This window comes from Malus domestica, chromosome 05 (genome assembly GCF_042453785.1).
Source record: "Malus domestica chromosome 05, GDT2T_hap1".
Classification (NCBI taxonomy): Eukaryota; Viridiplantae; Streptophyta; class Magnoliopsida; order Rosales; family Rosaceae; genus Malus; species Malus domestica.
Genome location: NC_091665.1, coordinates 33,200,992 through 33,334,137, shown reverse-complemented (window position 1 = coordinate 33,334,137; position 133,146 = coordinate 33,200,992). Strand labels below are relative to the sequence as shown.

The 133,146-nt window shown below is 37.3% G+C and overlaps 15 protein-coding genes across 27 annotated transcripts; 4 read left to right on the top strand and 11 right to left on the bottom strand.

The window, feature by feature from the left end:
* Positions 1-2,691: 2,691 nt before the first annotated feature.
* On the bottom strand, positions 2,692-6,574 carry LOC103435650 (lysine-specific demethylase JMJ32). The gene is made up of 5 exons (XM_008374043.4): positions 6,186-6,574; positions 4,928-5,879; positions 4,544-4,614; positions 4,151-4,463; positions 2,692-2,910 (listed from the first exon to the last, which is right to left on the bottom strand). The coding sequence occupies exons 2-4, from the start codon at positions 5,758-5,760 to the stop codon at positions 4,327-4,329; spliced, it is 1,041 nt and encodes a 346-aa protein (XP_008372265.2). The 5' UTR covers positions 5,761-5,879; positions 6,186-6,574; the 3' UTR covers positions 2,692-2,910; positions 4,151-4,326.
* A 506-nt stretch (positions 6,575-7,080) lies between these two features.
* On the bottom strand, positions 7,081-9,502 carry LOC103435651 (sm-like protein LSM2). The gene is made up of 3 exons (XM_008374045.4): positions 9,312-9,502; positions 9,059-9,217; positions 7,081-7,392 (listed from the first exon to the last, which is right to left on the bottom strand). Exons 1-3 carry the CDS (start codon positions 9,312-9,314, stop codon positions 7,273-7,275), a joined length of 282 nt encoding a protein of 93 aa, XP_008372267.1. The 5' UTR covers positions 9,315-9,502; the 3' UTR covers positions 7,081-7,272.
* Positions 9,503-16,458: 6,956 nt separating this feature from the next.
* LOC103427999 (probable glutathione S-transferase) lies at positions 16,459-17,770 on the bottom strand. The gene is made up of 2 exons (XM_029102712.2): positions 17,311-17,770; positions 16,459-16,961 (listed from the first exon to the last, which is right to left on the bottom strand). Exons 1-2 carry the CDS (start codon positions 17,623-17,625, stop codon positions 16,614-16,616), a joined length of 663 nt encoding a protein of 220 aa, XP_028958545.1. The 5' UTR covers positions 17,626-17,770; the 3' UTR covers positions 16,459-16,613.
* A 547-nt stretch (positions 17,771-18,317) lies between these two features.
* Positions 18,318-26,663, bottom strand: LOC103427991 (ubiquitin carboxyl-terminal hydrolase 25-like). Its single transcript, XM_008366077.4, has 9 exons — positions 26,146-26,663; positions 25,542-26,055; positions 25,354-25,429; positions 25,138-25,230; positions 21,882-21,968; positions 20,683-21,776; positions 19,612-19,740; positions 18,909-19,047; positions 18,318-18,807 (listed from the first exon to the last, which is right to left on the bottom strand). Exons 1-8 carry the CDS (start codon positions 26,333-26,335, stop codon positions 18,945-18,947), a joined length of 2,286 nt encoding a protein of 761 aa, XP_008364299.2. The 5' UTR covers positions 26,336-26,663; the 3' UTR covers positions 18,318-18,807; positions 18,909-18,944.
* Positions 26,664-27,365: 702 nt separating this feature from the next.
* LOC103427990 (probable sugar phosphate/phosphate translocator At3g14410) lies at positions 27,366-31,783 on the bottom strand. Of its 2 annotated transcripts, none has more exons than XM_070822612.1 (8): positions 31,380-31,783; positions 30,133-30,240; positions 30,007-30,041; positions 29,317-29,429; positions 28,838-29,099; positions 28,474-28,742; positions 27,882-28,043; positions 27,366-27,674 (listed from the first exon to the last, which is right to left on the bottom strand). In XM_070822612.1, the coding sequence occupies exons 1-7, from the start codon at positions 31,479-31,481 to the stop codon at positions 27,919-27,921; spliced, it is 1,014 nt and encodes a 337-aa protein (XP_070678713.1). In that variant the 5' UTR covers positions 31,482-31,783; the 3' UTR covers positions 27,366-27,674; positions 27,882-27,918. The 2 variants fall into 2 exon arrangements, with proteins under 2 accessions (XP_070678713.1, XP_070678714.1); XM_070822613.1 differs by having other exon boundaries at positions 27,366-27,783; positions 31,380-31,725.
* A 7,204-nt stretch (positions 31,784-38,987) lies between these two features.
* Positions 38,988-42,523, bottom strand: LOC103435666 (uncharacterized). Its single transcript, XM_029102709.2, has 10 exons — positions 42,361-42,523; positions 41,775-42,152; positions 41,581-41,634; positions 41,277-41,360; positions 40,614-40,739; positions 40,420-40,487; positions 39,987-40,056; positions 39,800-39,865; positions 39,648-39,725; positions 38,988-39,557 (listed from the first exon to the last, which is right to left on the bottom strand). The coding sequence occupies exons 2-10, from the start codon at positions 42,108-42,110 to the stop codon at positions 39,516-39,518; spliced, it is 924 nt and encodes a 307-aa protein (XP_028958542.1). The 5' UTR covers positions 42,111-42,152; positions 42,361-42,523; the 3' UTR covers positions 38,988-39,515.
* Positions 42,524-43,534: 1,011 nt separating this feature from the next.
* Positions 43,535-47,769, top strand: LOC103435655 (glycolate oxidase). The gene is made up of 13 exons (XM_070821138.1): positions 43,535-43,834; positions 44,538-44,700; positions 44,844-44,968; positions 45,413-45,459; positions 45,601-45,678; positions 45,811-45,935; positions 46,170-46,236; positions 46,313-46,375; positions 46,752-46,821; positions 46,905-47,005; positions 47,124-47,228; positions 47,358-47,579; positions 47,622-47,769. The coding sequence occupies exons 2-12, from the start codon at positions 44,564-44,566 to the stop codon at positions 47,547-47,549; spliced, it is 1,110 nt and encodes a 369-aa protein (XP_070677239.1). The 5' UTR covers positions 43,535-43,834; positions 44,538-44,563; the 3' UTR covers positions 47,550-47,579; positions 47,622-47,769.
* Positions 47,770-48,166: 397 nt separating this feature from the next.
* On the bottom strand, positions 48,167-50,668 carry LOC103435653 (protein TRIGALACTOSYLDIACYLGLYCEROL 1, chloroplastic-like). 4 transcript variants are annotated; one of them, XM_008374049.4, is made up of 3 exons: positions 50,513-50,668; positions 49,725-49,990; positions 48,167-49,629 (listed from the first exon to the last, which is right to left on the bottom strand). In XM_008374049.4, the coding sequence occupies exons 2-3, from the start codon at positions 49,769-49,771 to the stop codon at positions 48,618-48,620; spliced, it is 1,059 nt and encodes a 352-aa protein (XP_008372271.2). In that variant the 5' UTR covers positions 49,772-49,990; positions 50,513-50,668; the 3' UTR covers positions 48,167-48,617. The 4 variants fall into 4 exon arrangements, with proteins under 4 accessions (XP_008372271.2, XP_008372272.2, XP_028958541.1 ...); XM_008374050.4 differs by having other exon boundaries at positions 48,167-49,626; positions 50,513-50,657; XM_029102708.2 differs by having other exon boundaries at positions 50,146-50,625.
* Positions 50,669-50,718: 50 nt separating this feature from the next.
* On the top strand, positions 50,719-55,010 carry LOC103435652 (UDP-glycosyltransferase TURAN-like). Of its 4 annotated transcripts, none has more exons than XM_008374047.4 (18): positions 50,719-50,889; positions 50,971-51,062; positions 51,222-51,255; positions 51,363-51,418; positions 51,523-51,660; positions 51,901-52,049; positions 52,132-52,221; positions 52,326-52,392; positions 52,477-52,540; positions 52,638-52,749; positions 52,859-53,025; positions 53,151-53,261; positions 53,367-53,428; positions 53,530-53,582; positions 53,716-53,791; positions 54,116-54,244; positions 54,393-54,452; positions 54,727-55,010. In XM_008374047.4, exons 1-17 carry the CDS (start codon positions 50,793-50,795, stop codon positions 54,414-54,416), a joined length of 1,521 nt encoding a protein of 506 aa, XP_008372269.3. In that variant the 5' UTR covers positions 50,719-50,792; the 3' UTR covers positions 54,417-54,452; positions 54,727-55,010. The 4 variants fall into 4 exon arrangements, 3 of the variants coding, with proteins under 3 accessions (XP_008372269.3, XP_008372270.3, XP_008372268.3); XR_003773514.2 differs by having other exon boundaries at positions 50,730-50,889; positions 51,520-51,660; positions 53,527-53,582; XM_008374048.3 differs by having other exon boundaries at positions 50,730-50,889; positions 51,520-51,660; positions 52,644-52,749.
* A 602-nt stretch (positions 55,011-55,612) lies between these two features.
* LOC103419871 (bystin-like) lies at positions 55,613-59,733 on the top strand. Of its 2 annotated transcripts, XR_011580629.1 has the most exons (12): positions 55,613-56,033; positions 56,227-56,383; positions 56,488-56,539; positions 56,624-56,951; positions 57,262-57,341; positions 57,868-57,915; positions 58,336-58,482; positions 58,602-58,674; positions 58,770-58,845; positions 59,034-59,124; positions 59,229-59,438; positions 59,601-59,733. XR_011580629.1 is itself a non-coding variant. In XM_008357958.4 (11 exons), exons 1-10 carry the CDS (start codon positions 55,701-55,703, stop codon positions 59,111-59,113), a joined length of 1,374 nt encoding a protein of 457 aa, XP_008356180.2. In that variant the 5' UTR covers positions 55,613-55,700; the 3' UTR covers positions 59,114-59,124; positions 59,229-59,473. The 2 variants fall into 2 exon arrangements, 1 of the variants encoding a protein (XP_008356180.2); XM_008357958.4 differs by lacking the exon at positions 59,601-59,733 and having other exon boundaries at positions 59,229-59,473.
* A 1,153-nt stretch (positions 59,734-60,886) lies between these two features.
* LOC139196218 (uncharacterized) lies at positions 60,887-62,176 on the bottom strand. The gene is made up of 2 exons (XM_070821888.1): positions 62,047-62,176; positions 60,887-61,494 (listed from the first exon to the last, which is right to left on the bottom strand). Exons 1-2 carry the CDS (start codon positions 62,174-62,176, stop codon positions 60,887-60,889), a joined length of 738 nt encoding a protein of 245 aa, XP_070677989.1.
* Positions 62,177-63,145: 969 nt separating this feature from the next.
* Positions 63,146-66,768, top strand: LOC103435658 (uncharacterized). Its single transcript, XM_008374054.4, has 9 exons — positions 63,146-63,372; positions 63,518-63,772; positions 63,986-64,135; positions 64,256-64,390; positions 64,626-64,691; positions 65,252-65,305; positions 65,435-65,533; positions 66,056-66,128; positions 66,242-66,768. Exons 2-9 carry the CDS (start codon positions 63,575-63,577, stop codon positions 66,478-66,480), a joined length of 1,014 nt encoding a protein of 337 aa, XP_008372276.2. The 5' UTR covers positions 63,146-63,372; positions 63,518-63,574; the 3' UTR covers positions 66,481-66,768.
* A 1,900-nt stretch (positions 66,769-68,668) lies between these two features.
* LOC103452965 (deoxypodophyllotoxin synthase-like) lies at positions 68,669-70,529 on the bottom strand. The gene is made up of 3 exons (XM_008392488.4): positions 69,671-70,529; positions 69,259-69,580; positions 68,669-69,088 (listed from the first exon to the last, which is right to left on the bottom strand). The coding sequence occupies exons 1-3, from the start codon at positions 70,042-70,044 to the stop codon at positions 68,834-68,836; spliced, it is 951 nt and encodes a 316-aa protein (XP_008390710.2). The 5' UTR covers positions 70,045-70,529; the 3' UTR covers positions 68,669-68,833.
* Positions 70,530-106,943: 36,414 nt separating this feature from the next.
* On the bottom strand, positions 106,944-110,960 carry LOC103427994 (interactor of constitutive active ROPs 4-like). Of its 4 annotated transcripts, none has more exons than XM_017330292.3 (4): positions 110,570-110,878; positions 110,397-110,443; positions 108,732-108,794; positions 106,944-108,379 (listed from the first exon to the last, which is right to left on the bottom strand). In XM_017330292.3, the coding sequence occupies exons 3-4, from the start codon at positions 108,743-108,745 to the stop codon at positions 107,242-107,244; spliced, it is 1,152 nt and encodes a 383-aa protein (XP_017185781.2). In that variant the 5' UTR covers positions 108,746-108,794; positions 110,397-110,443; positions 110,570-110,878; the 3' UTR covers positions 106,944-107,241. The 4 variants fall into 4 exon arrangements, with proteins under 4 accessions (XP_017185781.2, XP_028958539.1, XP_008364304.2 ...); XM_029102706.2 differs by having other exon boundaries at positions 108,732-108,787; positions 110,570-110,817; XM_008366082.4 differs by lacking the exon at positions 110,397-110,443 and having other exon boundaries at positions 110,570-110,960.
* Positions 110,961-116,347: 5,387 nt separating this feature from the next.
* LOC103427996 (E3 ubiquitin-protein ligase DA2L-like) lies at positions 116,348-121,881 on the bottom strand. Of its 2 annotated transcripts, none has more exons than XM_008366086.4 (9): positions 121,485-121,881; positions 120,231-120,684; positions 119,758-119,809; positions 119,629-119,674; positions 119,421-119,502; positions 119,160-119,301; positions 118,978-119,080; positions 118,365-118,431; positions 116,348-117,157 (listed from the first exon to the last, which is right to left on the bottom strand). In XM_008366086.4, the coding sequence occupies exons 2-9, from the start codon at positions 120,420-120,422 to the stop codon at positions 116,591-116,593; spliced, it is 1,251 nt and encodes a 416-aa protein (XP_008364308.2). In that variant the 5' UTR covers positions 120,423-120,684; positions 121,485-121,881; the 3' UTR covers positions 116,348-116,590. The 2 variants fall into 2 exon arrangements, with proteins under 2 accessions (XP_008364308.2, XP_070677238.1); XM_070821137.1 differs by having other exon boundaries at positions 120,231-120,451; positions 121,485-121,830.
* Between the last annotated feature and the right edge of the window lie 11,265 nt (positions 121,882-133,146).

The following is a 133,146-nucleotide window of genomic DNA, read 5'->3' as shown; positions in this document are numbered from 1 at the left end:
GCATTCAACCTACTTTATCCATGCATGATCTACCGCTGCCATAAGAAAAGAAGTCCGGTCACACATGCGATGCGATGCTGCAATTCTATTTTCTTTGGAGAAAGAACAACATGGAATGGTTTACTGTCATTCTAACAATTCTATTTTCTGTTTCATAATTAAATACATTATCAGACAAAAACATAACGTGGCGATGAATTCATTTCATGCAAACTCTTCTAGTTGTTTGAAGAGAACATTACAATACACACTTTTTGGTGGAAACTACATTTCATAAGTTTGGCACTTGTCTGCAGCTAGGTGCCGTGCTGATGCTGCTACAGGTTCCAACCACACGCACCCAACTGGTCCCTCCTCAAAACAAACCCTACACTTCGTACTCATCCACTTTCTGTAACAATTTAGATATCCGCTTTGATCTGTTTTCTAACTTTTCGGTTGGAAACTTGGAATCAATATAAGGATATGCTTTTTTTTCTTTCCTGAAATGTTTCCAAATATCTGTTTGGTAACTATAATTAAGTGAGCTTATCATGTTATGATTATTGATTAGCTAAAGGTCTATTTGGTAACCATAATTAAGTTGACATATCATGTTATGATTTAGGAGAAATTAGGTTCACATCCTTCTTTTTGTTATTCCATTGATTAAAATCCTATTCATTTTTAATTTTTGATCAATGTCCTTGGGTATTAATAACATCATTAATTATTTGAATAATAAAATATTTTTATTTTTAAATATATTCCTTTAGTGTTAAAAATGTTACAATTACTATATTTATATTTATGGCTAAATTTTTTATCATATATTTTTATTTTTAGTTTGTACCTATTTTTAATTTGTACCAAATTTTTTTTTCATTTTTAATTTGTACCCATACATTAGTTTCTTTTTGTGCCCATATTTTTTAAAGTTTTATTTGTGTTTGTACACGTATGTATACCGTCACGTGACATTGTATATTTAATCAATGATAGAAAAATTACATATGGTATATTTATGTTTTATGCCTAAACTTTGTATCATATATTTATATTTTTAGTTTGTACCTTAATTTGCAACATTTTTTTTAATTTGTAGTATTTTCTTTTTAGTTTTATTTTGTACCCACGTATTAATTCTTTTAGCGCCTATATTTTTTAAAAATTCATTTGTACTCATAATTTTTTAATCTTTTATTTGTACCATAATTTATTTATAATGTACCCATTCTTCTTTATTAATGTACCAATTTTTTTAACACTATGGATACATTCTTTTGCCATTTATTATTTCTTATTTTTACATAGTTTTTATCCACTTATTTAATCAAAATGTTTGAATTTTTTTATTGTAACCGTTTCTAATAGTATTATAATGAGGGATTTTAAATTTATAGGATTATAAATCTCATAAAATATCAAACAATTAATGTCAAAACTATAAATATTAATTGTAATATAATGAGGTGTACAAAGTCAAAGGACTTTGATCAAACTTTGAATACTATTAAGGTTCTAGTAAAAAAATGTTAAGGATTAAGGACCGCATCCAAAGTATCCCTATGATTTATAGACGATCTGTTTAGTAACCATTTTGTGTTTAGTTTATTGTTTTTGAGGAAATAAAGGAGAAAGGAGAATGATAAAGAAGGGTAGAAGGAGGACAACGAAGGAGACGTGGAAGAATTAATGTATATGGAGACATACATTAAATTATTCAAATTTTTGTTTCATGCAATGTTCTTCATTTCCCCTCCGTCTCACCACCATCCCTCCTTTATCTAATGTTTTCCCTTTACCCTTAATGTAAAAATGAAAGCTAAAAAATAAAAATGATATTGTTATCGACAATTCTTATTACAGTTGTGAGTTAGACCAGCTGTCAGCTTTCTTGCATTAAAGTTCAAATCCCTTTCTTTATAGACTAAACTAGTTTCATTAGAACGTCGACTCATTAGTTAGATATTAAGGGTGGATTGGAAAAGATACTGAATGTCCTTAGATGTAGCCATCAAGACAAAAGTAACAGCCAAATTTCAATCTCTAAAACCCCTATAAAACCCCAGAACATTGTTCATTGCAGCATATACTATCTCAACCTCTCCATCTTCCTCTAGCTTCCCAATTTTCCCTTTCCAATTGTCATAATTCCATAACTCCATTGCAATGGAAGGAATGGTAAAGTTCCAAACACCAAGGGTACTCGTTACAGAAGTTGCTGTACCACAGTTCATTTCGGTAAGCAAACGCCCGTTGACAAAAATGCTGGATACAATTTTTGAGGAAGAATGTGATTTTGCGGTGGATCCAACCCCGCGGTCGTCGATTTACAAAACATCTTCGTGTCATCTCTCCCGGGATTACAGAAGCCAATCTTGCTAAATAGCTTGTTATGACCGTATGGCGGTCTACATTTTCTTTGAGATTTAGAAGAATAAAGAGCCTTGAAAGTGAAGTCATTGCTCGTTTCCGGGACTGCATTATGTTGTTTTTGCAATTTTCATTCTTCTCCTGGAACTTTTTTTAGCTTCCGAGGAGATTGAGACTGCTGTAAATTTGTGTTTCATTGAAGCAAATAAAGAGCCATTATCGTGGCTCTGTAGCCAAAACAGATAAACATTACGAAGTTACGACGCAACATATTTATTCGTAAGTAGACGAAAAACTAGCACTGGGTGGCAAAATGTAATCATAAGCTGCAGCACGTATGAACTTGCCGAAAATGTATTGGGATAAAAGTAAACATGTAGCATAACAATTACAGAATATGAGTGCTCAAGCAGGCCTTTTTTTCACTAGTGTCTACAGCCACCCCGAGCTTCCCTTGTGGTGGCAGCATCATGCAGCAGTTCCATGGACTCCCACTAGGGGTAGTTAAACATCCCACAGCTGATCCTCCCGAACAACACAGCTCCTTGCCGAAAGCTGCAAAATATTAATTACCCGTGTTGTCAAGTTAGGAAGTATAGTGTTGAGGAGTAAATTACAATTCAGAAGGCCAGATGGCCCCAGAACACAATCTACTCCCAGAACACAACCAGTAGATATAGATCAACAGCAGACCTCAACAAAACAAACACAACATGAGAACAAAAGGTTAAACCAAGCAACTCAGACCCAAAGTCATGAAACCTAACAACTCGCGGTTTCACACCTCCCCAGAAAGAAGATATAACCACTGACATTTGAATCCGTCGTGTTTTTGCAATGTTTGACTAAACAATCCACAAACTAACAGCAGTCAATAGTTAATCGATGATACTTCCATCACTTCTAGAATGCTCACCAATCACGAGTCCATAAGCGAAGACTAACATTTAGGTCAAACTGAACGAAAACGGATCAGTAAGATCAAATACTACCCAAACCCCAGGTTTACACAAGCATTTCGTGGTAGGTATACATGTAATAAAAGCCAAGAACATATAAAACTCAGACATGTAATTGAACTTAAATAATTATTAGTATTTGATCTACAAAAGTTTACTACAAACACAGATAAAAAGAAAGGTAATAGATGCAAAAACACTCATAAAAGTTGACAGTAATACAGCATCCTAATTAGCAACACTTTTTGTAATGAATTACATATCCGCTTTGATCTGTTTTCAAACTTTGTGGTTGGAAACTTGGAATCGATACAAATGGGCATGCTTTTTTTTTTCCCTGAAATATTTCTAAATATCTGTTTGGTAACTATAATTAAGTTGATTTATCATGTTATGATTATCGATTAGTTAAAGGTCCATTTGGCAACCGCAATTAAGTTGACATATCATGTTATGACTTATAGATTAGCTAACGGTCTGTTGTTTAGTAACCATTTTGTGTTTAGTTTATTGTTTTTGAGAAAATATAAGGGAAAGGAGAATGATAAAGAAGGGTAGAAGGAGGGCGATGGAGGGGATGTGGAAGAATGTATATGCAGAAATACATGAAATGATTCAAGTTTCCAGCACGACCTCAGACAACTAAATGTCGGAAATTATTTCATAGGATGATCTTCATGAGTTAATTCTCAAGGAAACAATACAGAAATCTTCAACATAGCCATAAACTTCAAAGACAAAATAAAACCAACATTCTTATGACTTATCTTTTGAGATAATGGGATCAATGAAGTAGCAACAGGTTATATTGACTAATACTATTGTAATTTCCCAACCTCAAGGATGCTGCATTGTTTTCCTTTAGAGACATCTTTGCTCCCAATTTGAGAAGTCCACAAACGACTAATCCGATACCCATACTAATGATCGGTGATCATTCCATCACTCATCTTAAGTCTTCTCTGTTCACTGCTAAATGAGCAATAGATCAATCAGCATCCAACTCATTCCTTCATATACACGCCCATGCATCAGAACCTGAATCCTCATGCACTGTCTCAACCAGTGTTGGAGTTTTAACAGATAGGCAATGAATTGATTGCAAAAAGTTGAAGTAAGCATACTTGATGTCATACTGCATATCATACCCTGCCAATGATCATGGAACATCATATTTCACCACATAAAAAGTGGAACCTAAAAAGTGAGAAAAGTGCTTGATCCCTTACAGTAGTTCACAGCAATAGTGCGTCCTCTGCTATCTGGAGTTTGTCTAACGTGATGAAACCACATGCTTGGCCTGCATTGACTCTACCATATCAGGCTTTGGAAAATATTATGGAGCATATAGAAGTATAAAACAACAAATAATAATGCACATCTTTTTTTCGTTAACATGGACACCTTAATCTGTGAATTCTTTTAATTTGAGTATCTTACACATGCGGTTTACCAAATAAAGATGATATCCAAAGAGGAAAGGACTAGGCATCAAATTACTGCAATGAGAATGCCCAGAATTGTACAAAACTGGAAGTGACTGAAGTCTGGTGAGATTAATATAGACAAAGGAACAAAAACAGATGAGAGAAATAATGAAGGCAGAAACTTACAAGTATAGAATCTCTCCAGGGTTGACAGTACAGTGAAAGGGCTTAGGACCGTCAAAATACAAAGGAAAGCTAGAGAGCTGTTTATCTCTGTCCTCGGGAGAAGGGTAAGGATCGACACTACACCAAGGCACATATCTGTCTGGCTTCTCCAGTTCCAACGTGAACTCTCCAGTGTCATGGGAATATGAGTATTGGGCAGATGGGTAGTCACGGATGTACATTCGATGCACATCAGTAGGAGGAAGGAGCAGGAAATGCTTCTGCCCAGTCACGACAGCATAGAGATTCTCATAGTGGTCCTTATGAAACGATGTTGTAGACAGATGGTTGCCAATCCACATGTTGACTGCATCAGGGAGGCAGCCAAGGGCCTCACTGGCCCATGGGATATGGGGGTCACAATCCCCAGCTAAAGCCGAGTACTCTGATGGAAAGCAGTTGTTCTGCTGCTGCGCATAGGCCACCAGTTTCGATTGGGACTCATTGTTGGTGATGAGGCTGAGAGCTTTCGGGAAGGGCATGCGCTGCACGTGAGCAGACGCGAAGCAAAGAGAACCATCCAAGGGGACGAGGGCATCAGCCTGGCCGTGCGGAGTAAGGTGAAGGGAAATGTCAGCAGAGGAGAGGGCTTCAGTGAGATAAGAATCGTCGGTCCAGGAGGAGAGGGCGGGCCAGTGGAGGGTGGCATTGGATATAATGCAGGGCTTGTTATGGTTAACATAATCTCTAAGGAATTGGAGAGGGGTGGGTGGGAACTCCAACCGCTCCACTCTTCCCGACTCGCCTAGACTTAGCTCCCTTACTTCTTTCCACAATGCCTCTATTTCCTCCATATTACAAGTCCAGTTTTCGTTGCTCCTCGCAGTCAGGATTACAATTTAACGAGGGTTAAACCTCCAAAACCTCTTTTTCCATTGACTAAACTTCTTCAAAACAAATGGTTAATTGAGTCCTGTAGGTTCAAAAAATATATTATCCAGATTATTTTTCTTTCAGCAACACAGACACAGCAATTATTTGGTTAAACAGAGCTACAAATACTTAAGTAATAACAAAATTTTCAGAATTTCAGAGTTATAGCTACACCACAACCAATTAACCATTACTAGAAAACACCACCAACCAAGAACAATTCAAGTTCAGTTTTTTTTTTTTTTTTTAATTAAAAAAAAGGAGTAGAAAATTGCTGCTGAATAAGAAATTGGAAATAGAAGCCTGGAGTGAAAAAATGGGAAATTAAATTTAAAGAACAAAATACCTCGTGGCCCTTCTGGGAATTGACTGAGTGAGTGCGGTAAAAGTGGAGAATGGCAATTACTGAACCTGTGGAAGAAGCAGCAGCGAAGCGAGAGAGAGAGAGGGAGCGGGGAAAGGGTGGAACAAGGAAGGCAGCGTCGGCTTCAGAAAAGCGGGCTGGGCATCAGCTGGCGGGCTTCCCAGTTGGGCTTCACTTGCCCTAGCGTACAATAATATAATACTACTTAGGACTTAAGCTACAACTCTACACCATGGGGATCATTGGGAGGTACAAATGGGGATGACGAGATGCGGTGGGTTGAAGAAGAAATTCTATCTACAGCTTGCAAAACAGAGAACAAAGTTTTCTTATTTGGAAATTGTTATTGACATTCTAAGGGCCGAGAAAAAAATATCAATGTTTTTTCTTAGAGAGCAAATAAAAGCTTCATTTTATTTTAAAGTTTTATTCTTTTTGTCAAAAAATGTTTCTCGTCATCTACAGTAATGTTGTAGCTCAAATGATTAAGATCACTGATTCACTATGATTCTTGCAAAAAGCACCGTGGGCTCCCTTCTAACAGCATAAAATTGCTCCAAGCCGTGATTCACCACCTCACAATACTCGACTCTTTAAAAATACTTGTAGCTCACGTGATTAAGAATACCACCGCTTCCACGGTATTGTTGTCGAGAATACTACCATTTCCTTCACCTTCTCTCTTTAATCAATCAACTCATGGAGAAGTAGAAAACATTCTAACCAAATCAATCATACACACGCACGAGTTACAATCTCGGAAAAACTAACAATACAAATGTGAGAGGATAAAAATGGCGTGCGTCGCATTGATCATCCTCTCTTGGTGATGCCAAGGTTGTGGATGCCCCAATTTCAACCAAAATGCACTGTAACAGATAAAAAAACACTAATTTGCACTGGCTCAAGATGTTTCATAGAGCGGAACTACAGTCTAATAGGAGACGCCTTCATGAACTTGTCATAGAGAAGGTACTGGTAAAAGACTAGACATGTAGAGAAAAAAATTACACAACATTTCGGTGCTCAACCAGGCCTTTCTTTAATTGATGTCAAAACTGAGTTAACTTCAGCCACCGCGAGCTTCCCTTCGGGTGGCATCATGCAGCAGTTCAACATCGACTCCCTCTGGGGGTAGTTGCACGTATCTCACAACTGATCCCCTAATAAAACAGTTCCTCACTGACATCTGCAAGAGTACATTTATCATACAGTTGTCAAATAGGAAGGGCATCATATTGTTAAATAATAACAAAATTCAATTTCAATGTCCATATGACGTTCTTTAAGCATAATGGGGACAGAAAAAATCAACACACAAAATAGATAACCACTAGAACTAACAAAGCAAACACGAGAGTACGGGAACATCCAATGCATCCAACAAAACCAGGCAAATTAGAGTCAGAGTCAAGAGACCAATGACCCATGCTCTGAAGAATTTAACCCAGAGCCCCAAAAAGAAAACTTGCTCCCTGAAATTAAAATCATAAAACGCCTTTGCAATGATCGACTCCCACAAGCTAACAGTGATAAACATAAACATAAACATAATGAACGTAATAAACTCACAACCATGTCAAACCCAAATCAATAATAAGTATATGGACTGCATAAATTCAACACAAGCATTGGAGGAGTAATAGACGCAAATCACTCATAAACCCTGAAACTAGATTACAACAGCTTAACTATAAATACGTTTTGTCACAATTAAGTTACCTAGAATGATTTAGTGACTGGAAGTAACATGTTTGGAAACATTTCTCACAGGTAAAGTTTAGTTCATCCTATTACAATTGGGCAAGAAAAATCCCCACTCGGTGATTCCAAGATTTCAGTAAAGCTTCCCTCCGGGTATGACTCCTAGGAAGGAACCAAACCCGTAATTTTGGATGAACCAAAGCAAGCTTCTTTCGCCATTTGACCTTAAAAATTCTTTCGCACGGGCAATGACTTAAGTCAAGAGGCACTGATATTGTCTTTGTTTTACACACACAACTTATATAAGCCTTTCTCTAGAAAGAAAACAAGAAAATATATGCTTCTTTTTCTAATGAGCTTGGGCTTCTGTTTGTAGTCCTCGACAAATTTCATCTGTTGATATGCATTTTTTGCCATTAAGTCAAGTGAACAACATGTTAGGCCCTAAGATCTTCAATTGAGACAACAAAACCATCTCACTTTCTCTTTCGCTGGTGCTATCCCCAAATTTTATACTTCGCAACATTTCCACATGCCCATCATCTTAAAGTCTGCATCCAGCTACATTTATTTCTTATGTAGCTTATTGGATAGTGTTCTATACATTACAGTGGTCTTACATAACATTCCCTTCAAATATTTTGAGAATAACAGTTCTCCACACTAAATTCAAATCATCCATTTACTCGGTCTTTTGCTATTACAACCCAAATGACTAAACATCATATAGTGAGCCAAAATTCTCAGTCTTTTTCATTACGTGATGAACTTTCCGGTATACAATTACGCCAACGAGCAAATATCCTCCATCAATACTTAATCTGCTCACAATCACTCAGAAGTCTGGTCATACTAAAGCATAGATGGCCTATCACTACCATTGTTGTTCTGCTAAGACCCCTGTCACTTATTTACAAATTCCAAAAACTTAACAGGTGCAAGTTTTCAAAAACAAAACCACAAAAGACAATAAAAAAATCAAAACAACCCATTTGAAACCCTAAAACCTAAATTCTCATCACACACTCAATCAGTAGGATTACCCCCTCCAAACACCAAACCCTAGAAACCAAGCTAACAACCAACAGGCGCAGATAAGTACATAGAAGAGGCAAACGTTAATGGGAAAAGACAAAGACAAGGATGGTTACCATGTGGGGGTACTTGTCCTGGTCGACAACCCTAGTGTTCTCGAGCTTAATGTTGAGGTACTGATCCACTGAGTGCAGTGTTCCTCTGATAGCAAGGTCATTCTTCAGCTCCACCGTCACTTCTCTCCCCACCAACTCCTTGAAGTACGAGAAGAACAACTGCAAACCCACACACCCAACAGAAAACCCATTTCAAATTACGGGTTGCAGGGAAAAATTCGGAGAAAAAATCAGCATGGAAATTGAAAGTTACCATTTTTATTTGCAGGTTGAGAGAGACAAAAGGAGATGGTGAAACCCTTTGGGTTTGGGGTGCTGTAGGATCGAAGACTAGAACTGGTTTTGCAGAGACTGCAAGGAGAAGTAAAGGAGGATGTTGAGAGGCAAAAACAGCGAGAGAGGAATTTTGCCGCTGCCTGTGGGTTTTCCCTTGTTTCGGCCTTATTGGAGTTCAAATGCCATCACTGGGCCATGAATTAGGTTGCTTTTTAGTTTCTGGGCCTAATTTTCTCTTTTTTGTTTTTTTGTTCAAAGGGCCTAATTTTCTGTACTCTGCATATTTATGATTTATTTACTAATTCGTAATCAAAATTAAATAAATAGTTTGTTTCTGATTACGGAGTACTCAGTTTATTTTTTTTTTTATGTAAGAAAATAATTATATTTATTAAGAAGTTTAACCGAAACATTTCTGGTACTGTTCATTTTTAACGAAAAACCACATTTTTACTTTTCATGGTACTATTCACTTACACATTTATTTATTATTTTTCATTAAAATTAATGTTTTTGAAAAAATTTCGTCAGTTTTCCTTAATTATTAAGGAGAGCATGAATTTTGAACTCGAATCTAGTACCCCATCTTTTAAGAAATCAAAATGAAGGTGGAGCCTACACGAAATAATAATTTGAAGGCATTAAATTCTGTGGGTGGATGTGGTATTCTAATTCTCAGATAAAGAAGAAATCAAGAAAGCAAAATTGACTATTATATAAACGGTAATTTTAGGGGACTAAATTTGTAGATAGAATTTACAAACTAAATGATGTATCACTAATAAGAATGAGTACGTTTATTAACACTTCAGACATAATCCAATCATCAACTTCCATGTTATTTAGTTTACAAAATTTTGTCTACAAATTTAGTCTCCTAGCATTATCCTTATATAAAACAACTTTTAGATAAAAATAAATAAATAAAAACTAGCACTAAGAAAGATTGCTGCTAGTTGAGGAACTCGAAACTCTATTCACTTGATGAGCTACTATTGGAGATACAACGAGACATATCACCGTGACACAACAAAGTTTCTTGTATTCTACGTTATTTTAACTGAAAATATGACTTTAGCCCTGAAACTTAAGTTTCTTTACATAAAACCCGATATAGTCTTTTTACCTGAATAAAACCCAATGACTAGGCTCCACATAAGCAAATTCATTAATTCTATTTGCCTTTACACATTTTGCATTTTTTAGATGCCTAAAACACCCGTAATTACAGTTTTAATGTATACATTAAATTCTATGCAGATTTGAAGGGAGGGATTAATGGAAAAAAATGCATTAATGTTTAAAATCATTGCATACTAATATATCATAACAAATTGTATGTTAATGCTTCTTGGAACAAAAAAAAAAGCACTAATGTTATATTTTCCTTAAGATTTTGTAATTGTTTCAAATTTGCATAAAATTTGACAGTTTTAATTTGATCCTGTCATCTTCTTACCCAAATGAAAATCTAAAAGGGCACTATAAAATTTGTCCGGTAATAATACATGCAAAATAATTTACTTATAAAATTAAAGAAATGTTATTTGATTCAAAAGAAATTTATCTATATTTTATATAATAATATAGGTGAATCATTGCACAAATATATATTAGGAATAAAATGTGCCCAAGATATATATATATATATATATATATATATATATATATAATGCATGCAAATAATTCACCTACAAATAAAGGAAATTTGGTTAAAAATAATATATCTACTACTTTCAATTTTCCTATTTTTTTTACAAACATAATGTACCTACAATATAATTTACCTATTGTTTAATCAAATAAAAAAAATAACGTACCTATTGTTTCATTTTAATGGTGATAAATTGTCAGGGTTTAGTTGTTACGAAATAATTTAGGCACTGTTTAATTTGACCAAAATAATGTAACTACTATTTTAATTTACCTACAAAATAAATGTTATTTGATTCAAAATTAATTTACTTATATTTTACATATAAATATAGATAAATTATTTTTAACATGCATATATAATAACAAATAAAAAATGTCCAATCTATGTAAAATAATTTACCTACAACATAAAGAACATTAATTGGTTTGTTTTTTTTTTTTATCAAACAATATTATTTGATGCAAAATAACTAATTATACAAAGGATTTTCTTTTTTCATACAAAAAATGCGCCCATAATTGTTTATGAATATGGATAAATTAGTGTGTGTATATATATATATATATTACTAATATTTATGATACAAGAAAGGTAAATTTCCATATGGGGTTAATTGCTAATCATAATTAGGGTGAGTAATAATATTTATTGACATAATTAGGGTTTTGTGGCATAAGTTGTAAATATGTTGTAATAATTGGTTACATATTTGTCTACATGGTAGTCTATTTGAATTTTGGGTTTTATTTGAATATTTACTATTAGGTGGGTTTTTGTTTGGAAAATAGGAGTTTCAAGGGTCTTTCTCTAAACATGTTCTTGAGACTGAGTTAGATAATATCATCATATGTTGAAACGTTCAAAGTTTTTTATCCATATTACACAAACAGTACATGTCCCATTTTGCTGCTCATGTTTGCTTGTTTCCTTCTTCATTGAGCCATACATAGGGAAATCTAATAATCTCAGAAAATGCAGACAAATTTGAGAACTATATATTTTAGTTAAGTTAGACATATAATTTGGTGAAGTTCAATTCATACATGAACAAAAAACAAAGAGCAAGCAACAATAAGCATTAATTAAAATACCATAATAAACAAAAATCCAATAACAAAAAATAAAACATTAGTTTGACCAAAAAGGGAAAAATATAAAAGAATTCTAGAAATCTTTGCTGACCAAGAAAGTAAAAAAATAAAAAAAGGAAAAAGAAATTGTAGCTATCTTTTACATGATGGTGCAAGCAGGATTTTCTTCAGTGAAGTAGTTGAAGGTATGATCAAGTGGTGGCACCGAATTCGATGGCATGTTCATGTTGTTCGTTGGGTACTCCTGCATGGCACCGTGCATGGAAGCTGAGTTATAAGCTGGGTACGCATTTGCGTTATAAGCTGAGTACGCATGCATGTTGTAATCTGGATTATAACTTGGGTATGCATACGTGTGATAAGCTGAGTTATAATCTGGGTACCCATAAATGTTATTGGCTGGGTACATATGCGTGTTATAACTAGCTGGGTACGCATATCTGTTGCCAGGAGAGCTCATCTGACTCGCATTCTTACCACCACGATGCATTAGGCTTGTATGGTCATGTTGAGCCTTTTTGTGCAAGCCCTCATCACTATAGTCATCGTCTTCATCATCGTCGGAATGCAAGTCAAGCACACTACAATCTGTGTCCTCGTCATCATGCAAGTCAAGCACACTACTATTGTTGTCGCTATCATCTTCATCGCGATTTGAGCCAAGTACACTACTATTATTGTCGTCGTCTTTGTCGCATCTTTTGCTTTCATGTTCATCATAACGTCTGCTTTCCTTAAGGGCACACTCGCGTCTTTTGCTTAGAAGTTTTTTAAGCCGTCTTACGAAGCCACCTTTCTTTTTACCTTCAATTTTTTCCTTACCACTTTGATTTTCGTTTCCACCATGATCAAACTCAGCACATTCCTCCTCCGGCAGATCGAACGTGACAGTTTTTCGGCTTTTGCTCCTCTTAACAAAAGCCATGTTGCTGAACTCGTTGTTGAAGGTGAGAGAGATGTATAGGATTGGGTGATTGTTCGATACCAAAGTACTCTTTATATAGAGTAATCCTACTTGAAAAAAGAAAACATATCAGGAAATAAGAAACTTAAAAAAAAAAGGGAGTAATTTTATTTCCTAAAGGAAAAAAATGACTTTCTTTTTTCTTTCTGGTGCCTGTTTGCTCTTTCTTTTCAATTCGTAGTCTTTATGTTTTCCTATTCCATTCGGGTCCTCTGTAATTAGTTGTGCAAACTAGGGTTTCCTAGACGAGATGGGATTGTCCTTCACAAACTAGGTTTTAAGCGTGCAGCTGCATGCATATACATGCCTTTTATAAGCCTTGACCTAAGCAATCCGTGGAGATGTTGCAAGACTCCTCTTGAGTTGTCAATTATTATAAACTGAATTACTTAAAAGGCAAATAACTTTATCTTCAAGATATTTGACTTTTAATGTGATTCAATACTGGTTAGCAAGAATTTTGTCAAAAAAAAAATATTGGTTAGCAAGAATCATGGAACTAAGATATATTTAATTGACTAATTGAAACCCTAATTAAGTAAGACATTGTACATGCCTTGATCGGACAATATTTTGATTTAATAGTGATTTGGTGTATATCTCTATTAACTATAATAGGCAGTTTTAGAGAAATCCTAATCACTATATTAAGGGTGTCTCTACTTTCACAAAATATACTTTCTATTCCGAGCAAACCCTGTTATTGCAAGAACACTTTCGCTTGCTGAAAGTAGAAGACTCCTGAGTCATATGTAAGAACTATGTCTTCTGTATTTTATAAATAAGTAAATTATAATTGATTTATCGTAATTGTGGTTTATTAAATATGTGATTCTAATGTTTTATTATTCTTCTTATAATTTCAAAAATACCTATTTCGAAATAGAAAATGTTGCTAGAAGAATTATTTGGTACCACCCACGCGCTCCTCCTCTCTATTTTACGACCCTTAGGGGCTGCTTCCGGTGCTGTCCAACACCGCCATCGATGCCATTACGACCCCGACTGACGAAGGACCAGAAGGAGTGTTGTATCTGCTTGGAACCAACAGGATCCGGATCCTGTTGGTGAGGATCTTAGGGATTCGTAAATAGTGTTCGTTCATCGTACATCGTGCAGTTAATTTTTGTCAAGTACTGTTTACGTTTAATTTTAAATAAATTATTTAAAATAATTTATGACCGCACGATGTACGATAAACATACAAGATTGATGGATCTCCGGGATCCTCACAAGTCACAAAGAGGATCCGGATTCTGCTTGAAAACATGAAGGTGGGCCTTGAAGCCAAGGAGATGCCATGTAAGTATATGTTTCACAAGTCGTGTATTGCAGGTTCGATCGCTGTGGATGTGGCCATCATGCCCCTACAGGACGATACATTTGACATGTTTAGCGATTTGTTACCATCACCTTGTCCCGATCCAAACTGGTGGGTCACTGGATAAGTAGCATAAGTTGGTGCAATGGTTATACCCAAGTGTTCGATTGAATTAAATTGTATTAAAAGACTATTCTTTCTTTTTCTTCTGGTTAAAATATATCGAACTAGAAACAAATTGTTTGGCATTTGATTCAATTTCATAGTTCTTATACATGCGACAGAAATAAATACAAAAAGTTCATTTTCTTTGTTTATAAAAAGCAATTAAAAAATACAACACATTGTTCTAACCAACTTGACTAAACTTCTAACCAACTTAACTAAACTCAAATCTGCAAACGTCATTTATTTTAAAATAAAAAGGTAGAGATACAGTCATATTTTCCACTTTGGAGACATGAATGTCACATATAGGCTATACTCATCGATCCATGCATGAACAAGTTTGACAAATCTAAAGATCTGTGTGTCTTATGTATGAACATCAAACTTCTTTCTAAGCTCCAAAAGGAAGTCATACATTTTGTACTGATCAGGAAGAGACTTGGACACACTCTCCCTCTGCATACATCTCTTTGCCCAACCCACCAGCCTCGGACACTCCTTCACCATGCACAGGTTTCCACAGGTCTCCAGTGCATAGAACCAGCTATAGAAAGGGATAAGTGCCACGTCCACTAGGACAAAACTCTCACCCCGAAAGTAGGCCTTGTCCCCTAGCTCGTTTTCCAGCAGCTTGAAGCACTCTCTATCAGTTCCTTCTTTGCTGCCTCTTGGACTTCACCTGTGGTTACCCACACCAACTTCCCTGTTGAATAAATCTACGATGACAAAAACCCAGTTAGAAAGAACACCAACTTCTTACGTGCAAGTCAGAGTTTGACTCATAGACTAAAATTGTTAAAATCGTTAAATCGTTAAAATCACAGTTTGACGCATAAACTGAAATAGCTAACCTTCTTGTCAACATAGTCAGCCCAGAACCTTGCATGGGCTCTAGGGTAAGGATCAGAAGGCGGCAGAAGAGCTTTATTATGATTGATTTATAATAAAATAGAAGATTTTTGAGTCATCCATAAGAACTATGTCTTCTGTATTTTACAAATAAGTAAATTATAATTGATTTATCGTAATTTTAGTTTATTAAATCTATGATTCTAATGTTTTGTTGTTCTTCTTATAATTTCATAAATATCTATTTCGAAATAGAAAATGTTGCCAGAAGAATTATTTGGTACTACCACGCGCTCCTCCTCTTTATTTTACGACCCGTAGGGGCTGCTTCCTGTGCTGTCCAACACCGCCGTCGATGCCATTACGACCCCGACTGACGAAGGACCACAAGGAGTGTTGCATCTGCTTGGAACCAACAGGATCCGGATCCTCTTCGGATCCTGTTGGTGAGGATTTTAGAGATTCGTAAATGAAGTTCGTTAATCGTATATCGTGCAGTTAATTTTTATCAAATACTGTTTGCGTTTAATTTTAAATAAAAATATTTAAAATAATTTCTGACCGTACGATGTACGATAAATAGATAAGATTGACGAATCCCGGAATCCTCACAAGTCACAAAGAGAATCCGAATTCTGCTTGAAAACATGAAGGTGGGCGTTGAACCCAAGGAGATGCCATGTAAGCATATGTTTCACAAGTCGTGTATTGCAGGTTCGATCGCTGTGGATGTGGCCATCGTGCCCCTACAGGACGATACATTTGACATGTTTAGCGATTTGTTATCATCACCTTATGCCGATCCAAATTGGTGGGTCATTGGATAAGTAGCATAAGTTGGTGCAAGGGTTAATTATACCCAAGTGTTCGATTGAATTAAAAGACTATTCTTTCTTTTTCTTCTAGTTAAAATATATCGAACTAAAAACAAATTGTTTGGCATTTGATTCAATTTCATAGTTCTTATACATGCAACAGAAATAAATACAAAAAAGTTCATTTTCTTTGTTTATAAAAAGCAATTAAAAAATACAGCACACTGCTCTAACCAACTTGACTAAACTTCTAACCAACTTGACTAAACTTAAATCTGCAAACGTCATTTATTTTAAAATAAAAAGGTAGAGATACAGTCATATTTTCCACTTTAGAGACACGAATATCACATATAGGCTATACTCATCGATCCATGCATGAACAAGTTTGACAAGTCTAAAGATCTGTGTGTCTTAGGTATGAACATCAAACTTCTTTCTAAGCTCCAAAAGGAAGTCATACATTTTGTACTGATCGGGCAGAGACTCGGACACGCTCTCCCTCTGCATGCATCTCTTTGCCCAACCCACCAGCCTCGGACACTCCTTCACCATGCACATGTTTCCACAGGTCTCCAGCGCATAGAACCAGCTATAGAAAGGGATAAGTGCCACGTCCACTAGGCCAAAACTCTCACCCCCAAAGTAGGTCTTGTCCCCTAGCTCGTTTTCCAGCAGCTTAAAGCACTCTATCAGTTCCTTCTTTGCTGCCTCTTGGACTTCACCTGTGGTTACCCACACCAACTTCCCTATTGAATAAATCTACGACGACAAAAACCCAGTTAGAACGAACACCAACTTCTCACGTGCAAGTGAGAGTTTGACATATATAAAGGTCGTACCCAGTGCACAAGGCTCCCGCTTTACGCAGGGTCTGAAAGAGGTAAATGTCGGCTAGCCTTACCCCCATTTTATGGAGAGGCCGCTCCCAAAGGGTTTGACATATATACGTATTAAAATATGTAACTTGTTAAAATCACATAAGAGAAATGTTTCGTGCACCTAGTCATGGTTTGCAGGTAAAGATGAATGAAGTTAAGTATCTTTCTTCCCTAATGAAGATAATTAACTCATTAAATCACAATTTGACGCATATACTAAAATAACTAACCTTCTTGTCAACATAGTCAGCCCAGAACCTTGCATGGGCTCTAGGGTAAGGATCAGAAGGCAGCAGAGGAGCTTTATCACTCCAAACCTCATCAATGTACTGAACAATGATGAGCGATTCGCATATCGGTCTTCCCTTGTGGATCAGAACTGGGATTTGCTTGTGAACAGGGTTCATCTTGAGCAGCAGAGGGCTCTTGTTGCTCAAGTCTTCTTCCCGGGACTCGTACTCGACGCCCTTCTCCGCCAGGGCAATCCTCACCCTCATCCCAAAAGGGCTTGGCCAGAAATCCAACAGAACCACTTCCTCTGCCATTGCTAGCTTTTGTGCCTGCTGCTTGCTTCTTTGATAGTTTTCTTTGACTGCTTACTCTGTGCTACAAACGCAAAGGGAGGTAAGTGTTAATATATATAATGGTAGAGAAAGTTGGCCAATGTTTGTAGAATTTTCTTGGGTTGGTTTGTGTGGGCGCTTCCAGAGTCACCGATGTCACAGCTTGCGCAAGAATCACATAGGTAGCTAGTAATTTCGAGAGGCGACCACACATTGATAGACTCATCTAGGACCCACCGTACAACATTCTAAATTACACCAATGGAGTATTCAACAAGTGTGCAGAACATGCACACTGTCATGATCAACTAGCTAAATTCATCGGGTAAACTGACTATTTATATTTATTTAAAATAGGTATTGAAAATATTCTGATTCTTTATCGTCACGACACAATATATAATTTAATAAGAGTTAACGTGATTATTTTCTATTAATTACACATCATTTGATTTGTAAAATATGGTTTAAAATTTTAATCTAACTAGCATTACTCATTTATTAACTACAAAACTAGTGAAGAAAGAGTATAATCGCTAGGGAAATGATATTTCCAAGCGCCCATTTTTTCCTAAACAATCCCGTTTGTTTTTGTGCGAAAAAAATAAGAGTACAAAAATCACTTTCTTCTTCCACTAAGAGAAGCAAAAGAAATACAAACATCACAATCCGAATAGTGAATACCAACAAATTTAATCATTCAAACTAGTGAATAAAAAAGGGTACCATGGTTTCCACCATTTTCCCTTGTGGTGTTAGAGACAATCGAACACAAAGATGAAGTTACTATTTAAGACGGTTTAACTCAATTATCCATATCTAATTATCCAAACTACACAAGATCACCTACTGAAGTAAAATTGTGATGATCCATAAAAAAATGAGGGCTAAATACTGATTAAACTGCGAAAAGGATATCGTACATAATGAATAGAATTCTCGACTTGTTCTCTGCTCGAAACCAACTAAACAGCCGCGGAACAAGAAAATTTTCAGCAAGATTTGAATCCGCACTTTCATCTCAACTTAACATCTTCAACGCTGCAAAAATACATCGCCATTGGCAAACCGTAACCATTGACCCCGGCACTCGCTGAATAGGGCTTCGGTCTATATCCCATCATCTTCATAACGGCAGTATATATACAAATAACACACCGAGTCCTGCCAGTTAAAGAGTCAACGATTAGAGGCCGTTGTGCCACCAGCTCATTTCTCATTCACACATCTTGAATCAGTATAATAAAAAGGATGCTTTAACCTACCATGTTTTGAGTTAATGGAGGACCAAAATAGCATCGCTATTTTTTGCTAAATGATTGAATGCGCTTGACTAAATCCCCTCTTAAAGAAGCGGGTATTTGTGAAAGAAAACTTGATTTGGCATCTGTGATCAACAACTTCCTGCATTGCATAGGCAGAGACAGACGGATCAATGTTTCATGTTAATGCAAAGTAAAAACCCAATTACACAACCAAATGCAAGTCATGGCCACAATTTTAAATGGCAATGTTACCCAAACAAATGTTGGGCAAAAATCGTGCAGTGAATCCTTGTATAGGAAATGCCAAAGGCCCTTTACATGAATATTGTTATAAAGTCTCCTTATTTTGGTGTTGGAATGGTTCATGCATGCTTATTTAATGTATGTGTCTCTAGAGGTTCCAATATACTATATGTGATGGATATACAAAGGTGATGAATCGGAGAAAAGAATAATGTTCTACAAGCATTCTTTCTTCGACCAATAATTTGCCCTGTTAAAAACGTTTTTCTATTATACTGAGGCAAAAAATTCTAGAGACGCATACAATAAATGCACTTAAAGAGTTGGAACTGAATTTTCAACAAAATTTGATTAAAATCAGCACTATGAAGGCTAACCAGCAGAAATCTATGGAAAATCTTTCATCATGAATCAACAAGTTTCCTACATACGAACGTTAAAATAGAAAAACAATACTTACTTCACTTTGTTGCTGTTTGGAGTGGTTCCAACTTGATCTGAACATAATCTTTTCCTTGAAAGCATAAAACTATGAACTTCATCCAGCCAACCACATGATCGCAAAACTGAAGAAGCTTCTTTCTTGAGACTAATAAACATTTAAAAAAAAATATTAGGCCAATGGAAAATATAACTAAAGCAATAATTGAAGGAACAAAATACAGACTGGCATTGAGCCAATTATAAAATAAACAAAGTAGTGTTACATGTTTTTGCTAATAAGAAACTCAAGTTACACAGAAATAACAGTAAAATGCATGCATCATTGAAAAGAACCTATGACCTATTAACCAATTGACACTTGTCGATTGTCGATTGGTTATAGCTACTATTACTCAAGTAGTTAATACTGTTAGAGAGTTAGTTACAAAGGGTATTATTGTAATAGTCCATGTATGTTGAGAGGCTATATAACACATAGAAAAGACTTGTAATAATTCATTGAGTAATATACAAAGACTTCTGAAATTCCATCTTCTCTAAGCTTCTGTTATTCTCTTTCATTTCTTCGTGGTTAAATTTCTCAGAGTTATCATGACCCTGACCGGACTGAAATTTGCAATACAATACAACAAGGCAAGTCCAGATGTTACAGAGGACAAGGGAAAATGATATGAGATAAACAAATTAGAGGCGCACGTAAAAGGAATCTTGATAAAGAAAACAAGTAAAATTAAAGCAGCAAAGACACTATCATTCAAAGTATGTCATATTTATCAGAAGAATCCAACTATATAGTGCAGGTTAACTTAAGGACCTGACAGAGTATTCGGCTATGAACTCATAGAACAACAAACATAAAATTTATCACTTGGGGAATGGTCTTTCTTTTGGCAAGGCAATGGGAGAACCGAAGGGGATATGGTAGACAGATGTATGAAAAGAAAGATACTGTAAGATAAATACTCCAAAAGATTATGCAATCCATAACAAGCACATCTTAAGCCACATTTTAAGACCTGATCCTAATCAAGATAAGTTTCTATAGACCGACATTTTATTTCAAAGAATGTGGTAGAGTGTCACATACATTTCCTTTAGTCCTTCAACTTCTGCCTGTGATTGAGCATCAGGTGCAAACAGAATGCATGAATCCAGAAATTTTCTTTTAGACCCAGACACTTTAGAGCGGCCATGAAGACCACTTTTTTCCGATTCACTCGTATCAGGCACTTTCCCAGCTGGCAACCTATCTTTTGTACCAATACCTTCACAGGATTCAATTTTTACTGAACCAGTACCAACATTTCCTCGTGATAACAAAGATGCTTGGCTACTGTTAGGCACTTTCCTAGCTGCCAACCTGTCTTTTGTATCAACACCTTCACAGGCTTCAGCTTTTACATCATTTACTTGTGATAATAAAGATGCCTGGCTACTGTTACCGTCAACTATAGCAGGACTTTTACCCCTGTTCAAACAATCCCTGTTTATCAACAATGACTTCTCACTTTTCTCCAAACTAACTGAGTCCTTTGCATCCCCATTTAATCCTGTGGATTGATTCTTGTAAGGAATTTTACCAGTATCAGTTGCACGTGCTCTTTCCCCATTTGTTCCTAATAATTGATTATTGTCAGCAATTTTTCCATTATCATTTGCAGGAGTTCTTTCCCCATTTGACCCACACGATTCATTTTTGTAAGCAATTTTTCCATTATCAGTTGCAGGAACTCTTTCCTCGTTTGATCCTAAGGACTGATTCTTGTAAACACTTTTTCCATTAGCAGTTGAAGTAGATCTTTCCCCGTTTGACCCTAAGGATTGATTCTTGTAAACGGTTATTCCATTATCAGTTGTGAGTGCTCTCTTGGAGATGGAATTTCCGCTCAAATTGAACTTCATCCGTGGGCTGGAAGGCACTTTATCAACTTTAGATACGGCTGAGACATCATAAGGTTTTGTTTGAACTCCTTTCGGTGGAAGAGCGGACTTCAGGGTTTTAGATGTTTCACGACCATTACAATCATGAGAACTCACCCCATTGGAAGCAGTGCTAGCCAATGCTGGCCTTTGATTGGTACGAGAGAAGAAAAGGATGTAAACCTTTTCAGATAAGACCTTTTGCAAGGTTGAAAGTGAGACAGATGAATCATTGCAGCAATACCACCGACCTATGACATCCTGTACATAGATTATGAAAAGCAAAATAAAACAAGATAAGTATATAGTTGATATGGTGTGCTTCAAATTTACTGATTGCAAAGAAGGTGATAGGTGAACAGATACCTTAATATATGCATAATAGTGACCAGACTCTGGTGAGAAGCCTGAATGCACAATAGTACCAAAAAGCTTATACTCTGGCCGCGTATCCTGCATAGCAATTAAAAAGTCAATATCATTACTAATAGGAAACGCAACTGTCTGCAACATCACCCATATATAAGGAATAATTAGAAACAAACAACAGTCTCATGATACGGGAGTCAGATAAAACGCATGCACTAGCATCAAGAAATATTTATAAGGATAGAATAGAATCTTGACATCAAAACCATTCTTTTAGATAACCAAGACCTGGACTGCCTCATTTTGAAATACAAGAAAGGAGATATGCAACAAAGAATCAGAAATAACATTTGCAAAGGAATCACCAACAATCCAACATGTATTTAATTGATATGCCAGAAAAAAAAAATACAGAGACCATGACGCATCTACATTATAGCTTCCCAAACAGAATGTAAATCAGAATGACCTATTCAAACAAGAATGCAACAAACAAAACTTACTATTCAGTGACATAACTGTTACAGCCATGTTAAACTACAATAAAGCACACAAAACAGAATAAGTCGAACTTAACACAACTTCTCGAGGATCTCCTAATTGTCACTAGAAATAAAGCCTGCATTGTAATTTTCATATATAAGTTGCAGTCAAATGGATTTTTGTTTTCCTTTATACTTCCCCGTGAAGGCAGAAAAGTCTTTTGACTAGCTGGAAAAGATGATAAAACCCAAGTCATAGATCGATCATGAAAAATGGGACTATAAACAAGAGGTTCACCGAGAAATCACACCTTTGTGCATTGTTAATGATGTCTATTTCCTCTTTAGACTGCAAGAGGTTGCTAGATAAGTCGTTCATAGTGCTGAATATATAACATCTCAATAGAACAGGTGATGAGTTGGATATAGACCTCCTCTCAACAAGGCCTTAGTCCTACCATGTGGATAATAGATGGATATCTCTGGTCTAAATTTCTAAACCCCTTCTACAGTCCTATCCAGTTCCCATTTCCCATTTCTAGCTCTAGATTTTTCTTTGTTTAAGCGTAGCCCTACATTTAGTACTGGTTTGGTACTTAGGTGCTTTTATAAAAAGTGGGTATCAAAAAAAGCTGAGCTCAAAAAGATGTTTGGTAAACACTTAAAAACAGCTTATTTTCACAGTTTTGGGTGAAAAAAAACTGAAAACGTGAAGCAGCAAAAATGAGCTTATTCTCACAGCACAGCAAAAGCAGTTTTTTTTTCAAAGCACAGTAATACCAAACCAGCCCTTAATCAACCAAGATAACAATTGGAGTTTCCTTCTCCAACCACGTAAACTCCCACACTGACGCTCTATGCACAGATTGAAAAAGAAACATACTTAATAAACTGGAGTACCATCCAGACTGTGTTGTGATCACTTAAACAATACAATAAGAAAACATTGAACATGCTATTATAGCAAATATTTTAACCAATTATTTGTGTTCTTTTTTAATTTACACTCATTTTGTACTGGTTGGCTCAGAAATGTAATTTAAAAAAAAACAAAAACAAACATCTTGATTACCCGCCGGTTGGCTTAACTCTTCTTAAGAATATCAGAAGTTTATCACCGTCTCGAGTATTTTCTTAAGGCTTATTTATGGCAACACCCCCTGAAACTCAAACTTATTCTTAGATTACCCCCTGGAACTTAATTTGCCTCACTTAACCCTCTGAAACTCAATTTTTGTCTCACTTTAACCCCTACAGTCAAAATTTGTTAATAAATCCGTCAAAATAGCTGATGTGACATAAATCAGACCTACTATGCTACAATTATGCCATGTTGACCCTACATGGCACAAAAAATTAATTAAAAACAAATTTTACAAATTAATTAAATGAAAATAATTAAGTTAAACAGAAAAATTATAGTTAGCCTCTGGAACTTAAACTTATTCTCATGTTACCCCCGGGAACTTAATTTGCCTCACTTGACCCTCTGAAACTCAATTTTTGTCTCACTTTAACCCCTACCGTCAAAATTTGTTAATAAATCAGTCAAAATAGCTGATGTGACATGAATCAGACTTACTATGCTACAATTATGCCATGTGGACCCTACATGGCAAAATAATTATTAAAAACAAATGTTACAAATTAACTAAATGAAAATAATTAAGTTAAATGGAAAAAATTACAGTTAGCCTCTCTTTCTCTCCCATGGCCACAGCTCACTCCTCACCCAACAACGTCGACCTCCCCTTCCAGACTCTCCCGACAACCCCTGCGTCCCTCCCCTATCTCCTGTAAACTCTATCAAGGTAGTCAAGGACAATGACTGCACCAATGGGTGTTTGATTCCACATCGAATTAAGCTTGATTGGTTCTAAAATAAACGATCTGTTCAACCTTTAATTCGTCATTATCAGGGGAAAGGGGAATGCACACGTGGGGAGGGGAAGAGAGAAAAATTGAGTTTCCCCGGGGGGGGGTGGTTAAATGAGACATATCAAGTTTGAGGGGGTTAAGTGAGTACAAGTTGGAGTTTCAGGGGGCGTTGCCGAAAATAAGCTTTCTCTTAACAAGAAACTCTTGAATATTGATTGCAATGGCATTCGCTTTTGGTTCTTAGGTTCTTTGAGAACTTTAGGGCTGCTGAACTAACCTCTTTGTTTTCCTCTAAGTAAGAAAGGTGCTGATATGACACCGAATCATAACATTCCAAACTGAATCACGTAGATTTCAACAAGCTTCTAGTGCCAACTGTATTCAAACAAAACTTATAAAGCACAAGAACCTATTCAACCCAGAAAAAATAATTAAGAAAGCACAAGCAACTACTAGTTGGAACAAATTACTGTACCAATCCTATAAACCTATGTGAATTCAATTAAGTGGAGACAAACTCATTTGGCAAAAAACAATATTAGCTGGGGACACTCTGAAGAGAACTAGATATGTATTTTTTGTAGGTTTAGTACAGGTTGACTACTATCAATACTGCACACCACACATCCATATTATATTTAGGTATACTATATATAATATGATTTGCAAAGATCTAAAAAGCTCGATAGTTATTTGGTCAAGGGTTCAACTGAACATGGAGGCTGCAAAGTTTTGGACTCTATGTCCTAAAAAATAGGTAATTGTTGCTATGCTCAATAAGTTCATTGTTAATGCAGTATCTAATCCAACTAAGCTCGCTTTCCAATTAAGCAACCATACACTATCCAATGCAATGACTTCATTAAACTGACAAGTTAAAGTCTAGACCGCACCTTGCTTGTTTTGCACATGAACCCTGAAAGCACCAAAAACTCCTCAAATGAAATAGATTTATCAATCTTCCCGCCAAGTACACCCTCAAATCTCTATCAACAGATAACGATAAAGCATTGTCAAGAAAACTAAATGAACGAAAGTAAAAATGGCAGGATGGAGCAACTTAAGCACCTAATAGCAAAAATATATCAGAACGTAACTAATAAACTAACCTTAAGTTGAATAACAAGAACATTTGGTGCTTGAAGAAAAGACATTTGCTTCCGTGCTGCCACCAATTTCTTACAACTAAAGACAGCATAAATACCTCAATCAAAACCCAAAACAAAAGGACAAGCACCCAAAACATGAAAAAGCAGTGAGAGAGAGAGAGAGAGAGAGAGAGAGAGAGAGATGATACCTTTCGCATTTGTACTTGTTCTGGCCATCCAAAATCTCAGGCTGAAAGAACCTTTGCAATGCGTCTTTAAGCGAATTACAATGCAAAACATCAAGACTAATATCCATTATCTCATCAACCTTATTGGATTCTGTGCCACAAGATAGACACTTCACCTGGCTCTGCAATGCTCCACCAAATATCTCCTTCACCACCGTTGAAGTTGCCGCCTCCCCATTGCCTATGCCGTTGGCCATTTTGCCATTGCCATTGGCAGCGTTTCCGTTGGCTGTGGCATTGCGTCGCAGCTTCATGAGCCGAAGGCAGGTGTTGTGGCAAGCATCAATGACGTAGCGCAGGAACTCATGAGCGTCCTCCTGTCGTCCGCACCGAAAGTGTTCGGCAAAAATCCCGAGACAGCTCTGTATCTTCTGTGGCGCATCCGGACTGAGATCCTGACTCAGGGACCGCACTATCTGCTTCTCCAGAATGCAAAAGGGACAGTCGCGCTTCCGCTCCGCATCCGAAGAGTCACCTGCAGATTGAATTCAATGCCGTTTCGGTTGAATTCGAATTCGAATTCAAACAAAATCACAGAGGAAGAGAGAGAGAGAGTTGTACTTACAGAGAGAGGTGTGGAGTTTGCGGAGGCAGAAATTGGCGAGAGGAGGGGTGTAGGTGAGGCACTGGAGGACGCTGTTGAGGTAGCAAGAGTTGCCGAGGTTGCGTAACCCTAGAGGCGGCAGGCCATTCTTCCGCTTCTGACTCAGTAGACTCGGCTGCCAACTCATCTGCAATTGGAATTGCAGGCCCATCAACGTCAACGTCGACGACGACCATCACACGACGCCGCCCTTCCGATGATGATGCTGCACCACCACCACCCCAATCGCATATCTCTTCCCCCCACCAATACCGCCTATTTCTTCCCACGGAAAAATTCGAATTAAAAAAAAATTATAATATTAAATTGTTTTTTGAAAATTTTAAAGGATTAAATAAGGAAAGAGTGGGAGAGAGGGAAGAAGGCGGGTACGGGCAGAGACATGCGAGAGAGGGAGAGATGTGAAGAAGAAGAAGGAGGAGACGAAGCAGGAAAAGCCCTTTACCTTCCAAACCCCAAAAATCCCCTGATTTTCCCTCTTTATTATTTGGTCTTCCCTCTTCAGGATCTCTACAGTCGGATGTCGCAAAAGGCGGGCTATGGGCCTTGTTGGGTTGTTTAATTAAGTTTCTAATTCGAACTAAGGCCCATCAAATATAATATTTCTTTTTTCAACTTTATCGAGCGATTCTAAACCATTCAGATTTTTACAATAAGATATCCAATCTTGCATTTAAAGAAGAGGAATCGCATCAGATGCAAGGGTGCTAACACGTTGCCTTAGCCAACTGGTCTAATTTGCATATATCAAGTATCTCCTAATTAAAGACCAATCCTCCAACAACGTAGTTTCGTGAATATACACAATTTAGAGACGATATTTGCAAGTTGAAAACGAGAAATTATTATATCACGTGCCAGCATTCTAACGCCGTATTTTTGGTGCGTGTGTTACGTCTCAGAAGCCCAACAGTATAGAATTTGATCATGCGCCGTTTCACAATTGTGCACGACTTGTCTTGAGAGGGAAAAAAAACCAAAGCCCATAACAATTTGGTGCGTTAAAATATCAGCGGACGAGTTTAATCTGGATATCTATCAAATTTTTTTTCTCCGCCCAAACAAATTCGTTCTACATGTGCAACAATTTGGTTGCTGCCATTTACAGGAGATTCTTCCATCGAAGAATTTCTCCGTTTAAGCGGCAGCAGGGGAGGGGGTACAAACTTCTCTGAACATAATTTACCATGGAAAAAGTCGAGGTTCAAAGTATAAATCTTTGTACAGAGAGTAAGCATCGTATATGCCCATGCTGTGATACAAATGTGAGCTGTAAAGATTTATCAGGAAATTTATAAACAGAGAGTTTCTATGACAGTGACAATGGCACTTGCTTTGCATACAAATCATCTATGATTAGCAGAAGTATACCAACTTTTGAAATGCCTACCTCTGTGATGATGTTACAATTGTGTGAATTTCTCATCTTTATACTTTGAATGGCAGTTCTGCTTCAAACCGCCACAAAATTTACACCGCCACAGGAGCAACTGCAACAATGATAACAAACAGGGAAGCCCTTAACCACCGAAGCTTCAACAAACCGTAATCTCAAATTATTTATAGAGTTCCATCCAGCTATGTAAATTGCAACGGCCACTACAGTACCACACAATTCATCAATTTCTGGGGCAGTTTGAAAACCCAAGAAGATAAGTAATGGATTCGGGAAGAAACATTTTGCTAAATGAACATACCTCAAAAATAACTAGTCTGAATGCTCCTGTGACATCGCTACTTGTCGGAATTTGATGGTGCAGCCATTAGTATAGGTTGAGAACTTTCAGGTTCGTCAGAGTTGCTTTTAGAGACTTCCTTTTTTAACTTGTGATTATTATATGCCGCTACACCTGCTATGGCTGCATAAAAACTAATGTATCATTATCATGTGTATTGGTTTGTAGATAATATTTAATTCGTTATGTTGTTTGTCAGTCAAAACTATGCATTTAAACATCTCGACATTACTCTTAAAATATATCATGGTATTTCCGCGTTACCCTTCAAAAGAGGAAAAGATACAACACTGTGTTGTTGTCTAAAACACCCCCAATCAGATATCAATGAACACCCAAAAACTAAGCCACTTTAAACTCAAAATTGTATACTACTAATCGGAATCTAGTATCAACTCAGAGACCTCTGGGTTATTATAACATCACAATCTACATATAACCTGGTGGTATATATTAAAATCAGAAATATGTAGAACTCAAAAACCATCACTGTGACAAATAATTATTTTGGAAAATAAACAAGTCTTTGAAAGAGACAAGGTCAGATACTTACCAATGGCATAACCGACCAGATTTATAGGAGTGAGCTTTGTATCAGCAAAAATAATGGCAGACAATAAGACAACCACCCAATCCTTGACAACTCCCGCAACGCGAATGGTCAAGGCACTTGTATGAGTGATCACCAGGAAAACTGATAAGTTGAGGGCAAAAGTACACAGAGAGTTGAGTGTTAGCACAAGCAGGGGAAAGTTCCATGAGCTATTTTCTTCCATCTTTGATTTCTCCAAAAAGATCCATGGAATGAATAGGCAAACAGCACTGCATACAAATTCAATACTCAAATCACACAGGTGTACAAAATTATATAAGCAGAACGGCAAAGCTTGAGGAATTTTAAAAGTAGAAATGTGTACCTGCACGGGCTAACATAGTACATGAGAGATATTGGGTTTAATTTGAGACCCTTCCTTTTAACAAAAATCTCCATAAAAATAAGTCTTAAAGCTTCTCCAACAACTCCTCCCATCTGATAAACTACTCCAATCCAGCTGATATTTATTTCACCGTAAGAAGCCACAAGAACACCAAAACTTATCACTGACATGATCAACAGCATTCTGCCGCTCATTACCTCAAGTCCTGCTGCTACTCCAAGAATGAAAACAGCTACTGGCACTGCATGCATATGTTTAAGAAATCAGAGACTTGGATAGAGAATTCCTAATCATGATGGATGGTTATACAATCGCCAGACCTGTTGACCAACCTACTTTCTGACTGCTGAACAAACGTACAGCCAAAGGGCCAACCATCAAATAACACAGAAGACATTGCTCCGTATGCCCAGAGGCTTTACAGTGGATCAAAAAACAAAAAAGTAGTGAAAACTTACTGATTGCTTTCAACATCTGTGCAAATGCAACAGAAATATACATGTAGGCAGTATTTCCCAGCCAAAGAGTCATTGCAAACATTGCACCTATTGGTATTACTGATGTCACGTATCTGTATAACTAAAACTTCATTAGATTCTGAGTGGGAAATCAGTAAAAAAGTAGACAAACATGAGCTGACATAAACGATTGCACAGTTACTTTAGTCGGAGGATAAATGATCTTAGTGTTAAGTACCAGCAAGAAAATTGTTCAAGTACTTTTCTTTCATTTTTTAGGAAAAAAGTTCAAAGTAATTTAAGTCAGCAATAGGATCAACAACTCCACATGCTTCAAGCGTGGAGGGAATTGCATATGCGTAGCAACTAGCTAGCCAATATTGCAATTCAACTTGTTGGTTTTAAAACACCAACGGCTTAGTGTGTTTTACTTTCCTAGTATATTTAATCTTCATAAGATAGCTGGAGTCAGTTTAATTAAGAGCCAAAACAAATATCATTGAGCTTGAGTCACTAGCACTATCTTTATACTTCTGAACAATGAAAATAGCTCATTGGCACCATCAAGCTATGATCCGAACATAAATCCCTAATTATTTGGTTGCCACAAAAGAGATTCATAAATTCATCTTTAATTCCACAAAAATGAGTAAAATTCGACAGATATCATCTTTGAGGCTCCTTACTTACATTTCTACAGTCATTCCTTCCTCAACCTTCAAAATCTGTAAAATCATAGAATAAAAAAATAAGTTTAAGAGAACCAATGGAAAATTCAGTTTTAATGATTATCACAACATTTAGTTACCTGCATACCTTAAAAACTTTCGTGAGTAAAAAGCACAAGACAGAGGAGAAGACCATGTGAAGTAGAGTCAATCCAAGAGGATAAGGGAAGTTTATTTCCTTGGACGACAAAACCCACTGCATTCCACAATTTAAAGATTAAGAATGAGAGTAATATTTTCAAAGTAGAGACCCAAAAATCAACATTAAGTAACAAGGAGTTATCAAATTAAACAAATGCTGACATGGTGAGCATTAACGCAACATGTAGAGGATGCTATATTTCTTCACTGTAGACCTTTATCAAAAAAATTTATCATTCTTTTGTTCCAATACAAAGTACTTGCTAACAAATTCCTGTAGAGTTAGGTATAGCCACCCAGCCGCCCCCTCCCTAAAAAAAAAAACTATCTTATCGACATTACCAGAACAAGACCTCCAAAGCTGTACTTGACTTCCCTTGCTTTAATTTAACAATCATCTACAGCCCTCAATCAGATTCAAAGAGGATGAGGGAAAGCAAGTAAAAACCATTGATTTTCTTGAGAAACTAATACCATATCAAATACCTGAACACAGGGTATTCGTAAACTATGTATGTATCTCTCTCTAGATCTCAATACATTTCATGCTAAGTTTAAGGTCCTAAGATGCATGTCTTCGCCATATCCATACTTTCAAAACATTAAGCACGGTCATAAAACAAGATGTGAACTTTTTGTGTAAATTCTTGCCAATTGCAAATTTTAAAGCACCTCCTCAACTTTTTGTGTCTCTCTATCTCCATTTGTTAATGCACAGCAATACATTAGAGAACAAAAGCCCACAACAACTGCTTCTGGAAAAGCAATTAGGAAGTACGAGCTAGTTTATTAGAATGCTTCTTCGAAAAGCTGCTTCTTTTCGTCTCCCTTCATATCTTTCAATAGAAAGGCACAGCCAACAAAATCATCCATCAGTACCAAATCCATACACTCTCAACAAAAAGTAAAACCTAATTTAATTTCCAAATCAATAGAAACACAAAACATGCAATTTATCTTTCATCCAAAACTCACAATACTACTACTAATCACACTAAATGGGTTTCCATAACACCAAAAACCAATCTCAAACTACACCATACGCTTGTAACTGGTCAAACTCGAATTGGGTTTTCTCCAATTTTCACATCCCAGAAAATTCACCCCAAAAATTTCCCGCCTACCAAACAAACGAAAAGACCAAATGTTGGACAAATGCTATGCTAACAGATGAAAAGCAATGTGCGTACCAACCTTGTTGAAGAAGATCTGGCCGCTGGAGAGAGCGATGTAGAGAAGAAGATAGGCGTAAGTGAGGACCTCGCCCTTAAATAAACTACGCAGCCGATCCGCCATTGACGACCCAAGAGATTGCAGACGGAGGTATGCAATAATGTACTCCTACTTCGCGGTAAAAAGAGCGTTTGCGAATAGCATAAAAAACCGTCTTGTAATTACGTTTTGCAAAAGTGCTTTGGCGAATTGGAGATCTGAAAGGTGATTCACTACAACTGAGAGAGTTTAGTGAGGTGGAAATATTTGCAATCCGAATGAATGTTTCAGAGTGTGGATGCAAATTTCCGCAACTGAGAATGGACTCAAAGGTTTTTGGGAGAAATGGAAGCTATTTATAGGGGTGTGGCCGACCCTTATTTGGAGAAAATGCCCGGCCACTTATGGTGGTTTTTTTGGAGTAATTGCAAGGTATTATGTCAAAATAATATCTTGCAATTAATTAAAAAATTAATTAATTAATTAGGAAATTAATCAACTAATTTAGGTAATTAATTATATTTTGAATGAATAATTGAATGTTACCTTGTGGGGAGGATGAGGATGAATGAAATAGGTTTTGAATAAATATCTATTTTGATCACTTTTAAACTTGATTGTATGTTGCTTGCGCGTAGGAGTTCGAGTGTGCCTCGAGAGTAATTTTGTCTTTTTCACCCAATAATACATGTGTCACCTCCGTATTTTTCTCAATTAGTTTTTGCTGTACATGTAGAGGTCGCACTTAGTGCGATGGCAAGTGCCTTCGCCCATGAGCGGTAGGTCTCGGGTTCGAGACTTGGGAGCAGCCTCTCCATAAAATGGGGGTAAGTATCAAACAGGATATTCTTATTTGCTTTCTGCAATGGATGTGTACGTTTGTTATTTTGTACTATACTGGGTCGAATCGAATTCGTAGTACACTCGTCAACTGATCGTGTTTGTTGGGTCGACGCAATTTTCATCTCATACTCATATACTTGATTAATCTATGTGGTGTTATATTTGTTATTTAAATGAATTCTGAACCGATGGTCTGATAACGATATTAAGTTAGCAACATATCATGCATTTGTAGTTTTGTGCATATAATAATTGTTTAGGGGTTTACACTTGTCGTTGTGTGTATGCAAATTCAATTTCTTGGTCACTAGAGCAATATACCTGATTGACAAGCATCTCTGTATTTGTTTGTGTTAGAGCAAGTCCAGCGGAGGCTGGTTGCTCGGGCGACAGGGGAGGAGAAAGGGCCTGAGGGCCGGTGGGAACAGCTCCAGCGGGGAAGGGCCCGAGTGAGGGTGGGAGCCCGAGTGGGAGGCCCGTGGAAAATTGACAAGCCTGGCCCCCGAGCCTTGTGACGTTAGGCTGACGCAAGGGCTGGGTCCGGCCTTTTTTTTTTTTTTTTTTTGTGTCAGGCGCGTGCCCCTCACTCGCTAGTGGGGGCGCGTCGTCCGACAGGATTTTAGGGGGATGGCCCGCGCGCCAGTTACCGTTGGGAAGCCACGTGGCTTCCCACGGTCCGTTAGATCCCAACGGTTCTTTAATAAGAACCGTCCGATTTACAACGGTAAAAAAAAAAAAACTGATTTTATATCAACCGTTCGATCTGAGATCAACGGTTGATATTAATCTCCTTTATAAATTTTTAAAAAAAGGAAAAATAGTTTTAAAATTAAGAAAAGTTACCGTTGTGACACGTGGCACAATCTGGACTGTTGGAATTCAAAATTTTTAAATCCAACGGCAGAGATTAATTATTTGAATAAAAATTTAAAAAAAAATTGTAAAAAATCCGAAAAAGTTGTAAAAAATCTGAAAAAAAAATTGTAAAAATTTGTTTTTACTTTTCTATAAATACCACTTCTTCTCCATCTACCTTACACCACAATTTCATATTTTCTCAACTACTTTCAATCAAATTCCTATCTTTCTCTCAAAGTTTCAATCCAATTTTTTTCCACAAAATGGCTACTGATGCAGGTTCGAATTGGTCGCTTCTTGAAGATGTTGCGTTGTGCACTAGCTGGGTTGAAGTTACTCATAATTCCGTTACGGGTAATGAGATGCAATTGCGAGAAATGTGGAGTTTAATTCATACCAAATTTGTTGAGCAAATGAGTGGGAAAAGAACCAAAGAATCGATATCCAATCGTTGGAAAATACTTAGCCATTCCTTTAGTACGTGGAGAGATGCCTTGACACAAGCTAGTAATAATGTTCGAAGTGGGGCAAATTATGCGGATGAGGTAAGAATATATTATAATTATTTGTTTGTATTATTATTTTGTTACCTAATTTGATTATAATTATTTGTTTGTTTCATTTATTTGTTACCTAATTTCATTATTATTATTTGTTTGCAATATTTATTTGTGACCTAATTTCATTATTATTATTTGTTTGTATTATTTATTTGTGACCTAATAATTTCATTATTATTATTTGTTTGTATTATTTATTTGTTACCTAATAATTTCATTATTATTATTTGATCAAAATCTATCGTCAAAGATTCTCAAAATCTATCGTCAAAGATTCTCAAAAGATAACGACACGTGGCACGATGACATTGGATAAAAATCTTATCGAAATCCATCGCTAAATAATTTTTTTTTTATAAAATGACACGTGGTGCAACGAGAACGATTTAAAAAATCTTATCCGAAATTACAAATAATTTTATTTTGTATTATTTAAACAAACAAAAAAAACTAATATTTTATTGCCTATTGCCAGGGGGGAGGGCTCCAAGGGTGGAGATGCAAATGACAATTACTGTTCATTAATGGCAGTTACTATTCATTAAAGGCAGTTACTGTTCAAAATGGTGGATTCAATAGTGAATTGCCAGGGGGAAAGGCTCCTTGGGTGGAGTTGCTCTTAGTGACTTATCATGTGTCACTAGAATCCGTTATTTTAACTGATTTTTAACATGTGTCCCAATAACAATCCTAAGTCAACGACTTATCATATGTTTTTGTAGTTTCGTGCATGTAGTAGTTGTTCAGGAGTTTACTGTGACGACCAGTTCCTAATTTTCATTTGTAATTTATCCCCGAATATGTAATTTGACGATTATGCCCTTATTGGCAAATGGCGTGGACTTATCCTATTGCTTTCCATTTTAGTTCTCGCTATCGCATTTAAATTGTACACGCTAGTACGAGTAGGCGTAGATTTTAAAGTGTAAAAATATCTACTTCGGATAGATTTCGATTTCCTTTTACTGTAGGAAATCTAAAAACCTATCCATTGGATCCCCTTTTTATCCTACCCGTGCACCCCTCCATTATTTCACTCCCTCACCTATCCCATCTCTCCCTCCTTTCAGTCACAAATTAGAAAAAGGAAAAAGAAATGAAAGAGGAACTATTTCTATCTCCCTCACCGAACTCTCTCTTTCTTCCTCTCTACAACCATCACAAAAACACACAAACGTGGCAACCAACTTAGGGCTGGGCACGGGCCGGGCCGAGTCGGGCCGGACCTAATTTTCAAGGAACCGGAGGTTAAAAGAAACGGGCCGGGCCGAGTCGGGTACATCATATTTCATTACAGGAATCGGACCGAACCCGGCCCGTTTCAAACGGGCCGGTCCTTGGTTTTTTTTTTTTTTTTTTTTTTTTGCGAAACCGCTACGGAAAGGACTCCAGAACCACCGCAATGCTGCCTTCGTCGTCGCACCACAGCTTCTCCACCGAGCCCCGCGCCGGCACCGCCACGTTTCTCACCATGGCCAACATCCTCACAAGCAACACCTCCATGCTTACTCTGAGTCGTAGTATATGTACCCTTTACCTGGTAATCCTTCTGAACACTTGTTCGTGAGACATGAGCCAACTGCCTCCATCACTGCCCGACAAGTAAAATTTTCCTCACTTAACCCATTGTCTACAAAACTGCTTCCATTACCTGTAAATCAAATAATACAATTAATGAACAAGTCAGACATAATTCCTGCTACTAACCAATGATTCCTTTCATACTACATCCGAAGTTGGGAATAACATATGGTTTTATTAAAGATTTTATTAAAGATGTCTATTCATAAGGATGATTTTGTCATAGAACTAAGCAATGAAATTCTGTAGTTAAAACAAGTACGCAGAGCATCGAATCCAAGCAATATAATGAAATTCTGTAGTTGTTTCGATTTTTATATTTCTTAAGAGAAATTGAAATCAAAATTAATATTAAAACACCATAAAGTTTAAAAAAACCAGAACCATTCCTGCCATAGAATTCTCAGAACATAAATTTACATGCAATCTAATACAATTTACAAATGGAAACATAAATAACTAGAAGTTACTGATATCAGTTCAAAGGTTGGAGTATAATTACCGCCAATTTCAGGGATAGGCACAGAGACAGAAGAGGACGGCCTTCTAGCAACCAAACTTCCTTCAATGTAAGAAGAAGACCTAACGGGCTTCACACAATGAGATTCGCCCATGCCCACCCAGAGTACAAAATTATTGGTTGATTTGGAACTCAGAAAAGTGAGATCGAGAATTGAGAGGGAGAAGATCGAGAATCGACAGATTCGAAAGGGAGGACTAAGGAGAGGAGAGTCTTTGTGGCGATGAGATCGTCTTCGTGTCGTCGTTGTCTAGGTGGAGAATAGTGTGGGTGGGAGGAAGGAAGTCTCAAGTCGTGGACTCGAGTGGGAATCAGTGGACTCGAAGGCGGCGGATGGACGAAAAAGAAAGGGGACGAAGGATGACGAGGAAGAAGGGGGACAGATGAGGGAGTGAATCATGGATAATGGATTAGGGTTTAGAGACCATAGTTAGAAACGGGCCATCCGGGGCCCTGTTTTTCTATACCCCTAAACCCGGCCCGCCCCTAAAATTTCAAAACCCCGGCCCGCCCCGCCCCGTTTCACTTATGAAAAAATTGGAACCGGCCCGTACCCGCCCCGAACCTTGATTACCCGCCCCTACCTGCGGTTCCTGTACCCGTTTGCCCACCCCTAAACCAACTACACCATTATGATCAGCTCAGTCCCACGATCACAACCATGTCCTTGAAATTTGGTGTGGACAACTTTTGACTTACCAACTCGGAAGGTCGACTTGGCGAGTTCAACATATCGATTTTCAAGCCATTTATGGCTTGGAAAACTCGAGAAAAATGAGAACCTGCACATTTTCATTCAAAAACCGTGACCATTTGGTCACTTTCAAGCCATTTTTTTGGTCAACCTCAACCACAATTGGACTCCTACTAGGGGAAACTTATCTCGAGGATTTTCGAGGCTAAGCTAGGCTCAGGGGCTACGACCCAGCGACTTACTATATATATATATATATTTATATTTATAGTTTCCATAAATGCGTATTTGTTTCACTTTTACGCTTATATTGCTTAGTATTGTTATTGTGATATATATTGTGATAAATGCTGCTATATGGTTGTAATATTACTGTCATGGCATTCATACATAATTGTACATGCTCAACCTGCTGCACCTGGTGTTAGTACTCGCCCTAGGGTCAGGGCTAGTCCTTCATATGTATGTTCACATCCGCACCATTCACTCACCTTGGATCCAAGTTAGGTGCCAGTCTTGTCGGGTAGATTGCACTAGGCAATCCGACTTGTATGTGATGCGCTTCTGCACCAGTCTTCACGTGATCGTAGTACTAGAGCATATTGATTACACCCAGTTCTGTTTGTGTCAGAAACTATCTGTTCAAACTTGTGTGTCAGCTTAGATGGATGATCACTTAGTTATACTTGATTATCACATGATTATTGCTGTAACATTTGATACATCATTACTTGGCATATTCCTGGTTATATTACTGCTATAACATTATCGAATTATCGTTTATATACTTGAGTAGTATGTTTAAGGAAACTATACATGTTTTACGGCAAGGGATTAGTATTTTCAAAGATAAAGGTTTTCTTATAAGCATTGTTTTGCTGACCCACTCAACTTTGTTTTTTCGCCCCTCCAGGACTTAGATAGCTGTACTCTTTGTGGCACTCGAGGAATCCCAGCAGTTCTGACATTTCATTATGTTTTAGACGTACGAACTTATCACTATTATGTAATAAGTGTACTTTGGTTGTTTTGACTACTCTTCTGTAGTCTCACTGTCTATTACACTTTGAATAATTGTAGTGGGTCCAACCCACGAATTGCGCACTCTTTCACTGTTTAGTTCTAATTAGTTTTAATTTTATTCACTTTTTGCATCGCTTACCCTTATGGTTACGTCACCTCACGGTGATGGCTAGCATGCTTCAACCTTTCCAGGTCGGGGTGTGTCATTTACACTTGTCGTTTGTGTATGCAAATTAAATTTCTTGGTTATTAAAGCAACGTGCCTAATCGGCACACATCTCTGTATTTGTTTGTGGTAGTGACTTTTACATTACAATTGTAATCTAATACATAGAACACAAATTAAAGGCTTATTTGGTATTGAAGATTAAATTGGATAACTTGCTATATTTAATGTATGTATGTGGAAGGAAGACATGAAGAAATTTTGGCAAGCTCAAAAGTGAACTACTAGCTAATAAAACTTATTTCTCAAACCCCACAAAATACGGTAGGATTATAAAGGAATCAAACTCAAATCCCTTGAACACACCTTGAATTTTATCAAATATCCCAATTCAATTTAATTTGAGACACAATTCCGCCTTCAACATACCTTAAATTTTATTAGATATCCAATGCAATCCAATTCTAGAAACAATTCCGCCTTCAACATACCTTGAATTTTATCAGATATCCTATCCAATCCAATTCTAGAAACAATCCCCCCTTCAACATACCTTGAATTTTATCAGATATTTTTGCCTTCAACATACCTTAAATTTTATTAGATATCCAATGCAATCCAATTCTAGAAACAATTCCGCCTTCAACATACCTTGAATTTTATCAGATATATTATCCAATCCAATTCTAGAAACAATACCCCCTTCAACATACCTTGAATTTTATCAGATATTTCCGCCTTCAACATATCTTAAATTTTATTAGATATCCAATGCAATCCAATTCTAGAAACAATTCCGCCTTCAACATACCTTGAATTTTATCAGATATCCTATCCAATCCAATTCTAGAAACAATCCCCCCTTCAACATACCTTGAATTTTATCAGATATTTTTGCCTTCAACATACCTTAAATTTTATTAGATATCCAATGCAATCCAATTCTAGAAACAATTCTGCCTTCAACATACCTTGAATTTTATCAGATATCCTATCCAATCCAATTTTAGAAACAATCCCCCCTTCAACATACCTTGAATTTTATCAGATATTTCCGCCTTCAACATACCTTAAATTTTATTAGATATCCAATGCAATCCAATTCTAGAATTTTATCAGATATTTCCGCCTTCAACATACCTTAAATTTTATTAGATATCCAATGCAATCCAATTCTAGAAACAATTTTGGCTTCAACATACCTTGAATTTTATCAGATATCCTATCCAATCCAATTCTAGAAACAATCCCCCCTACAACATACCTTGAATTTTATCAAATATTTTTGCCTTCAACATACCTTAAATTTTATTAGATACCCAATGCAATCCAATTCTAGAAACAATTCCGCCTTCAAAATACCTTGAATTTTATCAGATATCCTATCCAATCCAATTCTAGAAACAATCCCCCCATCAACATATCTTGAATTTTATCAGATATCCTATCCAATCCAAATCTAGAAACAATCCCGGCTTTTCTTAAACTGGTATACAATACATGACTTTATCTTCTCGTTATGTGCATACATTATCCAATACGATTCATGAACACCTTACCAAACAAGATACAATGGCATGTTGTAATGCATCCAATGGCTAGAAATCCCTTCTCTTCTGCCGCTCCCAAACACCGAAATTTCCTGCTTTCGGAATGTTTGGCCTTGAGCTAAAGGCCTAACCTGTTGAAGTAAGAACTTCCATCCTCAGTTTCAACCACCATACCACATGCCATGGTAGCCGTCTTCCCTCGATTTACTTTTCTTGAAAACACTGAACATGCGTTTTCCTTGTTGCTAAACTTCTGCACACACTAATTTATGTATGGCATTGGTCGCTTAAGTCTAGAACTGCATCAACTTTCTGTTACAAGGTCACCTTTTTCGGCAGATTGTCATGCCATCTCCAATGGGTACCTGACACTCCGAAGGATTTAGGGTTATCGAACAACAAACAAAAGATCTCTGAACTTTCTTACGAATGAAGATGCAAGTGATAGAACTTACCATACTAATGCTTACACGCTTGTCCTCCATTATACTTGTATTGAAATTTCTGATGCTGACAGTCTTGGCATCGTTTACCTGCAGGGAAAAGAAAACATTCAGCATAGTTCATTTTAGGGGAAGGAGTTAATAAAACCTGTTTATTGATTCACCTCAGGGTCAGCAACTTTTCCGTGCCAGAGGACATTATCGAACACAATTAGACCCCCAACTCTCACCTGAAACAAGAGACCAAGCCAACATGCAAACTGCTCATTGCTCAAAGAAACCAAATGATAAAGGAGAAAAGGAGAGAAATTCGACAAGTTTGAATCTTAAAAGAAATTATTTCGGTCTTACAAGTTGTAGTAACAGTTCAAAGTATTCCTGGTACATCTTCTTGTCAGCGTCAACAAATGCGAAATCATAGCTGCATGGCAGAGTAAACATGTGAAAATTGTTACTACAGTAATTATGGTGCCTTATGACTAAAAGTGAGCTAAAATGATTGATGCATTAAGCTCATTTTTTCAAAGAAAGAGAGTAAACAAAAAACATTGAAGAGATAACAAAAAACAAAACAAAGGTTACATTTGGGGATTCAAAGAGGAAACACGTCGAGCCAGTAATTCAAGAAGAACAATATGAAATGCAACGGCATGATGACAAGAAGAGAATTATTATTTAATTCTTCTCCAAAAATTTCACAAAATCTGAACCACAAACTTTCTTCAAAACGCTCAGATGAAACAATTATATGCATCGTGCTTCTCAACATTGCTCATTACATTACCTACATGCTTCACCGTTCAGAATCAATGATCTCAAGGAATCTGCTGCAAGTCCATATTTAACATGCACCTAATACCAAATTAGCCTTTTCAGTGTTGTGTCAAATGAAGTATAAGGAAAAACAGTTCGACATAGTTGTGGGGTTATATTCCTATACAGTTCATTGACAGTACTGATGAGTGGAAGACATACTACCTTGTGGGAAATATTGGCTTGATCATAATACTTTTTTGCCACCTCGAGACTTCTGTAATCTCTTTCGCAGGCTACTAACCTACCGGATTCTGGAAGAGCCAGTGCAATAGCCAATGATGAATATCCCTGAATTAAACAGTAACCATTATATCAGATGTGGCTAGTTCATCACATGAACGTGAGAGCTATTCTTGTCTCTTCTTGCTCTCCCAGTAACAAAGACTAAGAAACAGGAAAAGAGAAGAAAATGAGGGAAACAGAGGGAGTAGTCAAGGAATGTCAATGTTAATTACATTTCACCATACGCATCTGCTTTTTTGACTTTTTTGACTTTGTGTCTTTCAGTTAATATATTGGGTTTCAAGTTCAACTGATGATTATATCTTTCAAAAAATGGTAATGTGATTGGTGTATGACCAATATTTATCGAAAGTATAAAAGATCCAATAGAAAGGGCCACTTTAGTAAGTCGAATGAAGTTCAAGGGGCAATGGGAGTCAAATTGAATGTCGAAGACCAAAGTGAGACACATGCCTCAAGAGACATTGGTATAATTACTATAATATACCCAAAAGGGAATGTGCGATTAGAAATTTAGAACAAAGTAGCAGGAAGCCTGTTAAGTTGCAATACAATTAAGTTAGAATGAGAAGGGATACATACGGTATAAACGCCAACTTCAATACACTTTTCAGCCCCATGAATCTGCACAAGCATTGCAAGCAGTTGAGCCTGATCAGGAGACACCTATCCAGAGAGCACCACACTGTCAAATTGTGTTGCAATATAAAGAAGAAGTACGAAGACATCAGACAGTCGAAGGCAGTTAACTTTGGTTGTCAATTAAAAGTTTCAATTGTTTTCAAGAGGGTCCTGGCTAGCTACCTTAAAAACCAGCATTTCCCTTCACCTATATCTTATCAATGTCCATGTTACATAAAAAGGAATGAGTAACAGTAGCAAGTACCTGCATCTGACTACCACGCATAGAGGCAGTCTCCTCCCTAAGTTGTTGTAGAACCTGAAATGCAATTGTGATCAAGATAACCCGTACAGAAAATGCAGATGTAAAAGAACTCAAAAAAAAAAGAAAAAAGAAAAAAAAAGAAAACTAAGGTGCCGAATAAAGTGAAATGAAATCGAAATTGGGTTCATTTATACCTCTGGCTCTCGAACATTGGCAAGGATGTAGTCGTAAAGGCGTGGAGTAATACTGATAATCTGCTTGTTTCCATACTTTTCATCATTGGCAACAACAAATGGGCTGGTAGCACATCCTCTTATGGTCTTATTTACCTTTCTGGTGAATGCAGCAAATCCCAAGCAACCTCTTGGTATTGGGTACCTCTCAGAGCAGGTCTTGTTGGTGGCAATGCTAGAAACGGTGACAGTTGGGGACAAAGAATGGGACTTTGGTACGGATTTTTGCGGAAGAATTACCCGCTGAGGCGCTAAGATAGACCAAGAATGAATCCCCAAGCTGTTGCTGCTCCCCATAGAGGCAAAGTGTGGAGCAGATTCCAATAACAGAGTGGCAAACTGCAGATCAATGCTTGTTATGGTAAGAAGAAGAAGTAGATAATACATAACAACAGTAATAGCGTAAAACCAAACAGCAGACACACTCTTTCTCTATCTCTTTATACTTCTGTTGGGCATTTCTACAAACACCTGGTGAACACGCATCACTGACGCTATGATTGAAGTAATAATCCATAAAACCCAAGTGAAAAATAACAAAACATACGAGGGAATGCAGTTTTCTGCGTGTTTTGGAGCGCAAAGAAAGCAGCTTTGAGCCTTTGACGGTGCAGTGCTAAATCCACAAATGTTGGAAACGGTATTGACTTTCAAATTTGCAAAATAGTGCCAAATAACAACTTTTCACGGTAACGATGAGTTTCCTACCACATTGTCAATCAATGGTTTTAATATATACTCTGGTTTGGTATTGCACTGTTTAAAAAAAAAAGGTTTGTTTTTGCTGTGACGTGAGAATAAACTTATTTTTGCTGCTTCACGTTTTTAGTTTTTTTCACAAAAAATTGTGAAAATAAACTGTTTTGAAGTGTTTACCAAACATATTTTTGAGCTGATCTTTTTTAATACCCACTTTTTTATAAAAGCACTTCAACATCAAACCAGTACTAAGTCTTATAAGAATTAAAATAATTTATTACAATCGTTTTTTTTTTTTGCTGAAATTTATAATCGTTTGTTGTTGTTATCGTTATCTTATTCATAGAGTTATATCGCGTTGTTGATTGAGTCAAATTATGAAGTCACTAATAAAAGTATATCACACTTTTGTTTGATGAGAAATGCTAAGAGGAATCTCTTAAAAGTGAAACAATATTTTATAAAGTTGGCACAAAAATTGACTTTAAACTATGAGATGGGGGAAAGTCTATTATGCTTTGACATTTAAACTGTGAAATCACTTCCTGAATTATATCACTTTTTTTTTTAATACGTACGATATTATCTACACTAATAGATGAGGGTGGACTAAGCCTTACACTGAGCTAGCCATAATAATTTAGTTCAAATTTCCTTTAATAAAAATCTAACATAATACTTTTTCACTTACAAGTGAAAATGAACTTAACGTAAAATTTGACGAAGCCTTGAGAGGGGATGAGGTGGGTTGATAGGCCCATATTACTTGTCAAATTCAATCATACTTTGTGCTGGACCTCTGGTTCTCGACCCATACCCAATTAAAAGACGACCCGACTGCAGTTGCATTCCAGTCTTCCCAGACTCACCACACCAGTAACCAGTCATCTTTGGCTGGAAGTAGAAGTCAAACATCAAGCATGACAACACAGAAGAAGGATAAAAAGGAGGGAAATTTGTCACTTGTCCTTAAATTGTCTATTTTTCAATTAAAAGGACAAATCTTTATTATCCAAATTTCATTTTTTGGGGTTCAGAAAATCATAATGCAAGAGGAAAACTGTGAAACACACAAGGCTTCTGTGGATGACACCCTCTCTCTCTCTTCCCCTCATCCGATTTGGTTTCCAATTCCCACCTCCAAATGCTCATCCATTCCCTCTCTCTCTCTCTCTCTCTCTCTCTCAAGAATATATGAGCCCCACCCAGTTTGTCTGCATGCAACCTCATACTTATAATCTCTTTGTTTATCTGTTCTATATCTATTTTGCACTGCTTCCTCTTGATGCACTTTGTTGCATAGTCTTGGACTCAAACTTCAGGTTTTCTTCTCTCTCCTCTTAAATTCTGTGTTCTTTCTTTTACTAGTATTCTCAAACTTGCTTGGAAAGATTATAACTTGTTGCCCACAAAACAGAAAGATTGTAACTTGGTGCAATTTTTTAAGTGAGTTTTGCAATCTCACTTCGTAATGGCTTTTTATGCTTTTGGAACCAATTAAAGTGGGGAATTGAGCATGCCCTGGTTGTATTTTCCTTAACAGTGAATTGGGTTTAGTCTTTTTTTTTTTTTTTTGTTCTTATTACGAGCGTTACTACTACTCTAAGTTACACTAAGGTGAGGGGAGGGTTTAAACTCGAGATGCAGTAGGTTGCAGTGGATTCAGTCCTTTTTATATATATCAATTTTATTCTTCGTAATCCCAATATTATTCTTCTTAATCTAGTATCTACCTTAAGCAAGAAAGTAGTTTAGCTGACATGGGGACATAACCTATCTTTTATTGACAACCTGAGTACATATGATCAATGATTTTGATTCAGTTTAGTGCCTTATGTGTGTGTGCGAGTGCGAGTGCAAGAACTGTTTCTTAATGCAAATTTGTGTGTCTTAACTTCCTCTGATATTTGAGTACTTTCTTGTTTCTAACTTCTGGAAAAAGAGAAAAGGGGAAGAACAAGCTGTGTCCGCATCCAGAATATGATCTCATTAGCATGATGTTGATGTTAAATACATATTTTTCAGGGAAGCGTCGACCGTCAACTTGTAAAATGGAGATTACCAACGTCAGCGAGTATGAGGCCATCGCAAAGGAGAAGTTGCCAAAGATGGTCTATGACTACTATGCATCAGGAGCAGAGGACCAGTGGACTCTTGCTGAAAACAGAAATGCTTTCGCGAGAATTCTGTAAGAATTCAATCTTTATCTTGAGATACTCAGTAAAAACTATAAAGTAGTACTCGATGGTATTTATCTAGCAGTGCCCTTTTTTCTGTATAAAGTATCAGCTTTGGAGTTCTCATGAAACAACGTATTGTCATCAAACATAGGTTTCGACCCCGTATTCTCATTGATGTGAGCCGCATAGACATGACCACCACTGTTTTGGGCTTCAAGATCTCAATGCCCATCATGATTGCCCCAACAGCCATGCAGAAAATGGCCCATCCTGAAGGTATGCTATTGATTCACGTTATTAAGATTGAGTAGTTTTTCATTTGGGAAGAACATAGCGCAACTGGTGAATGGTGAGCCATCTCTCCTTGCTCTTGAGCTGATATTTGGATATTGCGTTTAGAATTGGACTGTATCATGTGTATTAATATCATCTTTACCCCATGTAAGTTATTGACAACATAAGATTTACCTTGATCATATAAGTCACCACGGGGTTACATGATTAATATACTTACAACATGGATAGCCCCCATACAGTGTGCTGAGCTTGAGAACACTTTTAATCTGTGTAAATTTTTTTGAGAAAACAATGAGAAAATTGTACAAAGGGTGAACAAACATCGGATTTTCGATCCATTGTAAAATGGCATCCAGTGTCATGCCTAATACTCTTCAAGGAAGCCATGGTATCCATCTGACGATGATATGAGAATTCTTGCAGGTGAATATGCTACTGCGAGGGCAGCATCAGCTGCAGGAACAATTATGGTACCGTTGTTGACCTTGATCAATTGTCTTCAATAGCTGACCTACACTTATTTTATTTATCGGATTTTTACATGTTGGTTTGCTCTTATATTACAAGTTCTGTCTATGTTCTTTACTTCTACCCCGTGTTGATTGTTTCAGACCTTATCTTCATGGGCTACTTCAAGTGTTGAAGAGGTTGCTTCAACTGGACCTGGAATCCGTTTCTTCCAGCTCTATGTAAGCTTAAATACTAATTTCATTTCTATTCGTTAGTTACGACACCCAATTGTCCCTGGTCTTGAGTTATGACTTTTGAGTAAATGTTTCCTTGCCTTATGCGATCCATGTTTTGCTGGTCATTATTATAAGGTCTACAAGGACAGGAATGTGGTTGCTCAGCTGGTGAGAAGAGCTGAAAGGGCTGGGTTCAAGGCTATTGCTCTTACAGTTGATACCCCAAGGCTCGGTCGCAGAGAAGCTGACATCAAGAACAGGTCAACTTCATGTCCATAACTGTTATAGCAATATCAGCTGGTCAAAACATTCATATCAACCTAGTAAGATAAATAAATAAATTTGGTGAAGATTTGTATATGTGCATGTGCGTGTGCGTGTGAGTGTTTTTACTTTCATCGGTTCAATAAGACTAATTCAGTTCGGCATTTGATGCAAGCTTAACATGTGGAAGAGTTTAATCTTGTTAATACCTCTTATTTGGTACCTTGCAGATTTACCTTGCCTCCGTTTTTGACACTGAAGAACTTTGAGGGTTTGGACCTCGGAAAGATGGACAAAGTGAGTATAAACTGTGCTGTCCTAATTTTCAGAATAATGTCTTTTATGTTTAATTTGCGGTGTGGGGCTCCTTCAGGCTGCTGACTCTGGACTTGCTTCATACGTTGCTGGTCAAATCGATCGTTCTCTTAGCTGGAAGGTATGTCAGATAACACCGAATGTCGAGATACATGAACTTCTAAGCAAGGCTCATAATGTGGAAAATTTACAACTTGGTGTCACAAGTTATTTAGCCTTCATCATTTAAGTTTAAAAAGAGTCCAACAAAATAAAAGGATGGAATATCAACAAAAGTGTAATATTTCTAGATCATTCAATAGAACGAATTGAAAAGTACAAATGTAGGTTCTTCCATCTTTTGATGAAAAGTATGCAAATTTAAAATAATGAAGGTGTTTTGGCTGGGCATATCCAGCTGGATGTTTGTGAGGAAGCGATGTTTTCTCAGCATGTATGCCTTATTTTTGAATAAAAAGTTGATATGCATCTAATGATCTGCCCCGATATTTCAACAGGATGTGCAGTGGCTTCAGACAATCACTTCACTGCCTATCCTAGTTAAGGGTGTTCTCACTGCCGAAGATGGTATGTATTTGAGCTCCTTTTCTCTCCGTCGTTATGATAGGTTTGTAATGCTTGTATAACTCTTCTACGCTCATATCATGCAGCAAGGATTGCAGTACAAGCTGGAGCAGCTGGGATTATTGTGTCCAACCATGGAGCTCGCCAACTTGATTACGTCCCTTCGACTATCATGGCCCTCGAAGAGGTACAGAAACTTGATTTTAGCTGTTTGTAGTGCATCTCCTAAATGTTAAGTAAACATGCACCTATACCATCCTAGTTTTCGTAATGTTTTGACATGGCGGCGCTGTCTTGACAACTAGGTTGTTAAAGGTGCACAAGGACGCATTCCTGTTTTCTTGGATGGTGGTGTCCGTCGAGGAACAGATGTCTTCAAAGCATTAGCTTTGGGTGCCTCTGGCATATTTGTAAGTCAAGTTTTGATCATGATTTTTCCATGTAGAAGCACTTATTCCATCCATATATTACTCACCCACCCCCTCCGCGAAAAGATTATACTGTCTATCAAAACATACTGAGACTTGCTTCTCTCGCAGATTGGGCGCCCTGTGGTGTTCTCTCTCGCTGCTGAAGGAGAGGCTGGCATTAGAAAGGTACTCCAAATGCTGCGCGAAGAGTTTGAGCTAACCATGGCATTAAGTGGATGCCGTTCGCTCAAAGAGATCACCCGCGATCACATTGTGACTGACTGGGACGCTCCTCGCCCTCGCCATCAGCCAAGGTTATAGAAACATTCAAATGAATGGCGGTGGATAAACCTTTACAAGCTGAGAGTTGATGTGATCGGTTCCACAGCCTGCCTTTGTTCTTGGATTCCTTATTATTTCTGCGTTTTCTGTAATGATGCTGGACGGTGAGATAATATTTCCATGGCTACTGCTGCTGCCCTTCACTGTATATTTTTTCCATTAAACAGAAATATCGATCGTCATATAACTATTACGACAATCTCCTTTGCTGCAGTTAAATGATTCTGATATACCACATAATGTCCAGATTGTAGAAATTTTCGTTAAAAATAGTCACGCGACCACTATATTGTGTGACTTTACCACCTGAACCCGTTTTTGTGTCGTTTTACCTCTAAACGGCATTCAAGTTTTGGGGAATAATTTTCGAAACCCTCATTGTTGATTCTTTTAGTTTTGACCAAAACAATCTTAGATACGATTTATCATGTAGTTTTGATGCAAAAACAAATTCAGGTAGCAATCTGGCACGAAAAAAACATTAAGGTGGTAAAGTAACACAAAATAATAGTTGTCACATGCAAGTCACGGGAAATCGTTAAGTCTCCCTGAAATGTGGTGTTTTTGTGCAAAAGTTAGTTTAGCTAGGCAGTAAATGTCACAAAACGAAATTTTCATGATATAACTTGTGTCGAAATTGGAAATTTCAATGGCGGAAAGCTAAGAGCATCTCCAATAGCCTCGTTTAACAACGTTGTTTTGCTATTTTAAGAGAAAATTCACAACGATTAACAGTGAAAGGAGATGTACAAAACCCTACATCAAGACTCTCAACGCCGAGCCCGCTTACTTTGCAATGAGATACTTCAGGTCGTCTTTTGTGATTCTTAATGCAAAATTACTCCAAAAACTGCTCTCCTCACTGCATTCGGCATTAACGAATGATGGGGGGAGAAAAACAATATATATTCCTCTGTATAATGCCTCAACAACCATCAAGGAGTACTACAAGCTGACCTGCCATTGTGCGAAAATGTCACGCAGCCAAGAATACATACTTTGATTTATTTCCTGCTTCAGCCTCTCCTTTAGCTTATCAACAACCACTTAGAGCCTCTTCAATGAATCTCCAACTCCCTGGAAGAAACAACACGAGAGTACAAAATCTGCGATAAAGATCCCAACAAGAGATATAACCACAGCCGAAGTTGTTGACTCTCCAACACCCTTGGCTCCTCCCATAGTGGTCACTCCCCAAGCACAACTCACAATCGATATGATCGCACCAAAAACCTGTGACTTGATCATTGCACTAATTATATCCCATGGTTTGAGAGCTCTGCAAGCTGAATCCAATATAATGTTGATGCTAACACCATAAATGCCATCGGAAAGGAGGGCGCTGGATGCCATCCCTACTGAGAAACACATTAGAGTCAGAAACGGAAGAGCAATACATGTAGCAATCACCCTTGGAGTCACAAGATAATCAACCGGGTCAGCCCCAAGAACTCTCAGAGTGTCGGTTTGCTCAGAAACCTGCATTGTTCCCAACTCTGCAGCAAATGAGCTTCCAATACGCCCAGCAACCACGATTGATGTAATTACAGGACTCAACTCCCTTGAGAAAGCCAGTGCTAAAACCCCACCAACGGCTCTGCTTAACCCTAATCTAGTAAATTCCCTAACGAATTGGATCGTAAAGGCCATGCCAACAAATGTTGAAGTCAAGAGACAGACCCCGACTGAACCTGGCCCAACTCTCTTTAATTGCTGAAGTGTATTTCCCCAGTGCACTTTGCCCTTCAAAGTTCTCAAAATAACCTGTCCTGCCAGGATAAGAGCTGAAAACCCCCTCCACATATACGTGGGAGGTGACCATTTGTGCAACACCGTCTTCGCTTCTGAATTGGGTGCATGATTTGTATTTGAATCTTCTAACACAGAGGCAGAAGGGTGGCCATCATCTATGTTGGGAATTGCAAACAATCTGGTTTGTTGCTTAGGCAAGAGAAACTTACATGTCTGAGGTCTTCTAGTAATCAGAACTCTCCTGACAAGATCACTTGAATATGAGGTTTGTGATTTACTCCACCCATCTGGTTTCAAAAGGCTTCTTCTGAAATATGTTTCAAGACTTTAATTGAAACTTAAAAAAAAAAATGAACACAGAAACAAAAACAATGAGATGAGAACATTCATAAAATTAGATACCTGTCAGCAAAATAAGAGAACGGATGAAGATATGAAGCGGTTTGCATGGTTGGTTCTGTTAATTTTCCTCAACTTTTTTTGGATAAACAATTCAGTCTGCTTTCCGATTTTATCACAGAGGAGAAGGCACCACAGATCAGTGTAAAGTCTGGAAATGTACTTCGAAAATTTTCAAAAACCAGAGAACCCGATGCAATCACTGGGAACGGGCTCTCCTCAAGTTACCATACCGTTCAGCGCTGGGAGTCAGTGATATTTGTGTTCACCTGATTTCATCACAAAACACACAAGAAATGAAGAGTACACAAAAAATGCACAAATCAGATTGACCCAGAAAAAGTCAATGGAACCAATGAATTTCTATAGCATCAAATTGAACAAGTCAAAGAGAATAGAGTATTCATCTAGATTCTAGACGGACCATGTGAGGATGTGAACAAATGCCCGCCGTCGGAAGTTTACCAAACCTTGCAGGTGCTTACAAAACTTGGATACTTCCCAAACTGCCAATCAATGGTACCTCAACTTCCTTCCGACCCAAAGTCATGAAATTAAGCTAAGCTAAGTTTTTACACAAATAACGCATCCATTTCTTCACCAACATAATCCAATAAACTTCTAAACATTATATAGCAGCAGAGAAAACTCCAATTCCCAACTGAACAATTTTGCACCACAATTAACAGCATATAGCTTTTCAATTCAACAAAAAAGCACACAATCCAATCACAAAACACCAAGACTATTGAAACCCAGATGAAAATATGTAATGAATGTGAAGAAAACACCTTGGAACCTCCACTGTCCTGATCAAAGCAAGCAAATTCGGAACCCTAACAATGGCGAAAGCTCGCGGCTTGAGAGGATGGGTGGTGACGCCGAGTCAGTAAGCATCTCGGATGAGTGTGAATTCTTATGGTTCAAATCCAAAAGAAAGAAAACCCGGTAAGGGTAGGCCCATTTTATTATTTCTCGTGCGAAATTGGGTCTAATTGGGTCGCCCAAGCCCAGTTAACCGGCCCGCCTTGACATCCCACGACTCTCGCTCTCTCTCCCTTCGTCTTCCTCATGACTTCAACTGCAAGTCTGCACCTTTGGCAGTTGGCACCACTCTCTCCGTCGGAGATCAGAATCCAAGCGGAACAGAGAACCATGGCCGGCAAAGGCAAGCTTTTTCGTTCTTTCTTTTTTCTCGAAAGCTCGTTTCTTTGCAGATTTCTGAGGAGTTTGGGATTTCTGATTGCAGGAGGGAAGAGAGGGCGGGCGTGCGTGGTGGTGCTGGGCGATATTGGGCGGAGCCCCCGTATGCAGTATCACGCTCTTTCGCTTGCCCGACAGGTAAGCGCCCCCGCCTGAACTTCTACAGCTGATTTAGCAACAACCCAATTCTTAATTTTCCATTTTGTGCTTTTGAAATGTGTTTTGAAGTCGGAATTGCTCTTTTTCATGAGAAATTTGGACCTTTTTGTGATTTTTTCTATTGAATGTGCGTCTCAGGCTTCTCTGGAGGTAGATATTGTTGCATATGGAGGTACATCTTTTGCTTTGATTGTAGAATTATGTGCATTGTTGAGCAAATTTGAATCTAAATGTTACCTCATAGTGCTGATTTGGATTTGAGTTGGAATGTTTGGACAGGTTCCGAACCCCATTCCGCTCTACTTGAACATCAGTCCATTCACATACACAAAATGGTAGTTATTGTTGAAGTGCAATTTTCTTTTTACCGCAGTATCTTACTATCGAATTTTTTGGTCGTCCACAAGATTAAAGTTATTGTGATTCTGGTTGGCAGCAGCAGTGGCAGACATTTACGCGTGGCCTGCCCAACATACTTAGACCCTTCGTGCTTTTGATCAAGGCAGTGACTCAGTTTATAATGCTTCTTTGGTTTCTTTGCATTAAGATACCTGCTCCCGATGTTTATCTAGTTCAGGTGAGCTTGTACTGGTCCAGTTGGGAAGTTGCAGAAGCTTTTTATAAACTAGACAATGTTTAATTGTTTCTCTTTGACAAGTTTTCAAATTTGATTAATTAGCTGCCAAGTGCCAACCATTTGCAAATTTTAGGCTACAAATTTCAGTTGGTTCCTGAATTTTGTATTTAGATTTTAGAGTAAGTGAATTGAATGTGAACGTTCTTTCTCTAAACCCTATGATTCATTTTGCTTGTGCAGAATCCACCCTCTGTTCCAACCTTAATGGCTGTAAAATGGGCAAGCTGGCTTAGGAAATCTGCCTTTATTGTTGACTGGCATAATTTTGGATATACTTTACTGGCATTGTCTCTTGGAAGAAGTAGTAGATTTGTGGCAATATACCGTTGGTAGCTATTGAATTTTTTTAGACTTTTCTTTGAGGCCATATTTTTGGTGGTGCAGTAGATTGAGTTTCTCTTTCCTGATTAGGTTTGAGAGGTATTTCGGGAAGATGGCAGATGGTTCCCTATGTGTAACGAGGGCAATGCAACATGAATTGGCTCAAAATTGGGGAATTAAGTAAGACGGTCAGCTCAATATTTCACAATTTATTGCTACTTCACAAAACTTCATTATCAAGTGATATATATTTACTTGTCTTCTGTTGTCTTCCAAATTGATAGAGCCACAGTTTTATATGATCAGCCTCCTGAGTTTTTCCGACCTGCTTCACTTGAAGAAAAGCATAAGGTGTTTGAATGCCTAATTCTGAGCTTGTTTTGACTCTTTTTTTTTGGTTTGGAGAATTTGGTATAACATGTGAGTTATCTGCAGTTGTTCTGCAGATTAGATAAAAATCTAAGGCAGCCACTTGGTGTTCATGATTGCACTAGCACTGGTAATAATAATCAGTTTCTTTAAATTTATAATTTGCTTCTTGACTGCCCTTCATCGATTAGTAATGTTCTTTGAATATGTTAACATTTATCTAACAGGATCAGGGGAAGTGAATACAGACATAAACGATACTCTATTTACCTCTCTGGTTGGTACTGACGTTACTTTGAAGCCACACAGGCCAGCACTCATAGTTAGCAGTACAAGCTGGTGAGCTAATATTCAGTGGAATACTTTGATGTAACGTGAAAGACAAACCCCATGTTTAAAACATTTGATTTTTCAATTTTTATTTGTCTTTTTGAATGGTTCTTTACAGGACTCCTGACGAAGATTTTGAAATTCTCTTGGAAGCAGCTGTCATGTATGACAGGCGTGTTGCTGCTATTTTAAATGAAGAAGATTCTACTAAAGAAGAGGTTCTTTGGAAGGATATTCATAGTGGGAAGCAATACTTATACCCTAGGCTGTTATTTGTCATTACTGGTGAGTATAACTATTTCTTTGTTCTAGGATGTCAGGTTCCTTTTAGCCTTGCATATCTGTTATGAGAGAGAGAGAGAGAGAGAGGGGTCATCTTACGCACTTGCATACTGATTTAATTCGTGTAGGTAAAGGGCCCGAAAAGCAAAAATATGAAGAAAAAATTAGCAGATTACACCTCAAACGCGTGGCATTTCGTACTATGTGGTTGTCTGCTGAGGACTATCCATTGCTTCTTGGTAGGTCTTTTATTTTCAATTGCTTGTGCTTTGTCCCCATTGTTCCTTGCACATTATATGCTCTTCCAAAAGTATTCAGTGTTATATATTTATTTACATTTGCAGGATCAGCGGATCTTGGTGTATGCTTGCATACGTCCTCATCAGGGTTGGATCTTCCCATGAAGGTAAGGGGTAAACTGAATACTGCACTAGAATAGATCTACAACAATATGAATTTTCTCTAACTGCTTTTCACTTTGCGTTATTGTACATTTTTTGGCAGTAGGTCGTGGACATGTTTGGCTGTGGACTGCCAGTTTGTGCTGTTTCCTACTCATGGTAAACTCATTTTTTTATTAATTACTTTCTTTATGCGATAGGAATCTTACTTATTATGACATTCTATATGGACTTTTGGGGATGCTGTACATTAAAATCTGATGTCCTTGGTTATGGTAATCTTTTTTCAAAGCATCAAGGAACTAGTGCAAGTTGAGAAAAACGGCCTTCTGTTTTCATCGTCTTCAGAACTAGCGGATGAACTTTTGGTAAGTTGGCCAGCTTGCTTGTTTCTCTGTCGGGATGTTTCAACTGCTACTTAAAATGATTGTAACAATTAATACTTGCGTAACAAACCTCATATGCAATTCATGTAACTTGAAATGCATGAAATGCAGTAAAAAAGAATGCAAATCATATATATTTTGGTGTCTCCTAGTGGATGTCATGGTGGTTAATAGATGAAACTAATATGCATGGTAGACTAACCACTGCAATATTAACGTAATTTGCTTAACTTCAACGACTCAAAACTTTGGATTACTGTTTAGTGCACCATCTTCGTGATAATATCTCTCTTATAACCTGTACAGATGCTGTTCAAGGGTTTTCCAGAGGCATGTGGTTCCTTGAAGGTTCTCAGGAACGGTGCATTGGAAATGGCTTCATCTGGGAGGTGGGCTACTGAGTGGGAAGAGCATGCCAAAGCATTAATACTAGAGGTAAGCTTATAATATGCATGTTCATCAGTCTTACTTATCAACTATGTACTCTCACATTTTTCTTTATCCTCTACCTGTGGTGCCTTGATTTCCTTGTACTATACTATAGATGGCTATGAATCTGATTTCAGAGGTTCTGAAATTGCAGGTTATCTCTAAAAACTCAGATTGATTTCTGGTTCTGGTTGAAAGTGGTTTAGTCGATGAGGTAATATCATGATACCATTTACAGTTTCTTTTGTGCAACCAAAGTTTCACCGATCAATTTCCTATGTATCTCCTTGTTGCTTGGACATATTGGACCAACGCAATTGCTTCCCCCGCTATCCATCAACATTCGATGTTAACTGTGCACATCACATTTTAAATACAGACAATTGGAAGTGAAAAATAAAACATGGCCATACTTTTGTGATATGAAATTATGAATTGAAAAAGCAACTTACAAGTCTCCTGGTTATTTTTGTAATCTTCTTTACCAGGTTTGGCAGATCAGTCAGTTTAGATGCCAGTAAACTAATTTGCAGGGTAAGGAATTCAGAACAGCTTCCGGGATGTTATCAAAATCGCATATACAGTTTATCACACGTTGAAACATGTGGATATTTCGCGAATTTCAGACTTCAGAACAAAAGTACACTATGTATCTTCGGTCAAGTTTCATATTGTGTCTTTCTGGATGTAACTGACGCTATTATTTCTAACAATATGTGGTGTTTTCAAGTTCTTATAAGCAAAATTTAATATTAGCTCCCGTTCTCTACCATGCCTTTCTGTTTCTCTGTTTTCCCACAATAGCAAATTCATCAAGAATAGTACCTTATCTTGCTATTTCCCGTCGAAACAAAGCTTAAATTCGAATTCAGAAGGAAAATTGACACACTTTGAGAAATGAAGAATCATAAGAGAATAATTAGAGGAAGGCAATATTAAAAAGTAGAATGCACCAAAAGATATTGCGTACATGTAAAGGGTCCACTTACATCTTCAATTTCACACTATGCATTGAAGTTGTTCTAACGATTATTACATCAGGTTGGTCAGCTCCCTTTCCATTTAACTTTAAGCTTTCAATATAGACCAAAATATATAAATTTAAACCTTAAATCCCGTAAATTAAAATAATTTAAAATATCATTTTATAATCCAACAAAAGAAAAGAATACTCTCCATAAAAAAAGAAAAATAAGATAGAAATTAGAACAAAATCTTTAGATTTTGGTTCAGTTTGGGCTCTTCTTGGGCCTTTGTCACCTTGTTAGAATATTAGGTGGGCCATTCGTATTTCTCTTGCCTTCCTGTTGGGCCCTTCCGGCCCACTAGATTTTTCTTTTAATTTTTGGTCCGCAATTTGTCTATGGTTAGGGTTTTAGACTGAAGAAATCCAGGTGGCGGGGGTTTTAACTTTCCAGTTTCAATAGCAGAAAAGGCTTCGCCTGCAGCTGCACCAGCATCAATGGGCAAGAAGAGGCAGAGAGAGAGGCACCAGAATCCGGAGCCGTTCCTCGCCGAAGAAAATGGCTCCGTCGCCTCCAAGAAGCGGACCAAGTCGAAGCAGCACCAGCAGGAGGAGAAGCTCATATCTTCCGGAATGAGCTCTAAGATCCTCAAACAGGCTCTGGCTCAGCAGCGGGAGATAGAGGACGAGGAGAACCGCGCTCAAAACCCTAACAATTCGCTTCTGGATGTATCGGAAGAGCCGCGGAAGGAGGTGGCCGACGGCGAAGAGGAGGATATCGATGATTTCGGTGGATTCTCTGAAACGCAGAGCCGATTTGACGGTTATGATGTGAGTTTTGATCGCTAATTGTTTGTTTATTGGATTTTTGAGTTTGTTTGAATGGTGAGAATCTGTGAGGAAACAAAGGAAATGTAAAATGAATGCTGAATTGTGTTGTTTAATTAATTTTATTAATTGTTAGGTTTCAATTGGATGAAATTAATTTGATTTGTGAATGAAAAATGTTTAATATGAGTTTCAGGAAAGTGATGAAAATGGCGAGAAGCCATTACATGAGATTGATGAACATGATGAGAAAATATTGGAGCAATTCTTGTCAAAGGATGCCGGTCCGCAGCGTACTCTGGCAGACCTCATTGTCGCAAGAATTAAAGAGAACGATTCAAATGTCGGCTCAGGTAGATATGGAATATGATTTTGTTGTTCCTTCTTTCATTAGCTAAAGCTGAAGGTCGTTTCTTTAGTATATTTTCATTTGTTGATTTGATTTGTTCGGTTGCAGATGCGAGGCCTCTGCCTAAATTGGATACCTCTGTCATAGATTTGTATAAGGGGTAATCAAGCTATCCTAGCATATCTGTTATTCGAGTAATGCTAGGCCATGAGGACGACGTCTTACTTTTTCGATGTTTGTGCAGGGTTGGCAAGTTTCTTAATAAGTACACTGCTGGAAAGATTCCCAAGGCATTCAAACACATCCCTTCAGTGCCACGATGGGAGGATGTCCTATATTTGACTGAGCCTGAGAATTGGTCACCAAATGCAATGTATCAAGCTACGAGGATTTTTGCTTCCAATTTGAGTAAGGAGAAGGTAGAACGTTTCTACAAGCTTGTGTTGCTCCCAAGGGTGAGGGAAGACATCCGCAAACCCAAGCGCTTGCATTTTGCACTATATCAATCTTTGAAGAAGTCTTTGTACAAGCCTGCGGCCTTTTTTATAGGAATACTGTTTCCCTTGTGTGAGGTAAACATGCCATCCTTCTCCATCTAATGCAGTATTTTGAAGTTTAAGCATTGTTTGTTTGTTTGTTTCAGAAGCTCATTCATTGATTTCATTCTCTCTGTCATACTGAAGTTACGGGTTTATGATGCTAACCTTTTTGCTAGTTCATTCGGATGTATCCAAACTAAGTTTTTGAGATCTGATATTCACCTCAATTTCATTATATTAATGGGATGCATGGATCTAAAATGTTTTTACGGTTTTGGAATGGATGTTTTCCTAATTCTAATGCACTTCCCCCATGGCTCCATTTCTCTTTCTTCTTGAACAGTCAGGGACATGTAATCTAAGGGAAGCTGTTATTTTTGGGAGCATTATACAGAAGGTCTCCATTCCTCCACTTCATTCTAGGTATGTAAGCTGCCTTATCAAGATTTGGTATTGATTCCATAAGTTATGAACCAATTTGCCATTGTCAGAACGGAAGGCTTCCAAATAGACCCTTGAAGATGAAGAGTTTGTTGGGTGACGGCTTAGAAGCCATTCTGATAAGGATTTAAAAAGAAATAGAAGTTGATTATATCTGTTATTTGGATTATTTTTATCTAGAATATACTTTTAACATAACTACTACGTTTAGTTTATACCAGTTGGCTTGCAATGTATTCCTACATTTAGAAAGGCTGTGAGCAGTCAATTGCATCAATTTTTTTAAAATAATTTTAAGAACCACTTAAAAATGTTATGCACAAATCTCTTGATTATATCTCATTTCTTAAGTTAGCAATCTATGGTTAACTTTTCCGTTTTGCTTGTCTTGTCTTTAGCAAGTTATTCTTTCATTTTCTGTTTCTGATGTTGGAAGTTATACTGTTTATTCACGGTCCTTATAATCTACCTGGGAGATATCTGATACATGCTTTTGCTGTATTTTCAGTGTTGCATTAATGAAGCTTGCAGAAATGAAATACTGTGGCACAACGAGGTATTGAACCATGTAACAGTTAGTATTTCCAAAATGGTTTGAAAGAAATAAAGACATATCTTCTCTTAGAGTATGTGGTTGCAAGATAGGTGCATTTGTGCCTGTAAAAGTTTGAAAAAAAGGTTTAAGATATTTGTTAACTTGAAAGACGTTCAAGCCAAAACGATTTTTATATGGTGAAATGTATGGTGGGGAGGCCTAACGTTCCGAGCAGTAGAAAAATGTAGAAGATCTGATTCAATAAACCTCCCTGTATGAAGCACAATTTCTATCAGTTTCCTTTCGTGACATTTATCCACTATAATGAATTTAGATAGTTGATGGTTGGTCAGTTTGGAAGCACTCTTCTTGTTAATATAAAGGAGAAGGTCCTTGCATGCGACATTGTTTTGACAATGCTGTTTTTATGAATTGTTGCAGTTATTTTATAAAGCTTCTTTTGGATAAAAAGTATGCCTTGCCATATCGCGTACTCGACGCTCTTGTTGCACATTTTATGAGATTTATGGAGGAAACAAGAGTAATGCCTGTGATATGGCACCAGTCACTTCTTACATTTGTGCAAAGGTGGGCAAAGTTTTAATAATCTCTTCTGTGCCTGAATGATGATTAGACTGCATATTGATGATAGTTAGCGTAATTGGATCGTCTTTTTCCTCATATACAGCTGGTGTAATCCCTTGCAGGTACAAAAATGAATTGCAAAAGGAGGATAAAGATAATCTCAGAAATCTTCTTGAAACGCAAAAACACTATTTGGTAGGAGCATTTTCTCTTGAGGCATTTCATTTCTATAACTTTGTGGCTATAACTCCATGGCAATATGTAATCTGTATTTGGCGATTCAATTGTAGGTAACCCCTGAAATAAGAAGGGAACTAGAAAATAGCCGCAATCGTGGTGAGAAAGAGGATGATCTCATGTCAATTGATATCCTTTTTTATCTGTACTATTTGTTTTGCAATAGTTAATTTTTTTTCCTTTCTGTATTGCATCTGAAAACGTGAACTGTAAGCTGCTAATGGCATGCGATCTTGCAATATTTAGCAATTAGCATTGAGTTCCAAGCATATATTGAAACAGGGAAAGTATTCTGTGTTCCCCTTGACTTCGCATACCTTCTCCAGTTGGTGTGATCAATAAACCTTTCGAAGAGGATTGGTTTGACATTCCAGAGGTGCCTATGGAGGATGACTAGTTTATTGCTCGGTAGGATGCTTGTATATGCTGCGCCGTTCTGTTTCTCCTCTTAATCTTGGTATCCTTATGTTTTCTCTTTGTTATGTCTTTTCGTAACGTGTGGCTTGTTTCAGGCAAACCAGGGTTCTGCTGCAGGCTGTTGATGGAGTTGGGCGCCAACGGAGTAGTACATCTCCTAATGCGGGAAAATGCAAGGGCGTGCCTTCGGAGTTGAAGCAATTTTGAATCGGAGGAGTTTACCCGCCGGGCAGTTTTTGTACAAGCATATTATTTTTATTTTTATTTTTTGATTATTAATTTATTACACAGCTTCTAGTAATCATGTATCATATTTTTATTGGAATTTTAACGAAAAGCATCCGGTACTGTTCACTTTAACGAAAAACCACATTTTTACACTAAAAAGTCAATCATGTTACTATTCACTTTACCCTTTATTTTGTCTTTATCATTAAAACTCAAAGTTTTCAAGTCATTTTCATTAGTTTTCCTTATTTTTATCCATGAGTTTTCATGTACTCGTTGAAATATTTGAGTTGAAAATTGAAGTTGAGACCCCAATCTGAGATTAAAACTGACACTCAATTGAAAAATGTAATGATTAAGTTTTTAAAATTATTAGTTTTTTTTTTTAATATTTGGGACGGTTTCTTAAAATTACAGTCTAGCTTCTTAGTCCGAGACAACACCAACGGTAAGGCAGTACTTAATTGAGCTTTAGGCCAGTTCAAGAGTTCCATAAGAGCAATTCCACCCCGGTGGACTTTGCCCAGGACCCAGCACAAAAACAAGGCCAGCATCCTGTCAACCAAGTCCACCCCCTCAACTTGACTGGTACCCAGCCCGAGCTGGGCTCTGGACCAGCCCAAAAGAGACTGAGCAAGAAGCTGGGCAGTTTGCCTGGCGCGTGCGCTTCATGGAGGCGTTGGCGCGAGTGCCCGACAGGATTTCAGAGCGCGGGCCCGCGTGCAAGCGCACTCAGTTCCCCCCCCCCCCGAGTTGGTGACGTGGCTCCCTTTTTGCCGTTGGATTTCCAACGGCTAGTTTTCTAGACCGTTGGATTTCCAACGGTAAAAAAAATTTAAATTTTACTTTTAAAATAGACCGTCGAATCAAAGATCAACGGTCCACGTTTTTTTCACAAAAAAAAAAAAAAAAAAAAGGCCCAACGGTTAGAAATATGACTGTTGGCCACGTGGCAACTCCCTGTCTCTTGGATTTGAATATTTTTCAAATCCAACAGTCCAGATTAATTAACTATATTAAAATTCATTAAAAATTATTAACAAAATACAGAAAAATTATTAAAAAATACAGAAAATTTTGAAAAATGTTAAATTTTTTCCTATAAATACCTAACTCTCATCTTCCACCTTTACACCACATTTCAATATTTTTTCATATGAAATAAGATTATGTAAACTCACCAAATAAATTTAAAAACAAAACACACTACATAGAATTACATAAACTCACCAAATAAATAGAATTACATAAACTCACCAAATAAACTTAAAAACAAAACATACTACAAATAAACTTAAAAACAAAACATACTACATAGAATTACATAAACTCACCAAATAAATAGAATTACATAAACTCACTAAATAAACTTAAAAACAAAACACACTACATAGAATTACATAAACTCACCAAATAAATAGAATTACATAAACTCACCAAATAAACTTAAAAACAAAACACACTACATAGAATTACATAAACTTAAAAAAAAAATACAATTTATTCTTCAACCACAAGCCTCATTCTAATTATCTTCGCCTTCATGCAATCCCCACTGGTGCTCAATCAAGTCATTCTGGCAGGTTACGTGCCAGTATGGCTCTTGCACATTAGTGTACCGCTGAACGATCAATTCATTGTAACGTCCATCGCGTTCCAACGGCTCGTGTTGCACTGGATCTTCGGTCCCATCATGAGCACAATAGATACGTGTTCTTGAGTTGTTCATCGGATCCGGCTCATATTCATCGACGACATCATAATCATACTCATCTTCAACAATCATGTTGTGGAGAATAATACACGTCATCATGATGGATCGAAAAGCCTCGACATCAAACATTCTAGTTGCAGCCCTGATAATCACCCAACGAGCTTGCAGGATACCAAAACAATGCTCGACATCCTTCCTACACCCTTCTTGACATTTTGCAAAGTGTTTTCCCTTTTCAGTCAATGGATGTGGCACTGTTTTGACAAATGTTGACCACCTTGGGTAAATGCCATCTGCAAGGTAGTATGATCCCTCGTATTGGGTACCATTAACCCAATATGTGCATCTCGACGAGTTTCCTTGCAGCAGTTCGTCGAACACTGGGGATTGGGCAAGGACATTTAGGTCATTCTGAGCTCCTAGAACACCAAAAAAAGCATGCCAAATCCATGTATCAAATGAAACCACCGCTTCCAAAATGATGCTTTTGGCTCATTTTCTGTTGCCATATGCTTCTTGCCACGCACTTGGACAGTTTTTCCAAGTCCAGTGCATGCAGTCAATGCTTCCAATCATGCCAGGGAAGCCTCGCATCTCACCCTTCCTCAGAAGCCTTCGCATGTCCCTTGGCGTGGGTGTCCGGAGGTACTCATTGGTGTAGAGGGCTTCAATTGCAGAGCAAAACCGCATCAGGGACTCCAAAACAGTTGTTTTTCCCATCCTCGTGATCTCATCCACTTGATCTGCAGATGCTCCATATGCAAGCATTCGCAAGGATGCCGTAATTTTTTGCTTGGGAATAAGACCTAGAACATGAAAAGCATCCTCTTTTTGCACAAAGTATGAATCATGGTTGCAAATATCACTCATGATTTTGTTGAACAACTTTCGTTGCATTCTAAAACACCGTCTAAAAATATGATCAGGGAATATGCTATTGGGAATAAAATAATCTTCCAATAGATTTTTACCTTGTTTTTCCATTTTTCTATCGAGGTTTGCAACACGTCTTGGTTTGGCTATCTGGCCCACGGCTTCCATGACACGGCGGGAATGTGAGGCCTTCTGCCTTCTATGGTAATCATCCTCATCCTCCTCCATGAAGAAAGCCTCATCTCCACCTCCACCTCCACCTTCCTCGAGATTGGCCAATTCTGCCTGTTGTGCCAACAACCTTTGTTGTTGCTCCTGCAACTGTTTATACACCCTTCTTGAAGAAGACATTGTAATAAGAACTCATGATTTGAAAACGATGAACAAGGATTCTGAGCTAAAAAGAAGGATTGAGCTTGGTGTGAGGATGGATGTAGGGATGTAGGGTTTATATGGACAAAAAAAAGAAAGGATGAGGTTCTGGCCAATGCCACGTGGCACTACGTGATTGGTTGAAAATCTTATTGAAATCTTGGCTAAATTATTGTAAACCGGAAGTGACACGTGGCGTGTCGGGATTGGTCGAAAATATTATCGGAAATCTATCCACAAAATAGTACGTTCAGATAATGACACGTGACATGACGTGATTGGTTGAAAATCTTATCGAAATCTTGGCTAAATTATTGTAAAACGGAAGTGACACGTGGCGTGTCGGGATTGGTTGAAAATCTTAGCGGAAATCTATTCACAAAATAGTACGTTCAGATAATGACATGTGACGTGACGAGATTGGTTAAAAATCCTATCCGAAATTAAAACTATTTTATTTTTTTATTCTTTTAGACAAAATTTAAAAATATTTTAAATGGGCTGGGTGCCATCGTATTTTGTAGGGATGGAGATCGTTTGTGCCAACGCATTTTTTCACTAGGTGCCAGCGCATTTTTTTAGAGGTGCCTTGGCCTATTACTGTTCATTGGAGTCTGTTACTGTTCATTTGAGTGGATAAATGCGCTGGGTGTTGGCGCAAAGTCCTTAGGGGTGGAATTGCTCTAATTGTCTCAAGACTTGCGTAAAAAAGTGCTTTTAAATATCTGAAAATATTTATAAAAAAAAAAAATTTCAAAAGCACTTTTAGTGTTTTTTTTTTTCTAAAGTTAACTTGCATTTTTTATTAAAAACTGATTAAAATTTTTTTTCTTATAAAAATGCTTGTAATTAATTAAAAAACACTTGACAGGGCCATTTTGCCCCCATACGTGAGTCACGTGTTTGGCTCGTGATACTTAATGGATAAATGGAAGAAAAACCTGACGGTGGCGGCACGGACAAATCCCGCCCTTGGGTTTTCTCTTCTTGAGTTCTTTTCCCTCCAAAATCCCTAACAATCCCAAGTGACTCGCGCACTCAACGCTCAACAGGTATCATCTTCCACTCCCTCCTCTCCTCCTAATTTCACATTAATTCTTCTTTGTTTCGGCTTTCGCCGATATATACATAAATGTATCGATTAAGTTAGGGAAATGAGAAATTTTGACGACTGAATTCCTGTGAAATTTTGATCAGAAGAGAAGCAATTCGAGTTGAATCAAGGAGATTTAGGGTTTTCGAAGAGCATCAAAGATGGGAGAACGTAAGGTTCTGAACAAGTACTATCCGCCGGACTTCGACCCCTCGAAGCTGCCCAGGATCAGGAGGCCAAAGAATCAACAGATAAAGGTGCGGATGATGCTTCCGATGAGCATTCGCTGCAACACCTGCGGCAATTACATCTACAAAGGCACCAAATTTAATTCTCGCAAAGAAGATGTCGTTGGAGAGGTTCGTGGGTCGTTCTTTAATCACCAGGATTTTTAATTGCATAGCCTGATTCGCTTTGATTTGAATTCTAGGTTTTTTTTAAATTTTTTTTAAATTTTTTTTAGGAGAATGAGGGAATTGGTGTTTGATTGATTGATTGATTTTTTTTATAGGTTTAATAGGGTTTTTGTTGTGTTGCGTGAACTGGGTTATTGATGGTTTTATCATTTGCAGACGTATTTGGGAATTCAAATATTCAGATTTTACTTCAAATGTACCAAGTGCTCTGCCGAGCTCGCGATGAAGACAGACCCACAGAATTCTGACTATGTTGTTGAGGCTGGTGCGACACGTAATTTTGAACCCTGGCGCAATGAAGATGAGGTAAAACAGAAACAAAAATGATGACTTTCCACTTACCGTTCTTTCATGTTTTCAGGTTCTCTTATGCTGTGATGAACATTGCTTAACCGCTTGTTTTGTGTATTTGTTTTTTCTTTTCAGGAAGTAGATAAGGAGAAACAGAAAAGGGAGTCCGAAGAAATGGGAGATGCTATGAGAGCCTTGGAGAATAGAACACAGGATTCAAAAAGAGAGATGGACGTCATGGCTGCCTTGGATGAGATGAAGTCCATGAAGGTAGATGTCTCAGTAGTTGTTTGTCTAGTGATAAGTCGTCAAATTTTATTCTTTTGTAATTTGATCGATGGATGGGCATGATGTAATCATGCAGTTCTGCCATTAAATTGTAATGCACGACTTTTCTGTTTCTGTCAGTACGTATATGAATAATATGTTATGCATTTATTCAATTCCTTTGTGTCAGCTGCATGTCAATATCCTCTGATACTAATTCAAGGCTTATGGTTTTCAGTCCAGGCATGCGACTGTGAGTGTGGATGCTATGTTGGAGGCTTTGAAACAAACATCCGTGCAAAAGGTACGATTTATAAGCAGTTCATATATAGACCAATTTAAACTTTAAACCAATAAATACACATGCATGTATATATGGTATTGTTCCCTGTCCAGTGTCATATGTTGTGTGCTATACGCTTGTGGATTTGTTTAGTTGTTGTAATGCAGAAACATGTAGGAGCATGGTTCCTTAAGTGTGCAATACTTGCAGCTCTGATGTTGTGGTTTCCATGAATTTGTTATAACATCAAGTAATTCAGGGTACAATAATTATATAACCAAAGAAATTTGATAGGCTTCTTGTGCCAACTTATTTAATATGTTGGAAGTGAGTCAAATTATCTTCGTGTCCTGAACCATGGGTAAACCAAAAACCTTATGTGTTTAGTTTATTGAAACGTGATACATTACCTTGGAAGGTGAATGTAAAGGATTGAAGAGTTTTATCATTTACATATACTTGTACTTTCAAACAAAATGGTAATTGTTTGTGCATTCATTTTTATCTTGAACTTGCTCTGCTACTTGTGTAGTTGCAGTTTTATTATTAGTGAGTTTACCAAAGATTGATGTTTTTCACAGGAAAAAAGGATTGAAGAGGAGGATGAAGCAGTCATAAAATCAATAGTATTCCATGTTAGTATTTATGCACTACTTTGTTTTATGTCCAACTTAATTCTCCTTGGGGTCATTTTTTTGCTTTTATTTTTACTTTTCTTTCTTGAGGGCTGTTTGTTTCTAATACAACTGAAAAAATTTTTGCAGAACTCAAAAGACTATATTAAAAGAATTCACGATGAAGATTTAGATGATGAAGAAGATATGATTGAGCCTTTAAGTGGCAACGGTGAAACCTCACCGAAGGTACGCCATATTAGTTGTTTGATATATACATGTTGGCATCTTATCAAAGAATACATAGTATGTTGGACTTTTGGTTCTAGATCCAGCTCTACTTTATTTGGTTTTTATCCTCATCCTGGTATGGTGTATAACAAGTGTGCGGTTTTTGTTATTGGTGTTTATCCTGTGTTCTTATATACTCATCTAGAAATTGCATGATGATTCTTGCAAATACGATAATCAAAATAACTCAGCTTTATGCTTCATCCATCCACTCGTCTCTTTCCAACCCTGTGCTATTCTGCAATTGTGTCTAGGGGAAAATTTTTGTAGCGTCTGCATTTGCAATTGAAAATTGATTCTGGTTTCTATATGTCAGGCATCCTGTGGAGGGAAATGAATAAATTCCTTGTTGTGTGGTCTATAGACCCTCAACTTGCTTAAATAACAATCAACACATTTTATGTTGCAACTATTATCTGCATGTTGTGTAACTGACAATGGTAAGCTTATAATGTTTGTTTGCACATATTTTCCATGCAGCGGAAAAAGCTTACTCACGGGCTTCCTACCAATTCAACAGATTGGTTGACAAACAGCAGTATTTCTGATAGAGGTAGTTCAGACAACACATGCAGATTGTTCTCGCCCCTGAATCAATCATTTGTTTCTTTCTGGATTCTCTCCATATGAAATTATTGAGCTTTTTTGTTATTTTTCTATTGACAGGGAATCGAAATGGCTCAGAAGCTGCTAAATTCCCTTTTAAGTCCTCCACTGTTAGGGTTGCTATAGTTAAGAAACCAGTTGCGGTTGAAGGCAAAAAGTCAGCGGAAGCAGAAGACAAGAAGAAACAATCGGGAGAGGAGGTTCAAAATTCGACAAAACCAGATAAGAGCAAAACCAATGCTACAACCAATGTTTTACAATCATTGTGCCAATATGACAGTGACGATAGTGATGAATGATTAGTTAGGGTTATGTTTTGATTCCATAATCAAATGCTTTGTGCTACGGTTTCAAATAGGGATTCGTACTTGCTGATGCCTCTTGCTATTGGATCACCGGCACAAAAAATAGTGTTTTGTCAGTTGAGAGCAATTTGCATGAAACATGGTTTCATTCCCCCGTGGGGCAATGTTATTTGAAGAGAAACTTACACATGATACTGTAGGTAGGTATTGAAATGTAACTCTACAATGATGGTGAATTTGTTTCATGGAAGTCTTCCACTTACAGAGTTATTATTTCAAATATTCTCCTCTCTAGTCCATGTTCCTGCCACTTTTCAAACGGATGAACAAAAGCCTACCAAAGGTAGCATCTTCTCATGCGAAGATGATGTTGGCGAGGACAGCTTCTTCCTTCTTAACCTCCCAACGTCATCTTTTTGCATGAGAACAAACTGATGACGTTGGTGTGGACAGTTACTTCTTCCTTGGTAACCTCCCAACGTCATATTTTTTTTTGGGTTAATCTTTGTTTATTACTCTTAAGTTTTGTGGTTTTCAACATTGAGTACATGAAATCTTTTTTGTCCCAAAGTCATACCTAAAATGTTAATTTTGGAACAGTCTTATATATCCGTTAAGTTGTCTGTTAGAATTTCTGTTAACTGATGACGTAGTGTCCACGTGAATAATTAGTGGAAGCCACACGTGTCAATATAAGCCCACTTTAATATTAAAAAAATAATTAAATAATTTTAAATTTTAAAAATTTAAAAATTTAAAACAATAAAACAGAAAAACAATATAAGCCCACTTTAATATTAAAAAAATAATTAAATAAATTTAAATTTTAAAAATTAAAAAACTTAAAACAATAAAACAAAAAAACAAACAGCCGTCTCCTCCCACATCCCCGCACCCTCTTCTCCCTCGCTCCGTCCGTTCTTCTCCCACCCTTCTCTCCTTTGCAAGAACCCACCAAGCCCTCCTACCAAATCAAAATTTACACCAAGAAATCAATACAAAAAAAATATTGGAGCTCTGCTCCTTCTATCTTCCTCCTTCCCTCTCTTCTATGTGCATTAGTTAAGGTTGAGTTAGGGTTTGAGATTTGAGTTCTAACAATGGTATCACCTATATCGATTCCTGGATTCCTTTCTGTGCACGCCGGTCGATCCGCTGCTACTTGCGACTCTACCTTGGAGTCTCGTGTTGCTGCCGTGGAGGCTTCCTTGGCGGCTATCATCGCCTCTTAACCTTCCCTCATCGCCACTGAGTACGCCAAGGCCTTCGATTTACGTCCCTCTGCGGCTGTTGATGTACGTCCCTCCTGTGATGCGAATCGCATGCTGTGGTGTGAAGGAGGACATATGCAGTTTGTAGACTCAGCATCAGCTGCTGAAGCAGCTTCAAAATCTGCCATTGATGCAGCGGCGCTGGCCTTTTCTCTAGTCTCCCGTCTCTTCTTCTTCCTCCCCTCTTCTTCCTTTTTCCTTATGATTTTCCTTTTCTATTTCCGTTTTCTTTCACTTCGAAAGAGACCCCAAATTTTCTGGGTTCACAAAAGAAACCCAATATTAGTTGATCTGAATTTTTTTTTCTTTTAACTTTATAGTTTTCTGGGAAATTGGGAGGATTTGGGTCTCCTCCACTTGCTTCGATTGCATTTTCTGGGTTAGAAGATCCATACTTGAAAATACCAAATTCTTGTTGAATTGGAATTCCTTTGGTGGGATTTTGTTGAGTTGAGTGTGCGGGGAGGGTGGGTACGGGTTGCAGAGGAGAGAAGGGATGGTGGTGCAGGTGCAGAAGAGAGAAGGGAGGGAAGGGGTGCGGGTTGCAGAAGAGAGAAGGTAGGGATGAGAGGGTGCAGGGGATGGAGGAGACGACTGTTTGTTTTTTATAAATTTAAAAAAATTTTAAATTATTTTTTTTAATATTAAAGTGGGCTGACACATGGTGTCCAGTAATTGTCCTGTTATATCACCAGTTAACAGAAGTTCTAATGGAAAACTTAACGATGTATGTGACTGTCCTAAAATTAACACTTTAGGTATGACTCTGAGACAAAAAAGACTTCACGCACGAAACTCGATACTATTAAGCTTTTTTTTTTTTTGGAAACTGAAAATATTCATAACCAAGCACATAGCGTCTTTAGCCTTTGTTCCCAACGTCATCCTTATGCATGAGAACACAGTGTCCATATCAAAAGAAAAAAATCTCTCTTTCATTCGTATCAAAATCAACAAACAAACACATCTTTATTTTAGATTCAAAACTAAAATAAAAATCTTTAGAATGCGCATATATAGCGAATAGGGCAAGTTATTTGTTACACGATTTTATATCTCGACGACAACCGTAAATTTTAGTTTTCAACTTGGATGCCGCAGTAAGCTTTGATACGAGAAGCTGCCTTCTTGGACTCTGCTGAAGCATGAAATCGTGTATAGCCACGACTGTCACATGGGTTATAGAGCAGCGGGTGCTCATCGTCCACTAGTTCTTTTGGTACTTGTATGACTCCATTGTTGAATGTAAACAGACCGAGAGAGTATCTTGTCTTGTCTCCGCGATGTTTTACTCGATGTTGGCAAGCTTTTATTCTGTCGTTGCTCCATACCTGAATCCAAATAAAAGAAATATGTTTAGAAATTTACTACTTGCATCATTATTAATATCTTGTCTTTGTTATACATATTATATTGTGCTACGATGAACATTTTTTTTCGTATATGTGACGGTACGTTATTCGTATAGGATGGAACTACCGCATTTAAAGTTTGGACTCACCTGCAATCCTTCGGCTGCCATGAATAAGAAGTGCGAAGGTACAGACTCGATATTAATCCAATCACCTTCCTTTGTTTTAACCTCCAACCCACTAACATCATGCTGAACAACTATGGTTGTGAAGTTATTATCTGTATGCATTGGAAACCTTAACGTAATATCAGGGTCCTCCGGCACCTTATATTTGATGAATCTAAGGAGGTGACTGTTGCAACAAGCAACAGACTCGTATTCGTTTCCTACCCCAAAGCTATCGAATATCATTTGTCCCACTGTTCGATCCAAATCAGCTAATAACTGGCCAAATGAATCTGTGGTTTCACTGCACCAAAACAACAAAGAAAAAGTTTGTGTAAACAATCTAATAAACCATGTGTAAATGATACGTAAAAAGTTGAAGTTACCAACTTACCTGAAGTTTTTCTTTCCAGCAGGCCACATCAGATTCTTGAACTTGTGAGTTGCCTGGGGGGATGTCACATTATCGATGCACAAGCTCTCGTAGAGTGGAATGGCGGGGTTTGGACCCATATACCCATGATATGGTTGCTCACCGACGTTCTTTACCTTGTTTTCTAAGGGAACCTCAAACAGATCTGCGGCCTGGCCGAAGATGTTGTTGTGAAGCTCTGGAGATATTTGATCGTACCGTGCGACGAAAGAACCGTATTCTTCGAGTGCACAGCGGACTTGTTTGGCGGTGGACAACCAAGAACTTGATCCGGGCTTCAAGTCTTCGGCAGAGAAGTTGATGGTAGGAAGCTGGGGAGGTGCTAGGGAACCCATTTCACTAAATAATTAAACCCTAAACTTTGGTAATCTGTTATAGCTTGGGGAAATAAAACTGATGGATATGCTAACATGCAGAGTTGCACATGCTGCTTTTATAGTGGCTGTTCATGCAGGTTGTCTTCCAGAAAAAAGTAGGCCAACAGCCAGCTGTACGTCAGCCCTCGATCGAGCATGTGAGTAGTTGGTTGTTGCCTACAGGCGTGTCAAACATTTCGACTACGAGGGCTCGGTTCCAAGTATCGGTTGCCAGAATAGTTGCTTGTTTCGGTTGCCAAAAGAGAGCGACGTGGCAGTAGGGGAAGCGTCGATTGAAATTATAAGAGCAACAGATGCTGTCAGCCTTCATAATTGAAGTGTTTAATTTAAAGTACCTGTAGTCAATTTTTTTTCTGATATGTTATCTGGTAAACTTGGACTTTTCAATTCTTGTCGAGAGAAAGTAGAACCCATAATTCACTTGATGAATAAGATGTTTTGTGATCTTATTGTTTGTATTGTTGAAGGGCCTGATGAATAGTTGGGGAAGAAACGGTACCGTCCTTTTGTGTTCCGTCACATCTTACATACCAAATGGTATCTTAAAAAATAAGGAAAACTAATGAAAATGACTTGAAAACTTTAAGTTCTAACAATAAGGATAAAATAAAAAGTAAAATGAATAGTATCATGATTGACTTTTTAGTGTAAAAATGTGATTTTTCGTTAACGTAAACAGTACCAGAAGTTTTTCGTTAAAATTCCTTGAAAAATATTCAGTTTTTTTTTTTTTTAGAATGATTTTATTAGTTGAACGCCACTTTATGGAGTATATATGTGTAGGGGGGAGATCAGTGACATTATTTTATTTACATAACTTTGACCCACTTTTTGTAGAGTTTATTTTGTAATGTATGTTAATGATTCGAACAATCTATTTTTCAGGTTTTCTTTTAAAGATTATATTTATAAAAAATTATCAAAATCTAAAACATTATAATGGTTGGATTAAAGGTTTAGGATTTCTTTACAGAACCATATTCGTTCATTTTTTTCATTACAAATAAATGTCTTAATAATTTTGAATTTATCTAATTTTTTTTTTACAAAAAAATAATTTATAAATAATATGAAAGATAGACGGTTTGAAGATTAGCTTGGGTGAAGATTTATTCGGGTGCGGATGAGCTTGCCCTATATATATATATATATATATATATATATATATATTCATGATGAAAATAATGAATTAAACTTAGTGATGAAGCTTATATTTCAAGAGAAAAATGTTTATTGAAACTCAGATGAAACTTACAAATACTTTGTCTATTGACGATTTAGAAGTTGAACATGGAGCTCGCAGGCATCCTAATCAAAACTTAAAATAAAATTACAAATACTGGAGGTGGAAGATGAAAGAGAGGAGTTTTTGATTTCCCAAAAAACTAGCCTGCCTTCATTAGTCTTCAAGCCTTCAATTATAAGGAGAGGTGAGACGACACAGATCCGAGAATCCCGCTTCTGCATGTGCTACTGCTGTAAAGGAGCCGAAAGCAGAAGATGCTGTCGGTGACTGTGGCTTTCACGAGGGTGAAAACTGTGGAGGAAGTGATGGATGAATAGTAAAAGTGATTTTACTATTCATGAATAGTGCCATGTCTGCTACTGCTGTTTTCACTTGCGGCTGGCTTTGTCTTCATGTGCAGTTATTACAGAATACTCTACTGAGTCTAAATACAATGTATGCTACTGAGATTACATTTATACGAATTTAGAAATTCCTATACATGCTATTACAAGTTTAAAATTCGTATGGGTCTTGAGAATCAGGTGGGAAGATATTTCCTGGTGAGGCTACTGCTTGTTGTGAAGAAGCATCCGAAGAGTTGTCGGAGTCCGAACTGTCTTCATTTTCTTCTTGCAGTTCTTTCATGAGAATTTTGGCTAGAGCCTTGAGCTTTGATGATTTCTTTTTCTTCGAACTGCTCGAAGATTTGGATGACTTAGTTTGGCCCTTTAGAGAGGAAGAAGGACTAATGTCCGATAATGAATCGATTTCTTCCTTGGTAGGTTCAAGTCGGGCTGTTGCTGGAGGGGCTGCTACTGCAGGTACTGGATCAGGACCCATAGGGAAGTCCTTGAGTACGACTTCAATGATCTTCTGGTAGTTGAACTTATCCCACCATTTGATCATTCTCTGTCGGAAGACTTGATTGGATTCAATCTCGTAATTCCAGCGGAGAATCCAAGGGATCTTGTATTTTGCCATGAACAGGGCGAACAAAGGGATTCCTTCATCAAAACGCGTTCTATCGAACTTCTTCTGGAAAGTGCCTGATAAGACTTGCTTGAATTCATCAGGCATGAGGTCAGAGATAAGGCCATGTTCTGACCACCATCTGGGAAACCATGCAGGAAAATTCAATCTGAAACTTCGATCAAAGGTTATAAACCATGAATGACTAAAATCTTCGGATTGATGTAGAAAGATGTTAGTCCAGGCTTGGATGTAATCAAAATAGGTATAATGGTTTGAGTGACTGGGAAAGCTACTGCTTTTAAAAGGTTTAGGCTGAAAAAGAGGCACTTGCCATTCTGATTCTAATAAGAATTTATTGATGGTAAGGGAATGATACAGAATTCTGTTTTGATTGCCAGGGGTTTTATCAAAGATGGGTTTTACGGTGATGGAGGAAGTCTCATTGAGAATAGTAGTATAATACTTGAGGGTTTTGTGAAATTCACTTGGCTGAAAGTGGGAATTGGTTGGAAACATCTTCTTGGCTATTACCTCAGGGGTTTTCAGATGTTTGTAGTTGAAAGGGATACTGAAGAGATACTCTTTAGAGGGTTTAATAATGTAAGGAGATGTTTTAGTATAACTTGGAGATGGCGATTGCCTGTAAGTGGAGGAGAAAGGATCATACTGGTTTACTAACGCTGTTTGGTAATTTGGTCGGATACTTCCTAGAGTTGAACCTAATGGAGTAAATCTATTGGTAATGGCTAAGGCCGAGGAACCGGGAATAGGTTCCTGTTTTGGTGGTGGTAATGAGGCGGGAAGCCTCCTTTGTTGGCTACTGCCTTGTGGAGAAGCTGTGTTTTTATTAGACATTCTTCCCCTGCAAAAATTCTCGGGTTAGGAAATCCGGAATGCAGTTATGGCTGCCTTTAATGTAATCAATTTCAAAATCAAAGATTGATAATATGGCTTGCCATCGTGCAAAAATCTGTTTTGATGCAATGTTTTGAACATCTTTTTGTAAAACATATTTTGCAGATTTGCAATCGATTCTAACAAGAAATTTTTGATTTAATAAATCATCTTGAAATTTACTAATGCATAAAACTAGAGATAGTATTTCTTTTTTAATAGTACTATAATTAGTTTGAGTAGGATTCCATACACCTGAATGGAAACGAACAATTTGTTCAGGTGATCCGGAGGAAGTTTGCTGTTTGAGGATACCTCCATAACCAACGTCAGAGGCGTCAGTTTCAACAATCTTAAAAGAGTTGGGAGTTGGAATGCCAAGACAGGGCAAAGTCTTAACATAATTTTTTATCTGTTTGACAATAGAAGTATGGATGGTAGACCAGGCAGGAGGATTCTCCTTAAGGCGATCAAACAAGGGTTTACATTGTTGACGCAGATGAGGATAAAATTCAGAAACATAATTCAAAGAACCTAAGAATCTTTGAAGCTGGGGTTTTTCAGTAATCTGGTCTGGAAATTTATCGGCAAACTGGATGACACGGTCAATAGGTTGGATGGTAGACCTATGAATATTGTAACCTAAAAATCTAATCTTAAGTTGAAACAACTTAATCTTAGTGGCTGACACAACCAATCCATTTGATCTAATGATCCTAGCAAACAAGTGTAAATGTTTCCAATGTTCATCTATAGATTTAGAGAAAACAAGAACATCATCAATGTAAACAATTGTAAAATGACTATACTGATTAAAAATCTCATTCATAATATTCTGGAATTCAGATGGTGCATTTTTCAAACCAAAAGGCATAACATTCCATTCATAATGGCCGAAAGGCGTTACAAAAGCAGTTTTATATTTGTCAGATTCATGAACTTGGATTTGCCAAAAACCTGATTTCATATCAAACTTTGAAAAAATAGTTGCTTTACTAAGCCTTTTTATTAAATCTCTTTTGTTGGGAATAGGATATCGAATCCATTCCAAAACTTCATTCAAAGGTTTGTAGTTAATAACTAATCGGGGAGAACCCCTTTCAAGTTCTGCACTTTTCTGAACATAAAATGCAGGACACGACCAAGGTGACTTGCTATTACGGATAATTCCTTTATTAAGAAGATCTTGTATTTCTGTCTTACAGAAATCCATTACTTCTTGACTCATCTGAATGGGTCTGGCCTTAGTAGGGATTTTTGACTCATTAAATTCCTTAATATAAGGTAATTTAACGATATGTTGTTTGCGGTGCCAAAAGGCATTGAGAATATTAGAACATACTTCTTTAACAAGCTGTTCTTCAAATTTAAGGATTTTTTGAGATATAATCTCTTGTTTGAGTTGTTCTTCAGTTCTTTTATGATGAATATCATCTTTCAAGAATTGAAGGTGTTTAGTCTTATTAGAAATTATATTTAAGGTTCGCGAAGTGCTGTCCTTCTGGAGATACCTAAGTTTTTTGAGGTCTGTTTCCAGGCAGAACTCAAATGTGACTTTCTGGCCTAAGACCTTTGAGGTAATCCTATTATGATGTGTTTTGAAAGGATAGAGGAGTGCTATGAAGGGTAATCCTAGTATGACAGGGTCGGATAAGTTCTTAATTAGAACAAAAGGTGTTTTGAAACAAACTTCATTTTGGCAGACATGCGCCTTAGGAAGTTCATACTTGATTTCCATTGGAGATTCATTAGCAGCACTAAGGATTTCCTTTGATTTGTGGAAATACCTAGTAGGAATTAAGCCTTCTTGAATACAATTCAAGTCTGCTCCGGAATCAATCAATGCAATTGTTTCGAAACGAAAGTCTTCAATTATTATTGTCACTTTAGAATACCATTTTTGGATTCTGATTTTGTGAAGAAGATTCAGAACTAAATGTTCTGAGTGTGTATCATCTTCAGACTCATGGTTACTACTGGAAGAGGAGGAACTGAATAGTTCTTCTCTTGGAGGAGTATCGGCTCTATTGAGTTGTGTACGAATTTCATGATTATCTGTTTTTAGAAGTTTAATTTCTTCTTTTATCTGATTAATTTCTTTTTGAAGGTCACTGACCGTAATTTCCTTCTTAGTCTTACTAAACTTTGCTAAAGTAGAACTAAGAGAGATTTGGGGTTTTTGTATTTGAGGTTGGCTGGTGCCTATTTCTTCTTGGGAGACTAAGTTTTTAAGTTTTTTGAGGTAGAATCTTTTGAGTTCAGTATCCTCAACATTGCTTATTAGCTCTAAGAGTAATTCTTCTTGTTTTTCTTGTTTAGTTAGTACTGATATATTTTTACAACAAGCATCAAGACATCCGATCTTGATGTTTGGAGTAGAGTGTTTACTAGAAGCTGATTGGTAAGAGGACGATGAGGTAGAATCCAGATCATCTTCTGAAGAATGACTACTGTCAGTATTTTGGAGTTCTAGAGCTTGGATAAGTTGAAGCTTTTCTTCCTCAGAAATCTTCAACTGACTTATGGTTTTCTTAACTTTACACTTATTAGCATAGTGCCCTTCTTTGCCACATTTGTAGCATTTTCCCTTATGACTATTGTCTTTAGAATGGAATTTTCCAGAGGATTTTCTCTTTCCTTTCCATCTTTTCTGTTTGGGGTTTTCATAAAACGGGTTTGGTTTGGCATACTTGCCTTTACGGTAATTGGTCCGTGGTTTGGCAATCTTAGATCTATTGAAGTTAGTTGATTTTTTCTTGAGATTGGAGGGAGCGATAGGTGGTAGACCATATTGCTCACAGAAGGTTCCTAATTCATATTTGGCGATAGCCTTTTCAGATTGTGCTTGTCTAGATATCTTCATATCTATGCACATTTTTAGTCCTTCTTTCTGGATAGTACTTATGATATGTCCATAAGTAAGATCATTATATGGTATAACACCATCTTCGTTAATTAAGGTATTCCTTATTTTGTGTGCAAAAAGGTTTGGTAAACCATTTATAAATTTTTCTTTCCAAAATGGTTGATTACTATCATCTCTAAGCATGACTCTTGACATAAATACATCTTTATACCATCTAAAATCACTTAGGGTTGGACACCTTAAGTTACTTAGTTGGTCATGGATTCTAGATGTGATGTTGGAAGGGATTCCTATGAAATGTTGTATGATTGTATAAAGTAAGGTATTGACTGCATCTGGGACGCCACGTCCTAGATGTTCATCGAAAATAGGTATTCCTTCTTCATCTTGTTTTACAGCATTTCTTATTAGATTTCTGGAGTCTTCAGTGAGATGTTTCTCCCACCAGGAATGAAGCATTCCTGTGAATCCAGAGACAAGGATATCAACTATTTGGATTTGACTAAGGTCATGATTGGTGATATAGCTATTTGCTACCATGGAGATGTGCTGGAGTTTGTTTAATAACTCTTGTTCTGATAAACCATCTATATTCCATTCATAGAGTTTATCAGATGAGACAGTGAATTGGGATTGGAAATTCCTTTCTTCAAATTGAAGATCAGGAGGTGTTGGTCTGGGATACCAGTTTTTAGTTAAGGATGTAGGATTAGTCCTTTTAGTGTTAAGACGTTTTAATTCAAGACTCTGAAAGGCTTGTTCCATTTGATTGATGGAATCAATACTTTCATCTTCTGAATCTGGAATTGAGGAAGGTGTTTCAGAATCATGTGGATTATTGATCACACGAACTGATTTATCCTTTTCTAGCTTATTAAGCATTTGTTCTATCTTAATAGATGTTGAGGTTTTTAAAGAGGGTGACTCTCTAAAACTAGTTAAAGGTATTTCTTTACTAAGTGGTTTAATTGACAAATTGTCAACCTTAGTTTCGATTTTATCCAACTGTTTTCCTATGATATGTAGGCTTTGGTTGGTAAAATTGTTTTGTTCAATAACAGGTTTGACACCTGCATCTTCCTTTGGAAGTTTGAACGGTGAGGCTGAGACCTGCGTATTCGCAGTACTTATAAGAATAGTTTCCTGTGGAGGGTGACTGGAGGAGACAATTGTCTTGTCTTCTCTAACCCAATTTTCTTTGGTTATTACCTTCACTTGGTTTTCAGACTCATAATGTTTTTCTACGAAGTCGAAGAAAAATATTTCAAGCCTGTTGATTTGCATGAAGTCTTTCCATGCCTTATGGATTTCTAATTTCTCTTCAGTGGTGTATTTACTTCTGAAGATGTTTCGTCGAGGGACATTTTCTAAGGCTTCGATGTCTCTACAGAGTTTCTTACGGTTATACTTAAAAGGTTCTTGTCTGGTTAAAACCAATAGTTGATGGTGAACTGGTTCTGCATCAAAATCAGAAGCAGTTGGGGATGTTTGTTCATCCTTAGGAGGAATGGATGGGGTATGATAGGTAGGCTGGACTACTTGAGCGTTTGTCTCAAGTGATTGGAGTTTGAAATTTAAAAGGTCATTTATTAATTCTTGTTGGGTGACAGATGAGCTTGTGTCTACTGATTTTAATTTCCTATTAGCTAGGGAATTGATTAATTCTTGGTCTCGACCTTGCCTATCGTTTGGCATAGATCCAGAGAAAGAATTCCTATTGGAAGTAAAGGATTTAAGTGATCGATTAGAATCACAGGATTTCCTAGCAGGACGATCAAAATTAATTTTAACCGTACCGTCAAAGTATTGTTCTACATTGTCTAAGTTAACTAGACTATTTTGGATGGCTACTGGCCGACTCTCATTTATCAGACACCAATCTGAAGGGAGATTGATTTCTGACCACCTAATGGTTCGAGGTATTTTGATATTGGCATTCTCTTGGTCAGTCTGGATCAAGAGAGTATGATCCTTCGGACTTTTGGTTAAAGCCTGGAAGTTCATATTAGTGCCAGTGACTTTATAATAAATTCTATAAATTAAGGCCAAAGGCTGTGTTCCTTCTAGGACTTTATATCCTGAAGTTTTGATATTTAGTGTAAGTGCTTTTAACATATGTGGGTCAGACAGACTTATGGTAAGATCTGGAAAGCAGTCAAAGTGGATAGGTCCATTACAGAGGCTGGATTCAACCATACCAAGTATACTATCACTGAAGTCAGTGAATCTAGCATCTCGGAGACATAAGAGGATAGAGGTATTAAGACCTCTACGTGTTAATGGTTTGGCTGCAATTTGCACTAAACCTATATGAATATAATTATGACCATCTTTCCTATGGGAATTAATTTGTTCTGGGGTAAACAATTGGCAAGTTTCATGATCTTTACTAAGAGCATAAGCTTGTTCAACCGTTTTAACATGATGTTCAGTTTTAAAAGAGGCGAAAGCCCATTTCTTTTTATAAATATTTTTTGAAGATATTTTTGGAATATTCCATTCAGCAAAATCTAGACTACTGTCTGTTTGAAATTCAAATTTTTGTTCTTCATTGACTATATCAGGTATAGTTCCTAAATTTGATCTAGAGCTAGTGCTGGCCATAGAATTAGATCTAAACAATCTACTCATACTTAAAAATTCAAACAATCAAAATACAGAAACCTTAACAGAAAATCTTACTAGTGCTTCTAAACACCAAGCTCTCTGGGTCATGCGCGCCGCTCAGGCCCTATCCTCCGGGACTTACTGTTTGGGTGACGCCTTACTGCTCAGACCTTATGGAGATCAGGAGACACTAAAAAGGTTAGACTGAAAAGATTAACTATAAAGAGACTGAATAAATCTAAAAGCATAAACAGAGTATTCAGATACTAACGGTATAACCAACCACACTTGGCTCTGATACCAAATGGGTGCGGAAGAAGGGTAACAAATGAAGACGGAAAAATCCGATATATGTATGCGGGAACTCAAAGAACTTGATTAATATCAATATAAAATTTTTAGGATTAATAATCAAAGCATATATAAACAAAATTAAATTTAAAATAGATTTAGTATTCATGATGAAAATAATGAATTAAACTTAGTGATGAAGCTTATATTTCAAGAGAAAAATGTTTATTGAAACTCAGATGAATACCGTTAGTATCTGAATACTCTGTTTATGCTTTTAGATTTATTCAGTCTCTTTATAGTTAATCTTTTCAGTCTAACCTTTTTAGTGTCTCCTGATCTCCATAAGGTCTGAGCAGTAAGGCGTCACCCAAACAGTAAGTCCCGGAGGATAGGGCCTGAGCGGCGCGCATGACCCAGAGAGCTTGGTGTTTAGAAGCACTAGTAAGATTTTCTGTTAAGGTTTCTGTATTTTGATTGTTTGAATTTTTAAGTATGAGTAGATTGTTTAGATCTAATTCTATGGCCAGCACTAGCTCTAGATCAAATTTAGGAACTATACCTGATATAGTCAATGAAGAACAAAAATTTGAATTTCAAACAGACAGTAGTCTAGATTTTGCTGAATGGAATATTCCAAAAATATCTTCAAAAAATATTTATAAAAAGAAATGGGCTTTCGCCTCTTTTAAAACTGAACATCATGTTAAAACGGTTGAACAAGCTTATGCTCTTAGTAAAGATCATGAAACTTGCCAATTGTTTACCCCAGAACAAATTAATTCCCATAGGAAAGATGGTCATAATTATATTCATATAGGTTTAGTGCAAATTGCAGCCAAACCATTAACACGTAGAGGTCTTAATACCTCTATCCTCTTATGTCTCCGAGATGCTAGATTCACTGACTTCAGTGATAGTATACTTGGTATGGTTGAATCCAGCCTCTGTAATGGACCTATCCACTTTGACTGCTTTCCAGATCTTACCATAAGTCTGTCTGACCCACATATGTTAAAAGCACTTACACTAAATATCAAAACTTCAGGATATAAAGTCCTAGAAGGAACACAGCCTTTGGCCTTAATTTATAGAATTTATTATAAAGTCACTGGCACTAATATGAACTTCCAGGCTTTAACCAAAAGTCCGAAGGATCATACTCTCTTGATCCAGACTGACCAAGAGAATGCCAATATCAAAATACCTCGAACCATTAGGTGGTCAGAAATCAATCTCCCTTCAGATTGGTGTCTGATAAATGAGAGTCGGCCAGTAGCCATCCAAAATAGTCTAGTTAACTTAGACAATGTAGAACAATACTTTGACGGTACGGTTAAAATTAATTTTGATCGTCCTGCTAGGAAATCCTGTGATTCTAATCGATCACTTAAATCCTTTACTTCCAATAGGAATTCTTTCTCTGGATCTATGCCAAACGATAGGCAAGGTCGAGACCAAGAATTAATCAATTCCCTAGCTAATAGGAAATTAAAATCAGTAGACACAAGCTCATCTGTCACCCAACAAGAATTAATAAATGACCTTTTAAATTTCAAACTCCAATCACTTGAGACAAACGCTCAAGTAGTCCAGCCTACCTATCATACCCCATCCATTCCTCCTAAGGATGAACAAACATCCCCAACTGCTTCTGATTTTGATGCAGAACCAGTTCACCATCAACTATTGGTTTTAACCAGACAAGAACCTTTTAAGTATAACCGTAAGAAACTCTGTAGAGACATCGAAGCCTTAGAAAATGTCCCTCGACGAAACATCTTCAGAAGTAAATACACCACTGAAGAGAAATTAGAAATCCATAAGGCATGGAAAGACTTCATGCAAATCAACAGGCTTGAAATATTTTTCTTCGACTTCGTAGAAAAACATTATGAGTCTGAAAACCAAGTGAAGGTAATAACCAAAGAAAATTGGGTTAGAGAAGACAAGACAATTGTCTCCTCCAGTCACCCTCCACAGGAAACTATTCTTATAAGTACTGCGAATACGCAGGTCTCAGCCTCACCGTTCAAACTTCCAAAGGAAGATGCAGGTGTCAAACCTGTTATTGAACAAAACAATTTTACCAACCAAAGCCTACATATCATAGGAAAACAGTTGGATAAAATCGAAACTAAGGTTGACAATTTGTCAATTAAACCACTTAGTAAAGAAATACCTTTAACTAGTTTTAGAGAGTCACCCTCTTTAAAAACCTCAACATCTATTAAGATAGAACAAATGCTTAATAAGCTAGAAAAGGATAAATCAGTTCGTGTGATCAATAATCCACATGATTCTGAAACACCTTCCTCAATTCCAGATTCAGAAGATGAAAGTATTGATTCCATCAATCAAATGGAACAAGCCTTTCAGAGTCTTGAATTAAAACGTCTTAACACTAAAAGGACTAATCCTACATCCTTAACTAAAAACTGGTATCCCAGACCAACACCTCCTGATCTTCAATTTGAAGAAAGGAATTTCCAATCCCAATTCACTGTCTCATCTGATAAACTCTATGAATGGAATATAGATGGTTTATCAGAACAAGAGTTATTAAACAAACTCCAGCACATCTCCATGGTAGCAAATAGCTATATCACCAATCATGACCTATATATATATATATATATATATATATATATATTATATTCGTTTCGAATTGTAAAGCAACTTTCCGCGAAACCTATCTTGAATAAGATGGCCAAGCGTTCAACGTATTTGAACATAAAATATATAAGCATGGAGAATATTCTTCGAGACTTTCCAAGCTAGTATCCTCTTCTGATTTGCTCTTTCTCAGGATCTAATGGCGCGTTTACTAATCCGTAATCAAATTGAGAGGAATTGGATTGAGGGGGAATTGGATTGAGGAGGAATTGAAATGAGGTGGAATCAGAATCAGATTCCTGTTGAAGTTGTTTACTAAAACTGTCAGGAATCGGAGTAGGAATGATGTTGAGTCCATATAAGTTGTTTACTAATTCATTTCAATCGGAATGAAAACTAGGTTGATCACTTTATTGCCCTTACATAAATAAATTATTTTCATACTAATTAATTTAATTAAATTCTTAATTAAATTTATATAATAAAATTCATCTATATAAGCATGTATAAATAGGTTTTATTTATTTATTAAAAGATGGCAAAAATGATATTGAATCTATATAAGTTGTTTACTAATTCACTTCAATCGGAATGAAAACTAAGTTGATGACTAAATTGCCCTTACATAAATAAATTATTTTCATACTAATTAATTAAATTAAATTCTTAATTAAATTTATATAATAAAATTATCTATATAAAAAAATATAAATAGGTTTTATTTATTTATTAAAAATGACATAATGAGTGTCAAATGAAGGGCAATGTTGGGATAATAAGAAACAAGTGAGGGCATAATTGGAATAAAAGATGCATTCCTGATTCCCTTGCCCTTAGGGAATTCAAATACCTCACAAAACTAGGGAATCCGGTTCCTCCAATTTCAGGAATTGGATTCCTTGTTTCGTGTGGGCTCCACCACTTTTTTGATTCCTTAATATTTAGTAAACACCGGAATACTCCGTAATCGAAATTCAATTCCCTTTCTTTATTCCGATTACCCTTACGTAAACATGCCATAAGTGTTTCAATAGGATTATGACTCCTTAAATTAATTAAGTTACAATATTTATAATATATTAGAAAACTTGAGGTTTCATAATAAAATTAATTGTTAATATGAAGAGTATAATGACATTTGTCATATTTATAGCTGAATAAGAGATTTTATTTATGATTGATTGTGCGTTATTTTTTCAGGTTATGCAGAAGAGCCATTAATGAACACCAAACAATTTGAAATCGTATAAAAGCATGACTCGTGGGCTTAATCTAGATAAAATGACTTAAGCCATCTCAAAACCAGCCGATCAAATTTATCTAAATTCCAATGAAAGTAAGTCGTACTCATTTTCACTTGTAAGTGAAAAGTTTTAAGTTCAAATTTTGTGAATGATGAGTTCAATACTAATTTATTTTCACATCCTTAATATAAATTTGTATCATTGTATTAAAAAAAATTACCCATAGCAAACTAAATCACTTAAGACTTCATTTTTTTAATATCTGCTTTCAAAACAACAAATGCGAGGTTTCACCATAAACTAATTGAGGTATTTGTTGATTTGCCTCTTGAACTTGTATGCCGCTGGCAATTTTCTCCCTGAACTTTCATTTTAACCGATTTCTCTCTTGAACTTTTTTAATTAGCCAATTTCTCCCTTGAACTTGAATTTTAGCCGATTACTCCATTGAACTTTTATAAATAGCCAATTCCCCCCCTGACATTAGATTTTAAGAAACTTTCATTCAATTTTTCATCCATCCAATATTTCATCCTTTTTTGCCCCCATACAGTTGTCATGTGTTATTTCCGTGATCAAGAATGATGAAAAATTGGATGAAAATTTTTAAAATCTAACACCGGGGGGAAATTAGTTATTTATAAAAGTTCAAATGGGTAATTGGCCAAAATTATAGTTTAAGGGGGAAATTAGTAGCTCCATACAAGTTCAGGGGGTAAATCGACAAATATACCAAACTAATTAGTAATATGGGAAATATTCAAATTACTTATAAACACATAGAATGTTCCTCGTCCCACCAATGCAGGATTTGTTCCCAACAGTATTCTACCATAGCATATCAAGTTTTGAGCTATAGTTTGTATAATATGGATCTTTAATATCGGCCGACGTCAAGCATCTGAAGGCCCTCTTTTTAACACACAGAATGATACAACTAAACATAATATTAATTACCAATCAACTAAATGATCTTGACAGTAAGAATATCTCACTTTAGACAAAGACAGAATATGTTTGAGTCTTCATTATTCTAACGTTTTCTTTTGGTCAAATAATAAACTTGCTATCTTGCATCATCATGCACGATTGTTTATACAGAATTTTCAAACCTCTTTTATTTGTTATTTTTTTATCTGATGTAAATTGAGCATCCCGCCGCCAGTCGTTTATGAACAACGTACAGCTGGGGATTCATGTCATATTTGTTAGCGGTAAAGTCCACACTATGTAACGTCGGTAGTCGTTGCCTGTTCGGGTATCTTTTATTTTTAATTGAGCTTTCATACTCTTTTAGGTCATTTTGTTTGTTATTATTATTATTTTTTATCTTTATGCTGCCTCTTTTATTGAATTTGTAGAAATTGTGCTGTATGTTTTTTGGCTAAAAAATTACACTTCAATTTTTTTATTGGGATCTTAAATTTACTATCTACGCCATTTCCTTCTATCCCTGAAATGGAGGCAGATTATCTGTCCTCCCACTTTCCGTATCTTCTCGTGCATTTCTGTTTTGTGTGGTCACGGTTAAACCATGTCAACATTTTATATTAATTTTTTATAGAGATAATAAGAGAAAAAATAATAATATAAAATATTGACGTAGTTTAACCGTGACCATACAAACAAAAAGCACAGAAAAACACGAGAAGTGCGAGGACAGAGAATCTGCCTTCCCCTAAAATTCATGTCGACAAACAAAAAAGTCAATAATAATCATGCTTCTGACGCATTATGACATTTCCTTATCCCTGAAATTCATGTCAACAAACAAAAAAGTCCATAAAATCAGGCTTCTGACGCATACAATTAACAGTGAATAGTTAATATTTTTTACCCACTAGAAACTTGAAACGATGGTTTTTAAAAAAATGAGAATTTGTTGTGGGCTAATTCAATCAAATAATCTTCGAAAGGTTGTAAAAGTGGAAGGTCCATAAAAGAAAGGAGATCGTGTTCAAGCTTATTTGCTAGTTTGTTCTATTGCTGCTCAATATTTTCTTCTACTTTTTTTTTTGGTTGAAATATTTTCTTCAACTTTTCAATTCTTAATTTACGAGGAAGATGAAGTTACAGTTGTAATCTTTTGCACAATTGCATTGTCATTTAGTATTTAATACGTGCATAAACTCAATTGCAGATCATTTATTAACAAAAGAAAAACAAAAATTTTTATTTGAACTTATCTAATCTCTTTCTATGCTCATACTGTTTTAAAGATGTTGTAAGAAATTAAAATTGATCTCAAACTTGAGGGGGTAAAATGTAATTTACCCTTTTATTTATTATAGATGCAAGCCACTATACGTTAGTGTAAACTCATTTTTTATAGGACAAGAATTCTCTCCGAATCTTTTTTTTAAAGATTAGGGAATCAATCAATCGTGTATGTTCATCGTACATCGTGTGGTCAGTTTTCGTTAGGTACTATTTATATTTAATTTTAAATTTTAAATTTAAAATGATTTATAATCGCATGATAGACAATCAATGGACATGATTGATTGATCCTCCGGATCCCCATAAAGAGGATCCGCAGAGGATCCTATTCCTTTTTTATAAAAAAGGTCGTACCCAGTGCACAAGGCTCCCGCTTTACGCAGGGTCTGGGAGAGGTGAATGTCGGCTAGCCTTACCCCCATTTATGGAGAGGCTGCTCTCAAGTCTCGAACCCGAGACCTACCGCTCATGGGCGAAAATGACAAAAATTTTACACTGTGTTAATCTAAATTACGGAATAGGGTTTCAAACTTAGTGCATAATTTTTCAAGTTGACGAGCCGAGGGCCCCACTCTAACAACACCGATATTGTCTCCAACTTGGTAGTTAACACCTGCCTAATCCGTCAAGTGTGAGGTTTTATCACAAAAGGTCTTAGTGTTAGTTAGAGTGGGGTAATCCTATTTAAATTGCTTTTCTCCTTTCCTTCTGGCCGATGTGGGATTCTAATACGCCCCCGCACCTGAGACCCCATTTTATGGGTCACATGTGAAGATCCATACATCGGCAACCATGTGGAGTCAAGTTGGGGCTTACCCAACACATGGGGCCAAATGGGGACCCACCCAATCACGTGGCAACATTGGCCTATGTGGAGCCATGTTGGGACTCACCCATCGCGTGGGGCCATAAGGGACCTACCTAATCACGTGGCTATACGAGCCCATCCCCTAGCTCTGATACCATGTAGAATTTTTCAAGTCGACGGATCAAGGACCCCACTCCAACAACACCGATATTGTCCCCAACGTGGTAATTACCATCTGCCGAATCCGTCATGTGTAGGGGTTTTATCACAAAAGGCATCGGTGTTCGTCATAGTTGGGTAATGCTTTTTAAATTGATTTTCTCCTTTCCCTCTGGACAATGTGGGATTCCAACACTTAGGTACACTGTACCGATATACATATGTACTTAATTATCTTAGAAACATATGAGCTAATCCTTTGTATAATATCATGTCTACCAACATTTTGTATTTACAAACGATATTATAGTGATGAGAATCGAAATTAAAACATCGGGTGCTACTAGTACAAAAACATACTTGCGCGACAGAGTAAATTGTGTCGCGTAAATTATGTTTGCACAACGGTGACAACAAAACGTCACGCAAAGGCATTCTGTGCAATGGAACTTTGCGCGATGAAGAAACACCTTCATCGCACAATGTTGGGAAAAAAGCGGTAAAAGTCTTGGTTTGGCACCAAAATCTTGCTTGACGCACAGGCCACGTCGTGCAAAGCTATTTTGCGCAACGAATGCACACCTTCGTCGCGCAAAGTTAACAACTTTGTGGTATAACATAAGATTTTGTGGTATCCATGTGTAAATATTTTAAATTGATGATCGAATTAGTTCATTGTATTCATATAGGATCAAAGAGTGTAACTGTAAAAAAATCACTAAAATCGGAGTTACCGTTAAATCGTGATTTTTCGTTTATAATCGTGGAAATTTTTTATCCCGTTACTTGATCTCTGAATATTTTTTTTTTACGATTTTTGGCGTATGAGATCTTGAAGCATATACAAACAAGTTTGATGGTTGGATCGTTGAAGCTAATTTCGTATAATGCGTATCCCATCAAAACGATAGATTCACTAACACTTAGAGTTTATTTATACTTTCATTATGTATAACATAAGATTTTGTGGTATCCACTTATGTAAATATTTTAAATTGACGATCGAATTAGTTCATTGTATCCATATAAGATCAAGGAGTGTAACTGTAAAAAATCATCGAAAACAGAGTTAAAACTATCGTTAAATCATGATTTTTTGTATATCACCGTTAAAAAGTTTTGTTCTGTTACTTGATCTCTGAATGTTTGTTTTTTACGATTTTTGGCGTATGCGATCTTGAAGAATATATAAACAAGTTTGATGGTTAGATCGTTGAAACTAGTTTCGTAGAATGCGTCATCAAAACAATAGATTCACTAGGAGTTTATTTATACTTTTATTAAGTATAACATAAGATTTTGTGGTATCCACTAGTGTAAATATTTTAAATTGAAGATTGAATTCATTCATTGTATTCATAAAGGGTTAAGGAGTGTAGCTGTAAAAAATCATCAAAATCAAAGTTAAAATAACCGTTAAATTGTGATTTTGCGTTTATAACCGTAAAAAAGTTTTGTCCCGTTACTTGATCTTTGAATATTTGTTTTTTTTTGCGATTTTTTGCGTATGCGATATCGAAGTATATACAAACAAGTTTGATGGTTGGATCATTGAAACTAGTTTTGTAGAATGCATATCCCATCAAAATAATAGATTCACTAACACTTGGAGTTTATTTATACTTTCATTAAATATAACATAAGATTTTGTGGCACCTACTAATGTAAATATTTTAAATTAAAAATCGAGTTCTTTCATTGTATTCATATAAGGTTAATGAGTGTATGTCACATCGCGACCCAGGCCCTACCATGTCCCGAGCTCGACTCCGTCGTAGCACGATATTATCCGCTTTGGGTCCTGACCACGCTCTCATGGTTTTGTTTTTGGGAACTCACACGAGAACTTCTCAGTGGATCACCCATCATGGGATTACTCTCGCGCGAACTTGCTTAATTTCAGAGTTTCGATGGAACCCAAAGCCAGTGAACTCCCAAAATGTCTCATGCTATAGGAGGTGGGCATGTACATGATCCACTCCCCTGAGCGATGTGGTATGTTACAGTGTAGCTATAAAAAAATCATCAAAATCGAAGTTAAAACTACCGTTAAATAGTGAATTTTCGTTTATAACCGTCGAAATTTTTTTGTCCCATTACTTGATCTCTGAACATTTGTTTTTTGCGGTTTTTGGTGTATGCCATCTTCAAGTATATATAAACAAGTTTGACGATTGAATCGTTGAAACTAGTTTCGTATAATGCGTATCCCATAAAGTTCAATGGTATATATATTTAATAAATAGCTTTAAATTTATTTATTTTGTACGTGTCACACTTAAGAAATTGAATGGTATGTGTTGGTACCATACTCGACCAATCCCGAAACTACCGAGCACCAATCAACGTTATACTGTCAAGGACCCAGAAGAGTTTCCCTCCAACCAGGCCAATCACAGCGCGACACGTGTTGACATCAGAAGCCAATCATAGCGCGACATGTGTCGACATCGGAAGCCAATCACAAAACGACACGTGTCAATGTCAGAACAAAGCTAGAAACTCTCTTCTATAAAAGGAGATCATTCTCCCACAATATTTCCTAATGTCATTTGTACTAAATCATTCACTAGTACTCACTAAAGGAGAGTTTGAACCTATGTACTTGTGTAAACCCTTCACAATTAATGAGAACTTCTCTACTTCGTGGACGTAGCCAATCTGGGTGAACCACATACATCTTGTGTTTGCTTCCCTGTCTCTACCCATTTACATACTTATCTACACTAGTGACCGGAGCAATCTAGCGAAGGTCACAAACTTGACACTTTCTGTTGTACCAAAGTCCTTACTGATTTTGTGCATCAACATTTGGCGCCGTCTGTGGGAACAACACTTATTCCTACTTTCTTCAACTTTGTTAAGCTGGTTTCCACCATTCGTACACTCTCTTTTGATCAGGCATCATTTTCTAACATGGGGAGCGAAGAAAGCCACAGCACACAGAATGACACCCCTCTTGCACCTGGTGTGAAGCAACGAAAAAAGGAACAAAATAAGTTTGCTTTTCAGGCAAAAGTCGATGAGCTGGAGGCTCAGAACAACAAGATAGCGATGAAGAATGAGATCCTCCAAGAGCAGTATGAGAAGGTCTTCGAGATGCTCCACGAGGCTAGATATATTAAAACACATGAGCTCATCACCCCTGTGGAAGTCAACCATCAACTGGGTTCATCCCAACACGGAGGGTTATTTTCCCTCGACATGGGTATTCCGGTTAAGGAGCGAGCTACTCATCGAAATGGCGACTAACATGAGACTTCTTTCAACCTAGCTGCTTCGACCCGAAACAGGATGAGTGGAGGAAGACACCTTCTTACAGAAGGAGTGGAAGGATCGAAAGCCGTCTTTTGCGACTGTCGAGACTTCCTAAAACAACGTCGAGACAATCCCATCCATGTAAGCTCGAAGATCAATGACCCAAGGGTCTCTGAAAGACTCGGTCCCCTTCCATGTCTTAGACCGGCTATCAATTTGGGGAAGGGGCAACAAGTCCTAGAGAAACACGAAGGTATAGGGGACTTAGAGATGTTCCGACAAACATACCTTGGAAGTCAGTACGGCGAGTCCAGGGAAAAATCACATGTTCTTGATCAAACATTCCTACTTCCAAGAGGAGATGGAGATTTACGAAAAAAAAACTCCAGTGGTATATGACTCCACTCAGGACCCTCTTGTCCTACAGCTCCTTAAGGAAGTAAACAAGTTGAAGGCTGAACGACAAGCCGAGATACCTGATTGGAACCAACCTAGGCCTGGCCCTCTTACAAGGAAGATCCTTGACACCCCCTCCAAGCAAAGACAAAACAGAAGCTTGGCTTGCAACTCTATACTGATCGGATCATATTTATATATATTTCTACTTCGAATTCACTCGTCTTTTCTTAGTTAGTTCCTTATATTTTTGAGCTATTTACGTTATTTTTGTGTTTATAGGATTTGTTATGCAAAGAAAATAAAAATAGAACAAGTGAAATTTTATGTAATAAATTTGTCAAAACTGTCTGTGTAGATCAGCTTTTAAATTAAATTAAAAAATAAAAATAATAATAATGATAAGTCATGATGATGTTTGAAACATCATCATGATTCATGTTTTGTAGAAGAAGAAAGGAACGGCAAAGAAGGAGAAAATAAAGAAGAAAAGGAAGGAGTGCATGATGGCAAAAACAAAAGAAAAGAAAAGAATAAGAGGTGAGGAGTGCGGGACTGACGCAGGGAAAGAATTGGACAGCAAGAATGGAAATGAAGATGTCCAGCTAAAAGATGCCTTTCCACTAGGAGTTTTCGGTGCTCCTGCTTTTCATCATTTGGTTTATAGGCAAAGCACTACCATTCATATATAATATATTACAACATATGGGAAAGAAGAGCTGCTTTGGCAGCTGGGGGTAAGAGAAAAACAGAAAACAAAAAGAAGCACGCGGGGAGAGATAGAAGAAAAAGGGGGAGCTGCCTTTGGGCAGCTCGCAGAGACGCAAGGGACAGGGTGAGCACAGGGAGCTGCCCTTTTGGGCAGCTCGTGGAGAAGTCAGGAGAAATAAGGTGCTGCCTTGGCAGCACGTGGCGCAGACTGGGGAACGAAGGATTGAGAGAGGAAGGCTGCTGTGCAGTCTTGAGGACTGTCAAGCAGCTGGAGAGGTGAGGACCGAAAGACAGGGAGGTCAGAAAAAGCACGTGGCGCGAGGCACGGACAGACAGCAAACTCCCTTATTTTTCGGTTTAATCTTTCCAAACTTCTCTTTTATTTATGTTTTAATAATGTGTAATTAAACTTATTTTGGCTAGAGGTTAATTCAAAGCCATGAATATATTTGTAATATGAATTGATTACCTTCGGTTGTGATTTCATAAGTTGTGATTTCAATTTACTTATCCGTTCGTATAAAAACTGATTTGTGTATGTTGGTTGAGAGTGCACGCTTAATTTACATGCATGAATTTGATGCTAGAATATAAGTGAATTTCACCTAATCGTTATGAACTTATTTTCACAAGTAGTAAAGGTTGCTAGTCACAATCACGTTAAGTAAATTCTTGGCAAGAGTATCATGCTTTTCATAGTTACGAATGCCTCGTCAATGCTTATAGTTTTCACAAAGTTTAATGATCTTTGATTGTATCTCTATTGTGCTTTTCACGTAGGGGACTTTTGAAGAATGTTTTGAATTGTTGTATGCGTTTTCCCGTCCAATTCAATAACTTAAGGAAAACTTGAAGATTAAAAAAGTGCTGTTCACGGTTAATCTGGAGTATTGAGATTCACAATTTATTGAAAGAACAACTGAAAATCAATTTAGGTTGCATATGTGTCATGTGTGGAGAAGAACCCTCTAGCTAGTCCGTCATTTATCATTTTACCTTAATTTTATGTTTTTATCAATTCTGTAATTTAATTAAGTTTAATTTACTTTTCATCAAAACCAAACACCCATCCATTATTAAATTATATTATTTAGTTAGTTTTCTTTATTGTTAGTCTTTTAATTTAATTTCCGTCCATTTCAGTTCCTAGTGTTTAATTTAATTGTTTTCATTATTTTGAGTCATTTTAAGTGTGTTTCGAGTTATTAGAGTTTTTAGCCTAATTTTGTGTCCTTGAGTCTTATTTAATATTTTTGAATTAATTTAGAGGTTTTAGCAAGCCCTCCTAATCCCCGGCCTAGAACGATACCCTACTTATATCTATACTACAATTGTCAAAAAGAGGGTTTAATTTGTGTGTCAAGAAATTCTCACATCATATACTGGAAAGGAGGATCCGATTGAACACCTTAACCTTTTTGAGTCCACTATAGCATATCAGATGCACACTGACGAAGAGTGATGTCTTCTCTTCCCCTCCACCATCTCTGGCGAAGCTCTAAACTGGTATTGTCGTCTTCCATCTGAGACGGTATACTCATTTGAGGAATTGAGGAAACTGTTTGTTTCTCAACACATTTTCCAGATCCATCGCTTGCACTCTGCGAATGACTTGTACACTATTCGCCATAAGCCAGACGAGTCAATACGTATGTATGCTGGTCGCTTCAGCCATGAGTATTCCCGTTGTGCCGAGACAGACTACAAAACTGCCCTTAAAGCTTTCACGGCAGGCTTACGTGATTGTTTCTTCAAGTACATGATCAATGCCAACACTTGGAACGCTTACTCTGAGGTGATGGCATAGGCTTACAACCATGCCTCCGCTGAGGCAATGACATATCAAGGGAAACCCCCCCACAGCCACCCATTATCAGTAAGTAGGGAGTGGAAGCCAGATCCAACCAAATGAGAAGACCTCGACCTTCCAAACGGCAGCAGTGCCTTTTCCCGCCTTACTTAATACTTCACCAAATCAACAGACATATCAATCTCAGGGCAAAATGAAAGATTTCCATCATCACCAGTCCCATTTTAGTAAAAGGAGTAAGGGACACTATCGCGATAACCAAGGGTATCGCCATGATAATGCCCACCCCCAGGCAGTCAACACAATGGGCTAAGCACGTGTCAGGACAAGCCCTACCCCGAGGTATGAGACATACACACCTTTGAACGCCACATGTGTGGCCATTTACCCCAGCATAGCACACCTGATACCGAAGCCAATGCCGAGGCAGTCGGGTTACAAGCCCACGAAGAACACAGGCACGTTTTGCTGCTACCACGAACATAACGGCCATGACAGCGAGAAGTGTATCACCATTCGTGATCATATTGAAGCTTTGGCGCTTGAAGGGAAAATGGATCGATTCCTCCTTCACCCTTCAAGGGATAACCATAATCAACGCCAAGTGAATATGATATATTCCAAAAGCAGTGGCACACCCATATTTGAATCTTCTAATATGGCCATGAAAAACAGCGAACGAGCTTTAAGGCTTGGCCACCAAGTATTTCACGTGGAAAACATCAGAGGAGGCAAGTATCAAAAGCCTAACTGGGATCCAATATGTTTCTACCCTGAGGAAGAAAGAGGTATCATCTACCCTTACAATGACCCACTGATCGTAGAGGCTTACATAACCAACTTTGAAGTATGACGAATCCTGGTAGACACGGAGACTTCGGTCAATATCATGTTTGCTGAAGCTTTCAAGGCACTTAATGTATCTGAACACTTGCTCAATCGCTCGATTACTCCTCTGATAAGCTTCTCCGGTGATATCGTGCAACCTATAGGGAGCATACACTTACCTTTCACCATTGGTACAAGCCCTTACACAGCTACCATTACCACTAACTTCTTAGTAGTTGATTACCCAACGGCATACAATGTCATCTTTGGACGCACATGCATCAACGATCTCAAAGCCATGGTATCCACACATATGTTGTTAATGAAATTTCCAACCCCCTATGGCAATGGTTACATCAGAGGAGATTAACTTAGTGCACGGTCATGTTACAACACTTCGGTCAAGCAACAACACCTGCCTGTGCATAAGGAAACCTTTTCTATACATGACCAAGTCATAAAGAGAAGCCCGGATGAAGCCAACTTGGATCTTCACGGTGGCAACAGTCAACCCGACGATCATCGAGATGACTTTTTCACCCAGCAAGCACAACCCGCTGAAGAGCTGGAGAAGGTTTCTATATCAAAAGATTATCCAGATCGCATGGTGAAGATTTGCACCACCTTGTCACCACCTATTCGGTTGGTATTGATATCTTTTTTGTAAGAGAACACTGAGGTCTTCGCCTGGTCATGCGAGGACATGCCAGGCATCTCTCCCGATATCATATGTCATCGCTTGAGTATTGTCCCTAAGACCAAGCCGGTGAGACAGAAGCGAAAATCTTATGACGCTGAACGATACAAAGCAATGAAGGCAGAAGTTGAAAAACTTAAAGGCATAGGCTTCATCCGTGAAGTCAATTACTCAACATGGGTAGCAAATGTGGTCCTTGTTAAGAAAAATCTGACCAAAGAAAGTCTCTTGCTCCAAAAGGTCTTGTGGAGAATGTGTGTCAACCACAATGACTTAAACAAAGAATGCCCGAAGGTTAGCTTTCATTTTCCTCTCATTGACAGACTTATAGACTCTACGGCATGGTGTGAATTCCTGAACTTCATAGATGCTTACTCATGATACAACCAAATCCTCATGAACCCTCCGGACCAAGAACACACAGCCTTCACTACTGACAGAAGATTATATTGCTATAAAGTCATGCCCTTCGGCTTAAAGAATGTAGGAACGACTTATCAGAGACTAGTCAATTCAATGTTCGCTGAACAGATTGGGAAGAGCATGGAAGTTTACATTGATGATATGCTAGTCAAGAGCAAACATGTTGACTAACACATCGCTAACCTATCTGAAACTTTCACCATTCTGAAGAGGTATTGAATGAGGTTGAACCCCAACAAATGTGCTTTCGGCTTAGGCTCTGGCAAATTCTTAGGCTTCATGATAAGCCAACAAGGCATTGAGGCTAATCCCGAAAAGATCAAAGCAATCCTCGACATGAAGGAACCGGTAACTTCAAAAGACATCCAGAGCCTTACTGGTAAGGTGGCAACCTTAACTAGGTTTATCTCTGAGGCCACAGATAAATGTGCTCCTTTTTTCAAAGCACTTAAGGGAAGTACGAAGTACATTACATGGACTGATGAATGTGCTGAGGCATTCAAGAACCTCAAAGACTACATGAGTAAAGCTCCTGAGGTTGGTGATATTCTCATTATCTATCTGTCGGTATCAGCTTCAGCAGTAAGTTCCGTTCTCATTCGAAATGATGGTAATGTCGAACGACCTGTCTACTACGCTAGCAAGGCCTTACAAGATACAGAGACACGATACTCCAACATTGAGAAATTGGCTCTAGCATTGGTCATGTCTGCTCGAAAACTTCGCCCTTACTTCCAAGCACACTCTATCATCGTGCTTACCAATCATCCTCTTAGACAGATACTCCAAAGTCCTGACATTTCGGGGTGAATGATAAAATGGGCGATAGCATTGGGTGAGTTTGACATCTCCTACCAACCAAAGCCAGCTGAGAAGGGTCAAGCAGTGGCTGACTTCATCGCCGACTTCACATATCCTGTTGACATTGTTTCTATGCCTAAAAAAGTGGTTTCATTACCCTCGGAAACTCAGAAAATAGAACCAATAGCCTCATCATGGAGTTTATATGTTGATGGTTCGTCCAACCAACAGGGTTGTGGAGCAGGACTAGTCTTTATGACCCCTGACAAAATGGCGATGGAGTATGCTCTTCGTTTCAAATTCAAGTCGTCGAATAATGAGGCCAAATATGAAGCCCTACTAGCAGGCTTACGTTTGGCCAAACACCTTGGGGTTAAATGAATTGATATCTTCAGTGACTCCCAATTGGTGGTTAACCAGGTCACCAACAACTTTGACGCTAAGGATAGCTCTATGGCAGCATATTTGGCACAAACACAATTATTGCTCAAGCACTTCCACTATCAGATCACCCAAATTCCTCGAGCGGCAAACAGTCATGCAGATGCTTTGGCTCGCCTCGCCTCAGTGGTGGAAGACAAGATTGGGAGAAAAATTTAGGTCGAATTGTTGGCAGCACCAAGCACCATGGATGCGGAAGTGTGCAACTTACAATAGGGGGATAGTTGGATTATCCCGATTTATAGATTCCTTGCTCATGGCACCCTTCCAAATGACAAAGTCCAAGCTAAGCAGATTCGATACAAGGTTACCTGTTACTTGATCATTAATGACCAACTCTACAAGCAGGGTTTTAACCTACCATACCTAAGATGCTTTACGCCCACAGAGGCGGAAACTGTTCTTCGGGAAATACATGAAAGAGTTTGCGGAGATCATGCTGGATCTCGATCCCTAGCACACAAGGCTTTTCGCCAAGGATATTACTGGCCAACACTCCACCAAGATGCCATCAGAATATCCTGCTCATGTGATAAGTGTCAACGCTACGCAATTATTCCTCACTTCCCTCCCGAGCCGCTCACTCATATGATCAGCCCTTGGCCCTTCGCCCAATGGGGACTTGATTTGATCGACCCAATGCCTGCAGGGAAGGGCAAAGTTAGCTATGCAATCGTTGCAGTTGACTACTTCACAAAGTGGGCCGAAGTATAACCCTTGGCAACCATTACTGAGGCAAAAATAGAAGATTTCGTATGGAATAACATCCTTTGCAGATTCGGCATTCCCAATGCGATAGTCACTGACAATGGGCGACAGTTCGACAACAATAAGTTCATGATGTTCTGCTCTAAGTTCAACATCAACTTATGTTTTGCCTTCCCAGCTCATCCCCAGTCTAATGGACAAGTTGAAGCCATCAACAAAATAATCAAGCGAACTTTGAAAACCAGCTTGGACAAGGCTAAAGGTTGTTGGCCAGAATTTGTACCCCAAGTTCTTTGGTCATACCGCACTTCGTATCGGACATCAACAGGAGAAACCCCATTCTCACTTGCCTTTGGTACATAGGTAGTTGTCCCAGTTGAGCTTGAGCAAGCAACGTTCTGAGTCCAGAACTACGTGCAAAGCGAAAATGACAAATAACTTATCCTCAACTTAGATCTAGTCAAGGAACACAGAAACCAGGCTCACTTGAGGAATGTCGCCTACAAGCAACGAATCTCCAACTACTATGACTCAAGGGTCAAACCTCGTTCTTTCAAAGTGGGGGATTGGGTATTGAAGAAAATATTACTCTGCGACAGAGTCCCAAGTGAAGGAACACTTAGTCCAAACTAGGATGGACCGTTTGAAGTTGTTGGCATCAGTCGCCCTAGCTCCTACAAGCTTAGAAGCTCTGATGGTAAGAACCTTGGACATCCATGGAATGCTGATCACTTGCAGTATTATTACAAGTAAAATCACATTGTACAAGTGTTAAGCTTCAGCCGTTCGACATCCTATGTAATGAAGACTATTTGGCATGAATTCAATAAAGAGGTGATTTAGACAGCTTGGTCTTAATCCTCTTACATTCCTAGCAATGAATGTTTCCAACATGAAACAAAGTCTAAGTATATGTCAACAAGACTATACAAATAAACGAACAGAATCACAGTATATTTGTTCAATCATACATTCCAACACATTCATACATAAGCCAAATGTGCTTCGAAAAGGTTCAACATACTTTGTGTCATTCGACACTTGCTACAATGTGCCTCAACACCTTGCCCTTATTCTCACCAACCAGGTGATGAAATGTGAAGAAAGAACTCATCTTCATGCCACCAACCAGGTGATGAAATGTACAACCCGTACTCTCCTTCATGGCACCAACCAGGTGATGAAATGTACAACCCGTACTCTAATATCATTTGACAACTTGCCACTCATGCCACCAACCAGGTGAAGAAGGAACTCATCTTCATGACACCAACCAGGTGATGAAATGTACAACTCGTACTCTAGTATCATTTGGCAACTTGCCATTCATGCCACCAACCAGGTGAAGAATGAACTCATCTTCATGCCACCAACTAGGTGATGAAATGTACAACCCATACTCCCCTTCATGCCAACAACCAGGTGATGAAATGTACAACCCCTTCTTTAATATCATTTAGCAACTTGCCATTCATGCCACCAACCAGGTGAAGAAGGAACTCATCTTCGTGCCACCAACCAGGTGATGAAATGTGATGAAAGGTGATGAAGGAACTCACCTTCGTACCACCAACCAAGTGATGAAAGCAACTCACCATTCATTCCACCTACCAGAAGATGAGTGGTACAACTTGTACATGTGAACTCCTAGCATTCACAAATAATCAAAAACCCTCAAGCTTGACAACTCAACTAGGGGATCACTTATGCCCAACAAGAGTTATAGTCACCAACAAAAGCTTCATCAATGGAGGACAACTACAAATTCTCAAAAGCTTCACACTATCTTGATCAAGATAGTGTGCAGCAAAATCAATTCATGGTACCCAACAAAAGCTTCAACTCCAAAGCTTCACCTACAAAGCTTCAACTCCAAAGCTTTACCTACAAAAACTTCAACACAAAAGCTTCACCTATAAAGCTTCAACTCCAAAGCTTCACCTACAAAGCTTCAACACAAAAGCTTCACCCAGAAAAGCTTCACCCACAATAGTTTCACCTACAAAAGTTTCACCCATAAAAGCTTCACCAACAAAAGCTTCACCCACCACAAAAGCTTCACCTACAAAAGCTTCACCCATAAAAGCTTTACCAACAAAAGCTTCACCCACAAAAGCTTCACCCACAAAAGCTTCACCCACCACAAAAGCTTCACCTACAAAAGCTTCACCCATAAAAGCTTTACCAACAAAAGCTTCACCCACAAAAGTTTCACCAACAAAAGCTTCACCCACAAAAGCTTCACCCACCACAAAAGATGCACCTACAAAAGCTTCACCCATAAAAGCTTCACCAACAAAAGCTTCACCTACAAAAGCTTCACACACCACAAAAGCTTCACATACAAAAGCTTCACCCATAAAAGCTTCACCAACAAAAGCTTCACCCATCACAAAAGCTTCACCTACAAAAGCTTCACCTACAAAGCTTCAACACAAAAACTTCACTTACAAAAGCTTCACATTATCTTGATCAAGATAGTGTGAAGCAAAATCAATTCATGGTACCCAACAAAGCTTCACCTACAAAGCTTCAACACCAAAGCTTCACCTACAAAGCTTAAATATATATATATTTATTTATTTATTTATTCGAAAATTTGAAAAAAAAAATTGCCTAGGCATCTTCTTCTTTAGGCCTAACAACTTTCATAACAAATATTTATGAAATAGGAGTTTTGGGCTACCACTTAGAAAGGAAATGCCTCATTCATCAACTCCCTCGACCGAAACTTGGGGGCCTCCTACCATATACTACTACACCTTGATACTCGAAAGTTTCACGACCACTCAGTAACTTGGATTTTTCAAGTCTCCAACCGAGAAGTTTTCCTCACTCGGGAAATTAAGGGAGCACTACCTCAACATACATGCTTCACTCACAAAGCTTCAACATACAAGCTTCAACAAAAGAAAAATTCAAAGAACTTAGTGAAGAAGGTTTTGCTGTATTTAACACAATACGTTGAAATGAAGCAAAGTTTATTTATTGATATCTCCGATAAGTTACAAATATGTACATATACATGAATCAAAATAAACAAACAAGAGGAAACCTTCACAAAGGTTGCTCAGGAGAAGTCTCAGTAGTCGGCAGAGCCCCAAAAAGAGTATGCACCGGAGGGTGATTATTCAGAGCCTCAGTACTGGGCAGAACCCCAGAAGGAGAAGGCATTGAAGGTTGATCATTTGGAGCTTCATTACGCGGTATAGCCCCAGAAGACGAAGGCAATAAATGCATTTGGAACAAACCCACAAACCTCTGATGATCAAGTAAAATTTGACCATCAGATTCCTGCAGCTGGTCAAGCTTTCTCTTCATGTTTGTAGCATAGTCATGTGCGAGCCTGTGCAACTGTTTATTCTCATGCTTGAGCCCTCTAATATCCTGTTTGAGACTTATCACTTCAGCTGCCAATGATTCAACTTGGCGGGTTCGAGCAAATAGGCATTGGGCTATATTAGACACAGAACCTGCACACTGAACGCTGAAAGCCAGAGAATCCTTAACAGCCAACTCATCAAACCGTTTGGTAAATAGTCTGTTATCTTTGGGAGTGAGAAAGTTCCTGGCCACCACCGCAGCGGTCATATCATTCTTCATCACAGAGTCCCCAACGGTAAGAAGACCAGTAGGGGATAAGAAGGATGAGTGTCATATGTTGTCTTGAGGAGACATAGTTGCCTCTTCACCAAAGTTTCGGATGGGCCAGACATTTTCAGAAATGATGAAGGAGAAATGAGGTCCAATAAATCTCTGAAGTATAAAAATAAGGGGAAAATTCCTACAAGCAATAACTCTCTGAATGTACTTCTTGCACACAATTGGTGCCCTTATAAAAGAAAGGGTAACAGGGTCGTTGGTTCAAAAATCGAATAGGCACTACTTTTCGGAATTTGAAGAGGCACCACTCTCCACACGCAACATCAGCTCCTTGGGTACCACAGATAACTTTGCCAAAGATCTCTGACAAAGTTTAGACACATAAATTTTGAAGGTCCAGCTACCCTATTATTACCCACAAGGGTAAAGGAATAGCACCACTGCTTGATAACTGGAAAGTCCCTATGTGTGTCAACTTCCGTGCTCCGTGGCAAGACAGACTGGCAAAAATGTCCAACCTTTACTCACATTCGAGAAAACACTCCCAACAAGATTGCTTGCTCAAAAATCGAAGAGGCACCGCTCTCCGAATCTCGAGAGCCAGACTCCCAACAAGATTACTTGCTCAAAAATCGAAGAGGCACCGCTCTCCGAATCTCGAGAGCCAGACTCCCAACAGGATTACTTGCCAGACTCCCAACAGGATTACTGGCTCAAAAATCAAAGAGGCACCACCCTCTGAATCTCGAGAGCCAGACTCCCAACAAGATTACTTTCTCAAAAATTGAAGAGGCACCGCTCTCCGAATCTCAAGAGCCAGACTCCCAACAGGATTACTTTCTCAATAATCAAAGAGGCACCGCTATCCAAATCTCAAGAGCCAGACTCCCAATATGATTGCTTTCTCAAAAATTGAAGAGACACTGTTCTCCGAATCTCTAGAGCTAAATCCCCGACATGATTGCTTGTTTGAAAACCGAAGAGGCACTGCTCTCCGAACTTCGAGAGCCAGATTTCCTTGGATAAAGCTTGTCTGCAATCTTCACACGCAACATCAACTTTCCAGATACCATAGACCACTTTTTCAAAGTGGTCTGACAAAGTTAAACCACGTGAATCTTGCAGCTCCCACTACATTGCTATGACCGAGAAGGGTAAATGAATAGTGTTACAACTCGCTGTTGGGACAATTCCTATATATGTCGACCTTCATCCTCCACAGCCAGGCATACCTGCAAATAAAAAAAATGCTCAACTTTTATTCACATCCGAGATGACACTCCCAGCAAAGTCTCTCAAAATACTCAGGTTCTTCCCCCCCCCCCCCGATAATACTTATGCAAACAAGCCACACCAGAGCAAAAGTATCTCATATTATCAGGGTTAAAAGCAAGAGTATCCCATATCATGCTTTTTCCCTATCTTTTCCTTTGCCCTTACTCTTACCTGCAGGACAAGGAGAAAAAACGCAATTAGTCAGAACCTGAAATCAAACTTCCGATCAGGAACTGATTGCCCCGAATCTTTGCATGGTTGTTTGCCTAACATTGCTCTCGAGTACTCATCATTAACTGTTGTCAAGGTTACGAAGTCATTCGGCAAATACCTCAGAACAGTTGATACGATATTAACTCTTTACACTGAAGCCGCCACGCATGGATGAGTCGCTGAGAAGTAGTGCTCTGAAGGACCATTTAAATACAAAGGTTGCATTCCACTCCCGCATCGGGGACAAATGTTGTCAGAGATTGAAACAAAAGGATCAATGATGAGCTGGAACAGATCATTACAGCACGATGCCCTTCCTGCAGAACCACACAACCCAAACAGAGGAGTCTAAATCAAATCCAAACCCAGCATCGCTACCCTATCCGAAGAACTCGAGAAGATTCAACAACCTTTCGCTGACACTATCGCCAAAGAGCAAAGCTTCGTCATACCACACCCATTACTTTGTCGACAGCAAAAGTATCCCATATCATTAGGGTCGAACGTACTTTAGATTTGATAGACTTGTTTGACCCTCAAATTCTTGAGTCGGCCTTATACTCTGGAGGAAACCAGAAAACCCTCCAACCTAGTTCAAGAATAAGCATGTGGAAAGTTACTTCTTCAAAAGCAAAAGTATCTCATATCATCTCTTATCCATTTGCTTCTCCTTATCCTTGTTGCTGTTTACGACACAAGGAGAAGGAGAACAATCAACCGGAAGCTGAAGTCGAACCTCCAATCCAGGTTGCTTGCTTGGAAGTCTGATTGCTTACCTTGTCTGTTACCTCATTCGGCAAATCTTCTAGCTCAGCGACTTGGGGGACTCCTACTACATGGTTTGTAGCGTGCTTAACCAAGCCTAAGCTTCAAGTGAAATTGATACATTACCTTGTGCATCTCCACCGGTTAAAGATACCACCCATGGATGGAGGAAGAGTACTTCCAGAGAAGATGCCAAATTTATCTATGAGATAGATAAGGCAAGTGAAGACGATACCACACTTCAGTACTTAGAAGTTTCGTGATTACTCAACGGCTTGGATCTTGCAAGTCCCCAGAAGAGTTTCCCTCCAATCAGGAGGCCAATCATAGCGCGACACGTGTCGACATCAGAAGCCAATCATAGCGCGACACATGTCGACATCGGAAGTCAAGCACAACACGACACGTGTCAATGTCAGAACAAAGCTAGAAACTCTCTTCTATAAAAGGAGATCATTCTCCCACAATATTTCCTAATGTCATTTGTACTAAATCATTCACTAGTACTCACTAAAGGAGAGCTTGAACCTATGTACTTGTGTAAACCCTTCACAATTAATGAGAACTCCTCTACTCCGTGGACATAGCCAATCTGGGTGAACCACGTACATCTTGTGTTTGCTTCCCTGTCTCTATCCATTTACATACTTATCCACATTAGTGACCGAAGCAATCTAGCGAATGTCACAAACTTGACACTTTCTGTTGTACCAAAGTCCTTACTGATTTTGTGCATCAACAATATGTATATTCTTTAAGTAGCTTTAAATTTATTATTGTAGTTCGGATCGAGTTTTTGTTAGAAAAATATATTTTTGTGGGTTTTAATTGAATTTGAAAGGAGTAAAGTCACATTTTCAATAAATTTTATAATATATTTTTTTTAAAATATAACTTGCGTGACACTAGGATAGGGTCGTTCTGCAAAAACATTTTGCGCGACGTCATAATGTATACCTGCTTCGCGCAATTTGTTAAAATTTTAGCGGTGCAATTGTAAAAAATAGGCGTTTTTTTTTTAAATTTCCCAAATTTTTCCCAAATTTTGCCGGTCTCTCTTCCATCTCGGTCTCTCTCATGATCTCATCTCTTCCCTCTCGCTCATCTCGCCCTCTCTCTCACTCCGTCTTGCGTAACTTTCCTCCTGACTGCACCCAGCTAGCCTCCTCCTCATCCTTCCTTCTTCCCGATTGCACCCAGCCAGTTATCTATCTTTTCTTAATTCTTAATTTTTCTTCTTTCTAAGGTCAGAATCAGGCTTTGATGCCTTAATTTGAAGATTTTGGTATTGTAATTAGATTCAATTTGGAAAATTCAATTAGAAATTGGGGGTTTTAGTGTTAAATCGAATTTTAGGGTTAGCAATTAAGGGTTTTAGTGTTAAATCAAATTTTGGAGATTTTCACTTGGACTAACTACTCAAACTAGTACTCAAACTAGAAACATTGAACAAAGTAATACCACAGGTTTGTAACATGCTAATCTCTGATTTATCACTTGTAGTCTTGTTTATAGTTCTCAACTGATGAGTTTGATTATTCACAGGACGGCTATGTAGATCCTGATTCTTTGAGCACTAGCATTAGCAGTGATATAGAACCTCTTCCAGGCCTTGCATCCATACTTGGAAGAGCTAGTACAGGAAGATGGGTAAGGTTTTTGCATTTTGTGGTTTATGAAGAGCTATTTCTGAATATTTTAATGCCTTTGATTGAGAGACAATATTTATCTCAACATAAACTGCTGATAGTTACCAAAAACTAGATTTTGTCAGAACTTCTACAAAGTGCGAAAAATAAATAAATGATTAACTACTGAACTCCATTCACGAACTCATAAATGGAATTGAGGCCACGAGGATAACTTTTTTGGCAACAAACTAGTCCAGCCAGCCTCTTTTGCTTATCATTAGATAAAAGTTAATTCATTATAAATTTCAAATAAATTATTTCAAAATTGTACTTTTAGGCATGAAGTTCTCCCAAGCATTGGTTGTGAGTAAATTATACGTTTTCAAAGGCTGAGCGGTAAACTATTGTGGTTCAGATTATTGTCTGTTAGGATGCTCTTGTTAGCTAGTTATGTTTTTCCTTTTAATTCCATTTTCCACTTTAGGTTTTCTCTTTTCGGACTTTGCAGATAAGCTGCTTGAGCCTCGACCGCCATTGGATTTCAAACCACCTCCAGAGAAGAAAAAGTGCCCACCTTTAACAGGTCTGTTAACCATGAAAATAAGTGGTTAGCATTGGACAGAGATCAATATTTGATTTATTCAGTACTAGAACACAACTCCTAAGTTGAAGTTACATTTGTATACTCTGTATACAAAGATTAATATTTGATTTATGCAGTAGTAGTACACGACTCTTAAATTGAAGTTGCAGTTGTATACATTGTATACCTTTTTTTTTATATACTCTGTACATGACTCTTAAATACGCAGTGTCTTACTTATGAGAATTGAGAGAGAAAAAACGCAATGAACTGGGAGAGAAATCCTCTTGAGTGAATCCATGAGAAGAGCATAGCCACCTTAGTGAGAGTTGAGTCACTTTAGTGAGATTGTTGCTTGTAATCTCATTATTCTATGTGGTTTGCCATCCCCATTTTCCGTTCGTCAATATGGTTCGTTGGTTCTTCTTTCTGACGGTCGCAGCTTCGCGACGATAGTGTGATTGTTTGGGTAGAGACATCTGGTCCCTTTGTTCAGATTTAGGGTTTCTTTCCCTTATGGCTGTTATGTGCTCTGTTACTTGGCCTGGTCTTGTATTTCTTTATGTTAGGGTTGTTTTGGATTGTTTGTAGACTTCTAAATAAGAATATCTTCACTTATCTACCTACATGGCGGAGGCTTACTAACTTATTCGTTGAAGGCCTCAAACGATTCACCACTGACTTGGGAATAACCTTGTTAAAGAGTGCAACTAATGGGTCTAAACTACATCATAGTAAGAGGATTCATTGGGCACCAAGGTAATAAGGTACAACCAGTTCTTCAAGTTTTGGAGTTTCATTGCATTAATGAATGCGGCTGGAAAGACCTACACCTACTACCCTTCATCAAACCTTCCCATTTCCATTTTATGCCGTTGTAATCTTCTTTTTTTAATGAAATTAGCTCTGTTTGACCCAAAAAACAGAAGAGAAAGAATTGGAACGGATTTGTCATATATGAGATTCGAACTTAAAACTTCGCACTTACAAGTGAAAATGAATATTATTAGATCGTAATATTAAGTGACATCTACTCTTAGATCATTTAATTTAGAAATCAAGAAAATTGCATTGGTTGATATCTTTTCCACTAAAAATCTACCGAGTGTTATTAATTTAGTTGGTCGATTATTTAATCAATAATCAAATAATTTAGAACACGGAAAAAAAAAACCCAATTAGGTATTCCACATAAAGGGGTGTGTGGAGGCTGCCAACTTTATTATGTAACCCTAACCCGACTATGCTTGGTGAGAAATATGCAAGTACAAACAAGAGCTCGAGATTTCCTTATAAATCTTAAATCTCAAGGGGTTGTGGGGGTTGGCTACATAGAGAAATATCCACCTCAAGCTTTGGTGCCGCTTCAATCTATCAATTACGCAAAACCTAACAGTTGCTGCAATGTATAAATGCTACAGTGTGCAACGTCAAAACATAAACAAAAATAGCAAGTGAAACTACAAATTCTAACATTTGCTTAATATAAGCAATATTTCTTTGACATATACAATTGCAAAAATAACCTAAAAAAACCTATAGAACGCGTGTATATAAGAAAAACCATAATTGTTATAGGACAAGTTTTTTATTATAAAAATTTATATTTCATCACAATCATAAATTGTAGTTCTTGCGTGCCACAAATTACACTTTGATATAATAATGTGAGCAGCTCGTGATGATCGAACAAGGGCTTGTGTTGTGACTCGCAAAAGTTAGTGCAACGTGAGATCACATGCATATTTCGTAAAACAATGGAAGTGATTGTTGATAATCGGATTATTATCTTAGTGTTAAGTAATGTGTTTATTTTTTATTGGTAACACATCACATGATTTATAAATTTGGTCTAAAAAATTAATCTACCTTAACATTATCGTTATTATATAGTTCATAATGAGAACTTTAGCACATAGGTAGATAGTATGTAGTTAATTAGCGATAAATGAAGGATTGTCCTAGTAGATTAACATAGAATATCACTTATATTCAAAATAGTGAGTTTGTTAATTAGCAAAGATTAAGTACTTTTTTTAAAGTTCGATAAAACTTTTTTCTCTCTCCGTCTGAGAGTCTTTCTCACCTTCTGGTGTGAGTCTTCACAAATCACGAAAATTCGGTGGCGCCGATCCTAGCCGTAGCTGGGGTCGGTCGCCGTTTCCTCCCTTATTTTTTCCTTTCCTCTGTTTTTTGTTTCTGCTGCTTTCTTCCCTTGCTTTCAACCCAGATCTATTCTATCCCTCTTACCCAGTTGGTGCCCCTCTTATGTGTTCATCTTTATTCCGGTTTTCAACCATGAATATCGTGGAGATCATGTGTAGAGCTCCAATGGTTTTTCCGGCTCAGGTGTTTCTAACACCACCACCTTCTCCAGCTTATCTGCCTTTTGCGGCAGCGTTGTTCGTGGGTTTCCACGGGCTTCATCCTGATAGTCGGCTTCCGTTGTGTCGTTGCTGGCTATCCGTTCCTTGTGGCTGTGCTCATGTAGCAGATCGGGGTAAGATGCTGCGTTTGAAGAGGAGATACTCGGCTGGGGATGAGGAATTGGACGGATTTTGGTTGCTGCGACGAGGATGGTTGCAGTGGATGTTTCTAGTGTTCGTAAAGTTGTCTTTGTGTTTGGGTTGCAACAGTTGGTTGGCCCGTTGTACTTTGTTTTGTCTTGGCCCATTTTTTGCTTGTCCATGTGTCTGTTTTGGACCTTGTATTGTTTGTTTGTTTGGTTCGTAATAAAAGTTGCACTTTGACCCAAAAAAAAAAAATTTAAGTACTTTTTGTCGTTGTATACGAAATAAAATGATGAAAGTATCACAAGGAAATGTTGGAAATTGCATTAAGGTAAGGTAGCACAAAAATATTATTAGAGAAGGTACACCAAAGCCTTACTCATAAACTGAAATAAAACATGTCAAGATCGTTTAAACAATTATACACGACTGAAATTACTAGGAAAACATGCGTACTACGACGGCGGATCCAAAACGCGCTGCCTGCCGAGTCTGAAACAGTAAGAAACTGTTTTGCTACTATCACACACCAACGGAAAAACAGAGATTTTCAAAGTTCAGCGCGAGTGTGGGCGAGAGATACAAAAAAAGGAACTCTTATCTCTGGCCCTTCTTTTTCCACAAGTCACCAAACATTTTTATGCCGGAACCCTTTCTTTTACCACTACCGAACCCATCGTCCAAGCCATCAGCAGGTGACCCCACAAAGCCGGCATAGCCACCAGCTGATGGCTCAAATACTCCACCAAAGTGCTTATCCATGGAGCCACACCTCTCAGAAATCCTACCATTCATCTCCACACCCCCGGCAAGTACTGCAGCAGCAGCATCTGCAGCCTTTCTCCACTGCTCTGTCTGCACTCTCATCTTCTTTATTTCCGCTTCCAGCGCTTCCTTTGATCCTTCTGTTGCCTGCAGCGTTGCGTTCAACTGACCTGCATTTGCCTTACTTGCTTCCAGCTCTTCCTCTAGCTGACTTAACTTCAAGGACATTTCCTTTTCCTTTTCTTGGGCAGATAAAATATTTAATGCTGCTTCGTTTAGCTGATTCTTTAAACCTTGATTTTCTTCACCAAACACTTCTAGCTGCTTTGCCTTCTCTTCCAACTCAGCTCTTAGCATGTTTATCTCATCATTCTTCAAAGCTAGGTCACGTAAGGCGGTAAGTTTCTCTGCTTCCAAATTTGATGGCGGTTCATCTGATATAACAACTGGTTTGGTTTCTTCTTCCACCTGATCAGTCTCACTGGGTTCAACCTTTGGCTCAACTGTAACTTTTTCTACTGGGACTTCATAAACATCGGTTTCCTTTTGGATGTCATCTGGAACTTCATCAGAGGAACAACTGTCCGTTTTGTTAGAGTCCTGATTTTCCAATGGAGGATGCGTTTCATGGATCATCACTGGCTCAGAAGTCACAACTCGTTTCTTAGTTTTATTTTCCAGTTTCTCTTGTGCTTCTTTCTTTGCAGCCTCGGCTGAAGCCAACTGCTCTTTCAGTATCTTTAGCTCTTCTTGTGCTTGCCCAAGTTGGGATTCCAAATCAGCAAGGCGGGTTCCAATCTTCTTTTGGTTTAGTGGATCAGATTGTGTACCTCTTGGGGAACGGCGATCCCCTCCTAGCTTTGGACTTCGATCAGTTATTGGTCGATGATGGAGTGGATCTGAATCAGAGCTTGATGTCCTGAGCTGATGTGAGCCTCGAGGAGACGGCCTTTGAACCATTTCAGAGCCCCTATTCCCCAAAATCCCGACAAGAATTTTCCATCAGATACTAATTCCATTTTCATATGTAATTGCATATCTCTCAGGGTCAAGCTTAAGACATGTAATATAAACCGCTAGAGTTCAAATAATGGCCTGATTAAGCAAAAGAACCTCTTAAGACACTAAATACCGATCACATTTAAGATCTTGATTGGTTCTGTTGTCAAGTTATGCTGCACAATGTACTCAAAAATGATAACCTTCGGACCAGCAAGGTTAAGAAGAAAAAAAAAATATCTACTGCAAGATTAAGGAATATACATAAACACACATGGACACAAAAGCCAAACCCACATTAGGGATAATGAGCATTCTCTAACCTTGATCGCAGCATTTGTTGCGCTTAGAAGATTCGCTGAAGACGAAGGGCTATGTTCTGTTAACTTGTGAGCATAAGAAAAAATGTAGTTAGAATAAAACACATAACTGAGTAATATAAGAATGATATTCGACATATACTGTCGTACTATCGGCTAAAAACTCCATCCTCTTGCATATCAATGCTAAATATACTAGGGCGATTACAATCAAATATCCCTGCTAAGCACAGATGAACCCATCTGGAAAAATGATGTTCTAAAACACATGACATGTTTCCGTTTTCGGGTGCTCTGCTCATCAGAAGGTAAATGGGAATGCAGATTTACACACCAAATGGTCCTAGTCTCCTAAAGAGAAAAAAAAACTGCAATGCATTTGAGTTGTTACATAATTCAAGGCTTAATTTCACTTTTACAAAACCCCATGCTCCGCATGGCCTGCATATCTCAGCTAGCATGCTTCTGGGACAGTGCAAAAGCTTTCTCAAAAGTCCCTCTTCCCCACATTATCAAGTGCAGGCATGTTTTTCAACCTAATGAGCTGAAACTATTTCTTGGGCTTGAAACATTGCAGTGGCACGCTCGTCATTTGACATTTTTGGCTCTAAAATTGCATCCACTTTTCTTTTGTTCCACTGACAAAGCTCATGTGATGTGCAGGAAGGCTGAAAAGTGGATTCTTCTTTTTTTTTTTTTTTTTTTTTTTTTTTTTGAGAACCGGGGAATATTTCATTGCCAGGGCTGAAGCCAGAAGAAACACGAAAGCCACACCGGGCAAGCAAATGCAAAGCTAATTAACTGGAAGTAAGGGAGGTAGGTAGGCACGGATCAAAACCACGCCAGACCATTACAACCACAAAAAACTAACTAGGTGGGCAAGGTAACCCGTCTTTGTTTAGGACCCTCACAAATGAAGATGGGGGCCGGATGACCCAAACCAAGTTGCACATCTCCGTGCCAAAGTGCGACGCAACAAAGTCCACCGCAATGTTTGCCGATCTTGGGATACAAGACCAGGCACATGCGTGGAAGGCTCCCTTCAGCTGCCGTATCTTGCACACCGTAGGGAACACCCCCCCAGCTACAATCCTTAATACTACCCATTCACCCATGGCTATGATGATCATTCTATAATTTTATAAGAATGTGTCCTATGATGATTATCATTTTATAAGATTGTGTCAAGCAATAATCAACCATGGCTAGCCAATTTCGTATTGCTTAGAGTCATAGTCGTTGAAGAATGTAAAGCCCTACATCGGAAATCTTACCAAAACAAAAAATACAACGGATCTTAATTTCGTATTGCTTAGAGTCATAGTCGTTGAAGAATGTAGGCTTTGCGTCGAAGGTGATTAGTAGTGGCCCGTTGATCCGCCTCTCTAAAACTTTTAACAATAATTGGGTGATCGTATAACCTTCAAATTGGCACCACTAACCTGATGTACTTTATAAGAGGTGACTTAATTATTGATCTTTGGAGTGAAACATTTCCAATCCATCAACATAAGATTGAAGCAAACCAACTATCAAGGATTTTCAGAATCTCAAACTTGCTGACACTGCATGTTTTAACCCAACTACACTCCTTTTTTCAGTTGTAATTTTACATTTTCTGGAGGGTCTCGAATTCTAAATGGAAGTTAAAGTCCCAAGAAAGTGTACCTCACACCTCCAAAGTAAGACAGAAAAGAAATGCCAAAACTCAGATCCTTGAACAATAAACCAAGGGAAAGAAAATTGTGAGTAACAAGATTTCAAATCCCCACCTTATAAACATGCAAAAGCATAGAAATTGAGGAAATAATAGGTAGAAATGGGAAGAAAAAAATTCTCACATTGCAAACTCTAGAAGTGCAGATTCCAGGTAAATAATGTCAGTGATCTGAGTGGCATCTCAACTGATGAACTCCATGAAAGACCTCGCCTTTTGAATATTAGGGACTAAAGAAAATAACCCATTTGCTAGAAAATGGTAAAGGATGGTTTCTTGAGCTCCACAAGTTGGGTTTTGGTGTTAAAAGATGACAGCTTTTTCTTAAACATGAAAAACTAGGCAGTAAAAACTCATCCCAGAAGAGAAGACGGTCTAGAGAGAGAGAGAGAGGTCGGAACTTTGAAGTTTGAAGTTTGAATTAAAGGTGAGTGAGAGAGTGGCAGTGGCATTCAGCTTTTCAAGAAGGTGGGTGGAGGAAGAAGAGTACAAAAGAGTAAATTTCAAAGAAACGACTATCGATAATAATGATTCGATGTGAAAGTAGAGGATCTTGGGAAAATCCAACTCTGCATTTGCATGGATCTTACTCTTTCAATCTTGTCTTTTTGTCGAGTAATGCTTACCGTATTTTTATATCATATTCATATTAATTGAATTAATCAGATTTTTAAATTTTATTCATTATTTAATAAACTAAGAATTAAGAAAAAATAAATAATTAAATAATGATTGTGGTATCTCATTCATTTTCCTGGATTTAAAAAAAAATTTAAATGATGTATCTATCTAAATCAGTGCCATCTAAAATATTATAAAAATATAGTATGAATAACATTACTCCTTTTTGTCTGCTTTGAACTTGTTCAAAGTTCAAAACTTTTTTCAAAATCTCTCAAACGTTTTCTTCTTGTTTCTTTAACGACAATGCGTGCATTTAAAATTTCTCAATATATGTGCATTTTGACAATACGTCGATACGTGCGTTTATAAAGGCTGTGCATGCAAATAAATAGACAAGTTTGGAATCACCTCCCTTGTCATCGACTCATCGTTCATGCCAAACAATACATCCAAAACCAAAAGTGGAGTTTCTTCTGCACATTTTTATTAATTCTGTCATTGATTTTATGTAGCTTTGTTTAATGCAATGATTAAAAACACCAAGAATGTATAAGAAGTGAAAAATAATGCATAATTGCAAGTGGTTCTTTACCACAGTGATGAAAATGTGTTGAGTTTTTATATAACAGTGTGAGTTCAAATTCCGTCAATGATTAATCTAACAAAATCTATCGTTTGAAAAAAAAAATAATACATAAAAATTATTTTCTAAACAAAAATTCTAGAGATATCAAAAGTTATTCAATTGTTACCCCGGCTCTCGTAGTTTTTTTATTTTATATTATTGCAAAATCATTTAAAATTCATTGTATGTGAGAGTGTTGGGAAAAGAATTACTAAATTCAAAACGTGATAGATTAGCTCACCACATTAATTTGCGGTGAGCATTATCATCACATTTATGTATTTGAATTAAATAGCATATTACAGTGTCCTGTATTTCGTTGAATTTTATTTTTTTGAAATTCGTATGGTGACTAGATTGAAATTCAACACAATGCAGCTTAATATTATTCATTTGTTTATAATCTTTACAGCACTGGAGTGTGTAGTAATGTGTAGATACTATTAGTGTAAATGACCCCACTAGATTGCCAAGTTACTCATACTTTCATAATTATAATTTCCTAGTTATATCATGGTGTTCAAGAAAAGATAGTCTCATGTTAATCCTAGTTATATCATGGTGTTTAAGAAAAGATAGTATCATGTTAATATGATTTAGTGTTGCACTAATTGACAATAATGCAATGGGGTCACATTATTATTACTATAAAAAGATACGATCATATGTTATGATGGTTTAGTGTTTGGTACTAATTAACAATAATGCAATGGGGTCACATTATCATTACTCTAATGTGCCTAATCCACCAATGTTTTCCTTTGTTTAATTTACACAAGAATCAAAACCTGTTGGTTTAACTTGGTATTAGAGTAGTTGTCTCACGTGTGAAACCCAATGATCGTGTTCTATGTAACCCACATGTGCTTCATGTCACCCTGTTTGTGTTGTCCACATGTTTGGCGTAAAATTCACCACAAGTGAACGAGTGTGTTGAAAATGAATCTACATTGATGGAATGAGGGACCTTACACGGGCTTATAAACAAGTTGAGTTACTTACCATATTGCCAATTGATTTTATAGTAGAATCTCACATTTTTCATCCTACCCCGAAACCTCCTAGAGTTTCCATTGGTACTCTCATTCGTAAGCGTTTAATTATACTATATTTTTAGACTCAATTTGCTACAAAATTTAGAAGGCATTGGATTAAAAAAATAACCAGACGAAGTACATTTGAAATCGCAACAAAAACGTAACATCCGAGATCATTATATGCAACAAAATATTTGAAATCCATTTGCTTTCTCTCTCTTTTTTTTTTATTCGAATCTTGGCATTGAGCATTACCAATTGGCTCTCAATCACTCGTATGTTTAAAGGCACACTTCAAATTCAAGATGACTTCAATATTAAAGTAGACGGGATTTGGCTGCCTTCCTTGTCGATGCATAAATTTGCAGCCCCTAAAGCTTCGTCTAGAGAAGATAAATTCAGGGTGGATACTTGTATTACTTGCATTTGTACACGAAGTTCGTAATTCAAATTAAAATGTACAAAATAGATATTTGTTAAAGGAAAAAAAATACATTCATTTCCGCCTTAAATTTCTAATAAATATTAATTTTTATGGTAGATTTCATATTTATTTCAAATGTTTGTTTTTTTTCAAACAATCGATATTTTGAAAAGAAAAAAAGTGATAATATTATTGAAATAGAAAAATTATAATGCACAAGCAATTGACAAAACAATCAGTTCTTCCATCCAATATTGTAAGAGACGTGACAATGAACTCTGGATAAACTTCTATAATGACCAACCCCAACATAACCTTTGAGATGAATCCAAATGCAAAACTAACATAATGCAGAGAAAATTAATACTTAAAAAGAAGAATCAAGAATCAAAGACAAAACCTTGGGTACGAAGAAAGAGCAACGAGAGCCTCGCACATTCAAATGTCTTAGTTACTTATGGTGAAACCCTAACTTTGGTCCAAAGTCAGATTTGACAAGGTCAAATTATTAGCAATACCTAGGTACTGATCCCTTTTATCACTCTAAGTGATATAGGGGCATTTGTGGAGTGCAATAATGTAGGTAAACAAAGAGTGAGGAGTGCAGGTCATCGTGCGGTCCTCACTCAAATTGCAAAGCTTGAAAAGTTTGAATCTTATGGAAATGGAACTAAAAGAGTAAGCTGAGTTTTGTGAAATTATAGAAACAGACACTGCATGTGAAAGTTAATGGTTTATGATATATCTTCACCTACTTTGAGGCCCGGTCTCATAAAATCCATCTCCACCTCACATTTCGACGTCTGTTAGCTGTTGGCACTCACCCTCGCTCTCGGAAACCTTTTGGAGTTAATAGGAAGAAATGGAAGCAAATTGTGTCTAAGTTGAAGGTAGAAGATATAGTATTTTTGGACCAAGGTTCTAAAAATCACTAGGCGACGGCGCTAGTTAGGCGGTGGGTAGGGACCTAGTGCCTAAGCAGCTAGGTGGAGGAGGGCCTAGGCGAATTTATGTAAATTTATTATATATCTTGTAATTTACACCTAAAAAAACTATACTTGTATGGATAATAAAATAATGATAAAATGCAAAAATAGAAATAGAAGAATACACAAATTATATACACCCAAAAAGTTCAATATTTAAAAAACAGTAAGCATGTATCATAATGAGGAGGATTTGGATGATAGATTAAATTCTTCTTGTTCATGAATTATGATTCTTGCATTGGATTGGACATAGACTAAATTATTTAACCTTGTTGTATCTAGTTTATTTTTTTTCTTTGTATGTATCCCCTCAAAAGTGCTCTAATTCGTTTCACTATTGGATGAACTTGTAGTAAATCCATCATTTGCAAATTAGGTACATCATTTCCATAAGTATAACACCATGAAACCAAAAAAGAAAAAAGCACACAATTAATAAAAAATATATAAAATATAAAAAAAACTACCTAGGACCACCCAGGTGCCGCCTATGACCGCCTAACCCACCTAAGCGCCGCCTAGGACCGCCTAGCTCCCGACCGACTTTTTGAAACGATTTGTCCAAAATCGGGATGGGCTGATTTTTAGAACATTGTTTTAGACCTACGATAACCCTTGGAGTAAAACTCAAATTTTAGATTCCCAAGTTGCTCCAACTCTTGGAGCAAATATGGGTTTCATTTCTGGGGCAAAAATTAGTCCAGGATTTCCTCGAGTTAGTGGGGGCTGGCCCACCATATATGTGTATTTTTTTAGTTTTATATTTATAAATTAATTGAATTCAACCGTAAACAAGAAGATCTAACGGTCCAAATATAAATTCAACGGCGAAAGTAATTCAAAAAATAATTATTTTATGCGTTTTATATTCTTTCATAGTGTTCCACAAGTTTCATAGTGTCGGTTTAGTGATTTTTCAGTATTTATCGAAATATAAATATTTTTAGGTTAAAATGTTTATAAAATTAAATTAGAATAGTCTACATAATTTTTTTTTAAAAGTTACTTCAAGAAGAAAAAAATATCCTAAATTTATTCTTTAATAATCTCGGGCTAAAAATTTAACTCAAAATGGTTTGAGGAGAAAAATTGTTTCTGGGTTAAAACCAAAATGATTTGGGTTAAAATTTTAGGTTTTAACCCAAGGGTTGGAGATGGTCTATATGATTTTCATTTTGTTCCAATTTTTTCAGTTTTTGTTTGAATTTCTTTTGATAACCGAAAACTCAAAAAATAGCTTTCAACTTTTGATTTGTAGTTTTCAGTTTTTAATAGAATGAAAACTCAAAACTAAAAAGCTAAAGCTAAAAACGAAATAGTTATCAAACAATTGAAATTTTGAGTGATACCAATAATATAGAATTCAAACTCCCATGGTGGACGGGAAAATTTAAGTGCTACGAGAGTGATTCTTATTTTTGAATTCAATGAGTGTGATACTTATACAACAAATAACGAGAAAAAAAGAAGAGGCGACCATCATAAAATAAGAAAAAGAAAAAGTAGACAGCTCCCAAATTTAATATATAAAACTCACCCTTATCAAACTTACATCAATGTTAATAGTGTAATACGGATCAAATTCACAATGGCTGATTCATATATATAGATATCACACATCTAATTCACTATGCTCTTCCTGCTGGCTTCAACTTAGATACAATTTGCTTCCATTTCTTCCTATCAACTCCAACTTTTTAAAAGATAACTTTCCTTTCACCAATAATTCATTGTTTACAAAACTTGGCAGTTGGCTTGTAATCCATCTTTTCCCAATCAGATGTAGGTTTTCTTTTTGTCTCTTTAAATTGATCCCAAGCATCCAATCGAAAACCTAAGTACAACTTTCTTTTGTGAGCAATTTTGGGCCTTACTTCGCTGCCGAACTTGGAATCCTCCGACATGGAGCGGGATGGAAAGACAATGATTAGGATTTAACCCCCTCCGATGTAACCACACCAAACATCGCCATTTGTTTAGAAACAAATTAAATTAAGTTTTATGCACATCAGTCTTGCAATTCGCAGTCATGCACTGGAAGTTCAACCGTTTCTTTTCAAATACACGGGGTTGGGGTGCAAAGAACTCCATTTCACCGCCGCCGTGGTACCAACGAGGCACACAATTTAAAACAAGCCAAAACAATGAAATCGATCCTCAGTACTCGCTAATCGAGCTGTAATGAGAAGAAATCATAAAGAAATAGCAAAACCATAAGCCTTTCATTTCACTAGAATAATCTGTTTTCCTTTCACATCTATATAGAAACATGAGAGGGGCAGAGAAAGTGAGGGAGAATCATCACTACCTTGACCTTTCGACTATTTGCGTGAATTTTTGTTCTTCTATTTTTGTGCAGTTTCCGTGCTCGAGACTCAGCTAGCAAACTGCAGTGGCCACACCATATCTATTTCAGAATTTCCTATCAGTAGTATCTTGACCTAGCCTACTGCCAGGAAACTCCAGGTCCACTGGCCGCGGCTCTAGCCTCAGCCAGTGAAACGGCCATGGCCAGCATCATCTGCTCCTCAAAACTCTCGGGAACAATAGGGCCTGGGGCATTTTGAAGATCGCCCTCAATCTCACTCCCCGTTGGTGGGGCAGATGTACTTCCAACATCTTCTGTTGTGTCGGAACTTGCATAACTCGTCCGTGTAGTGTCAACATTCCATTCTCTGTCATCCTGCGTCGAAGCCATCCTGTGATTGATTGACATTTCAGAAGAGGTCACTGCAGTTTGATAATTCCCGGGTTCTCTGTCCACCCTGTTGGAAAACCTGCTACTGCCAGGAACCATACTAACCCCCGACACATTGCCGCCAGGACTAGTGGAGGATTCTCCACTCGTTTGCTGTCGTTCCGCAAGGGCAGCTATTGCACAGGCAAGACCCCCCGATGGTGAAGATGAACCGGAAACTGAAGCCATGGCTTGTGAGACAAGGTTTTGTCTCGTGACAAATTGTTCAGACGGAGCAGCATCTACGTAAGATGGAGACTTATGTCTCCCATTCTCCTGAAAAACAAAATTGTTGTGCAATACAGAAGAGTTGGAAGGCCGAAAAATTTACATAATGGATTAACAGATATATTTAAAAAAAAAAAAAGGAAAAACGAAATAAAATAGGTGTGATCCTGGTACAAAGGAGGTATACAAGAGAAAATACCCCAAGAAACTAATATCGAACAAAGCCAAAACTTCAATAGTCTCCCAGTCACTCAAATTAGCAATTGTTGACTAAATGACAACTTTTATTACATCCACTTATATTTAACGTAACACAACCAATGCACACACATATATCTAGTATATAAAGTGAGGTATAAACTTCAAATACTACTAAATTGCTTGTAACTATCACAAATCAAAACAGTTATCGGTTGCATCATCAATGACAACAACACCAAAACATTTGAAATACTCGAGGTGGTGTGCGCACATCACATGACGTACTCATGTTCAAAATATACATATTTTTTAGATAATTGCTGTAAACAAGATTCCTATGGCTGGATGGAAAATGTTGTGTTCATTATGTTATATCACTTTAAAAGTTTTACATCTAGGAATATAAATGTTTACAGAATTTTGAAACCAATAGCCAGGATGCAATCAACAAATTTTGGGAACAGCAACAATATTTTCTCCGTTGAACACTTTTTATCTGTATTAGAAATACTGCATATTTCTTATCTTTCCTAGTAACCACTCATCTAAAGTTCTACACTAAAGATTAAAGTAGGATTATTAAATATAAAGCTTAAATAATTCAACCATTATCTACATAGAGATATCTTTGGCTCAAACAGTTTGATATGAGGGAGCTTCAACTCAAAATAGTTTATTTATGTCTGATGCGCATGTCAAAAGTACAAGCTCCAGCGCTATACATATTACAAACTGAGCATTTCAGCCTCAAGGATATGCAATTTACAACTCTCTGTTCACGTAAGCATTCTTGCCTTCATTTCACTATTGGGTGCCAGTCAAGTATATCACTACTTACTAAGCTCCAGTTAAAAGTACTCACTAAAAGTCTCATTACCTTCATAGAAGCACTTAAAGACCACATAATAGATTTCAAAGTAAATAAATAAGTTAAGAGAATCATCAAAAAGCATTTGGTTTCAATTTGAACAGTGTAACACATGGTTTCCATACAGTTCGTAACGAAGCTTATTTCAAACAGGACTCGTGATTTCAACAAATTTACAATTTTTACCTGAATAGAAAGCCAAACTGCTTCCATGACCATTATTTCCTCAAGATCCAGATCGAATTCATCCTCCCTGCAGTTTCGGAATTTAAAATAGAAATTAGGATCATGGCTGGCAATCAAGTTGTGCCATATCATGCTTGAGTCGTATTCAAATTGTCATGTATCTTGTAAAACAAACACTCATAAGAGCCTTTTAATCTAAAAAAATCTGGCATGTATGATGTGAAAAGCCAGATAATTCCATGGTGAAAAATGTTAATTTTTCCACACACAATTGCACATCATAAGTGCAAACATGGAGAAAGGTGCATGCATAAATGGTTGTGATATGGGAAACCTGAGAACCTATTCACTCGTACACAAACTAGGATCCAACTAGTTAAAGTTCCATGAAGATATGGAAACCTATTCTGACTATTATGCTGCAGTAATTTCCTCCTCTTTTGTTTTCTTTTTATTCTAAATGCAAACATATATTTTTCTAATCTACAAACTAGGGCAAGATAACACTAGTAAACAGATGTTTCATTCTCATATTTCGAATCCCAATTTGTTCCATGGTTAAACACACAGACCAGAAATAAAAAGATAAATTAAAGTAAATTAAAATGTACACCTGTACACTCTTGGAGGTGGCGGTTGGGTACACATTGACACAGCACATGAATCTTGAGAAGGAACTATTTCCTCTCCTTCTTCTGGAGAAGTGGAGGATCGAACTACCAGAAAACTTTGTCATTACGTAAACAAATGAATACCTGTACATTAATAGAATCCGCAATCTTATTGTTAGCATACCGGTTACTGAGCTGTATTCATCTTCCACTGGTGCCATGCTTCTTCTTGGAGAGCTTATTTGTCTTTTCTGCATTCTTTCTTCTTCATCCTGAAGTTCTTGCTGCCGCATCCTAATTTTTGCTTCTATGACTCTTTGTTCTTCCTGCAGAGTTTTCAGAAATGTAAATAATTTTCAAGTTCCATCCAGTGGAGAAAATCAGTAGAACAAGAATCCATAGATTCAAAATAAAATCAATTTTTTTATGACAGATCTATGCTTACAATTTGCTCCAGACCCTTCTCTTCCTTTGTTTTCACACCACGGAACTCCACAGCATAATTGGTGGTTTTACAAAAAGGGCACCTAATTATGCTAAGTAAAACGAGCACAAAGAGCTGAAAGTAACAAATGAAAAATGACAGTTTTCATATTACAAATTTCAAATTGCACTTCAAAATTTGAAGGTATAACATCAATAACAAAGGATACTGCGTAGGACGAGTTGAATTAGGAACTTTCATCTGCAGGAAACACTCTGCAAGGAAATGGAGATTAATCAATTCACATGCAAATATTTACAGCCGACATATCAAATGTAAAAAATTGCATGATTGTAACCTGTACAGATGCCTTTCATGCAGCATCTTGATCGGTTAAGACTTGGATAATACTGAAACAAGAAAAGAAAAGGATGGAATAGGATAGTCAGAAGACTTACACAACAACAATAATTACAAAATAAAATTCAATTTAACTTTTTTCAGATATTCAAATTCTGTGAGTTCCTCCCAGAATGGTGTCTAAGAAGAAATTAAAAAATAACTTCCCAGTTACCCTGTACCGGAAATGTAGCAAAAAAAAATTGCTTTAAAATTTCAATTTAGTTGTGTATGGTTCAGGAAACAGAAAAATTGAAGGGAAATTGAATTTTCAAGTAAACTTCAACTTAGTTAAAACCATAGAGTAAATAGAAGGTAATGTAGTTTCCTCCACCTACTATTCTTCAATTAAATAAAGCAAAAGGCAGAGGACAAAGAATACCAAGAAGGAAAGTACAAGAACAATAAAAAGGATTACGGTAGAAGTCAAACCAGAAAGCAAATTGGACATTCTTCATGATCAAAAGTGCATTCTTCATCTCCAGGATAGCAAGGAGCAAGCTTGGACTCAAGTATGAGCTTCTTCAGTTTCTTATGATCCACATCTTTGTGGTGGTAAAGCCCCTGAGGCCTTGTGTATTTCTCATCAATCACCTGTCTCCTTCTTCCGAGCTTATTACCCATCCAATATGATTCTCTTCTTCTCACTTATTCTTCAATTTGTGAAAACAAATCAATGACAGTAACAAGAATAACATACCAGTTTCTCGCGGTCAAATTTCTATGAAGAACAAAAACATTATTGTACAGTCAACATTGCTTTGGAAAACTTCAACGAGAAGCTAGAATGTGGCATTAACTATTGTTTTACAACGTTTTAGCAAACCAGTAAAATGCTTTCAATTGAACAGCCAACATTTGCATTCAAATGAAACCCTCCGGAATCCTGCAGTGGATTAAGACAAAAGCAACAGCCTCATCACAAAGTCTCGTATCACAAACTTTACAGCAAAGAATTCAACTGACCTCACTTCGGTGCCAAAACATATTGTCACAATCGTATTAGTAAGAATGCACAAAAAGTAGAAGCTAAACATAGAAACTGAAGTCATCCAAATGCTTTTCTTTAGGAACAAACGAGCAAAGAATAAAGTAGATAATACGCGCAAAGACTCCGAACAAAATTTCAAACTACAATCAAGCACACACACTGCAGCAAGAACCCTAAGAAACCCAACAGAATAGCCCGAACCATGTCATCTTTACTAAAGACGCTACGTCTGCACTTCAATTGACGGCAATTTTCCTCCTCTGAATAACATTGCCAGAATTGTAAAATCAAAAGTGAAGACAAAAAACTCCGAAAAGAAGCCCCGAACTCCATTACAAAACAATGAAAGCTCAACAAACAAAGAAAATGAAGCACAGGTCCACTGAAAACGCCGCACTCAGCGGAGGAACGTGAAGAACCCTAATTTAAACGGCGGCAGCACTTCCAGTTCCAAGTCCCAATTGGCAACAATCTGCTTCCAAAACACAACTCGGCAGCAGCAAAAACACAAAAATCGAACCCAAACCCCCCAAAATTCACTTCAAAATTCAAAATTTCCACTTCCAAATTCCAAAAAGTTTCAAAGAGCACAATAATTACGAACGAACAATAGCTTAGCCGGACGCAAAGCTTGCAATTAAGCTCAAAATTCAGAAAAGCAGTAACAATAAGCAACCGGAAACCGAAGAACGAACCTTGGAATTCTTGAGAGCAGAGAAGAGCACTTCCGGATTTTAGAGAGAGAGAGAAAGGAGAGAGAGTCGCATGGGGAGAGAGAGGAAGGAGATGAAATCGGAAGAGTTGTTCGTTGACGAGAACAGGAACACGATTACAACTCTCTCTCTCACAGACAGAAATTTCCTCCTTTTCCTTTCCTTTTTTAATTTAATTTTTTTAAATAAATAATAATTTCGATGCCTTTTTTATATTTTTTTAAGTGTTTGTGTTTGTTTTCTTTCGGCCTCCGTGGTTTATCCGACGGAAAGTTTAATACAAAATTAAGAGAGAGAGAGAGAGAGAGAGAGAGAGTCAGCAGCAGGCAAGGCGAGGCAGGCAAGGGACGGTGGAGTAGCCGACGAGTAAAGAATAAGTAAAAGCAAGAGAAGCTGTTTCCCTTCCACGCGCCTCTTTTCCCGCGTCCCCGCACTCCCGCTTCTTTTCTTTTTTTTTTTTTTTTTTCTTTTTTTTGGTCTGATATTTAATGCTTTGATTTTTGGGTGTTGTTTCCGCCTCGCCTTCGCCATCTTGTGCTTGGCTTTTTGAAAAAGTATAAAACGATGATTGTACGTCTTCATTTGTTCTCTCGCACCACTCGCAATTTGTCTGATGAATTATGATCGTTTTGTTTTAAAATATTTGATTATTCTTCAATGTTAGGTTAGAGTTAATTAATTCGGATTTTTTTTTTTGAGAAACAAAATAACATTAAGAGAGGGAAAATCCCGGGAGCACCCAAGGCCCATAGAGTCAAACAACAAGACATTAGGCGCACAGCCAATCCAAAAATGGAAGTTATCTAAACCATGCCCACTTGAAGTGATGGCATAAACTACAAAATTAGCTTCCCTTAAAATATGCTTCCAAGTAATAGAGTAAAAAAAGATACCAGCCATTCGATATCTTTAACAATAGCACGGATACGCCAATGAATGCTACATTTTCCCATGATTGCCTCAATGACAATCTTCGAATCCCCTTCAATCTTGACCTTCTTTAAACCCCTTGATCTGGCCACCAAGAGAGCATCCCTAGTAACCAAAGCCTCTGCAACTGTAAATGTGTTCTGACCCAGATTTCTCGAACCCGCCAAGCAAGGTTGACCTCAATGGTTTCTAATGAATTGGGGTCGGCTTTATCTGATTAAACACAAAATCATTCCTATCATTCCACATTTGCCACTAAATAAAAAGAGCCTTACTAAGATCATATGGATCGTCTTTGTCTATATAATCAAGGCTATTAAGCCAGTCATTTAAACTTTGAGCAAGGGAAATAGCAGGCAACTTATTATCAATCTTCCACAACTCCTGAGCAAATTGACAAGATTTAAATCTATGACCAAGGTCTTCCTCGGCATTATTACATAAGGGACATAAGGCAAAATTGTTATCGTTGAACTTATTTAATTTAACATTAGTGGTTAGCTTATTTCTCACCAACAACTAACCAAAAAACTTAACTTTGTAAGGAATATTTAGTTTCCAAATTCTGTTAAGAAGTCCCTTAAACATGTGACACTGATTATCACCAATTTGAATTATGTGAGCTGATTTAATTGAGAACTCCCCATTAGAGGTAGGGCCCCAAATAAGTTTATCTTCAACATCACTGATCGGGATAGGAATGGCTAAAATTTTATCAGCAACATCCACTGGTAAGAGTTGGTTAAGGAGATCAACATTCCAATTTTATCCAGCATCACATTGCTAACTTTAAGGTTCCAGTCAATAAGATGATGGGATTGAATGGCAATGATACTGGATAAAGGGAAAGGAAAAACCTAATTATGGGACCAAAACGCAATGTTTTGACCATTTCCCACAGTCTATCTCATTCCTATCTTCACAATATGTCTTGCTGCTAGAATACCCTTCCAAGCTGCTAAATGATTTTGCTTGCAGTTCATATTCCAAATAGATTTATGTCTTAAATGTTTCGCTTTTACAATCTTTACCCATCAGCTATCATTATCATTGATAATTTTCTAGACAAGCTTAGCTGAAAAAGCAAGATTTAATTTTTCAGCTTTTAAGGATTAATATAATCCTATATATATTGTAATATGTTCTATACATCAATGCAAGGAGTCATAATTCACACATCAATACAAAATGTCTACATGGCTCAGCCCCTCGCTTTGTTAACATGCACGTCTTAATCATGTTCGCCTTCACATATCTCTCTATGGTCTCAAACAGGCTCCTCGTGATTGGTTCAACCGCCACCATTATTTCCTCTTGTACCTTGGATTTACTTAGAGTATTGCTGACTCCTCTCTTTTTATATTTAGGTGTCTCACTCGCACTATATTTTTGCTTCTTTATGTGGATGGTATTGTCGTCACTGGTAGCTCTTCAGATCTTGTTACTTAATTTGTTGATCTCTTTGGCAATCAAGTTGACATTATGGATTTGGCCCCTCAATTATTTTCAGGGATTAAAGGCTACTCGTGACTCCACTGGCCTACATGTTCATTAACTTAAATATGCTCATGATCTGCTTAAGAAGTTTGACATGGTTTCTTGTAAATCGGCATCGACCCCTCTTGCTGCCAAGTTGCTATCATTGCTAGGAATGGTTTTTTACTTTCTTCTCCCACCGTCTTTCGTGAGTTAGTTGACTCTATGCAATACCTTACTCTCACTCATCCTGCTATTTCTTTTGCGGTAATACAATCTCTCAGTACATGAGTGCTCCCCGCATTACTCACTTGATCGCTGCTAAAAGGATTATCGAGTATGTTAAAGGTACTTTAGACTTCGACATTCATCTGCGTTTTCATACCACTACTTTATTTGTTTATTCGGATGCTAATTGGGCGAGTTGTCTGGACCCTCAGTGTTCACTAGTGGCCATCTTATCTATTTGAGTTTTGCTTCCTTTTTAGTGAGTTTGGGGTTCGATTGACTACTATTATTTTATTACATTGTGATAATTTGAGTGCCACTTATATTGCCATTCGTCTAGTCCATCATGCTCGCACACGTCACATAAAAACTCGATAATCTTTTTGTATGTGAAAGTTTGCTTTTGGTAGTCATCATTTTTGCTATATTCTCTCTGCTGATCAAACGGCCGATTTTCTCATTAAAGCTCTTCATCAGCCTCGTCATGCCTACTTTGTTCTAAACTTGTCTGATTCAGCTCGTCCAATTTGCGTGGGGAAGGGATGTTGTTAGATTAGACTTAATCAATTGAAATTCTTCACTGTGATTGTAATATGTATATGGGAATGTCATTTCCAATTGTGATTAGTGTAGGATTCCTACCTAAATAGGGATTAACATAATGCTATATATATTGTAAAATTTTCCACACACCAATACAATGAGTCATAATTCTACATTTAGTTAATTAACAATCATTATGCCCGACCCTGATATTCACCAAACACCAGGGTAGGCACGTGATGGCCGACATCCGAAGGTGACGAAACCATATTAGAATGCATGAGAACTAGAAATAAATAAGACTTATAAATTTAAATGTAATTAATATGCTATGAGGAACGTGTTTAGAGCATACAACTAATTTGAGACACCAGAAAGGAAATAATATAAAATTGAATGAGCAAAGGAATGGTTCCTACACCGACATGACTTGAAAATGTCGATGCGGAAGTGCCCTAACACCGGGATTGTACACCTTGATTCTAAATCCTGAGGGGGCGCAAAACAAAATATGAGTGGACCAAGTTGATATATATATATATATATATATATATATATATAAAATACTAAAATAGTTATTCAATAACGTACTAACCCCCCAAAGTTTTATGGAAATTCATTAGTATATTATGTAATAGGTTTTTCCGAAAACCCTAACATGCCATAAAATCTTTCATAAAACATATATCGTATATAGTGTGCTAAATAGTGGTATCATAATCGACCCGTAGGCCCCTACATCACCTAACATGTAGGCCAAATATAATATATCTTCCGACCCGTAGGCTAATATAAGTATCATCGCTCGTAGGGGAACATTGACCACTAGATAAGCGTAAAAACATTGAATATACTATTTCCAATATACGTAAATATATCTCAAAAACATCTTCATAGCATATAGTCATCTATCATATATACTACAAAGAAGTTTAAAAACATGTTCATAAATAGTATATAGTCATCCATCATATATACTATAAAGAACATAAATTCGATAAAGTATGGCATTCCAAAATATTCTCAGTAAAGCTTGATAATCATAAAGTGTAAATATAATTTACTTATAAAACGTAACCATTAAATCATGCTTTTCATGTATGCATTTCTAATATTAAAACATACATTTTAGAAAGGATCCACTCACAGATATTTCGCTGTCAAAGCGCCACACAAAGATGGAAATTGTCACAATAAATGCACCTAAGCACAAAAAGGGTCTAATTAATAAAACTCTATTAAAACGATTGAATTTGGGAAAGCGGACTTAAAAACGGATCCAGGACGTCGAAATTAGCCTAGAAAAGGTCCCAACTGAAACCAGAAAAAGTCAACAAAAAGTCAATGTTGACGGTCAACGGTCATTGTTAACTGAGTCAATGGTTAACTTTGACCAAAGTCAACGGTCAGATCGAGTCAACGGGTCCAGGTCAAGTCAATCGGGTCGGGTCAGGTTAATCGGGTCGAGACACAAGGGTTTGGGTTGGGCCTAAATGTGTGGCCTCGGGCTTGGGCTAGTTATACGGCCCAAGGGTTAAGCCGGTTTTACATTGGGCCAAGGGTTGGGGCAAGGGTTCAATGGGTTAAAAGGGTTAACGGGCCTAAGGCCCAAGTTCTACACGGCCTAAGGCCTAAGTTAAAAAAGGTTTTGGGTTAAAGGCTAACTAGGTTGGGCTTTTAATTCAACGGGCCGAAGGCCCTAGTTTGCTTGGCCCAAATGGCCTGCACTCTATGGGTTTGGGCGAGCCAGCCATTTTTTCACCGAGAAAGAAGACCGGAGCCTCCTAAGCTCCAGTCGACGCCATTTCACCATTCTACCCTACGATCCTCATACTAAAATGAAGATACGAGAGAAAGGAAGAGATTCGTACATGTGACATACCGTGGGGTGGCCGGAGTCGGCCAAACTTCGGCTCAAAAGTCGTTGGGTCTCCATCGAAAACTGGGAAGGGGGAAGAGCATGCACGAACGAGTTAGATACCTTTAGTTTTCAACTCAAAACACAACATCAACCCAAGAATAACTTGAATGAACGGAATAGAGCAATAACCTTAGCTGGGTTTGAGAAATGAAAGCTTGAAGATCTCGGCTTCAATGGTGGATCACTCAAATGGTGCTTTGATGATGCAAGCGAGGATGTAATCGTGTTCCCTATGTCCTAAAGGTTCGAAATAAGGATTTATGAGACTGGCTTGGTCGGAATCGAAAGGAATGATGGTGGTTCCTTCTCGGAGATAAAGGGAGAGATAGTGCATAGTGATGGAGAAAACTGGGATAGGTGAGGGAGAGAGAGAGATGTTGGGGAGGGAAGAAGTGGGATGCCACGTGGCAGGCAAGGAGAGGGGAGAGCCGGGGGACCAAAATTAGGGATGGGCCCAAGGGCACACCATTTAACACCAAAAAGCAATATTTTAAAACAAATAAAACCCAACCAAAGTGAAAATACGAAAATACCCTTCCGTTACGTAAATTTCGGGATGGGTTGTTACAGTTATAGTCAGGTTGGCCCAACAACATGTCCCTCGTTCTATATTCAAGTTCAAGTATGCCTGTAATTTGATTAAATTAATTAAAATATCGTTTAAATAAAGAAAACTACCTAAATTAATTTAGTCATATCATGACAAAAGAATTTGGCTCAAAATAAATTTAAGTCACTCTGTGGTGGTGTGGTGGTTTATTTTGAACATGCTAGTAAATTTGCATATTATACACGTACATGCATATTTTTCAAAAATATTTTTATTTTTTCATACACATTTAATGATTCGTTTAATTTCATATTATTATAACTTCAAAATATTACACGTGCATATGTATATTTTTACGTTTAATACACGTTATTTGGACATATTTTTTAATAAAACATATGAAATCCATATTGTCTATAATATTTTTAACATATTATCAAAGAAATAAATATTTTAATGAATAAATATTAAAATTTTAAAAATGTCCAAATTTTCCATAAGTATTTTTTTTAGCAAAGTTAGCGAATAATACATGTACATATCTTTTATGTACAATATCCATTTTGTATTTTATTAATTATGTTCCTATGTAAAGAGAAAAAAATATTTCAAATTTAATAATTTGGAAAAAAAAAACTCAACTTTGTGACGCCATAAAAATTTCATAACAAAGATTCAATAGAGGAGGACAAGTATTCTCCAATATTGAACTTTTAAGTGTTTTTTTCTATTTTTTTATGAAACTTTTAGTTATAGCTGTCATGATGATTTATAGTTTACATTTTTTTCCTTTCCGAACCTAAAGGCTCTTCTTTTTTTATTCGATCATGCAATATAGCAAATTCAATAAATTGATATCATTAATTAATGGGTAAATTACACTTTACCACCTCAGGTTTAAGGTCGATTTCAATTCCTTACAACATCTTTAAAACCTTTAAAACATTTCACTTTCATACCCCAAGTATTATTTTATTTCAATATAGTACTTCCGTTACATTTCCCATGCATTGAGCTGACGTGGTTGCCACATTTGTGCCACGTGGCTGCCAAATTTGCGCCACGTGGCAACAAATTTTTTATTCATTTAAAAATAATTAATTAAAGAAAAGTTATTTAAAAAAAAAAAACCAGAAATCGTCTTCCTCGACCCACCCCCTTCTCCCACCCCATGACCCCTCCCAAAAATCCCCCATCACCCACTACCAAAAATCCCACCCCTTCCGTCAGTGGGACCTATACCTGACCAGCTGAAATTTGAACTTGATTGGGTCGCTGGTCAAGCCCCAGCCAAAATGGAGCTTAGCGACATCAAGAGGCGGCAGAGCCGGCATGCATCAGGGTCGATGTTCTCATTCGCCGAGGGAGACCACTCGGGCGAGCTGGTTGCTGATGTAGAGCCGACGGTGGTAAGGCCGAAGTTGGGAGGCTTAGGAGGGAGAAGAGGGGTGGGGGAAGGGGGAAGAGGGGTGGGGGAAGGGGGAAAATGGGTTGGAGCAACATAGTAGGCCTTGCATCGCTAGGTAAGTCAGATGAGTTGTGTGGTGGTGAATTGAGGGAGAAGCAGAGAGAGGTGAACATGGAGGAGAAGGAGAAGGGGGGGTGAGGGTTGCGGGGGAAGGAGGTGGGTCGGGGGGAAGATGGGTTCTAGGTTGGTTTTTATTTTTTTTTATAAATAATTTTTCTTTAATTAATTATTTTTAAGTAAATAAAATTTATTTTTTTTGCCACGTGGCACAAATGTGGCAGCCACGTCAGCTCTTAACGGATCAATGGATGAAAAATGTAACGGAGGTACTATATTGAAATAAAATAGTACTTTATATATGAAAGTGAAATGTTTTAAAGATGTTGCAAGGAATTGAAATCGACCCCAAACCTGAGGTGGTAAAGTGTAATTTACCCTAATTAATTGGACAACTATTAGAATATGAAAGCTTTAGAGCTTGTTTGGATGTGCTTTTACAATAACTGAAAGTGCTTTTGGTGAAAATATTTTTAGAACTAATCTTTAGTAAAAATACAAGTAAATTCTCGAAAAACATTTACAGTGCTTCATGAAAAAATCACATAACTAGTGCTTATTGCAAAAAGCATTTTAAGTGCTTTAGGAATCCAAAAATATTTTCTCTAAAAACGCTTTCAGTCATTTTAAAAGCACATCCAAACGAGGCCTTAGTTATTCGGCACAACTAGCTCCATGCTACACGTGAAGAGGCAATGTACAATAAGGATAAAATTATAGTTATTTAGACTTAATTTAGGCAAGTATTTGGCGCAAGTTCGATCTCTATTAATCATTTTCTCCTTAACATTAAACAATTTAATCCACTAACGCTATCGTTTGTCGAAAAATTAAAAGAAAAGGGGAGAGAGATAATTGGCACTAGGTCAATCATACACATGAATAATTAAAGGTGAGTGTTTTCAACGCTCCAGGATCTTTAGTAGGCATCTTATGCCATACATTTTGAGTAAAGCAAGTTGCATGGCCCATGACGTGGTCGCTTTTGTCGAGACCCATATGATATGATCTGGGCAATGATTTCACGCCGTTGAATTGGCTACCAAAATCCATATCTTTGACTCTTGTCTTAGAACAAAAAAATGTATATAGTGCAAAGTGGATAATATAAGGTTTATATTTGGCTAAATATTAAATCCATTTTTTAAATTTAAATGGGTACATTGGGTAGCGTTGGTTTATCTAAATTGGTTATGGAGGGTGCAACTGTGTCTTTTGTATATTACTCTGATTTTTTCCTCTCTCGTTTTGTGAAAGAGAATTGTTATTAGCACTCCAAAAATTTTATTTGGCACTTCAACCTTTCTATATTAATTACAAAGAAAAATACACTTGTGAGGAGTATAGAATGAGATTTTGGAATGCTAATAACAATTCTCCTGTGAAATTACCTAATCATATGAACATGATCTGCAGGTAACACCCACGAGACCTTGATAAGGCAACCCGATTGGGAGTCAGACCAAAAACGGAATACCTAGGTTGCAAGGCAAGGGATTCAAAAATCATATGTATATATGCGTAGAAAGCGCAATGTTTTGATACGGTAGTTGAAAATAGGACAAAGATTCAGGCAACACGTTTTTCTTTTAATGGAAGATTGTCAAATAATCAGAATCTGGATTTCTGAATTAAGGAATGGTGCTGCAGATTATGTGATCATATTTTGCAGAATCTTGGGGACCTTTTGCAAATGAAAGTTAGCATCATTGAGAGACCAATGCTAATTAACATTTCAAATTGTGTGATCTTGGATTTTTTTATTTACTATTTTGTCTAGGCTTGTGTGGAAGATATGGAAGTATCGTAATGAAGAAATTTAGAATAACAGAAATTGAAATGATGGAATTTATTTTTTAAAATTTGTGAATTTTCTTGTTTAGTTAACCTAAAAGAGCAATGAAATTTAATGTGTGTATAAAGTTATTAAGAGGTATAGTAGTTAGAAAATGTACTAGTAGTGGTGGTGGAGACGGCGGTGACGATGGTGGGTAGTGGCGGCGGCGGCGGCGGTGCGATGACGGTGGGTGGTAGCGGCGGGAGTGGCGGAGGAGATAACGGTAAGTGGTGGTGGCGGCGTTAGCCATGGTGGTGGGTGGTGCTGGTGGTGGTGTCCACTAATGATTGAGTTTTTTTATAGGGTGACCTTGGATGCGGTCTCTATTTATTAACGTTCTTTGATTGAAACCTTGTTGGTTTTCGCTTTTTATTGAAGTCCTTGAAATTAATGCAATAATACATTTCTATGTAGGTTATTATAAATTTTAAATTAAAATTTGATATTTGTAGTTATTTATATTAATGAGATTTTAATAAATTCCATAATTTGTTGAAAATATTAAAAAAAATTATACTTAAATAAAACCCATGATTTGTCATTACTTATATTAATGACATTTTACATATAAAAAATTGGTAATTTTTATACGATACATTTTACATACAAAAAGTTTGTACATTTTATACAACAAAAGTGATACGTTTTATATAATGGGTACATTTCATATAAAAATAATAATGGGTACATTTTACACAAAAGAGATGGTACTTAAAAAAAAAAAGTTACATTTTACATATAACAAAGTGGTACATTTTTAAAGACAAATGGGTACACTATAAATAAATTATGGGTACAAATAAAAGGTCAACAAAATATGAGTAAAAATAAAAGTTTGAAAACTATGGACACAAAAAGAATATGGGTACAAACTAAAAGTGAATAGAAAATTGGCACAATTTAAAAATAAAAGGTTGCAAATTAAAATGGGTACAAACTAAAAATAAAAATATATGATACAAAAGTTAGCCATAAATATAAATATATCAAATGTAATGTTTCTAACACTAAATGAATAATTTAGAAACAAAATTTAATTATCTTGATATGTAAAATATTTTATTATTGAAATAATTAATGATGTTTAGTAAAACCAAGGGACCTTGATTAAAAATTGAAAAGGAATAAGGTTTCAATCAATGGAGTTGAAAAAATAGGGATGAGAACCTAATTTCTCATTTTTTATATTTTTTATTTTTATACTCACTCATGAAAATTTAGAAATGATAGCCATTTACATAGAATTTAAATGTGGGAATTACACTATGTTTTGGATGAGGAGAATAAACTAGGAATTTGGATAAAAGTCAAAATTTATAAATTAACATGCACAAATTCCCTTGTTTGGATTTATAAACATAGAAATTTAGAATTTCCGTGTAAAAAAAAACCTGGATTTGGGACCTCTAATTTCCAAGTTTAAATTCTATATAAATATGTGTCATTTCCCAATTTCTACGATTAAGAGTTTAAAACTAACAAATTATGTATTCAATTCAATTCTTCTTTTAAGTTAACCAAATAAATCCCGTCATTCCAATTTTTGTCATTTTAAAATTCCTTAGTGATACTAAATTTCTTCATCCAAACAGAATGTTAGAGATCCCAAATTTCAAAAACTTTTTTTCCAGGTTGAAATTCTAAATTTATATGTTTATAAATCCAAATAAGAAAATTGGTGCATGTCAATTTACAAATTCTGACTTTTGTTCAAATTCAAAATTTATTTTTTTCATCCTAACATAGTGGTATTTCATTGGGTTATAACTGCTAAACCAATTGAGAATTTTCAAGTATTGTTAATTTTTTTTTTCTTTCTACTATTGTTATCAAGGGGGGATTTCAAACTTCTTGTGGACAACATTGTAGGGAAGCCAAGTTTAGTAAGTTAACCTTTAGGAAATGTAATAAATTGGATGCATGTATACAGGTGATTAAATAATTCAACAAAGTTAAAAAAGTTATCGTACAAAGATATTGCAAAAGCAGACTAACAAAAGTTCCAAAGAAACTAGCATACACAATGGCTGATCCACCACCAAGAGACGAGTGATTCGGATACCTCGTGAAAGGTCCAAACTGTGGTTGGGAAGCAGCTCTAGTGACCCTTTGGTGCCCACGACCTTCACTTTTTTGACACTATTGAACTAGAAAATTTACAGTTGAACTAAATGCTTGAATCAGCTCAAAGGTTTGTTGCACGAAGTAGCTTGTGTTGCGCGCAACTTTTTGCTTTTATTTCTTTTTTCCAAACAATCTTGTTCAAAACTACCGGATTTAAAAAAAAAATAAATTAAAAAAAACAAATCTAACTCCCAAACCCAAACAACCGGAAGCCCAACATATACTTATGAATATCTGATATGACTTGATATGGGCTTTTGTTTTGGTTAATTGTTAGGAGTTTATGTTAATAGTTGATTGATTTTATGGGTTTTTTTTTGGTTAGTTGTTGGGGAGTTTTTCTTTGGTCGATAAATTGATTAATTAGCCTGGCTATTTCAAGTATTCCGGTTGATTCTAGTCAAATAACCTGGTTAGTTCAAGTATTCCAGTTGGTTATAGCTCAAGTAAGCCGATTAGTTCAAGTGTTTTCAATTAGTTAAGTAATGGCTTAATTATTTACATTTAGAA

Coding starts and splice junctions, on each gene's coding strand:
- LOC103435650 (XM_008374043.4), bottom strand. CDS start 5,760: ATGGAGGAAATAGAGGCATTGTGGAAAGAAGTAAGGGAGCTAAGTCTA. Junction 4,615..4,927: donor CCTGGAGAGATTCTATACTT/GTAAGTTTCTGC, acceptor GAGTCAATGCAG/GCCAAGCATGTGGTTTCATC. Junction 4,464..4,543: donor CACTATTGCTGTGAACTACT/GTAAGGGATCAA, acceptor GATCATTGGCAG/GGTATGATATGCAGTATGAC.
- LOC103435651 (XM_008374045.4), bottom strand. Junction 7,393..9,058: donor AGGACAAGTACCCCCACATG/GTAACCATCCTT, acceptor GTACTCTTGCAG/ATGTCAGTGAGGAACTGTTT.
- LOC103427999 (XM_029102712.2), bottom strand. CDS start 17,625: ATGGCAGAGGAAGTGGTTCTGTTGGATTTCTGGCCAAGCCCTTTTGGG. Junction 16,962..17,310: donor CTGACTATGTTGACAAGAAG/GTTAGTTATTTT, acceptor TTGTCGTCGTAG/ATTTATTCAATAGGGAAGTT.
- LOC103427991 (XM_008366077.4), bottom strand. CDS start 26,335: ATGGGCCTGCAATTCCAATTGCAGATGAGTTGGCAGCCGAGTCTACTG. Junction 19,741..20,682: donor GTTGAAGGACTAAAGGAAAT/GTATGTGACACT, acceptor AATGTTTATTAG/TCTCAAGAAAGAAGCTTCTT. Junction 19,048..19,611: donor CCAAACAGCAACAAAGTGAA/GTAAGTATTGTT, acceptor TATGCAATGCAG/GAAGTTGTTGATCACAGATG.
- LOC103427990 (XM_070822612.1), bottom strand. CDS start 31,481: ATGGCGGATCGGCTGCGTAGTTTATTTAAGGGCGAGGTCCTCACTTAC. Junction 30,042..30,132: donor TACTCACGAAAGTTTTTAAG/GTATGCAGGTAA, acceptor ATGATTTTACAG/ATTTTGAAGGTTGAGGAAGG. Junction 28,044..28,473: donor TCTGGTCGGTTATGCCATTG/GTAAGTATCTGA, acceptor GTTTTTATGCAG/CCATAGCAGGTGTAGCGGCA.
- LOC103435666 (XM_029102709.2), bottom strand. CDS start 42,110: ATGGGGAGCAGCAACAGCTTGGGGATTCATTCTTGGTCTATCTTAGCG. Junction 41,635..41,774: donor CCAATGTTCGAGAGCCAGAG/GTATAAATGAAC, acceptor ATTGCATTTCAG/GTTCTACAACAACTTAGGGA. Junction 40,740..41,276: donor TTGAAGTTGGCGTTTATACC/GTATGTATCCCT, acceptor TGTTTAATTCAG/GGATATTCATCATTGGCTAT.
- LOC103435655 (XM_070821138.1), top strand. CDS start 44,564: ATGGAGATTACCAACGTCAGCGAGTATGAGGCCATCGCAAAGGAGAAG. Junction 44,701..44,843: donor AATGCTTTCGCGAGAATTCT/GTAAGAATTCAA, acceptor CATCAAACATAG/GTTTCGACCCCGTATTCTCA. Junction 45,936..46,169: donor GAAGCTGACATCAAGAACAG/GTCAACTTCATG, acceptor GGTACCTTGCAG/ATTTACCTTGCCTCCGTTTT.
- LOC103435653 (XM_008374049.4), bottom strand. CDS start 49,771: ATGCAAACCGCTTCATATCTTCATCCGTTCTCTTATTTTGCTGACAG. Junction 49,630..49,724: donor TTCTCTTATTTTGCTGACAG/GTATCTAATTTT, acceptor AACATATTTCAG/AAGAAGCCTTTTGAAACCAG.
- LOC103435652 (XM_008374046.4), top strand. CDS start 50,793: ATGACTTCAACTGCAAGTCTGCACCTTTGGCAGTTGGCACCACTCTCT. Junction 51,063..51,221: donor CTCTTTCGCTTGCCCGACAG/GTAAGCGCCCCC, acceptor TGTGCGTCTCAG/GCTTCTCTGGAGGTAGATAT. Junction 53,429..53,529: donor GGTTGGATCTTCCCATGAAG/GTAAGGGGTAAA, acceptor TTTTGGCAGTAG/GTCGTGGACATGTTTGGCTG.
- LOC103419871 (XM_008357958.4), top strand. CDS start 55,701: ATGGGCAAGAAGAGGCAGAGAGAGAGGCACCAGAATCCGGAGCCGTTC. Junction 56,952..57,261: donor TACTGTTTCCCTTGTGTGAG/GTAAACATGCCA, acceptor CTTCTTGAACAG/TCAGGGACATGTAATCTAAG. Junction 57,342..57,867: donor ATTCCTCCACTTCATTCTAG/GTATGTAAGCTG, acceptor CTGTATTTTCAG/TGTTGCATTAATGAAGCTTG.
- LOC139196218 (XM_070821888.1), bottom strand. CDS start 62,176: ATGGAGGAGGATGAGGATGATTACCATAGAAGGCAGAAGGCCTCACAT. Junction 61,495..62,046: donor TAGAAAAATGGAAAAACAAG/GTAAAAATCTAT, acceptor TTGGTGTTCTAG/GAGCTCAGAATGACCTAAAT.
- LOC103435658 (XM_008374054.4), top strand. CDS start 63,575: ATGGGAGAACGTAAGGTTCTGAACAAGTACTATCCGCCGGACTTCGAC. Junction 64,136..64,255: donor CCTGGCGCAATGAAGATGAG/GTAAAACAGAAA, acceptor TTTTCTTTTCAG/GAAGTAGATAAGGAGAAACA. Junction 65,306..65,434: donor TAAAATCAATAGTATTCCAT/GTTAGTATTTAT, acceptor AAATTTTTGCAG/AACTCAAAAGACTATATTAA.
- LOC103452965 (XM_008392488.4), bottom strand. CDS start 70,044: ATGGGTTCCCTAGCACCTCCCCAGCTTCCTACCATCAACTTCTCTGCC. Junction 69,581..69,670: donor GCTGGAAAGAAAAACTTCAG/GTAAGTTGGTAA, acceptor GTTTTGGTGCAG/TGAAACCACAGATTCATTTG. Junction 69,089..69,258: donor TGGCAGCCGAAGGATTGCAG/GTGAGTCCAAAC, acceptor ATTTGGATTCAG/GTATGGAGCAACGACAGAAT.
- LOC103427996 (XM_008366086.4), bottom strand. CDS start 120,422: ATGGGTAATAAGCTCGGAAGAAGGAGACAGGTGATTGATGAGAAATAC. Junction 119,675..119,757: donor CATGAAAGGCATCTGTACAG/GTTACAATCATG, acceptor ATTTCCTTGCAG/AGTGTTTCCTGCAGATGAAA. Junction 119,302..119,420: donor AGAAGGGTCTGGAGCAAATT/GTAAGCATAGAT, acceptor AAAACTCTGCAG/GAAGAACAAAGAGTCATAGA.